We start from the raw sequence: 114,265 nt of genomic DNA, 5'->3' as shown, positions 1-114,265 counted from the left end.
AGGTAGGGTATTTTATGCACATATGAAAGAATTATAAATCACTGGTTAATGTTGAAAGGGTACCGGTGGCTAACCTTTTCTTGTCCTTGTTCGGAGTAAGTGTTCCAGTTGCTGTCATCACAGCTATATTGTAGCTTGTAACGTTCTACCCACTGGTTTTCGTCAGCTCTCCCTTGTGTGATGACACCTGCTACTCTGGTCGGTGAATTCAGGTCAACCTTGGTTGAACGAGAAATAAATATCAACCAGGCCTTTTTAGGACATAATTTGAAAACGAACGAACATTATTGGCCACACCAATATCAACAAAAACTGCCTGGACACTAAGTTATAACGGAAACAGAAGTATAGATATTGTTGAGCATATTTTGCTATATATGTAGCTACGTCAATATTTGAGATAAAGGATCTTATCTAGTGTTGCTGTCTGTTACTGAGTTAGGCATATGTTGGTTAACACATTACTGGTAGGATATTATATTCAGAGACACAACAAAACCTATTGTACGAAATATTTATGCAACAATGCAGCCAACACACCGAGGCCCATGTAGATTATGAATGTATTAATAGTACATGTATGTGTACATTTCACAGCTTCGACAACAAAAATGTTAATCACTCTTTTGACAGTCGCATTTTAAGCTATGGGGGTGAGCTCTTAGAGTAGAGTAGAGTTTGTTTGTTTTGCATAACCGGTAAACCGCCTTTATAGGCGTAACACACCAGTTTTGTACATGTAAGTACAAGCTGCGTATACGTAAGACCAGGCTGTAAGGTTTGGACCACTCACACTGGGAAGGACCCCTTTTTTTCAATAAGTGCGAAGGGTTCTTTAACGTGCGTGGGGTGTGGCTCACCCAAATACGGGACCTCCATTTAACGTCCTATCTGAGGGACGTCCCTAACCTAACCTACTAGGTACTCATGAGTACTAGGTACTATGATCATTTACACGTGAATGAATTGAGGAAAGTCGTGTTAGTGCCTAGAGTAGAGCATGTCCTCCCAATTACGGTGCTGTACATCTAGCTGTACGCGTTGTTTAGCTTGTAGCTACTGGATGTGCAAAAAGGTAGGTCAGATCAGTTGTTCATAGTTTGTCATAGTGTAACCAGCTACTACGTTGTGTCGGCTCTAATGATTCATATACCGACTAATTGAAAAAAAAAGTAGTAACCCGTTCTTTAGTATGTTTGGCTTATCTTACCTGGAGCCACTGGTCATTATTGTTCCCGCCAGCACACCAAGCTCCTGCCCATATGGGTTCCACGTTAGGGTCCCCGACTTGAGAGTTTAAAACCGCTTTCTCCGTAGAGCAGTGATCATGAGTGGAAGATGCGGTAATCTCAACGTCACCATTTCCCGCGACCGACGGCTCCACAGTAGTGCACGTCTCTACAACACAATCATAGATATCACACTCTTAGCAAATTAGTCCATTTAGTATCAAAAAGAAACGTAAATCAGATGACATGTTATGAAAGCGTCCAAATCAAAAAGAGAGTAAACTATGTTGTATGCTTAATCAGCCCGGTGTAGTACTTTTCCATTCTTTTATAATTAATATCAAAATATTACTCTGAAATTTTCTTAACGTCAGGACTAGTACCCACAATAGTAATGTCAATATCTAAACTCGTTCACGTTCAATTGATGAATTTTTATAACAAGTAGATTTCTTATGTTGAGTTCAGTGAATACCATTAAGCGACGCCAGCATGGCTAGATATCCAAAATAATACTTGCAACCATTTTAAAATTCAAGACAGTATCATTTGTTTGGGCAGACTTGGTTAAACAAGACAGAGAACTAAACTTAACTAAGTAGAAACCTTCACTTACTGCGAGTAGCGCCTGATATTTGGTCGATATCTATATTGTGCTACATTTTTTCTACCCTCATTAGTTTGATATACGGACCAAATCATGCTAAAAACCATACCACACACTGTTAACGGAGTATTATCATAGCTTAGTTAAAGTACATCGACTGATCCAGCTTAGTTAACCCTATCTAGACCGGGGGGGGGGGGCTAAAAGTGCCCGCGCCAACTTTGATGCCACATAGCGTCTGAATGGCTAGGGCTAGAACGACCAAACTTGGTGACTTTTCCTAAAATATTGTTGGCAACAATTTTTTATCATTGGAATAAGATAGTAATTTTTTGTGTTGCCATGGCAACGGGTTTCTGACAGGCATTTTTTGCTAAATTTAGTAATTTTTGTTTCAACAATAGAATTTTATGGGTTTTATGTCAAGTTACTCATGGTTTCTAATATTAATAACATCCCATATGAATTTATGTAAATTTTTACATTAAATATGCATAATTTATGCTAATTTGATGACGTCATTGGCCAAAATCCAAGATGGCGGACCATATAATTAGAACAGGTATATACCAGTTATTTTCCTTAAAATTTCATCAATACTTCCATTTCTTTTTCCAAAAAAGGTTTAAATGAAGGTATTTGGTATGTTTACAATGTATTTTAGGCTTTATCACCAAAAAAAACTATTTTTGAAAATTCAACATTGATGATCCAAGATGGCGGATATCTTAAATATGTATGACGTCATTTTATGACGTCACTGGTGTTGCTATGGGCAGCATAAGACTTAGTACACTCTAATATTCTGTCATAAACACTTTTGGTAAAGTTATGTTGTATACCATTTAGTTTTCAGGGAATAGCCTATCTTGGTTATTTTCATCCTGAATACTAGTAAAAACTGTCCGAGTCAGATAAAAAATGGCGGCCATTACACCTAAGAGGTCATCTACCTATGAACGAGTGTTTTTCTTGGTGAGAATTTCCCCTTTAGCCATCCCAACTGATGTAAAACGTCAAAGCGGTGAAAGCTTGTTTGTAACTGATGAAATTAGGACGTAATTGTCGGCAGCCGCGCGCTAGGTCGGACGTGCACAGTCCAGTGTTGTGAGTTGTACGTGTGAGTACGGCCTCCTTACGGTAAAGTTGTAATCGCACAGAGATCGTACGTTGTAAGCACGTACAACTCACTTACCACTTGCGCAACGTACAATGCACGCAACCGCTCACGGCCAGACGTAACGTGCAGACCACACTCTTACACCTTGCGCAACCGAGCGATTGACGTGCGAGTGACGTGCGTCGACGCCACTCCTTCCCTACGTTTTCAGAAAAAAACGTAGCAGACGTAGCCTCCCAAAAAAAGTACGGACAAAAAGCACGTACGGCGGGTTGTGACCGTAGCATAACGTACGTTCCTCATGCGAAAATGTTTATGGTATAGTATAGTAAAGTATAGTATATTATAGTATAGTATAGTATAGTATAGTCCCATCGTCTTTCTGTTGGCAGCCAATACAATGTTACCACTGTAACATTGCAAAAAAAGTTCAATGGTAAAATAAACAAAATTGTTCTAATATATTTGTTGTTAGATTCGATCCATGGTAATTCCACTAATATTGATCACAAAATGACCGAACAGCTCAAAACATGTACCTTTTGTTATAGTGGGGTAAATCCAGAGTATTTCTCATATATGAAAAGTATCCTTAAGTGAATTTGTAAATTTTCTTAATGAATTTAGACGTTGACGACAAAGAATGGAGGTTGAAAATATTCTGTAATATTCTCTCCATGTGCTCGCGAACCATAATCTGCAAATACGTATCCATTCAAATCAATTGACCAACAATGTGATTACTAGCTGCATGGTCGTTTGCCTCGCACACTTTGTCGAAAGACTGTAAAACTATTGAATAAACAATGTGATAACTAGGCAAAGTTTTAAGTGTTTATTGAAAAAAAAGGATCCCGTTTTGTAAGGAAGAAACTAAACTTGGTAAACGTAGGTGCGTCTTTGTACAATTAGCAATATGCCTCTTTGTGCAATGAATTAAAACTCTGATTTGCTTTGATTAAAAAAGCAATTGTGTTTGAAATACCTTCATTTTATATGTATTTTCGTATTGATCAACCTCATATTTTATATAATCATATCATGTGTTGTGAAACTGTTGGAAAAAAATAGTGTGATCGATAGCTAGGCAATACACTGGAAATGATGATGGATGTTCAACAAAACTTACTTGTTTCACATATGTATCTCATTGAATAGCTGCAAGTTGTGTCTGCCAACTTGTTTCTGCGTGAACTGTCGGAATGACTTGCAGACATAAGACGAGAACAGAGTTTTGAAGATTCATCAGGTTCCCCTGGAGCCCAGGCAGCAAATTCCCCGAGCGCCGTGCCTTGGCTGTCGACCCACGTCCCGCTCGGTCTACTGAGTCCGACCCAAAAATTACTATTTCTGTAAAATATAATCAGTGAGAAAATGAAATATTATACCTCTTACACCGTGTGCTGTTTTGATAGAATTTTTCATAGTGAATGTTGTTTCATAAGGTATTTTCAAGTCTAATAAAGTAGTAAGATGTGTCTCACAGCATATTGTACCGGTGCAATGGTGAAGTGGGTACAGTGCGTGCCATGCATTCGGTAGGTCGTGAGTTTGATCCCCGGCCGAGTCATACCAGCACTAGCACTCAGCATTTGGGAAAGAGTGTACCAGGGTCTAGCCCTCTGCTGTATTGATTGCACTGCTGTATTGCCCGGGGCTACTGAAACGGAGATTGGCACGGCCCTATGCGTCACCTAATGTGGGACTTATTATTATTAACTCAGCTTATGTGCCGTTTATCATGCAGCAATCGAGAGGAGCGCTAAATAGCCACAGGGCAAAAAGTCAGGGGTCTGTGTTCTGTGATCAAATTACGGAAACATAATGTGCAAAAACTTCGAGTAGGACAAGAATTGTTCGTGTACTATATAGTGTATTTGACTTTGGAAAACACAATACGTACGCGTCTAGACAGTTCTTGAAAAACACAAGATACTCCTGCTCGTTTGAGTCCCGCGGTACGGCGACCATTCCTCCCACCGCGGCACACCTTGTCTGGGCCGTGTCGTAGTTTACGCTCTCGTCGGATGGCGACACGTACGTTTTGTCATTGGGCAGACTGAGGGAACCAGTCGTTGGACAACTCTCAGGAAGATCCCAACCTACAGTAAGGAAAGGTATTGTTACTTTCACCAGACGCTTTGCACTAAACCAAATGAGTTGTATAATGAAATTATCATATAGCCAGTAGCCGACGACCAATCAGAAGGCTCCATTTCCCATGAGTTATCAGGCCATAACCTAAAAAGTGGGTGGTTATTCAGATAACCACCCAGTTGTTAGGCCGTACCATTATACGGGGCGGGGGTGGGGGTGGGCAGGACACTAACAGAAGTATAAAAACTTGTAGTACGTATTGTAATTAATTTGAATATTTTTTTTAAATACAGCACAATTAAATGCTTAATTAAATGAACAATTATTTTATTTACATTTATCTTTTGAGGATTAGGAAAAGTAATAAAATGCTTATCTGGTCATCTTCTCACACATAAACGATATCAAAGCAACAAAACAAAATGGTAACAATGATAAAGAAAGGTGAACATGTTTTTGTTGTGATGACGTTGGGTTTAATACATGGACAAATTTCACTACAAAATTCAGGTAAGATGGCCCTACCTGTTGTGGTTGATACAGCAGCCCCTGCTGTTGACGGTGCCGCTGTGCTTGTAGCAGCTGTCGTGGTGGTTGTAGCTGTCAGAAATAATTAGTACAGAGAAAACAAAACAGATAATGAATTAGTTATGTCTTTCACTTGTCTTTCACCAAATTTTGGCAAAAATAAGTAGCGCGGTCAAATATATTCTGACAAAGCACCTAAACGTTTTCCTTAACTTTTGGAAGACTCGAATGTTGTGATTATGAACGAAGGACTTCAATTGTGCACTTATGTACCCTTATGTTATTGTGGGCGTAAATCCAGAGTATTTCTTATACATGAAAGGTATCTTTAAGTAAATTTGTAAATTTCTTAATAAATTTAGACGTTGACGATGAAGATTGGAGGTTGAAAATATTCTGGAATATTCTCTCCATGTGCTCGCAGACCATAACCTTTATATAACATGCAAGTACGGATTCATGCAAATCAATTGACCAACAATGTGATTACTGGCTGCATTGTCGTTTGCCTCACACACTTTGTCGAAATACTGTAAAACTATTGAATAAACAATGTGATAACAAGGCAAAGTTTTAAGTGTTTCTCTGTTTATTGAAAAAAAAGTATCCCGTTTTGAAAGGAAGAAACTAAACTTGGTAAACTTAGGTGCGTCTTTGTACAATATTGCTTCTTTGTGCAATGAACTGAAACTTTGCTTTGCAAACTTTGTCGAAAGATTGATTAAAAAAGTATTTGTGTTTGAAATACCTTCAATTTATATGTATTTTTGTATTCAACCCCATATTTTATATAATCATATCATGTGTTGTTAAACTGTTGGAAAAGAAATAATGTGATCGATAGCAAGCTAGGCAATACGCTGGAAATAATGACGAATGTTCAACCAAACTTACTTGTTTCACATATGTATCTGTAAGAACTGCTACAACCTGCGTCCGACCACTTGTCTCGGCGTGTACTGTCGGACTGACTTCCATACACAAGATGAGAACATAGTTTTGAAGATTCATTGGGCTCATTGGGCGCCCAGGCAGTAAATTCCCCAAGCGCCGTGCCCTGACTGTCGACCCACGTCCCGCTCGGTCTACTGAATCCGAGGTAGAAATTAGCATTTCTGTAAAATACAATCAGTGAGAAAGTGAAATTTACCTCTTACACCGTGTGCTTTCTTACGATGTTTCATAGTGAATGAATTTTTATAAGGTATTTTCAAGTCTAACAAGAGTTCCAAGATCTCATACCTCCATGAAATATTGGCTTGACATGTAAATTTCTTCTATAATTATGCAAATGACCCCCACATTAACATAATAAATGCACAGAGATGTTGACTTTTGATAAACTTACACATGTACCAACTTAGTATGAAATTTCCATCTTTACCACGAAGGAGTCATAGAATTTTCAGATTAATTGCCAATTAGGTCTGTATTTGCATAATTGGTACCTGGTGATATTCCACCTGCCATAGATTATAAACATTACATGTATCAAAGCCCCATGATGTAAAACACAGAATTTCCTTATTAATTATGTAAATGAAGTCATCATTAACATAATTTGCATTCAATGTAGAGCCCTGTCTAAGCTACGTATAACCACATACCAAAAATCATAGAAATACATTGTTCCTTTGGGAATTTATCTTCGATGTTCTGAAAGGTTTCCCCAGAAACCTTCCTGCAGTTCCAGAACAATATGCTAGGTGGATCAAACCCACACTACTTATTACTGGCAGAAAAAACTATCAGTCACCAAAATGTCAAGACCATAGCATGTCCATGACAGAAGATACAAAAACCGGAAGTTTTGCTGCAGTACCAAGGTCGGCCACCAGGAGGCCCATTTTTGACCTTGACCGTTGTCCTCTTAAGACCTATCAACATACCAAATATCATCACATTCCATAAAGGCTTTCTGAAGTTATGCTGACTACAAAGTTGTGGAAACACACAGACAAACAGACAGACAGACGCACCAAAAACAATACCTACATTTGTCATGGAGGTAATAAAGGTGCAATAGCCGGTGCAATAGCCAAGCGCTTGCATTGAATTCGGTAGATCGTGAGTTTAAACGTTTGATCCCCTATGGAGTCATACCAAAGAATTTAAATATGGTATACCATGGAAGTAATTTTTTACCTCCATGGGTATACACAGCTTTAATCTACTTTGCACTCAGCATTTAAGAAAGTATATGGGATTGGAACACACCACTACCAGTTGTCTAGCACCCTGCTGTAGTGATTGTACTATTGTGTTGTCCGGGGCTACTGAAACGGAAATGGGCACCGCCCAATGCGTCATCTGATGATGGACTTAACTAACTAATCGTAACCCTATCTACACCGGGCTTTCAGTAAACAAAAATACCTAAATTTACCAAAAAAATGCCTGTCAGAAACCCGTTGCCATGGCAACACTAAATACCATTATCTTATTCTTGCCAACAATATTTTAACCCTAAACAGTACACCTGGGGTGCGGGTGGATCCCAGCACTATATATTCTGTAATATCTTTTTTTCTGAAATTTTAGGTAATTGTCACCCACAAAGTTGTCCCTCAATACAGTGCAGAAAATTTAAACTCGGTTTCTACCATTTATAAAAAAAACTATATCTGATTTTCTTTTGGGGTCCGCGCGGACCCCAGTCGGCTTTCGATCGTAATGGATACACTGGCGTTCTTATACAAAACATTATTTCCGTTTTTATATGTTTTTATGCACTTATCGTATGGCCACCAAATTTTCATAGAGTGGTGTAATAATAGAATTAAATTTTGACAACTTTGGTGTACTTATGACGTCATATGACGTCATAGCTAATAATACGATCCGACATATTGGATTTTGAGTGATGACGTCATCAAATTAGCATATTCTATGAGTATTAAATGATTTTCTTTAATTATGTAAGATGTCATGAATGTTAAAAAGGAAGTGGAATATGATATGAAACCCAGAATTTTTGTTTGTTTAAACCAAAATTTCTGATATTTAAAAAGAAAACTGCCTGTCAGAAACCCGTTGCCATGGCAACACAAAAAACATTAACTTACTAGTACTAAGCTAATATCATCTTTTTCTCAGATACATTTTAGGAAAGGTCACCAATTTTGATGCTTCTAGAGCAAGCCGTTTAAGCGCTAAGAAAGATCAAAGTTGGGCCTCAATAGCCCCTTCAGTCTGAATAGGGATTAAAAATTGGGTACGAGGGGTGATCCAAAAGTTCTCGGCCTCACCTAGAAAATAGAGGTCAAACGCGTATTCTTTGGTATAGCTGTATACTATGACGTCATACATGACAGCACTCAGAAATGCAAATGTTAATATTCATTAATAAGCACGTGACGCCCCGTGAAAATGGGTGAGGTGAGGGCAAAATCACAACATGGCCGCAACAGAAGCTCGTGCTGTGATCAAGTATATCGATAAAAAGGGATGTCTCCTAAGGAATCCATGAAGACATGGTCAAGACACTTGGTGATGACTCCACTTTTTATTAAACTATAAAGAACTGGGTTGCTAGCTCTAAGCGCGTCAAGGTGAGCACAAAAGATGAACATATGTCAGGATGCCACAAATCAGCACCATGGACAATCCAGTTGAGGCAATCCATCGCATGGTAGTAAAAGACAAGTCTTTCTGAACAGAAGCTTGTTAGTCAAGACCAAAGTCGCCGTGTATAGGGCGGTATGCCTCTCCATTCTACTCTACGCGAGTGAGACATGGACCCCATACAGGCACCACATCCGCACATTAGAACAGTTCCACATCCGTTGCCTACAGAAGATATTGGGACTCAAGTGGTGGCATAAAGTTCCTCACACAGAGATCCGACGTAGAGCCAACATCGAGCCCCTAGCGGCCATACTGCTGCAGAGGCAACTCAGATGGGTAGGGCATGTGATCCGCATGCCTGAAAACCGGCTACCAAGGCAGATGTTGTACGGTGAGCTTTCCGCGGGCAAACGCACCGTAGGTGGCCAGCACAAGAGGTTCAAGGACTGCTTGAAAAGTAACCTGAAGTCCTGTGGCATCGAGCCACAAAGTCTTGAACGACTAGCAGCTGACAGAAACAGTTGGAGACAGGTATGCTCGACAGCTACCGAATCGTACACAGACTGCTACAACCAGAGGGCGGAGACCAGCAGAGCAAGAAGACACATGCCGGCTCAGCAGCAGGGACAGCACATCTGCGAGATATGCGGCCGCGTCTTAGCAGCTAGAATCGGCCTAATCAGCCATCGAAGAACACATCGAGTGAGAGAGACAGAGAGTCAACAATGAGGGACGTCATCTTCGAAACCGAAGGACTGCCTTAAGCAGTAAAAGACAGATGTGAGACTGTCCAACATGTAGCAGAGTCTTTTGGCCTGTGTTGTGGCTCAGTTCACAATGTTTTGTCGACCATCCTGGGGATGAGCAAACTGTCTGCATGAGGGGTGCGTAGAATGTTTTCTGAACATCACATGTTAAACAGGTTGGACATTTCAAGGAACGAATTCTGTCCAATCCAGTCAATTTCCTCAAAACATTTGTCACCCAAGATGACACTTGGGTTTACCACTTTCAATCCGAATCAAAGCAGCGGAGGAAACAATGAATGCAGAACGGTTCTCAGTCCACCAAGAATTTCCGGCAAGTTTCATCAAGTTGACAAGCTTTCGGCCTCCCAGTTAGGGAGTAATCATGATTGACTAGCTGCAAGGAGGCAGAGCATCAAAGGGGAGTACTATGTAACAGGATTGCGACAGTTGAGTACTTCAGCAGTCGAGCAATCAAAGAGAAAACGAGAGAAAATCTCCGAGTTGACATGCTGAAAATGCACCTGTCCACACAGCACAGGGGTCAGTGGCAGCAGGAAACGAATTTCGCTTTAAAGTCTTACCCTACCCTTCCTATTCACCTGACTTAGCACCGTCGGACTTCTACCTTTTTCCTAAACTGAAGTTCCACTTACGTGGTCAACGTTTTGATAGTAATGATGACGTAATCAATGTGGTCGAGGCCAATTTAAGGGCTCAAGATCCAACCTTCTTCCACCAGGGGAAAGGAAAGCTGGAACCGCGCTGGACCAAGTGCATTGAAATTAGAGGGGACTATGTTAAAAAACAGAAAAAATTCTGCCATTACGTTTTCTGGGTGAGACCGAGAACTTTTGGATCACCCCTCGTATTTCTCCTTTTCTTTTCTTTTCTTCACCAAAAAAAAAAAGAAAAGTTGAAAATGCATGATTTTTGTATGTAATGTGGACATAGAGGTTCATACATCAATTTGCAAAACAATTCAGCTGGTAGCATGTTGATAATTTCTAAGATTAGCAAAAAACTGTTATGGGGTCCGCGCGGACCCCAGGTGTACAGGTTAATCAGTCCGATAAGGTGTACTGTTGAGGGTAAAGAAAAGTCACCAAGTTTGGTGGTTCTAGAGTGAGCCGTTCTGACGCTATCCTACATCAAAGTTTGCGCGGACACTTTTAGCCCCCCTCTCTGGTCTAGATAGGGTTTTAAGTGCCTTCTAACAGCATTCGAGAGGAATGCTAAACAGGTAGTCCTTTGGGAGTAACTACGCCACCACAGGACAAAAAGTTAGCGATCTGTGATCTGATTAAGACATCCGAATATTAATTATGGAAACATATTATGTGAAAAAAAGCGAGCAGGACAAGAATTGTTCGTGTGGTATGGTGTGTTTGACTCTGGAAAACATAATACTTACGGGTTCAGACAGTTCTTGAAAAACACAAGATACTCCTGCTCGTTTGAGTCCCGCGGTACGGCGACCATTCCTCCCACGGCGGAACACCTCGTCTGGGCCGTGGCGTAGTTTACGGTCTCGTCGGCTGGGAACACGTACGTTTTGTCATTGGGCAGACTGAGTTGACCATTCGTTGGACAACTCTCAGGAAGATCCCAGACTGCAATGGGCAAAGTCTTGTTATTATCACGGGACGCTTTGCACTAAACGAATTAAGTTATAATAAGATTGAATTATAATATAAAGGTATAATGGAAATAAAACTCTACATTAATCCTCAAACCACTGTATGGATCAAAACTGACCACATGCGAATATAAATATGTGCCATTTTGACATTTCTTGTCGAAAACGACATTCCTCCTATGAGTTTGTTTGTTCTCATACTTTCTTACTGATATTGGAACAGTGTTGATTGAATTATACTAAAAGTTTATGGGTTGTCATGTGGGGCCCAAACTGACCCCAGCATTTTAACTAGTGTTTCAACTCTTGTTTTCTGCTGTCATTTGAATGACCTCAACATGTTGACTCAGAAAACTAAAAAAATTGTGACCCTAGACCTAGTTGTCTCCTGAGGAGACTCAGGCCACGGTCACATTTTCAAGCCGGGGCCCGGCTGGGTTGTTTGCGTGAACGCAAAATAAACAATTTGTATTAAGAGTATACACAAATAGTGACAATGAGTAATTTTCTCCCTTTTTTTCGTTTTGCTGTCTTATATCACAATTTTCGTTCCATACGACTGCCCGGCCGGGCCCCGGGTTTGGAAATGTGGCCGCGCCTTAACAGCAACATGAAGAAGGATACAAATGCAAACTATAGTACCTGCTCGAACGGTCCCCGTGTGTAGTAGCAGAAGTACCAGCGCCAACGGAACAGTGTAGCGTTTGGACATGGCGCTTGGGACAATCCTCCTGGAATTAGCAGCAAAAAAAGAAAAAGTAATGTATTGCAAATTGGGATTCCCATTGGATTCTAATTCATATGATCAAATCACTGTGGCTTTAGACAAAACAAAAGACATTTCTACGCCAAAGTTACACATTCTATAACGTAACACACACCCAGGATGCCGAGGCTCCGCGGAGCTATCTCAAGAGCTTAGTACGCACTCAGTGCCGACTCCTGAATGCTGCAAAGGCAAACAGAGCTGGAAGCACTTAGTGCCTTTTATGTATGTCGTGCCCGTATGCTGTAGATGTAGATCGTCCGGTTGGCAAAGCTAATTGTCGGTGACCTAATAACGGCTAGCAGCTTCTACTGGTGTGAATTATATCTCACGCCTAACATGGATGACCTCATAAACGAAATATGACAAAAGCCTTTAACAAGCGCAAGCTAAAGAAGTCTTGCGCTTTTTAAAGGCAAGCGCAAGCCGCCACCAACATATAGGGGACAATACAATACTCATTTTCACCTGAGCGAAGTAAGGAAAGTCGTGTAAAGTGCCTTTCCCAGGGGCACAAGGTCGGTGGCATGTCAAGACTCGAACTCGGGACCTCATGGTTCCAAGTCGAGCACTCTGCCGCTACGCCACACGACCCAATTTTTTTTTGTATTTTCACCAATCGAATCCTGATTAGGGACAAGAATTCAAAGTCCTCCGACCTCTATGACATATTTAAATGTTGTGCAACGTCCTTAAGCAGTCCCGTTCTTTATCATACAAGGAGAACAAGAACAGCTGCCACTTGTCAAGGAGGTCATGTAACGAGAAACAGCGAACGCTGACAGACAAAGTGATTAATGTCCTTCTCTCCCACTGGAACAGACTGAACCCAACCATATCCATTACAACCTGACCTAAAGGATGTGCGGAAACACACACACACACACACACACACACACACACATACAGACACACACACACAGATATGCCAAAAACAATACATTTTATAAAGGTAATTAGTAACGCTCAGAATTTTATCTTTCTTTATGTACTAATACTACTGACTCATCGATGTGTTTTCCTTTGAGACCTACGGGTCCTTTTTTTGTCAAACTTTTCGCCTTTGTCCTCTAGTAATAATGTTTAATCCCCCACGAAGCAAATGTGTGATTATAATTACAGTGTTGTCTATCGTGATCATCAATCACTATTTACACAGGGCCGGACTCACCCTACCCTGGGTGCCAAACTAGTATCGGGCCGTTTGCCGTTTTCCTTCCGCAGCCAAGAGCCCTTCGCCCGCCAATCTAAATCACAGCTACGAGGGAGTTAAGCACAGGAGAATTTATAGACCCCCCCGTAGCGGTGATTTAGACAGGCGGCCGAAAGGCTCTCGGCTGCCCGAGGGAAAGGGTTAGCGGCTCGAAACGGGTTTGGCACCCAGGGTAGACTCACACCACAAGACGTGCTTCGAAGTTTATGATTTTACTGCTTTACATGCTTCTACTGCCGCTGAACCTGTAAAAGGAAGTTTTCTCCTCCTCAATTTGCAACATTAGTTGAAAAATGACTTTCTATGACTATGCAGTTTTGTTTCTTGTTCCCATGTGGTCTGCTGATAGCTCATTATTAATTACTACACCCGGAGCATTTCTCCACCATTCAGTAAAAGCAACGAGGCGTTAAGCAGAATATTTTGTAGTCTGATGATGTTGCGGGCACACTGTATACTACAGGGTATTTTTGCAAGATGATCATTAATAATCCACTTCATAGAATCCTCATCTATAGCAAGAATCAAAGATGAAAAACATTTTGTAACAGACTGTAAACTGTACAACAAAGAGAGAGCAGAGCTTTATAATCTGATACAATCTATGTTCCCCTGCTTCATACATCTAAGCTGTACAGATTTCTACTGAGCTTAGACAAATCGTCTATATTGAAACATACCTGTTCTTACCTTTTTACCCTTACTAAGAAACAAGAAGAAATCGTATTTACTTGACTGTAGCTAATTGACGATGTATATATGTAACGTTATCTGTATTCTTTTGTTGTGACCTGTACTTAACCCAGTGGGGCATGTGTGTACAATAAAGGTCTTCCTTGAAGGAATAAAGTGTGCTTTAAGCTTAAAGAACGGATCTTTTGCAGTACAGGGGGTACAATGCCTTAGGCCACACCGAATTAATTTTATTGATGAAATCCTCTGAAGACCCCCAAACTAGTGCGCGCGGGCGAATAAAAAAAAATCCGGGCAAAAATAAAAATGCTACTAAACCACAGGAATCCAAAGCTCATGTATTTTGAATTTGCGACAGTACATAGCGACGTATACGACAAGCCGGCACATGCTGGCTTTTTGCGGAATGTATGAATCGGCACTGTGCGTGTGTGCAGAGTTCTTGCCGTCGTGGAGCTGCGGTAGCCTGGGTGCCTTCCTCCAGAGTTACAACCGGCTCCGTATTGTCACTAACCTCCATGGACCTAGAGCCAGACCAGAGCCTTGGAGAACATGATCTTTTTTTTTTGTAATTTTGAGAACAGGCGAAAATCAATGCGCGCCCGGATGCCATCCATAAGATTAAGTCGGTGTTGCCTTATGCGAGTCACAAATCATTGTGTCACATCTTTAGCCCACATCTCTTTCATAATGACTGGCCGACGGCCATTTGCCGGTGTTTGGTAAACAAACCGGAGTTGTTATGACAACGCCACACATTCGATTGCCGCAAGGCTTCCTGGGTGACAACAATGCTGAGTCCTTACTGGAAAGGTGAAGGTGTTTTTTCGTTGTGCACGTATCACCCTTTAGCTTCACAACACTTTAAAGCAATGTTAGCTGACTGCACATACTATACATTAGGCCACACCAACTTTATTTTATGGATGACATCCGCGCGCGCATTGATTTTCGCCTGTCGGCCTAAAAAATATTACGTCCACCGAGGCTCTGGCCTGGCTCTAGGCCTGGGTAGTCCATGGTAGTTAGCGACAATACGGAGCCGAGCACCCGGGCTATCGAATTCGAAGCTCCACGACTCAAGAACTCAGTACATACGTACAGTGCCGATTCATAAACTCCGCAAAAAGCCAGCATGTGCCGGCTTGCCGTATATGTCGCTAAGTACTGCCGCGAATTCACAATACCAGCTTTGTATTCCTTTGATTTAATAGCATTTTTATTTTTGGCCGGAATTTTTTTTTTATTCGCCCGCGCGCACTAGTTTGGGGGTCTTCAGAGGATGTCATCCATAAAATTAAATTGGTGTGGCCTTAGTTCTTTTAAAATTAGGAGAAGTGAGAACAAGCTAAGAGAAGCTATAAATACACATATACTATGATTTAGCATAAAAACAATGGCCTAGTGCATTGCACCACATAAAGTTCCCATGAAAAAATGTTCAACATGTTAGTATAATCAGAGTAGGATGCCGAACTTTATTCCAACACAAGGGTAACCAAAAATCCTACTAAGGACCCCTACTTACATTACAGGTAAAATAAATTTGTAAAATAAAAAACATAGGCAAAATGTAACTCGTAAAATGGGGATATTGAATGTATATATTTATAATGATAATATTTTTTATCTACTCTTGTCATGATTTTCTCACTATCAATGTAGTCTAATAATATTACATTTTTTTCAAATTCTCATAAAGGTAATTGTATCAAAGGAGGCCCTTTGAATGGTTCCTTTTAACACCAAACTTCCATTTAATAAAATCACAATTGACGGCTCTAATGTCGTTCTTCCTAACATACCAAGGGTGGGGGAGAATTGTTCCCAAAAATATTCCACTTGATCTAACGTTTTGGAACAGGTATCCGTGTGAAGAATGTTCATTAGTACCCCCGGACGGTGTCTTCACTTTCCCATGGGGATACAGCGTTATCTTGTCTTGTTTTACAAGCACTGTACTAATAACAAAGACACATCGGTCTGTAGCGTTTGAAAACCCGTTTTCTCAAAGCCAATATTCTTGTCGTTTATCTGCATACTGCTTTGACACAACATATTCGAATGTATATTGACAATCATGGACCAAAAATTACCACAAATCTGACGGGAAATGGTTACTGGAAGGGCCCTGGGCTGATTTTTATGGTACCTCACAGAAAATAAAAGACTCGTCTTGAGGGGTTTTTTTCTACAGTTTTAAGAGCCCGATGTATTAAATAATGATTCAAATAAGCTAATGTGAAGCAATATGTGTCAATATCACAAAGATTGCCTTATTCAGAATATTTCCAGTTTTGCTGCCCTGAAATTGCATGGGATGCCTTTAAATACATCGTACAAGCAACTGTGACAAACAGCCATTTACTCAACTGCACACGATATGAGAAACATCTGATTAAGCTACGAAAGAAAGCAGACAACACAAAGTCTAGCGTGTAGGAAGGCAATCTAAAACCTAGTGAATACACTCTATAATTGGCTTAGGAAAATTGGAGGACGTGAGTGCAAGCTGTCGCAGAGGGTACAATGTGAGTTAATCAAAACATAGTAACTTAACAAAGGAAAGCAAGCTCGACCACAACGATAGCAGTCACCTTCTTACTCGCACTCAGCAGTCGCGTCTTAAGGATTCAAACGAACCGTTCTACTCCGTAAACCACAGTTCCGTGCTAACGAGACTATAAAAGTGTTGACATCATGCCTGCGCTATCCAACCTCCTTGGGAAAGGAAGCGATTGCTATCTAACCGTGAAAGACACCTGCATGCTTCAAGCTAAGGTTCAATCCTATGGGATACACCTCAATAAACCTGTAAATTAGGTCTACAAATTAGTAACAAAACACAGCGTGGCTGACAAGGTAGCTGCTTGGCAGCCGAACCCTAAAGTACCATGCCGTATCTGTTGAAGAAGGTTGTACCTTCAAGGAAACAATGTTTAATGATAAATCAAATGCTAGATCTACCACTGGATAAATTTCACGGAGATAACAACAATTTAGTGACGCTGAAAAAGAGTGACGAACGTCCGGAAGTAACCTTCGTAATTTATTCAATAGTAGAGTTTGATTTGTGTTTGAACATATTTTTTTTCTTTACCCTAGTTTGTAAATTTATTGCGCATTCTGTACTGTCCTGCATGTTTGTAATGGGGCAATGTCTTCGGAATAGTTTGGAAACGTGAGGGGTACTGGTTGTGTGGGGTAACTTCGGAGTGTTCGACTCAGCACCATGAGGCCCGAGTTCGAGTCCTAGCATGCCACCTATCTTGTGCCCTTGGGAAAGGCACGTAACACGACTTTCCTCATTTAACTCAAGTGAAAATGAGCATTGAAACGCGTCATCTGCGTTGTTGGTGGCATGCGATAAGTTGAAATAACTTGTGCCGTCACCATGTGTTGTCATGAATTGTTGATCTAAAAAAAAAAAGAACAGCTAGGAAACTGTTGTTGTATGTCTGGCGAGGAGAATACATTGAGATGCGCAGCATTCCTTACATTTACGTCCACAGGGTTAAAACGCAAGAAACATACACCGCACATGTTGGGGAGGGGGGGGTCTGAACATACTCAAATCAGTAGGAATCAAACCACCTACCGTTTACATTTCAGGGAGGCGGTGTCGAGAAGTTGACTGCCACTAGGACACGTCTTGAATGGAGGAGTTTAAATCCAGGAGGTTAGGAAGCCGACAGGAAGATTCGTCCTTCTGTAGCCGGTATTTCACAATGCGCGATCTGAACTGGAGCAGGATAAAACCGGTCTATCTAGGAGAGGTGTCTTCTCATGATGCATCACTGGTGTCATAATGTGGGGCACGTATTGTCTCACCCTGCAAACATGTAATTAGCACGTCCCTAGAACAGACCACACCCACTTAATTCTATGGATGACATCAGCACGCGCATTGATTTTCGCCTGTTCTAAAAAAAAAGATCACGTCCTCCGAGGCTCTGGCCTGGCTCTAGGCCTGGGTAGTAGTACGTTGTAACTTTGGAGGATGGCACCCAGGCTACTGAAGCTCCATGACTCAAGAACTCAGTACATACGTACAGTGCCGATTCATAAATTCCACAAAAAAGCTAGCATGTTCCAGCTTGTCGTATACGTCCCTATGCACTGCCGCAAATTCACAAGACCAGCTTTGTATTCCCGTGATTTAGTAGCATTATTATTTTTGGCCGGATTTTTTTATTCGCCCGCGCGCACTAGTTTGTTGGTCTTCAGAGGATGTCATCCATGAAATTAGGTCGGTGTGACCTAATGTGTATGAGTTGTCTTATGGATGTGTGATTTCCAAAGCCAAATAGCAATGTTCCAATAACAAAATATTGAAGCAAGACTCCATGGAACACAAGCCCACGTTACACCCTATAGACATCAGGTGAAGGTGAATCGTACCAACAAAATTAAAACAACTTCGAGCAGACTGACCCACAAGAGGTCAATGACCCTTGAGATAATTATAAGCTATATGATCCAGGACTGATACGATCAGATCTTTATAGCCGGCAGCTTGTGCTGGGGACGGCACTACACTGTATCTGGGGATATCATTGTATGTTTTGCTATGGGGGAGAACCAAATAACTACAATGGGATGGAAACCACAGTTTATTATTTTATTTTATTCACATGGATTTTTGAGCATTGGATAGGAAGCACTTGTTGTGCTTATGTAAATCCGCTGCTCATAAAACATAATACAAATGTAAACATAAAGATGACATAAAGTATAGCATTAACATAAAATGAAAGTGGCTGGCGCACCAATACCTAGCATAACATTATTGAGATTGGTCAAATCTTCCAGAGTGGTGGATATAGTTAAACACAATATCAAAGATACGGCAGTTGGTAGGGTAAGGGAGGCTGGGGCTACCTGTAAGAAGTAAAGTACATAATGTGGCGTCATTTACGTTGAGTGGGTCGGAAGGAAGTATGTTTTCAAGATGAAGGCAAGATATGGATAACAACATTTTGGTCCTTTCAGTATTATAACATTTGCAGTGTAATAAATAGTGTTCTGGTGTCTCGTTTGGATGCCCACATTTGCACTCGGGACTACTGATACAGTGATGCTGGAATAGGTGGTAGTTCAGCTGGCTGAAACCAAGCCTGAGTCTGGTAAGGTGAGTCACATGGTGTCCGTGGCCGTGAGAGTAGTGGGGATGTCTGGGCATGCTATCAAAGCAAGACTCTAATTCATTTTTGAATGCACGAATGGATGGGGATTCTTTGGCGGTCTGGGGTAACTTGTTCCAAGAGAAAACAGCAGAAGGCAAGAAAGATTTTTTGTACTTTTCAGTTCTGATGGTAAGAGGGAGATAATTCTGGTCAGTACGCAGGCCATAAGGGGTGGAATCACGGATAAGTGGGGGAACCAAGTCTTGTAGGTATTTGGGAACTAAGCCATTGGCCATTTTATAAAAGTGAACAAGTTTGAACTTTTCGCGTCTGTTGGCAAGTGTTTCCCAACCGACGTCACATAGAATGCGGTGGTGATTCGTCCCTCTCATTGCGCCTGTGCAAGCCCGGGCAGCGGACACCTGGACTGACTCAAGGAGGTCTGAATCCTTCATAAGAACACCACACCAGGCAACATTGGCGTACTCAAGTAAAGGACGTATCATGGCTTTGTACAAGATTTCAAGCGTTTTCCGTGGCACAAAATTTGATATTCTTGTCAACAAGTTAACTCGCTTCATTGCTTTCGTCACCAGAGTTGACACGTGGAGTGACCATGATAAATTTGGAGTGAGATGTAAGCCAAGGTGCTGGTGAGAGGGGGTTTCAGTCAGCTGAACACCTCTGAAGTACAGTGGTGGGTGAAGAACCTTTCTTCTTTTAGAGGAAAAAGTCATCAGTTCTGTTTTGCCGGGATTGAATGTTACAAGCCACTGGTCTGACCAGTCTGACACTACACTGAGATCATGATTCAGTCTGTTCGCTGAGACAACGGGATCCATGATTATCTCTAACAGTGCGGTGTCATCAGCAAAAAGACGGGAATCTGTTCGTAGGTTGTCAACAAGGTCATTTATAAAAACAAGAAAGAGCAATGGGCCGAGAAGTGACCCTTGTGGAACACCTGCATCAATTGATAACCACAGTTTATTCTTAAAACCCTTGTCATGCGGAGCACAATAATTGTTGTTCTGCACATACAGTTCCATCTAGTATATATAGCACCCTGTATAGGTACGATTTGGGGGTATTTCTCGTGCAACGCATCACACCGCAGCTAAACGCAACGAATGCGGAAGTAACTATGCCACCGCAGAGCAAAAAAGTTTCTTATTGTCTTATTGTATTATTTACCACATATTGTCGCTGTAGCTGTACTTTCTTCATTCATACATTCATTCATTCATTCATTCATTCATTCATTCATTCATTCATTCATTCATTCATTCATTCATTCATTCATATCATTCATTCATTCATTCATTCATTCATTCATTCATTCATTCATTCATTCATTCATTCATTCATTCATGGGGCAGTAACCCATTATCTTTTATTCATATTCTATATCTTTATTCTTTTTCTGTGATGTCTGCTTAAGCGATATCGCTCTTTGTCAATCTTAGAATCGAGGAACGTGCCCGGCGATCAACAAATACGGCCGAAGCTCGTCAACATTACGACATTACCAGACTTTGTCTATGCCATCGGTGTTGGGCGTTGTTTGTGCTCGTTTCTATGCCATTTGTCACAAATATGCGATTCATTATGTTGTGGATGTCTTTAATAGTAATAAAAAATCTACAGTTTATCAACTGTTCGGACACAATTTGGTGAATGAACTCGCCTAAGTGCCATCCTATTTGTATGCCACAGCTCCCATACTCGCGTCCTAAGGGCACGGTCACATTTCCAAGCCGGGGCCCGGCCGGGTTATTTGCGTGAAAGAAAAATAAACAATTTGAGTATAGACAAATAGTGCTCATGGTTAATTTTCTAAAACTTTTTTGTGTTTTGCTGTCTTGTATTGTTTTTGTTCCATACGACTGCCCGGCCAGGCCCCTGGGTTGGGAAATGTGACTGCGCCGTAATAAATATTTCTTAGGGAGCAAGTATGGGTGCCCCGGAATATAAATATGATGGCACCCAGGCTATGACTGAACCATTGTTCAGCCTGAAATGACATATAATCCGCTTACGTCGGGCGGTTCCCTGTATATCAGCAGTCATTGTGCTATCGGAGCGTCAGTGCTAATGGACAATCGGAACACACACGTTCACACATACTGATGCATATAGGTAACAAACACGGTTTTCTTTCATTACCTTCGCCAAGAATTGACGAAGGTTATATTTTCCTGGCAGTGTGTCTGTGTGTCAACAGCATAACTCGAGAAAGCTTAGATGGATTATCTTGATATTTGGTAGATGGGTAGGTTTTGATGAGACCTGGAAATGATTAGATTTTGGACCCCTAGCGGCTTGTTATGGTACTGTGGCTAAACTTCCGGTTTTTATATGTCATGATCCAGACATGCTGGGGTGACAAAATTTGGATGTACATGTAAGGTAGCTTTCATGCTGAGGAAGAAGTGACATGAGTTTGGTCCTCCTAGCGGCTTGCTCAGGAACTGCAGGGCTATCTGTTTGAAAATATTCAAAAGAGGATAACTCAAGAATTGGTGGACGGATCGTCGTGATTTTTGGTATGTAGGTAGCTCAAGTGACGCTTGACATAATTATGCGACAATTATGCAAATCTGGATCTAATTTGCATAATAGGGAAATTCTATAAATCAGGTGCATTACATTATAGGACTATTCAAGCTTGTGACATATGTAATTGAGAAAGAAACACAGGCAGATATTGATTATGTAAATTAACACCTAATTTGCATAATTAATGAGAAAATGTTATAATTCCATAATGCTAACTGCCTGGAATTTCATACTTGGGATATTTGAAAATTAAGTGAAGGTGAACACCATTTAACATAACTTATTCAAATAAGGACCTCATTTGCATAATTTATGAGGAAATGATAGAATGGCTTTCTTTGTTAAGATAAGGCTGTCTTTTGATGGAGAATATGATCAACTATATAATACAATATTATAATACAATATTATAATATAAATATAATACAAATGAGGATTTTATTTGCATAATCAGAAGGAATAATCTTTGTCAGTCATAAAGAGTAACATCATTTGGCGAAGGCATGAGATCTTGGGACTCTGGTTTATTGTAGGATGCACAAGAAAAACCGAAATGATCAGCTTTCAATAAGTATATAATTCACAAAACAGGTAAACATTTGACGCGAGGTGCAGCCTTGCACGAATCGGAACTATTATGGATTTCTTTACTTGATAGTTTGTAGGATGTTTAAGAAACACACCGGAAATAACCAGGTTTTAAATAGGATATATAATCAACAAAACAGGTGAATATTTGACGCTCTAATTTTAACAACGCATTATGGAAATCACACGGACGGCAGCCTTGCATGAATTAAAACAATTCTGGCTAGACTTCACACAAAAAAATAACAATGCCAGATAAAATACAATATACATTTCTGATAATAAAGATAATATAGGATTAAAGCATTTTGGTTATTGAGTAAAATATTATGGCAACATCATAATCACTATATACATATCAGGAAGTGGTCTCAGACTAGATTTGCTAGAACAGCTTTGTGCGTTATAACGAAACGTCTCTTTTGAATGTCCAACTGTTGTGTGGTGTTTTCAACTGTTATCGGTACAACAGCGCCCGAATATTTTTTTGACGATGAAGAAAATTGATACTTCATACATATATATATACACATGTAATATGACTGGTTTAAATATTACTATTTTCCTACTATTAGATTCAGTTGGGAATATTTTTGCTATTCTGCTGCCTGATTACCTAACTAAAACAGCACTACCTTTAACAGAGCCCCAAGTGTACAAGTCCCCCCTGTCTTCCTTCCTCAGTTCTGTGACTCTATCCCTGCTTTCTTTCCTCATCTTCGACGAGACTTTTCCCACAAACGTTCGGAGACGCTGTTCAGCCAGCTCTGCGATTTTCCTGTTCTCTGACTTGTCCTCGTGTCTCTCCCTGAGGCTGACTTCCTTGCGGGCCTCGTTGAAGATGGTGAGGAACATAAACACCATGCCGTTGTAGCAGATCAGGAGGTAGAAGAAGAAAACCGCCGGGCCCAGCAGCCAGTTGTGATCCTGGATCGCGTAGTAGTCGAACTCGCCCATCATGGTGGCCACCATGGTCTCCATGACGGTGACATATGTGCCGAAACCGTCCACGCTGGTGCCGAAGACCAGGTATGCGATCATGCAAAAAGCGGAGAACGTCGAGAAGAACACCAGGAAGAAGTGCCCGAGCGGCTCGGCAGCGGCCCCTGCCATCTTGGCCCCGCGCTCCACGTGCTTGTTGAAGCGGAGGAGGTGCAGCAGCTTCAGGCAGGCCACGCACACCAGCCACGCCAGCAGGTACGTGTCCGTCTGCAGCCAGCTACCGATCTGCTTGTACTTCAGGAAGCTGCAAGAGTTTAAAGGATGGTTAAAAATCTATTCACAAGTTCGTGCCCGAGGTAAAATGGACATGGTAATATCCAAATACTATTGATGATGAATGGAGTAATTCAAGTACTGGTGCTGGTTATATCTTTGATAGCATGTTTGTTTGAGTTTGGCTAGTGTGACAAACAAACAAACAAACAACATTGTTAAAACGTATATCGTATAACGAACTTAAAACAACAGACCAAAAAGACTGTATCCCCAAAGAGCCAAAACAATACATCAAAAATAATATTATTGCAAAACATGATACTGTGAGCCTTAGTGGATTTTGTTTTTACGTTTAGCTGAGCTTGAGCATGGTTGAAAACTGAGAATGTAGCAACGCCGGTGACCATAATCAACCCCAAGCACTCCCTAATAATGTACCAAAACAGTTTTAGAATTCATGATCATAAATTGATCAAATAGACAGTTGGTCAGTTAAAGGAGTTCCCTTTTGCCGCTCTACACTGCTTCAACAGATCAACTCCCCTGGCATATTTTTCTTCAATTCCTAACCGCTTCTTATGACTAAAGGAGGCAAGCAAAGTGTGAAAAAAGTACTAACCGTGTTTCTACAGTTCTGCCCTCATGAACTGAGTTGAACTCCGACAGGAGATAGAAGGTGTACAGCTGTACTCCTATAGATGCCAGGGACAGCAGGCACACAGTCAGCTCCACAACCTTCCAGAACCTCTTGAAGTACTCCTTTTGCAAGTTGAAGATGTTTTTAACTAGAAATCAATTAATACATGATTATGCAAACTTAATGGTCGATATTAGGACTCAGACTCAGATCATAATTCCCCTTAGATGACACTAAATATTTTCTTCTCTTGATATCAATAAAATCAGTCATCACTACGTACCTTAACATCGTTACGCATTATACAACTAATGCCTATGTATTGTGAGGTAGTAAAGGAACACAGCTGTGATCGGACTAATAGAAGCAACACTCTGGAGGATTTTTGATGTGCAGATTTAATGAATGTTTCTACGTGGCTTTCAAAGGTACAAAAAGAAAGATAGATTCGACAGTTCTATCGCAACTCACGCTCTCTGATGCAGAAGATGATGGTGACCAGGATGAAGGCGATCTGGAAGGCCATCATGACGTAACCCCAGTCCGTGACGTACTGGTACAGCCGTACTGTCGTCACCTGCACGCGTGGAAATAAGTGGAGACAATGTTGATATCCTTCCGCGTAAGGGTTACTGTCTTCGCTCGCAGCTGTAACTCATGGTCAGTTTAACAGATGTATTTAGTTTTCAGTATATCGTTAGTTATCGGGATCCAGATGATGTATTTTTTTTGTTCATTGCATGTTGATATCCTTCCGCGGAATGGTTACTGTCTTCGTGATTCTGTGTTCGCAGCTGTCGGTTTGACAAATGTCTTTAAATTTCGGTATATCGTTAGTTTTGGGGGTCCAGATGATGTAATTTGTTTGGTTCATTGCATCTGTATTTTCGGGTGTCAGAATAATTGGATACTCCCGTGAAGACCGCGATTTGATCGTCTAATGTGTAGACTGTTTTGAACGTGTATGCGCTAAGTTGTCAGGTAATACTATTATTCCGAATGGGGGTAGCATTTTTCATCAAAACAATTATGAATGGTTTACTGTGCACTTCGGCTAGGTGTTTCAGGTGCACTTAAATTTGCACTGAGAAACACCTCGCTTCAGTGTAGAGTGTACCAGTCATAACTGCCCTGATCAAGATGAAAGACGGTAATCAAAACGCCAGATCTTGTTAAACAAGTGGTCACAAATGATGAACTTTGTTATTTATTTAAAAAATGATTTGGTTCACTACCTGAGTTTGAGGAAAAGCCTTCCCAATAGTTGAGAATTCTGCCATCAACTCTACCGTGGAGAACAAGTTGGCGTTTGGGTTGTAGACGATCATCTCAATGATGACGGCCCGAGTGTTGTCGTCCATCCACCCGAGTTGTTCAAGTTCGTCTACGGTCGCCAAGTCGGCAGTCATGTTGTCCGACAGTTCCACGATGTACCCGCCGTCATAGTAGGAGGAAAATAGACCGTACAAGGGACTGGCCACTGCAATGGATATTTAAAAGAATTGAAAACGAACCAGGAAAGATTGTAGATGGACAATCAAGCTTTACAAACGTTTGTGAACATGTAACTATAATGAAGCAAGTTTAAAGTCTGTGGCGCCCCCGTCTTTGTTGAGGGATGGTTGCAATGCCCTGACATGATGTAGATGGCCTTTTTAATACAAAAAAGTCTGCTTCTGCGTCCAAGATTTTTATGAGACCGAATGTCCATGCGATTTTATATGCAAGTGTTTTGAATGTCCAGGAAATTCTATATGCATGTGTTTGTTCTTATTTGTGACGACAGGAGTGCCACAGACTTTCTGCAACTTATAATCTAGCAACATAGATTTACAGTCCAGCAACATAGATGAACCTTCAAGATAACATGTACCTATATTTTTTTGAAGTACATTTTCCTTGTATGTTATTTTTGTCAGTCATATATAACAGCTTAAATTTAACTGCATTATATTATATTATATTATATTACATTATATTATATTAAAGGGCTAATGACCCGCCCGAGGTGAATATGGTGTGATAAAGCCTTCCCAGTTGCTACAACCACCGAATAAAGCCACCAAGTGAGCGCAGCGATTTTGACTCTATTTGTGACATTACGGCGTCATAATGTAAGGAATGTAGAATGGAGCCTTCTGATTGGTCAACGTCACCCGGCTATATGATGATATATTATACATCTAAATCCCTGAAGCGTTGGTACTTGTCTTTCTTACCACTAAGGGACGCAAAGTGATATTTCCATGGTTGTAACCCTGCCGATGTCTCATTGTCGTTCTGGACCAATGCCCTCCACCCTACGTCATGGCTGACGTCATCAGCAGTCCAGAGGCTGTACGACTCGTCACAGTCATCCAGGATGTTCGCAAAGCTTCTTGGGACAGCACAGCTGGCATCTGCAAATATTGACAACATTTTTGTATAAAGATTTGTGGTGAATGTGTTCACGCTTGTCTGTATGATTGAATGAATGAATGAATGAATGATTGAATGCGCAATAATGTTGATTTATTGGCTAACATAATTCCTGTGTCACACGTAGCAGAATATGTACATCCCCCTAACATTGGCGAACTGCCCTCAACCATAGCTGGGAGTAGGTCGGGAGCAAAGTTGGCTGTGGTTGGTTAATGTTCGAAAAGGTTTACTACTGCGGCGCCAGCCAAATGTTTCAATTTTTTTAACAGTCGGGCGTGGACGAGAGGTTGGGGCAATTTTAGCTGATCTTTGGCTGATAATTGGAAATGTTTGGGCGTTTTCGGGGGTCATATTCGAATCAAATTTAACTCAAATTCAATTCGATGTGTATAGGCGTGGCCTTAATCTGATAATATTGCTCCCAAACTGGTGGAGGAAAGTTCTAAATGTGTGACAGGTGCTTAAGACTTTCAATATTTTATTTACTCGTATCTATTTAGGCCATGTTGATTGGATTATATGGATGACATCCTTTGGGAACCCCAAAACTGATGCGAGCGTGCAAATACAAGAAAAGTTTGGCCACCAAAAAGTTACTTTCACTATGAAATTTACGTGGTTTTGAATGTTGAACAAATGACGTTGTATAGTTTGGCGAATAATCTAGTCTTCACATTCATTTCCTTACATTTTCGTCTTTTTCGTTTGATTTTGGCATTCTACGACATTGGTATCGTTTTCCAATGTTTTTTTAATCTACTGTATATATTTGCTTATTTTGCAGCTGTTTTGTACGATTTACAGTTTGGTTGAAAACCTTTTTTTTGAACGGCTGAAACTTCATGCGCGTGCGGATGTCATCCATATAATCAAATCAACATGGCCTTATCTAAGAATCTACGATGTTGCGTACTTGTCTTGACGCGAAGTTGTCGGAGTCTGGCGTTCCCCACGACAAAAGACGTGCTGTCCTGCAGGAATCCTCGATGAGAAAACGGGTCATCGTTGTACCAATGCTGCGCATGCGTCTCTGGAATGACACTCTCCCTCAAAAACGTCCAAAAGGATTCGGTGTCAGTCACCTGGAGAAAATCAGCAAAGCTTGAATTAGATGTCAACCGGTGCAATAGCTCAATCCGATAAAGTGCTCGCTTTGTAACCAAGAGGTCGTGAGTTCAAACCCCAGTCATACTGCGTTCTCGGCGTAGCACTTAGCATCTACTACAAAAATATGAGGAGGTCGAACACACAACACTAGCGGGCTCGCCCCCCTTCTGTAGTGCTGGCACAACTGTATGGCCCAAGGGCTACAGAAATGGAGATGGCCACTGCCGCTGTGCTCTGCACAGAGTGGAACGGGACGTTTTCATTACATGATTACAGGAGATTTGCATGAATATGCAATCATTGACTTGGCAGGTTTACCGATGGGTAGATTTGACATCTTCTAACAGATAAACAAAGTCGACTTCTTCTAACAGATATACAAAATCGGTAATCTAAAAAAAACTAAAAATAATTGGCAACACAGTATAAAACTGACAAAACAGTATAAAATTGACAAGACAGTATCAAATTGACAATGCAGATTTGTCAGATAAAAAGTCGCAAAGTAACCAAGACATAAGCAATATAATGTTTGGAATACCTTATTTTAGTAGTTACCGATCATTCATTCGGAAAGATAATGCTTTGATTAAAATTCTTGAAAAAGTGTTATTCAGTGTCTGCAGGTAACTGCCATGCAATTGTTGTACAACAAACCATTATGTTGTCCAAAGTTACTAATACGTTAAATCACCTCTGAAAATGACTCGCCAAAAGTGTCCTGTAGATGCCGAGTCAGGTGAAACATGGAGGTGTCCCTGTTGCCATTGGCAACGACCAACAACAACAGGATGTAGACGAAGTAGAACCCGGCGTCGTACAGGGCAGTGCGCATGCCCACCTCCACGAACCGCCTCTCCCGGGCAGTCTGGAGCTGACCGGCGTCAGGAGGACCGACCTGGCCTGCTGCCTTGGACGACAACTTACCGGCAGCCTAGTACATAAAATCCGAATGTTATACATCAGATCTAGCATTTTCTGAATCTGTAGAACACCTAATAATGCATCTATTGCATATTTGTTTATTTAAGATCTAGTTGTTAAAAGAATGACTTCATAGCCTTCATAGCCCCGGAACAGAAACACTTGTAACATTTTAAAACCACAATTTGCGAGCTATTAAAAAAGAAAACCGCTATTTCTGTGCCCATCCAATCAAATGTTTACAACCTATCGTATTCAGATTCAGCGAATGTTATTGATAGTCGGAACCTGATGCAAGCACTGATTTATGTCAATGTAACAGATGACACTTATAATGACTATAATTTTCCAAATGTCGGTGGACGATCCCTACAAGCCTTAAGGCTTTTCACCCACCCCCCACTGATCTTGATATTATACTCGTTAAACATCTATACAAGTACATGACATATACATAGCTACTTTCCTCTTCCATCGCCCTTGAAATGATAAACTCCATGTTCATTAGCAATTTCACATCTAATTATAACCTCACACATCATAAACACATCATATGCCATTATAATATACTCATCAAATATCCAATAGTTAGTAAATACTGTAAGCCTTTTCATTGAGGCGGAAATTTTTGCGAAAGCACTTGTTACTCTTTATATGCAAAATAAATCAAACCAACAAACCACACAGACGTACCATGTGATAGAGCCCCAGATACTCCTCATCTTCCTGTACAGGTGTTGGAGGCGGCACATCCTCATCGGATTGATCAGGTTTCTAAGGATATAATTATTATGATTTTAAACAATAACGCTAAATCTTGTTAGCTCTTACTGTACTCGGTTTCTATTCTCAACTACATCCTGGAATTATGACAATTAAATCACAGATATAGAAAGTCGGTAATCTCCAAACAGATACATGTATGTCCGTGGCTACAAGTTAGTATCAAATAATTGGCAACACAGGAAAAAAAGGAGAAACAAATCCTGTTAGATTGGGGTTATTTTTAACTATATCCTGGAATTATGATAATGATTATCATGTGGATGATGAGAAAGAAGATGGTGCTACTTGTGATGATGATGACCTGATGGCAGCATTTCAGTGATCGTCATAGTGTCATGATCTATAAATTGATTAATATCAAATCATACATTTGGTGTTACCTTGATTATAAGTGCGAAGAAAAGCGCAAGCAAAAAGATCTTGAGCGGTTGGGTGATGAGCAGGTCGAAGATAAATGACGTGAGGAAGGTGAATATCCAAGCCTCGGCCTTCTCCCGGCCGTACTCGAACCCGTACAACATGGTGAAGAACGCCGACAGGGAACATGTGGAAAACAACAGAAACCAACCTGCAGATTTTGGAAAAAAAAAACGAAATGAGGTACTAAGATTCCTCAGTCACTGATACAAGATAGTACATGCTACCTGAAACGTCTGACCTATCATATAATCCACCCAGTTGCTTGATCTATTTCCTCTTAATTATATTTCAGTCCATACCATGGTATGGATGAAATATATTGTGTTCTCTGATGTTTCTTCTTCTTCTTCTTCTCCTCCTCCTGCCAAACAGTCAAAGGGATTCAACTCTGTCATCATTCAGCCAAATGACTTGAAATTTGGCATGGAGGTAGAGTGCACCAATACCCCCAGGCTTTTTTTTCATTTTTTTGATACATGCCTTTGAAAAATTTTTATGAAGGTTTTTTGGGGCATTTTTCGCCAAAAATGGATTTTTGGATCCTGAGCCCTGCTTTTACAACCAAATGATCTGAACTTCGGTATAAGGGTACCTTGAACATGTGTCTACAGAGTAGCAGTCACATATTTGGCATACACCACTTCCAAATGACTCATTTGGGGGACTTTAATGGTTATTTTCAGCAAAAAAAGGGCCAAAAGTGCTATACCCGTTCCATGTTCTATCTAAAGAATGGCCCATTCCATCTGCCATTGGCAATGGAACACGTGTTCCATTGCGGGTTACCTGAGGTCACATTGCACGTAAGTCGTGCGTAATGACCCACACATTCAATTTTATGTGCCTTAGACCTTCAAAATGTATCAAATCTCATCATTGTTAGTATTTGCATACCTCTAATAAGATTAGTAAAGCTTTCGAGATTCAATGTGCTTGTTCTTGCATCTTTGTTCTCAATTACATAGCTACTATATAATTCATTTATTTGAGAATCTTTGCCAGTTTTACACTGGAGTAAGTTTGGAATAGTCCACGTGGGAGGGAGATGGACTGAAATATGGTGTATTTGCTCCCAAGCAAATGTCGGCCTCTCTAGTTAATAATATGTTATGTTCCGTCTAGATGTTTTACATTCATCAACATAATATTGGCTTTCATAAAATTGTGATTGTGTTGATCGATGGTAAGGCCATGTTGATTTGATCATATGGATGACATCCTCTGGGAACCTCAAATGATTTTGGCATTCTACGACATTGGTGTCGTTTTTAAATAATTTTTTGCAACTTACGGTTGCACATTTTGCAACTGTTTTGTATGATTTACAGTATGGTTGAAAACTTTTTTTGAAACGGCCGATGCGCGTGCAGATGTCATCCATATAATCAAATCAACATGGCCTAAACTGTATTTAGATAGAGGCCTACTATGCAAAATCTTCATGAAGATATTTTTTGTTCTCTATATCTCTATATCTATGCCTTTACACGTACGTCAACATATTTGAATAGCTAATCAACATAAGCCATAAAATATGGATGTATGGCCAAAACAATGTCTTCACTTACCGAAGTAAACACACCACCAGGGAAGGAGGCATTTCTTCTTTTTCTTTGTTTGCTGAGCAGTTGGCATTTCAAACACCGAGGAACCTGCCGAAAGTGAAATTAGAAATTACATATTTGAAACGACCCTCTACTATTTTGTTAAATGTTGCTAAATGACAAATATATCATTTAGAACAAAAAATAAAGAATGATATGCGGTAGTTGTTATCAAAACTTTCTTATTGCTTATAATAAAACTTGAATCCTAAACGTAAAGAAAAATAGCCTCGGACACTGTTATCATCTTGTATCTTCTCACCATCAGTGTCGTCTCCTGTTCTACTTCCCTCGCGGGAACTTCCAACTCTCGCGAGACTATGACGTCCCTGACTGGAGCTGGCGTCAGTCACGTGATCGTCATACCCTGAGTCAGCGAACTCGCTCCATCTCCGAGCCCCGTGCGGCCGGGAGGTGGCTGGCCGGATCGGTGTGAAGTCTTTGACGAAGTTAGCTGCATCATGATGCTGACTCTGATAAACCTTGCCGTAATTATAAGCTGATACAGCAAAAAAAAACACAATAATTCACACTCTCTTACGCTTATTCGCTTCCAGCTATCAACAGGAAATCTCATTCAACAAATAAAACCCAAGTTAACATGTTAGTTCTACAAATATGAGTTGCCTCGATTTTTTCTGGCACTCATATTTTGAATTCTTCCAACAACGATTCCATGCGAAGTGACATTCAAAAACACTAAAATTGAATAAAACATGTATCCAACATTTACGTATTACTTTTTGCCAACAGAGAATGCCTGACATGCACCCATATTAGAAATGCAGATACCAAAATAGAAATGAAAGTGAGTCGGTAAGTGAGCGAGCGAGTGAGTGAGCGAGCGAGTGGCAGAGTGAGTGACTGGATGAGAGTGGCTTAAGTGAGTGAATTATTGAGTGAATTAGTGAGTGGGCGATTGACTGAGTGACTGAGCGAGTGGGTGAGTTAGTTAGTTACTGAATATTGAGTGATAGTGACGTAACTAATTGAGTAAATGAGTGAGTAAGTGAGTTTATTAAACATTTTCCTTCCGCGTCATATGAAAACCTTACCAGAAGCAGGAGTTGCGGGTCTAATTTTCTTCCCCCTGGGTCTGCAGTACCGGAAAATCTGCACGATAGCCAGGTTCACAGGAAACACGATCAGAGCGCTCTGTATGCCGATTATCACCTGTCAGGAAAAAGATGGACCAAAAGTGTACATGAGCAAAAGACCAGAGTAAAACGTTTTCGCGTGGTCACGTTCGTTATAGGTCGTCGTACAAATTTATTATCTTAGACTGTTAAGGTAGCCTGTGACAGAACGAAATGTCTTGATCATGAGTTAAAGACAGCTGAATTTTGTGCGACATATGTACGACTTATTTTCACACAATACTCATCTTGACCTGAGCGATGTGAGGAAAAGTCGTAAAGTGCCTTTCCCAATGGAGAAAAATCGACGACATGGCAGGGGTCGAACCCGGGACCTCTTGGTTCTGAGACAAACACTCTTGGTTCTGCCACACGACCCAATAAGAGCTGCTTGGAACGCGATATAGTAAGGCCACTACTGTCTTTCTGTATTTCACACCAAATAATCTCTCCAAATAAAACTCCTTTTTATGTTTACCGAAGGAAAACATATTGTTTTTACTCAATTTCTTCTTCTTCCGATCCAAACACTGACCTCTGACTTGGCCAATGACCTGATTTATTGACGTCTCTCGTAATGGTAACTGGTGTTGGGTTACATAATGATGTAATTTCATGGTCTGCTCTGCTCCTGTATACTAGTAGTACATGTATGTGAATATGTATGAGTAAGAATTAACAGAGCAGACCATGTCCAAAGGTAAACATTACGAATTTGCATTGCATTTGCATCTAGTTCATTCTAGTCATCGTGACTTACTTGTTCCCAGTTGATGGGGATCTGTATGGCGAACCCCAGGACGGAGATGGGAGACGGGCGCTGGAAGTTGCCTCCCCTCCCGAAGAACATGATGTTGACGACCATGGAGCAGAGCAGCAGAGACAGGCAGCAGGAGGCGCGCTGCACCCGGGTGAACGGGCTGCGGGAAAAGACAAGCAGAGGAACGAAGTTTTATTCGAATCTGTGACAATGTAACAGCCTCAAGTTTAATTCTGGACGTCCGGTGTAAGTCCGGACTAATTCCGTATCTCAGCAACCGTTCATCTAGATGGGTTAATATTGTGATATAAAAGTAAAAATAATGTAAGAAATATGTATACGTAGCAGAATTATTCACAGAATTCTGGCTCTAGTTCCCAGAATTCTGCAGAATTCTGACTGCAGTCCTTTTCCGAAAGGAGCCACGTGGCAAGCTTCACTGGGTCAATCTACTGACTCAGAGGAAGATCAGAGTGGTTTGTCGAAAGCTCTAGGTGAGAGATCTTTCTTTATGTTGGATTGCACTTTAAAGTTCTAACTTTAAACGTGTGACTACCAAGTTGAACGTTAACACAGATGAACCTTTATGATAATCTCCTACCTTGTTGCCGGCCTTCCCAGCACGGAGTACCACAGATGTCCGTCTCGGAAGTTTTTAGACATCTTGCTGGAGAACAAGGTGCCGAACCTGGTCAGTTCCTCGTCCGTTGCCGCCACGAGAATCCGGTCCACTCTACCGTCATCCTCCTCCACAGCCAACCACCTGGAACATTTTTTTTTTTATATTCCAAGTTTCAACATTTCATGACCATGGCGTGGCGACGAAACAAGTTACAAAATGTCATCAAAAATCATCATCATCATCATCACCTCTTGGTTCCGAGTCGAGCACTCTACGCCACACGACCCCACCATTAGCAAAGAGCTGTTCGTATGAGTGCGTTAGATGGAGGACGTATCCAACATTAAGAATCAGTTGAAAATTGCGAATAGAATCTGGAAGACATAACCGCACTTCTCTGGAGCAAAGACTTTGGCAATTTTGCAGTTTATTAATAAGTTCACAATGTAAAGTAGAACACGAGGTACATTTTTATTGTTGATTGTTCTTTGTATGATAGCGAAAGAAGCACTAACTTTTCGATTGTGTGTTAAGTAAATTTTCCCATTTGAACTATTTTGATAGTATAGTAATTTTCCTTACTTGTTGCAGAGGAAAGTTGTCATGGAATCATCCTGGGTGTCAGTAATGATGATCTTGTCCAGAAACCTGCAGAAAAGTCAAGACAGTGAAGAGACATATACATGCAGCACTCACAGTTACATTTGAGTGAATTCAAAGAATGTGACTACAGATTTCTTTCAGTCACTGACAAAAGGTAGTGGATGCTACCTGAAACGTCTGATCTTTTTTGTTAAATCTGTTCATTTGCTTGAATCACTGCTAGGTATCTCATTACCTGGATGTCTAAATCTTCAAGAACTGATTCAAGAATACTGCCCTCAAGAGGTATATTACAGCATAATACCTTAGCCCTATTCAAACGGGGGGAGGGTACTTTGAGCCAAATGTTATATCAGACATCGTCTAAATGTCTTGTGATAGAGCCACCAAATCTTAGTGACTTTCTTGAAAGATATTTGGCAATAACTTCGCATCTGTGTGATCATTTGACACGAATGTCTTTGAGGTATTTTTGCGAAATTTATTATTTTTGGGTTGAGGAGTAAAATTGTCAACTTTTTAAATATCAATGAAATGTAATTTTAGGTAATTTTAATTCATAATTTATGCTAATTTAATGTGATTTGTCAAAATCCAAGATGGTGGACCATACCATTACCTCAGCTGTGACAAGGCTATTTTTTCTAAAATTTCATCACTAGGGTTTTATTACAATAGGGTTTAACATTTGTTTTTTTTTAGAACCAGATGTTTGTGAAGCTCCTTACCAAGACGGATCGTGTCCCCGGTTGTCGTGCCAGACGTGCAGTGCCATGAGGACACCTAGCGGCCGGCGTGACGTCACCACGAACGTGTCGACCCCGCCTTCCATGAACGTGACCCGCGTGACGTCATCCAGCGTGTGTGGCCCGGATGTACCGTACTCCCCGTGAAGGATGATGGACACCTGTTAGCAAAAGGTCAAAGGTTGTAGAAAAAACAGATATTCCAGGAACGAACCGTAAAAATACCCGTAAGCTAAACAATGTATAGGGTTTGAACTATGAACCTATACGATACGAGTAGCGTTTGCATATATGCATATGGTTTAGCACGATAACTCAAAAAGCTATGAATGGATTGCCATGGAACTTTGTAGGTGTAAAGGACTTGGTGAGACCTCGAATCGATTAGATCTTGGACTTCCTAGCGGTTCGTTGAGGTACTACAGCAAAACGTCAAGTTTAGATATCTCGTGATCTGGACATGATAGGGTCACGACTTTGGACGATAGCTAGCTTTAGTCGAAATGATTAACATCATTGTCGAAGGTACGAAGTATTGGAACCCTAGTTTTCCTGATTGGATTTGTTACAATTGCACGTGAGATCGTGTGGTGTAACGGTAGAGTGTTCGGCTCAGGACCAAGAAGTCCCGGGTTTGGATCCTACCTTGTCCCCGATCTAGTGCCCTTGGGAAAGGCACTATACACTTCACACAGGTGAACATGGGTACCAACCTTTGGTTAGGGACGTCCCTCGGATAGGACGTTAAATGGAGCTCCCGGGTTTAGGGCGAGCCATGTGTGATGGTCCAAATACTACTATCTAAAGATTCACTACGGACCCCAGGAAGAGTATTGTAAAAATTAATGGAGATCTCACTAATGGAGATCCTAAATAAACAAACAAGCAGTTCCCTACCTTAGCAGACGTGCTGGCGTCCGCCCTCGCTCCTGTGAACACCAGGACTTGATACACATGGCTGCGACCGTCCGCACCTCCCAGCACTGTAGCACCGACCTGTGGACCACATGAATACCGTGAAAATACACAACTTCTTGTACGATCAATGCACTTTGTAGTGTCGCAAACTTCCAATAGTGTTTGCGGAGACACAGAAAGTTCTACCTTCCTTTAATGAAATTTCGTCACATTCGAACAGTAAGCAGTTCCTTACTGATCATACTAACACTGATCTAGCATTTGGCACTGGGCAGTATAGCATTTGGCTAAATATAAAAATAATTTAGAAAAATATGTATTATAAAAATATTGGTCGTTACTATAGCTATGGTGGTCGAGATCGTAATAAAAAAATGTATTATATTTGTTGCCATAGAAAAATTCCAGTGCAAAATAAGCCTAAAAACATGAAATTAGCCAAAAGAAAGAAAGGAAGAAAGAAAGAAAGAAAGAAAGGAAGAAAGAAAGGAAGAGAAAAAGAGAGAAATAAAGAAAAAGAAAAAGAGAGGAATAAAAACCTTTGTAGCGTCCTTCCTGTCTTCCCTCCGAGCCCAGATCACAAACAGCAGATAGATGCCGACCACTACAGCGATAGTGACGACCACACCCGGGTTAGAGCTGATGTCTTTAAACCCTTCCAGAGCCTTCAGGATGTTCAGGGAGTTCGGAGCCACGAAGAACTGGAAGTCTGAGCCGAACGCCGTCAGGTGGTTACACAGGCAGTGAGTGACTGTGTCTGTCGTCAGGGGGCCGACCTGAGAGAAGGATCATTGCTATTGTTAAACGTACAAAGCGTATTCATGTTAACCTTCGCAGAAGGAAAACATATTGCTTTTGCTCAGTTTCTTCTTCTTCCTCTTCTCCAAACAAATACTGTAATTCACTTTATGTTCATGGTAGCAAAATTTCACGGTCGGAGAAAAATGGACATGTTCACGGAACTATATGTTCACGGTGGTGACAGGTGCAGAAAAAAGAAAGTCCAGGAATTATTTGTTAACTGTAATGATAGGTTCACTGTACAGAAGCAACAGTGAAAACAGTGAACTTATCAGTACAGTGAACAAATCAGGAATTACAGTAAATAAAATGGTCAATGATCTTTACTCGACGTCTGTCACCATAGTAACAAGTACTGTATTTGGTTACATTTTGAAGCAGAACAGAGCTGGAGAAGCCCTCACAATATACATGAATGTATTCGGAACATTGTTGTTGGCATTCTACTGCTCTGTTTAGTCTTATTCTAAACAATGTTCCCAAGAATACTCACGTTGATACGTCTAGTTTAGTAGAACATATTTGACTCACCTCACACCCATCTGACTTCCACATCTGCTCCGTGGTATCGAAGAAGAGACATGTTGACCTGAAGACCCGGAAGGTGTAGTTCAAGACGAAGTCTTCGTCTCCATACACTGGTTCAGACCGGTTGTCCTGATTCACTCTGTGTGTTTCAAACTCTGTGCTGTTGTATGGGACATGTTCTACACCTGCGAAACAAATAGGCATCATGTCTACGTATAGGCTAAAATAAACTAAAATACAAACTATAATCGTTAGTGCAAATGAGCATTTTCCATAGATGAAAATATACTTTATTAAGCAAGAAGGTTGATATGTCATCTACCACTAATGTTGAAAATGTTTAAGTGGCTGTGCCAAACACGAGTAAAGCAAAAGTGGAAAAACGTGGATAAAGTAAAATACAGAGTCAATGGTGTCAAAAAGGTTTACTTTCTTTCAAATTGGTTGAACCGTAACGAAGGACTATGTTCTAAGAGGCATTAAGGAGGCCATATATACGTATATTTGGGCACTCCAGCTATCACTTAACAGACGGTGGTCTGGACGATATAAACTACCTGGCACTTTTGTCAAGACGTACCAGGTAGTTTAAAGTCTCGTGTGAATAAGGTCACGTGTTTGTAACCGAAACTCTTGCAAGATTACGTTTTGAAGTGATTTGTTATTCATTAACATGATGAAGGTGACAATGGTCGTTGAAAATTTGATACCTGTGTAATCTTTATGTTGGAATAAATTTCGACATTTTAGTAGGTAACGATTCGGAAGTCATTGAAAAATGTTCTTACCGACAAAGTATCGTTGTTGGTTCATCTCGCGTAACCACTCCGCAGAAATCAACCACTGGTAAGGATCAGACCTGATCTCTGTGTTATTGCCAAGAGGAATGGAGTACAGCTGATCCTCTTCCAGTGGAAGTGTCGTGGTCAGGTTGTAGACCTAGTGTCACGGAAATGAAAAGAAATCCATAGTGGGTGTCACTTGAAGACATACGAAACATGTCCAGATTATGCATGATGTACAAAATGACTGATAAACCTATGGACGTACCAACTACTAAGAACCTAATGTCAACTCAGAAAAGAACAAGGAATAGTTATTCCTTCAAGTACCAGAGGTATGAACCAAGGATTAAGGTGTTCAAAAACTCATTCGTTCCTCGAACTGACACGCAGTGTGGAACTCGCTGTCACCAAGTAAAGAAGGGGCATTGTCATTAGATGGCTTTAAAAATGTTTAGAGTTAGATTTTCAAGGGTTAGGTGCAACAAGCCGTTCTGTGTAATGTAGCCAGCTGCCGCTGCGCCGCGTGCCTGCGAAGCTGGTGCGTTGCACCGGATGGCGGTTATACCTATCCTCTACCAGGCTTCGGGAGGCGGCTGGAAAGTGTAGAGATCGGTCAAATATAGAGATATTATGCCGAGGGAATTGGCCATGGTCCGCTAGAGAGTACATTTTGCCGCACCCGAAGCCTTGTAGGGAGCAGCAAACTGTTCTCTCCAGGAGACCAACTCTTCTGGCATGCTATCTCTCTATTTGGCCGATTCCTACTCTTTCCAGCCGCTTTCCGAAGACTTGTATAGGCTAGGTTACACCAGTTCTTTTGATACAGATACAGACCTCCCGGGTGGGCGGGTGTTGACTGCGAAGGTACAGGCGGACATGGACGCCGGTCTGGTCGGGGTTTATTGATATGAGGACGGCGCTGTCACCGGCACTGTCCGTCAAGTTAAACTCGTGAACCTGGGGAGGAACAAAAAGTCTTGTGATGTTCTGTAGTCTACTTTCAACAGAAATCTGACACCATATTAAATACGACTTGTATTAGGTAAAATGGAGGAAATCGTTACCTGACTTCCATCGTATCCAGAACTTTGTCTATCTAATATATAGTATGTAGTTTTGTGGCTGGATGGGTTAGGATCAGGCAGGGTTAAGGATAATCTCCGCTTACCCAAGAACACAACTTCATTTCAGTTAGTTAGTTCTTTTGTCGATAATTCACTAATTTGAATTGTTAAATGCGTTGATAGAAGGACGCCTTTATACAAGAATCTTAAGCTTTCGGCTTCCTTTGCAATATTATATTTACTAGTTAATGTATTTTTTTTAAGTGAACAAAATTAATAATAAATAAAAGAACGGGAGAAGACGGGGGAAGAAAATAATCTCATCCAAACTCTGCTTGAAGAGTTTAAATGTCACAAGACCCTCATGAAAGGAAACATGGACGATAGACCGTACCGACATGGCGTCCTGTCCTGACGTCACGGTCGCCCCCCGCTGGGTTCGGACCTCCACGCTGCCGTCCTTCCGCCTGGTGACGACATCGATCGTCTTCTGCAGGTCATTGACCTCCAGAGCTCCTGCGTCACTCCGGAACTGCAGCGACGCGACCGTGGTCTTGATCTGGTCGGAGTTCCCGGCGTAGGAGTACGGGTTAAGCGTCGTCTGGTAGTTCTGGAGAAAAGAGGATGGACGTAGGGATGAAAATAAATGAGGGCCTGCATGGGGACTCCAGGCAACGCTCTACGCTAAATTATGAGAGCCGGCTACGTACTACGCTGAATTCAAGAGGCCTCCCCATTACGTTTTATGAAAAGATTCCAGATAGCTACAACGTATTGCCTAGAACTAAAACGGCGAATCACGAACTAGCTATGCAAAATGCGCAAATTACTAGTACGCTCTACGTTGAATTAGACCGGACCGTCTACGCTCTACGTAGACTTAAAACGGCCGATTACGCTCTACGGAAAAGGGCATGCGGGCCCCCATGAATGAGGGAGGGAGAGTTTGGAAGTCATTATAAATATCTAAGTGGTATTGGTGTTTTCTTGTCGGAGATGTACGCCACGTAATTAGTACGTTACAGTGAAACTGCACACAAATGAGGTACAATGTCTTTGATAACGTACGTGTATCTTCTGTATTACGTATCTTCTGAATGGCCTGTATTGTATTTAATGTACAACTTGAAGTAATTCGGTGTCTACAGCGTAAATGAATTGGAAATAAAAGAGAGTAGATCTACTACATATCAGTGACTTACTTCGAACCCGACGGTATCCGGACAGGGATTTCCGAACAACACCGATGCGTCCGGAATCCGGAACCATGTCCCACTGTCATCAGACGTCCGGACGATCTGTTCCCCCATGTCCGGACAGTTTTGTTTCTGCAGCGCCATTTGAAACGGACCCTGAACGATCACTGTCGGACTCTCGTTCGGCCGTTTCCGAGTCAGGACGAGCTCGTTCAGGACGTTAACAGTTTCAAATATGGCCGTCGTGGCGTTTTTGGTCTGACAAGAAATTCAGGAAAGTTTTACACAATTTACAAAGAGATCAAATTTTTCAGCGACAACTGTCAACTTCATCGGAATAAATAATGACCAATCACTCACAACGTGATCTCGCGGGAGTTCACGTTCAGCGTAAATAGTATGATTACTACCAACATAGATGAACTTTCATGATAATAGAAGAACAATTGCACATGGTACAATGTATGGCAAAACAAATGAACAAATAGAAAGTATAGAAGAAGACCTAATATAGAATAAGACCTAATAAATCCAGTTACTCAAATAATAAGTATTATATTAGTATTATATATACGAAGCCATACGAAGCACACCCTAGGCAAAAAGCCAATGTTTGGGCACATTCTTTAGATAATACATAAAGATTAGTAATAGTATAAGAACACTGCAGTTAGCACGATTCATCTCAGCCGTACCAAATTTGACACACATGTGTTCGAATGTATCCTTAGCAAATCTGGGTAAGGCGGCATTTTAAATTTTTTCCCAGGTACTTCTAGTTTTAGACAAAAGTTTACAGGGCAAAATGGGGCAATACCACTGGACTAACTTACACAGGCATGCAGTATTCTACAATTTATTTCCATTGGGAATTGTTGAAGTTAATCCAAACAAGCAAAGTATTGACAAAACGTCGTGACAAAAATCACGTGACCTACATACCTTTTCCAGCTGTCCTCCAGAATTGTCCTGACCTTTGACCTTCTCTGAGGTTGCCGCGGACCCTTGCAGAACATTAATAGCAGCTGCAACACAAGGAACATGGGGTATGTTTTCATGACAATATTAGCATAACATCGGACAATAACAGATATAGAGCATTTATGCAGGTCCCTGTGTATTTGTAACAGTATAAAGTATATGTCTTGAGTATGTTTTGTGTCAGCAGGACGATCCATGTATTTATAAAAAATATTCATAAAGACTCAGTTATTATCGTTGTGCGTCGACAAGTGTCTGCAGGACAATCCATATATTCATGAAATATTAATTAACCCTATCTAGACCGGGGGGGGGGGCTAAAAGTGCCCGCGCCAACTTTGATGTCACTTAGCGTCTGAACGGCTAGAATATTGTTGGCAACAATTCTGTATCATTGGAATATAATAATAATTTTTAGTGCTGCCATGGCAACGGGTTTCTGGCGGGTATTTTTTGCTAAATTTAGTAATTTTAGTTTCAACATAAGAATTTTACGGGTTTTATGTCATGTTACACATGGTTTCTAATATTAATAACATCCCATATAATTTCAGGTAAATTTTATAATTAGAAATACATAATTTATGCTAATTTGATGACGTCATTGGCCAAAATCCAAGATGGCGGACCACATCATTAGAACAGGTATATACAGGTTATTTTCCTCAAAATGTCATCAATACTTACATTTTTTTACATTTCATATGAACGTCTTTAGTCTGTTTACAATGTATTTTAGGCTTTATCCAGAAAAAAACTATTTTTGAAAATTCAAGATTGAGGGTCCAAAGTGCACCTGGAACACTTTTTTCGGCACCTGGAACACATTTTTTCGACACCTGGAAGACATTTTTCGACACCTAAAAGACATTTTTTCGGCACCTGGAAGACATTTTTTCAACACCTGGAAGACATTTTTTCGGCACCTGGAATACATATTTTCGACACCTGGAAGACATTTTTTCGGCACCTGGAAGACATTTTTTCGGCACCTGAAAGACATTTTTCGACACCTGGAAGACATTTTTTCGACACGTGAATACATTTTTTCGACACGTGGAATACATTTTTTCGGCACCTGTAAGACAGTATTCGGGCACCTGGAAGACATTTTTAGGACACCTGGAAGACATTTTTTCGGACACCTGGAAGACATTTTTCGGCACCTGAAAGACATTTTTCGTGCACGTGGAAGACATGTTTTCGACGCCTGGAAGACATTTTTTCGACACCTGGAAGACATTTTTTCGACACCTGGAAGACATTTTTTCGGACACCTGGAAGACATTTTTTCGGACACCTGGGAGACAGTTTTTCGGCACCTTGAAGACATTTTTTCGGCACCTGAAAGACATTTTTTCGACACCTGAAAGACATTTTTTTCGACATCTGGAAGACATTTTTTCGACATCTGGAAGGCATTTTTTCGACACCTGGAAGACATTTTTTCGGCACCTGAAAAACATTTTTTCGACACCTGGAAGACATTTTTTCGGCACCTGGAAAAAATTTTTCGACACCTGGAAGACATTTTTTCGACACCTGGAAGACATTTTTTCGGCATCTGGAAGACATTTTCTCGAGCACCTGGAAGACATTTTTCGGCACCTGGAAGACATTTTTGGCACCTGATACACATTTTTTCGACACCTGGAAGACATTTTTCGACATCTGAAACACATTTTTTCGACACCTGGAAGACACCTGTGGCCAGTTCACAACATTTTTTGGCTGGAATTTTCTAATTCGCTCACGCGCACTAGTTTGGGGGTCTTCAGAGGATGTCATCCATAAAATTAAGTCAATGTGACCTAAACCTGACAAAAAAACGGTTAAATTCACCTGTCATCATGAACTTGGCTGACTCTTCCATTTTAGTCGAGCCGAGTTCTTCCGTGGGAACAGACTGTAGAAATGACGCCATGCTCTTCAGCGCATCGGAGGCCGCCACCTGGAAACAATAGAATGACTTGTACGTGATGACCGTGAACTTTTGAGAACTGGTCACACTTACTTGCGACGCGGATATGACTGGAGTATTTACATTCAAACAGACCATAAACTTGCAATGCTTTGTATTGAGCTAGTACCTGTATGTATATTTACTCCGTGAATGAGGTCATGACCTCCGAAAAAGTATTGACATTGACGAAGTCTAAACAGTTGTGTGTTCGCAGCTGTAACTCGCGATTGTAACTGTGCTGCATGGACATAGTTCAGTACGTTGTCTGCTATTATGGTATAGTTGATATAGTTGTTTGTGTTTTTTTTTGCATTCGGTACCGTGGCGAAAATTTTAGGTCCCTTTTTCTGGTGGGATTTTGCAACAGGTATTCTGTAGATGTTATGGATGTGCGGTTTTCTCAAGCAGATGTTCCGATCATGGTAGTTGCGCCATGAAGAGAGTCATCAACGCAGACAAACGCATGAGCGGACAACCTGCGAGTAAGGTGATAAAATTCGTGTGAAGTGCTTTTCCCAAGGGCACCAGATCGATGCAGGTTTCGAACTCGTAACCTTTTGGTTCCGAGTCGAACGGTCTGTCGTTACGACACACACACAGACACAGAGAGAACAAAGCTAGTGTATCTGACAGTCACCTGTGAGTCTGTGGACACCTCCTCCCCGACACTGGTCGCCTGTCCCAGCGCGCCGGCCACCAGGTTCACTGACGTCACGCTCTTGGCCTGGACACTCGTCAGCGCCGACACAACCGCGTTACGGGCCTACGGAGGGATAGATCGGTCGTCAAACACCAAGCCCCTACGACCGAAGTTTCTGGCGATTTTTTTCTAAGGCCACACCAGGTTAATTTTATCGGTGACATCCTCCGTATACACCAAATCTAATGCGATAGGGCGAAAAAACAAGGCGGGCCAAAAAATGCAAGATTTCTATATAAATTCTTCAAATTTTGACATCATAAACCTTGTTGAACAAGACTTTTTTTTCATTCAGCAGCAACATCACATATAAGAAATGACATACAACAGTGCAGCAAAGTAAAATTTAAAGTAAAAGACCAGCAATAGGTAATTACATAAAATATTAGTCTTAATACAATAGAGCGACAATTTCTATTTCGAAATATAGTATTTATATGTATATATGTTGCCATACATATCTAGAGAGATAACACGCCGATGGAGTTTAGCAATCCAGTTTACAGTTTGCCGGAAAACTACTTCCAGCCGCGCCCTCAAGCCTGGTAGAGGTTATTCGAATACCATTTTGACCATAGTATAACCTGAAAAGTCTATAAAACTCACCTCAGTTGCTGCTGATTTCGCGTCCTCCGCGGTTCCGTTCGAAACGGAGTTCAAGACGGAAGTGACGCTGTTGGACAACTGCACCACAGACCGGAAGTCTCCCTGACGTACGAGTTTACCCAGGGTGCTGTTCGCTCCCACTACCAACTGTGTTGCCACGCTGGTGGACTCACTGGCGGGAAGGTTGAATACCTGACAGGGAGAGAGAACATTCAGACCAAAGCATCGCGAAGAAAACCTATTCTAAAAGATTGCAATGTCTAACATAAACCCTACTACGTATAGATACATTTTTGGTTAATTCCTATAACGCTGCATTATGTAAAGTTAGAACGAACAAAAAGTCAACTTTCTGGCCATTTCTTTACAGAGTTAGTAGAATTAAAATAAACCCTACTTCATTCCAAATAAGTGTTGTTAAGGGAGTATATATAGCGGCCAAAATACGAGTGTGTGTAAAATCTGGAAACACAGCTGTCAGTCAGGTCTGTTTACATTCTGGTACTTTGTGCTGTAAAATAAGTGAACCTCGTGTTGGCAGTTTTATTGCCAACAATAAACTTCAGCGATGTACAACAACAACACAGATATGTGGAAAACTTGAAGTTTACATGGCAATCACATGAAGATTTTATCAATCAAAATATTTCTTTTCGTCCAGACATTTCACGTAATGCCCCTTTAATATACATTAATTTTATCCACTTTCAATAGCTTTGACAGTGACATGAACATATTATGTAGTCTTCTGAACAATAAAAAACAAAATATTGTCATATTTTGACTGTCGGAGTGGCTGTAAAATTTACGTCTTTACCTTCACAACAGTTTGGACGGAAGATGTCGCTCCCAGAGCGTCTGACACGTCGGCGCGGATAATAACGTTATAGTCACGTGATTCTAAGCCAATAGGCAGCAGGACTCCTGACAACTCAGAATCCTGACCAGTATGGAGGATAGAGAAGACGTCACCCGTTGCCGTGGAGACGGAGGCCAGCCTCTCCGCGCCCGTACTGTACAGGAACGTGTAGGTCAAGGGCAGGTCAAGGTCGGAAAAGCCTGGCGGGAAAAACACAATAAAGATAGGGTTGGTATGAAAGTTCATTTGTGTTGGTACAAGTCATTACTCCGTATCTTTAGAAGGGGTCAAAATCCTCGATTCTTAACCACACTTCTTTGCAGGAGGGGTGAAGGAGGTGGTCTATATAAGAGCTCACAGACCTACCCTGAACAGAGACGGGGGGCGACACAAGTTGTCTGGTGACGTGTCTCTGACGTCACGTTCTAAGAGTAGACGGGTCCATTCCGCGAACAAGATTGAAATTTGAAGGAGTCAGACGAATTTACAATTCTGTACCACACGTATGTACGTATTAACCGCTCGTTAACTATCATTAAACATGATTGTGTCTCATTAGAATAAGACGAATTCAAGTCAGCAAGGTGGCCAATTATTTTAGTCACACATTGTCATCATACTCCAGCTAACCAATCAGCTATTCCCATCTTGGCCCCCCATCAGCCTTTTTTGATGATTTCTTGTCATATCACCATCTGTACTTAACACAATTTTATGAACAGCTTTTATACACAGCATTTGTTTGCCATAGTCATTACATTAGTACTGCGTATCAAGTTGATAATGCTTTACTGTAGAGCATTGCACACCTACCTGTGCAGGATATGGTAAACTCTGTCACCATCACAGTTCCGTTTTCCGGAGAGACGCTGCAGCTTCCAGCGGCCGGAGGTTCGTTTGGCTGGAAGGTGTACTCCGCGAAACCTTCCCTTCCTGGACCCAGGGACACTGCCACTCTCAGGGTGTACTCTCCTATTGCCTGGGAGTAAAATCGTGAACAGCAAATCACCTACTACTCGGTTATGAGAATATGTGGACAGAAGAAATATTATACTTTTTCCAGGCTATGATAAAACTATTTTTTCACACACTCACTAGAAAGATAAGATTCTCTGTGAAGTATGACGGATGTGACCAAGCACTAACACGCAAGCTCTTCTTTGTGAAACTGCTAAAGGCGTTGCCAGGATGCTAGACCCATAGCATGCAAGGCCCAGAGTTAGTAAGCCAAGCCTTACTGAGAGGCGCTGTGGTTTAATTTCCTTTGGGGCATGTTGACTCCGGAGCCGAGGAACTGTCCTGTGTATGCCCCGGAAATCAGACTGCCACCTAGGTTACTAAAGGCGACACCTTTCGTCTGTTGCATAATAGAAAACATTTTGTCCACCGACCTTGAAGACGCCCGCCTGCACGACGACATCCGGCAGGTGCCTCCCCGTGGTGGTGTCGGTGTCCCAGAGGAGGTCGGCCCGTCCGAAGTCTGGCGGGGCTGCCCGGAGGGTCCAGTTGTACCGGACCGGCTCGTCCTGTCGGCAGCTGGGACAGGAGTACGCCGAGCTGAGCACCAGCCGCTCCGACGGGTTCAGCTTTCTCTCACAGTTACTTAGACATCTGGTAACAGGACATGAAATGTTAATTTTTAGTTGTTTAACAAAGACTTTTATGTAAGATTTATGTCTTTTATCCTGAATATCTATCTTGATTCCTGACTGTGACGGCTACGCAATCTAGAGGTTACTTCTAGACTAGTCACATCAGGGCTTTGTCCAGCTCGAAAGTTTGTACCGTCAACCCCAGGTCAACCCAATTCTCAAAAAATATTACTGTCAACGTGAAAAAAAACTCCGTCAATAATTACTTGATGAATATCTGCCTTTCTCGATCAGAACAAAAAAATCAATAATTCTCACAAGGAGACAACCCATTTTTTTCATTGTTTGCTCATCCTTTTCCAGTTGCATTGCAAGTGATAAAATTTTGTTTTCATCCTTGCTTTAACCCCCACAAATAGAAATATGGAAGAAACAGGGGACCTCACTAAGCATAAATACAGCCTCTCTAAATACTGTCGATTTAAAGGCATTCAATGCAGTTTCAGGGCGGCAAAATTGTATTTTCAGTCAGTTTTCTGGTGATTCCTTTACTGTACTATAGCTAAATTGAATCAATCCTATCCCATAGCATACTGATACCTATAAAAATGTGATGTCACTAACGGACAACGGTTGCTTGTCTTGTATCAAAGGCTAGTTCTAGCAATTCATGGGTGGTACCCCTAAAAAAAGACATACCTCACGTATATTATTTTTGGGCTATTTGAAAAGTATGAAATTCAGATGAGTTAAGAAATGGCAGTATATGCCAACATAAGATAGTCTTTATCCAGAATATTTTCTGTGTTGTTGCCCTAAAATTACATTGCATGTCTTACAAAACAATGGTGAATCCGATCAAAACCGCCAACTCACGTGATCTGCACGGTGGGAGATCCCGCGGGGAAGATCTGCAGGATCTGGCTGTACAGACCGGGATCTCGATCCGGGTACTCCACCTGCACGGTCAACGTCACTTCCGGTTCCTCGGGCGGTATCAGTGCGGAGGAAATGACGTAAGACTGTTGTGTTGTGCTGTTTCCAAATACTTCATTGCATGAGGTACCTTTGGGAGAAACAAGTCAAGTCAATCTTTATTGCACAACAATTGTAACGGGTACAATGCATGGCAAGCTCTTCAGTACTACATATCTAGCTAACATCTACTCTTACGTCTACAGTAATACCTACAAGTTCTATGTATCGTAAATAACATTATACTTTTTCAGAAAGGTAATATAGTACTTGTATATATATATATGGAACATGGCTTTCATGATAATGTATATGTCTTGAGTTCTATATGACATGGTGATCAGATAAATCCTGTGATATGTGATATGAGAAAGTTTAAGAACCTCTGCAAATATTTGTGATGGAAGAAAAGCAACTATCAGAAACAACCAGTTACACCGGGGTGTGAATGATTGTTACCTGTAAAAGTTATTCTTATTGAAAGTATAACTTCATTTTAGCTTTGATTTAAACAGATGTCTAACGCAAGTGATGCAACCAATGTAATTCTAGGATGACGAAATCGAAATAAATTCGCTAACTAAAGTTAACAACCATCTTGACGTAAAAGCTTATTATATTTACCTCTTATCACCAAAGATCTCTAAAATATTTTCCTACCTGACTCAGTTATGCACGACCAGTTGTACGTCAGTAACGTCGAATTCGTGACGACGGCGTCAGGGTCGTACGACGTCGACGCATCCACGACGACGTCAGACCCCATGTCCACCGACCTCGCCGACCCTCCCACGATGTGCGCCACCAAAGGAGACGCCCTGACCGTCAGCCACTGCGCCACCTTTCGCGCCACGCTCAGTCCGCTTTCCGTCTCCATGACGACGACCTCTAACCCCACGATGACGTTGCCGTACGGTAGGGTGTTCTTCGGTAAGGTAAGTTCAGACGCTGATGTTGAAACGCTGGGAGGGATGGCGATAGGGGTGAGAGAGTCGGCATCCATGGAGTACACCGCCCAACTAAGGCTTAGGGTAAACTCCTCTTCACAGTCAACTTTGATATCACTCCGCACAGTCAAGGGCTTTCGTCGCTGGACACTTGGAGCCGACCACGGGGAAGCCCCGCCCCCTTGTAACGTGACGTCAGGATAGCAGGAGGCACACGCGAAGGAGCCGTTGGTGTTGACGCACAGCTCGTCTCGGCTGCAGTTGTGGACGCCGGTCGTACATTCGTCAACATCTGAAGTTCGGAACAAAATACGAGACTGTTGCACATGGTCACTTACTCAAAGACAAACATTATTTGAGCCATACTTTGTCTTACACATTTAGACATCCAGCCATACATCTATAAATCCTGGGGTTAACATACTTTGACCATGTTACATAAATGAAGTGGTTAGATAACTTAAAGCAACACTGTCGATGCGAAAGACTACTTCTTTAAAATAGTATGGACACATATTGAGGTTCCTTCGAGGAGCAGTAAAAGGAACAATAAAGGGGAGAGGACAAAATAAACAAATAGGCTGATAACATCCAAGAGTCTACAGGAAAGAACTTTGTGGAAACCCTTGCCCTAACACACAACCGAGAGCGAAAGAGACACTCCGCCATGCAATAGGGGCTGTACGAGCAACCTGCATGAAGGAGCTCTGCAGAGCTGTGGGCGCTGTACCTCCATGGAGGTTATTCATACAGCCCCTTCTCCCACCATGCAGTGCGCCACCCACGACCCTGACTTGGGCTAAGGGGCCAAGGTACAGGGTACACCCATGGAATGCTTCGGTCCCAATTGGGAAAAGGGGCCCTGCCGGGTAGTTCCCGGACTGTTTTTGGCACTTTCGGGCGTGACCTGTACGCGGACCCGCCAGACATCCTGCGACTACTGGGCTCGTTTTCGGCCCGGCCGGGACCCGAGAAGAATTTAGTTCTGACTTAATTTCTACCCGAGCCCCGCTGACAAAATGACGTCGTGACCTAACCGTGAGAACACCGGGAGGTACCCCTCCGGTTGCCGGTCTACCGGTTCAAATTTGTTACGTCACAGACCAGCCGGGGACCGGCCAGGGCTACATCCCCGACGGGCACCGGCGTAATTGGGACCAAAGCATAAGACAGGTACTGAATGATTAGTATAACTGTCTGCAATGCTCCAGAAAGAAAACGTAACCCCAAATGTTAAAGCTGCAATGAAAAGCTCATGTTATCACCAGAATCTGTCGCTGGTGTTGCGATAGTAGATTTTCGTGTTGTTGTTGTTGTTGCTGCTACTCTTGTTGTTGTTGTTCTTGTTGTTGTTGGCGGGGGTGTTGTAAAGTTCAATCTTGTAGAAGTAAAACCAGTGGAGGTGGTTGATGCTAACATTGAAACGCTATCCCTTGTTGTATTGAAAGTCGCCGTTGGCGTTCTCGCTAAAGTTGACATGTTCCATGTTGTCGCATTTAGAGTACCGGGCATTGTTACTGGCAATGCCGTGCTGTTGAGGCGACTTGACGTGGCTGAATTTGCTAGAAAAGACGTATCCTATGAGTAGCTTACAGGACTAGTGACATAACTGTACCAATAATCAAATACAATCGATCATCGGTTGCCGCCGGAAAGTTATAAGATTTACAAGGACAATATTTACCATTGGTGCCAGAATCTAGCAGGGCCGGCAAGCGGCCAGTTCGTGCGGCAGACCAAGGCAGTTGTGCCCGCTGTCCTGGTTTAGCGCTCCGATGAGTTGTAGGCCAAGACGTTTATAGCCAGACCCAGCCTAGCCTACAACGGTCCGGAGTTCTAATTGTGGTCGGCGGGCACAACTGCCTTGGGCTGCCGAAAAAAAAACTGGCTGCCGGCCACGCTAGAGTCTGGCACCCGGTGTTAGATCCTTTGGAAGGGGTGGAAAACCTACCAGATGTCGCCAGCCTCATCGCTGTGCTGTTTAGCTGACTGTTTAGCTGTGATGTGGACGCGGGGGCTCTGCGTGTGGTTGGTGCCCCTACCGTTGTTGAGGCTGGGATGAAGGAAACAAAACTTTGAGGTATGGGCAGACGTTTCACAATTACATTGTTAGTTGGTATACAGTGAACCAGGAACAATTGCTCTAATGAAGATGACAGACAGTCATCGAAACGTCGGCTCTTGTTAAACAATTGGTTGTGAATAGAGAACTTTGCTATTCGGTAAAATGCACTGTTAAGAATGTACCCGGAAGCTACTGAATGCATTGACGAAAGGTATTAGATTCGTCATGTAGTCTTACAAGCACCTGTGTATGTCGATGTGTGGTTGTCCGGTGCTGGTGAACTGAAGATGAGTGGCACGGTCGTGTTAGGCGGTACAGCTCCGAGAATCGCACTCGTAACTTCAACAGCAGGAGAGTCTACCATAAAAAATATACATTTTACAACGGTCACAAGAAATAACACCAGTAAAGGAAATTGGTAATGTTTCAGTATTTGCATGATTGTAAAATATTTTGACTAGCTCTCTCGTCTTTCAGGCTAAACCGCTATCCTTCGGGGTACGGGTCATAGAAATTTGTCAAAATAAAGGAATAATTTACCAGGAAGATTAGGCTACGATAAGGTTACATTATTGTGGCCAATAATTCTCCCGATTTGGCTTTATTCTTAACTATTTTTGAAGCAACATTGCTAACCTGGTAGAGACTATGAAAAGGCCACTTATAATGCAGGGCACCGTTCAAAGAACGCGTTATGGCTATCCATACATGGATTTCAAAGAAACTAAACACAACACAAAGAAACACATCATGCTCACTTACCCTCATATACTTCTACCTCGCACAGCGACAATTTCCGGTTGCGGCCGGGTAGCAGCACCCCGACGTACCGGCCGGACAGCCCCGCACACTCCACCGTCACCGTGCCGCTACTCGCGGTCTGGTCGCCCCCGCAGGTCGGATTATACCTGACCGTCGTGGAGTTCCCCACGTGAAGCCGGAAGGGACTGAGTCGCTCCGAACAGCAGTCCTGTCGTTTTTTTTTTAAATCATTTATTAAAAACATAAAAGAAAATACAAGACTTCGATGGCGACACACTCAATTTAATAATGACACTTATATAATGCTTAGGTCACATTTCCAAACCGGAGCCCAGTCGGGCTGTTTGAATCAACAAACAAATAACAATACGTGTCAAGAATATACAGAAATAGTGCCGATGATTGTTATTAAAAAACATTTCTGTGTTTTGTTGTCTTTTATCGTACATTTCGTTCCCAAAAGCTGCCCGGCCGATCGAGCCCCGTGTGGGAATTGTGACTTCAGCATAAGCACCGCTGGCCATCGAACATAAAATAATTAACATGATATTATATACACAAAGATAATACAGAAATGTACACAAACAAACAATACAAAACAGACATATATTGGGGACAAATTAGATATAACTAAATGCGCTGTCTGACCCTCCATTCTCGTGACATTTCAAGAAGGACTCAAGTGTAATATGGAGGGTACGAAACGGTTATTTTTGGTAATGTTTCATTGCAAATTCATGCCCGAGGGCTAATTGGAGGAACAGAATAAACATTTCGTATTAAAAAACAATTAGTACACATAGAACTACTGATAACTACTAAGAAACTGCTGGTGAAAAACTATTGGGTTTGACTTCGTTTTGGAGACAGAGGAAGACAAAGGATCACACTTTTTCTGTAATTTGTGGGTTTTCGGATGTTAATAGGATCCTAGGAGAGTAGTTTTCATTTGTATATGTGTGAAACCTTTAGTAATGATAATAATAATAATAACCTTTATTGTACATTCATGCCCTGTCGGGCTAAGTACAGGTGAACAGATGAAATGGGTAATATATATGTTTGTAGTACATACAGCTCTAAAACTACACTAATACAGAGGTAATGAATTGTTCGGTAAGAAACATAATTTACCTGTCGGTTGAAGATGACGACTTTGTCGATACTGTGGGCATGCCCCAGATCCACGTACCACCAGGCGTTGCTGTTTTCGCGGGTGAGAGTACAAGAAGCACCCTCCTGGTAGTGCGAGTCTCTGTTCCCATCCACGGCTCTCCCCGGCACGCCTACGCTCTGTGTACTAGATTGCCACGTAGGACGTCCTCGTGCAATGTTCACAGCTGTAGGAATAAAGTTTCAAGTTTTATTAATAAAATCAGCCTTGCAGCCGGTTCACAAGTCAACCAAGCTGAATAACACTGATTTTTACAATTTTGTACATAGTAAATACAAATACACATTAACATTACAATTATTATACATATACAGACACACAAACAAACATGTTACAAAGCCACACATGGGCACTGAAAGTCCAGAGCGTCTTGAAAGTCATTACTGCAAAGACTCGTTGTACAGGCATAATGCCTTGTGTAAGAAAGAGTTTTTCAGTCTTTTTGTACGGGCTGCTGGTACTGTAAGTGCAGTTCCATTTCTAAGGTCCTCCCAGTGGCCGTTGTCCTGGCCGGTGGAACCAGGCCATGGAGAGGGTAACCCTCGTCCAGCATGTTCTTAAGTAGCTTAAACATAACAAACACTAGTAATACTCCCCTAGAACAACGAATATATCGGTACTGTGATCTAGGAAGAATCGAAGTTGAGAAACATTTTGTAACAGAATGTAAACTATACCACAAAGAGACAGTAGATCTTTATAATCTGATACAATCTGTTCCCCTTCTTTATACATATAAGCTGTGCAGATAAATTTATATTTCTAATGAGCTTAGACAAACCTTCTATATTGAGACATATCTGTTCTTACCTTTTTACCATTACTAAGAAACGAGAGGAAACCCGAATATACTTGATTGTAGCTACTTGACGATGTATATATGTAACGTTATCTATATTCTATCATTTTTGTGACCTGTACTTAACCTACTGGGTATGTGTGTACAATAAAGGTCTTCATTCATTCATTCATTCATTCAATATTTGCAAAGCAAATGCGTAATATTTACCTTCGCATTTGGTCTGCTCTGTTAATTTTTACTCAAACGCATTCAAATATATGGTGACAGGAGTCTAAATCCCTCCTGCTATAAAATTGCAACATGATGTAACCTAGCACTAGTTACCATGGTGACAGACGTCTGTTTCAGGTCATTGACCTCATTTGTTTGGAACGGAAGAAGAAGAAGAAGATAGAAGAGACAGGAACTGAGCAAATGTCTTCCTTCAAATGTTTTCCTTCGGTAAACATCATATATAATAACCCCCATTTTGGCTGGCAACATGTGATTAAACAGCGGCGAGAATTGGCAACAATGTCATAATCGGCAAACATTGCTAGGAAGAAAGACGGCCATAATAGTAAATGTGACCAGATACTTAGTAATCAAATTGTACCTCTTATGGACCTTGTATGGCGCCTATCCCTATGGCAGATTCGGATGGCGCCTATCCCTATGGCAGATCCGCTTGATGATAGAATGCTGTTGCCTTCCATAAAATAGATGGGCTCATGACGCTTCCTTTAGTAGTAACTAACTACTGTTTATCTTCTGCTCATTTCTATCTAAAGATAGAACAAATACGAGTAAGCTTACCTGGCTGAGACGTGTAAGTCGACAGCTGGGGGCTGAATGCCGGCGGCTGGGGCGTGGATGCCGGCGGCGGCTGGAGAGTTGATGTCGGCAGCTGGGTAGGTAACGCTGTAAGGCAGAGAATCAGTTCAGTTCACAATAAAGTAAGGTCCATCCATTCATTCATTCATAACATTGCAAAATGTGAGGTAGGTTACAGAATCACCTCGCATAATGATTGTAAATTTCTGAATGTTTCCTTCGGTAGCATATCATCCATCAGACCATTTACATGATCTATGTTAAGTATTAAACTGTATGGGGTTCCTGCTTTTTCACCAGGGTCAATTAAGGAAAAGAAGAAAATGTGAAGAAATGAAAATGAAGAGTCCATTTTTGTTCGCCATACCATACCTTGTGTGTTTAGTCATTTGTTCAACCTATATGACCACGTACATTTCATAATGAAGGAAACTTTTTTTATTCGCACGCTCGCCTTAGTTTTGGGGTTCCCAAAGGATGTCATCCATATAATCAAATCAACACGGCCTAGGATATTTTCTTTCTCTATTTGAACACTGTACTGGTTATATTTATGTTAGAAATCGGTAAAATAAATGAACTAACCGTCCGTGAACCACTGTGCGGCGAAGCCAGGTTCCACATAGCTGTAGTCTGAGTGGAAGATGACCGTTAAGGTGTTGGTGGTGGAGTTCAGCTGCGGAGGGATATCAGACCCGCACCACGTGCCCAGGTCAACTGCAGACTCACCCCGACCGTCTAGCACCTTCAGGGAAATAAAGGGGCATCTGTTTAGCCAGAAGAAACCAGTGCCAATTAAATTCTCCAACCTGCAGATTACAAAATAACATGACAAGCACCATCGACCTGTACTTTTTCAATTGTACCCTTGTCCTGCGGGGCCCATATATAAATGGGTTGCACCTACAGTATTATCTATACAGCACCCTGTATTTGTACGATTTGAGGGTGTTTCTTGTGCAACGCATCACACCGCAGCGAAACGCAACAAATGCGGAAGTAACTACCCCACCTGATTAAGACATCAAATTATTTTAAAATACATGTACTGTGTAAAAAAAATGCCAGCAGGACAAGGGCTAATGTTGATTTGTGTGCTTATTGTTGATTTTGTGATGTAAGTATACCTTTTTAAATGACTTCACTGTACCTCACACTGTACACTGTACTTCAATGTACGGGTTTGAGCCGTACATACGGGTTCAAACATCTATGGGTTAGAGCCTTGGAAGACTAACCCAGCAGGGCTAAAAAGTTTCGAAATAATGAAATGAATCAACTGCTACCTTGAGGTAGTCGTAGCTGCAGTCTGAATCAGCCTCCAGGGAAAAGTTGAGAAAAGACAGGTAGACCCGCTGCCGCGGGTCGAGAGTGATGATCCAGACACAGTCCAGGTCATTGTCGTAGTTCTCAGGATGTCCGGGGGACTTCATCATCCCATTCGGTGTGTTTTTAACACCGCCACATTCTGCCTCTGAAACCAGAAATCATTCATGTCAATTTCGCGGGTTCTAGAACACACCCATGCCGTGCTTCAATGTTGTAGTTTTGAGGATGTCCGGGGGACTTCATTTTCCAATTCCGTGTGTTTTTAATTCCGCCACAACCTGACTCTGAAAACAGAAATTATTCATGAACTTCGGGTTCTAGAACACACCCGTGCTTCGTTGTCGTAGTCCTCAGGATGTCCGGGGGACTTCATCATCCCATTCGGTGTGATTTCAACTACACCACAACCTGACTCTGAAACCAGAAGTTATTCGTGAACTTCTTAGGCTCCGAAAAGAGCGTTACCACTTTTATCTATTAGTAACAAAAAGTAGTTTTCTATCCCAGTGTGAATGGATCAAACATTACAATCATGTCTACTGTTTTTTTATTACGCATTGAAACTGTTCATCGACTATGCGAAACAAACGAATGAGGTTTTCAAAGATTATCTAAATTTAAAATCGCGATCCTCCAACAATTTTGGGCCTTCACACTACGTGACTAGTCTCTACGTACATGTATACCAGACTGACTACGAGGTTTGATAGGGATGAAAATTTTCCAGGGGAGTTCGGCTTCCAAAGGGGTTGACCAGGCCCCAAAAGAGGACCTGCAGGGGGGGGGGCTAGATCAATTTCGCATCCACATAGCCTAGCGGCGACCAATGGGTGACCAGCATTCGGGGGGTCCCGACAACGCTCTACGCTGAATTCGGAAACCTCTTGATTACGCTTTACGGTAAATTCCAAGTGGCTACAGCGCATTACGTAGAATTAAAACGGCGATTACGCTCTACGCAAAAATATTAGAGCGGTCTGTCTAGCACGCTCTATGTAGAATTAGAACGGCCTATTACGCTCTACGGAAAAGGGCTTGCGGGCCCCCCTTAAAGCTTCGGGTAGATGCTAACCTTCCCGTGGACATGACACTCTTGGTCCCCTTTTTTGCCAAATTTTGTGATCCGTATACCCCTTGGAAAGGCCTGGTGGAGGCTAACACATTACTATAATTGTGGGAATGAAATACGTACCTTTTTCACAGTGCAGACCTTCATATCCTGCAGTACAGACGCACAGGTACCCGGTGACGAGATCCGTGCAGGCTGCTCCATTCTGGCACGGGTTCGACTCACATTCGTCAACGTCGTCTGGAGGTGAAAAAAAACATTAGATTCTCAGAACCATCCTGGAGAAACAATATGGCATCCTTGTGGAAAGGACATCTACATTTGTATCATCTTTCCCTATGGATATAATTGAGTAAAGAGACTCTTTTATACAACCATTTCTTTCATTCAGGCGACGTTTCGGTAACCACTCATATGTGTCTAGATAATTATGTAAATATTGTACGTTTGGGAATGCATCTATATATAGCAGAGACACCTGTGCTGCAGTACAATGTGAACCAGTCACACTCGAACCTTCCGGCCGGTCCTCAAATGTTTTAAACATTAAAAAAAAGAGATTCTTTATTGACACAACAAAAAAGTACAGGGACTTTTATATGGTCTTCTACAACTTAACTAAAGATCTAACAAGACTAAATATCTTACGTACAGAGTATATGTATGATAAATAATCGGCTGGGACGACTTGTAGCCGAATTCGCCGAACGCCGACCTACTCTTAACCATGGTTGGGGCTCGGGAGGCTAAATTTATGAGTGTGTGACAAGGGCTTAGCGCTAGAGCTTATAGTAATGGCTAAATCTCGTAGGGGGCAACTGAGCACCGCCTGGCCAATTTGATAGTGTCTTTCCCCGAGAGGAATCTGCTTTGAATGTAAGGTCATGTTGATTTTATTATATCGATAACATCCAAGTGCATGTATTTTCGGCCATTTCCAAAAAAAAGTTTTCAGCCATACTGTAAATCGTACAAAAAGTTGCAAAAAGAGCGAATATAAACCGTAAGTTGCAAAACAAGAATATCAGAAATCGATAGCAATGTCGTAGAATGTCGTAAATCAAACGAAAAAGACGAAAATATAAAGAAATGAATTTGAAGAGTGGATTACTCGCCATACCATACTCTGTGTCATTTGTTCAACATTCATGACCACGTAGATTTCTTAATGAAAGCAACGTTTTTGCCAAACCTTTGCTTGCATTAGTTTTGGGGTTCCCAGAAGATGTCATCAATATAATCAAATCAACATGGCCTAATGCATGGTGTACTTACTTCCTATGGACCACTTGGCCAGGAATCCGGGGTACACATACGAATAGTCCGTCTGCAGGACGACGGTCAGGGTGTTGTTAGTGGACGTGATGAGTCCGGGGCGGTCCGTCCCGCACCAGGTCCCCACTTCAACCGAAGAGTTGCCCCGTCCGTCTTGTACCTACAAGGCAAACATAGCAGGTTGAATATGTGTGAACCGAGACGGGGGGTGACACAGGTTATCTGACACGTACTAGTACGACCATCTGCTGCCATCACGTGTTTCCGACGTCACATCGCGGAAGCTGCAGTAGAAGGGTCCATTCCGTGAACAAGGCTGACGGAGTCCCAATTTGATTAGTGTTGGCAAGAACGTTTAACCCTTTTGTCATGTGTTAACCGTGGTAACTTTTTAAATAAAGTATCCTCATCATGGCACTGGTCTTACTTTGTGTATCCTATCTTTTCTTCTTTTAGACATATTGTAGGATAATTGGCTAAGAAAATTTTAGTGGACGTTTTGCATCTGATTGATTTACATGTCTGTACAACATTCAGATTACTTTACCCGTGTACTACCTGAAATAATGGGGGGGGGGTGTTAAGACGTACACCAATAGAAGTAAGACTTAATTTTTTTTTCATATACATTTTGTTACTTTGTGAATCATGATGTCTTTGTTTAAAGGCATCCACTGTAGTTTTACGGCTTGAAAACCCGATTGTCCAAAGCCAACACCCAAGTCTTCTATCTACCTTTCAAGTACCTTAAACTTTTTACCTACAAAACAGAAATAAACAAATACAGACAAGATGGCGATCGAGATACATCGAGCTTACATCAGTGTCATCATCAAACAAGGAAAACATTACAGGCATTCAATGCGATTTCAGGACAGCGAAACGGAAAATATTCTAAATAAGGCAATCTTTATGAAATTGACACATATTGCTTCACATTAGCACATTTGAGTCAGTATTTCATACTTAGGGCATTAATGCAGATAAGTTATCTGATTACGACTACAGGAAAGTATTAAAATATTCTAGAAAAAGGAAAAGGACAAGATAGATTCCACACATTGTTAGTAGTGAGTGGCTCAGAAAATACCTAGCCTCCTGTGCAGGTCCCGCGGCGGTGAAGAAGAGTTTTTAACGCATTATTTTAATATAGCCGGCCATCCTACATAGCCGCCGAGAGAAGGTTCCATTCCGTAGGCAGAATGGAACCTTCTCTCGGCGGCTATGTAGGATGGCCGGCAATATTAAGATAAAACTATTCCCCACCGCCGCGGGGCCTGCACAGGAGGCTAGAAAATACCAGAGTCTGAAAGTCGTTCGATAAGATTGAAAATTGCGTTAGTAGTGAGTGGCTCAGAAAATACCAGAGAGTATGACAGTCGTTTGATAAGATTGAAAACTGATATCTGTTTGTTTTGGACCCAAAACGTATTATGTTCACATTAATATATATAGACGCATATACTACCTTGACGGAGTCGTATCTACAGGTAGAATGAGGTTCCACTGAAAAGATGAAGAATGAGAGGAAGATCCGTTCTTCAGGGTCCACAGTGATGATCCAGACACAGTTCAGGTCATTTTCATAGTCCTGAGGATGTCCCGGGGTCTTCAGGGTTCCGTTTGGGGCATTTAGGAAGCCGCCGCAACCTGTGCGGGAGAGAACAGTGCATGTGCACATTGATATGGCGTCATTCCCAGCTGTGCCTTGTCGCCATATTGAATTTTCGCGCGGCGCGCAATGATTGCTGGGAAATTCTCGATCTCCCACGCATATTCTCGCGAGAATATCGCGGCGGGATCAAAGTAAACGAACGTTGCTGGATGAATCTAAAGCTGTCAGACATGTCATCACGTTATTATTGTCAGTTGGATGCTGATAATTATGTATATTGTTTCATGAAATAAAGTTGAAATTGTTTTTTGTGGAATGTGTGGAAAGAATCTCATAACTAGAAAGGTAACATTTGCATTATGTTTACCTTCACATGGCCCAGCGTAACAAACTACTACTTTGTCTGTAATATTCTTACTCGAACACATTCATATAAACCATATACACCAGTTTTGCATGGTACTTGCAACATCATGTAACCCAACACCAGTCCCCATGGTGATAGACGTCTGGTTCAGGTTATAGACCTTCTTTGTTTGGAGCGGAAGAAGAAGAAACTGAGTAGAAACAATTTGTTTTCCTACGGTAGACATGATTACTTGTAGACAACTTTGTCAGTCACCTAATGCAGTTGACTGGAAAGTCTTTAAAACTCCGACCGTTATAGAAACATAGTTTCAAAAAAACCATGAAGTCATTACCGTTTTCGCAATGCACGCCGTTATTTCCAGGTGCACAGACGCACGTGTACCCGTTGACTTGATCCTTACAGGGTGCTCCATTCTGACAGGGGTTAGACTCACACTCGTCAATGTCTGAGGGTAGAACAGATGTGGATTATCAGAACCATCGGCGTGAGAGAAAATTCTAGTATCTCTACATTGAATATGGTAGAGTCGGCTATTCAACCGGTAGAGATTCCGTTTGAGGATTTGAATTTTGAAATAATAGCTTGAAAGACAGTATACGTATTTTAATACTGTCTTTTAAAATGAACTTTCCAACTTTGATTCGTAATCAACGGATTGACTTGAAATGTAGGATTTGTAAATGGGTAGCCAAGTAACTTATTAACACCATCCTGATCGGGGTCTCAAATCTACTCTACCAGTAGATTCGCCAATGCCTTCAGATCGGAGTCTCTACCCTGCACACACACACACACACACACATACACGTACACACACACATACACACACACACACACAGACACACACTCACACACACACACACAACACGCCACACACACACACACAAACACACACACACAATTGTGCACAAACACACAGACACATGTACATACCATTCATGTTATAGCAAAGAGGAGACTCACTTTAAAAATTATTCTCAACGGGAGCTGCAACTAATAAGACAACAAAATGTAACACCACACACTTGGTCTGACAAGATAACAAATAATAGAATATAAATAAAGAAAAATAGAGATTGACTGTAACGTCCTGACCGAATTCGCAGTTCAGTCCTCCGTAGCCTGGTGCGCAGGTGCAGTTGTACCCTCCGTCACCATCCCTGCAGGTGGCCCCGTGTTGACAGGGATCTGCTTCACACGTTATGTCTGCGAAAGATAAAAATATCCATATATTACTCCCTGTAAAGCATTCAATAATTTGGCCTGAAGCTATTCTTCAAGACAAAAACAAACTACTCTTCTCTTAACATCCGAAAACCCACACATTACAGAAAAAGCGGGATCTTTTATCTTCCTCTGACTCCAAAAAAGACGTCACACCCAGTGGTTGTTAGGAGTTACGGTTACTGTAGCTTTAATTTATTGTGTCTAGTTCAGTATTACTTGATTGTGCATGAGCTTGCAATGAAACAATTGCTATCGGACACTATGGTTAGGAGTAGGTTGGGAGGAAGGTCGGCTGGTATCGGCCATGTCAGCCACTGTTTTCTACGGCAGCCGAATGTTTCCAAAATCTTTCAAATACTCGAGTGTGGACAGGCGGTTTGGCCGTGGTTAGCTTGTGGTTGGCTGATGTTTGGGAGTAAGTGAGCGTGTGGTTGGCATTCACAATTTACTCAAATTTAACTCGAATTCCATTCGATTTGCATCGTATCGTACTCGTAGGCGTTGCCTGAATCTCTACCTTGGTCGGCTGATGTTCGGGGGAAGGTTCTGAATGTGTCACAGGGCAGATACCTCCGTTATGTCTGGTCTTTGAAGTTCATGGTTAAATACACTAAAAAGGGCCTCGTGAAGGTACTTTCCAACATTTTAGCTTCAAAAATTCTTGTGTACCAGAACGTCACAAGGGTCTTCCTCCCAAATAGACAAAGAAAACAGTTGACCAGCTCAAACTGCGAGAACAGCAAATATCTGCGTTCAACTATACGGCTGTGAACCTGGTTGCCCTGTAGGCGCATTTGTGTGTGTATTAAATAATTGGATTTGAGTTCCTGTTTTTCTTTTGTTCAATATTACAATAACAGTACATCTATCTATTTCATATCTATGGATCTATCAATTTCACCTGATGCGATTCCGTAGAGGTCCAGCTCTTTAAGCCACGGCTGCCAGCCCGAGTGGGTACGATTGACGACGAATCGCCAGTACTGGGCTGTCCCCTGGAACCCGCCGAACTCCTGGCGCTGGCCTGTTCCGTTCTGTACGTCTTCAACGAACACGACGTCTCTCCAGTAAAAGGGACTCCCAGTCAGCGACTTCTGCAGCTTGAAAGCGTGGATGTCGTGTGAGGTGTCCCCGAAGTTGTTGACTGCGAGCCGGTACAGAGCATACGGCTCTGTGAGATTGAGTACGATGTACCAGTTGTTGTACAGGTAGTTTGTGGGTTCGGTTTGTGGGTTCCAGTAGGTTCCAGTGTTCCCGTCCAGGGCGTTAGCGGCATCGTATGTCACCCCGTTGAACACGTGCGGAGTACCGGCGGAGTCCACCACCCACGACGGTTCCCGCGTCAGCCACGTAGCTGGAGAACACAGTGTAAAATTAGAAAGGTAACATTTGCAAAGCAAATGCACAATGTTTACCTTGAAGTTCGCATATGGTCTACTCTGTTAGTTCTTACTCAAATAAATTCATATTATATGGTCAGACAGGAGTCTAAATCCCTCCTGCTATAAAATTGCAACATGATGTAACCCAATTTTCGGCAGATAAAGAACGATTTTTGTACGTTTTTGTGTTTCTTTATCTTTCACATCATACAGTTACATCTCACATCAAATTCTATGATAACTATGATATCAAGGGTCATACAAATCCATTGTTGGTCGCTGTACGGTCGCGAAGTGACCTTTGCCTAGTGAAACTGGCAGTCAGAATCAACGGTCGCTCAACGGCCTAGATTTAGAATGTCTCACCTGCAAGTTTGTAGACGTGATTTGACCACGACCCGCCCTCGCCGTCCTCGCCACAATCCGAGGACGCCCCGTACTTGTTGTAGGTGTCGAGGGTAGCCGAGCCGAAACACTGCCCGCCGTTCTGCACTGCGAACAGGGCGAGCCCACGGGACAGCGCCACCTTGTAGCACTTCTTTATGGCGTTGGCGCGCGCCTGATAGCCACTGCCGTCTAGCCGTGGGTCCGTGCCCTCCAGGATCGGGATGGCGTGGTCAGACGTGTCCCTCCAACAACCCAGACTGGTGTACTCACGGCTTCCGCTTTCTGTATGGAAAAAGTGGATGTGGATGTACCAATGTGTCACATTTTCAAACCGGGGTCCGGCCGGGCTGTTTCAAATCAAGAAAGATCAACAATTTATGTCAAGAATATATTACGCAAATAGTTCCCATCATTCATCAAGAACTCAGAAGGTACAGAGTCAGAGTCAGTTACAACATAAATTATAACTGAACATAATATACTTTTCGTTCCATACGTTTGTCCGACCGGGCCCCGTTTGGAAATGGAACTTCAACATCATAAGGTAAAAGCAAAAGTAGTCTCATAGTCTTTTTGAGGCCATAGGGGCATTGGGTTGGTGTGAAATGAGTACCGGGCTTCGGCTAGTGAGGTAAAAAGTTGTTAAAGGAGAGGGTTTGGCTCCGCCTTTCAATACCGTGCCCTTCAACAACCTTTTACCGAACTAGCCGAAGCCCGGTACCCATTTCACACCAAAGTAGAGTGGGAAAAGCAATGAAAAGGACACAACGTCTAGCCAGAGATACCAGGAATCGAACCCGCAACCTCTCTATCCCATGTCCGCTAGTCTAGTCAATGGGCCTTCGATGCCGCCAGCATAAAATACACCAACCTGACAGGATCCGATCATAGATGTTGCCGATCGCTGCATAGGATTTCTGCTGTGCAGAGCAGAGCCTGTTTTTCAAGGAGCAGGATCTCCAGGTGTTGTATTGGAACGACAGACATGTGGAGTCTGCACAGCAGGCTTCTGCGCAGGCCTGGAGAGTAACGCCATGGAGTGTGCTTGTGTCTGACCCGGTACAGTCCTTTAGCGGGTGATGGATAAATGTCGATAAGCCACACGTTTCTGAAACACGTGCACACAGAGATCTTCATGAAATATCATCTGTGTTGGTAGTAATCATATTAAAACGTTAAACTTTATTTCAACACACAGTTTACAGAGAGATCAAATTTTCAGCGACCACTGTCGCCTTCATCAGGATAATTAATGACCAAACACTTCACAACGTGATCTCGCGAGAGTTACGGTTTACAAACACGAGACCTTATTCACACGAGACTTTACTGATACCTGACGTAAGCAATTGATCAAAAGTGCCAGGGAGTTTATATCGTCCACCATCTCTATTAAGTGAAGGCTGGAGTGCTCTGATACACATGGCTTCCTTGATGCCTCTTTAAAAGTAGGCATGATGAAGGCGACAGTGGTCGCTGAAAATTTGATCTCTCTGTAAATTGTGTGTTGGAATAAAGTTCAACGTTTTACCACATAGAGATCTTTATTGATATAAACAAAATACAGCATCCCTCAAAAGGTCTTCTACTAATCTCTTAGCAAATCATACGGTGGCAAGGCAGTATCCATTGGCCAGAGGAGTGACCTTTGACCGAAGATCTGCTGGCAAACAAAACATTCAAATGCTTTTTGGTTTTGGAGAAATTGTATCAAACGCCTTTAAAGCTTCGAGTCATTGAATTGAAATAACCCTCACCTGTTTCAGCTGCAGTTGAACTGACATAACCCTCACCTGTTTCAGCTGCAGTTGAACTGACATAACCCTCACCTGTTTCAGGTACAGTTGAACTGACATAACCCTCACCTGTTTCAGCTACAGTTGAACTGACATAACCCTCACCTGTTTCAGCTACAGTTGAACTGACATAACCCTCACCTGTTTCAGCTACAGTTGAACTGACATAACCCTCACCTGTTTCAGCTACAGTTGAACTGACATAACCCTCACCTGTTTCAGCTGCAGTTGAACTGACATAACCCTCACCTGTTTCAGCTGCAGTTGAACTGACATAACCCTCACCTGTTTCAGCTACAGTTGAACTGACATAACCCTCACCTGTTTCAGCTGCAGTTGAACTGACATGAACAAGCATCAGCAGCTGGAAGATCATCATGCCTGCCCACATCGTTGTTTTTCTGTGAATACCGACAACATACGTTTAATTTCCTGACGGAGACATTTATCGTTTTGTAGGTCAGCCATCGCCAGCTTAGTCTGTCTGCACTGAACCAAACAATGGCGTGCATCATGAATAAATATAAATTTAAATCCTTAGTTTCTAAAAACAAGATTTATTACTGCTGGTTAAGTAAAGTTAATCATCATCATCATGTCATGTCTGGCTATTTGCACGGACTGAGTTGACCCTCTCCCTCCAGACAATTCTATCCGCCATTAAAGAGAAATATACCATGAAATGTGACAAATTCCGTTGAGCAAACGGAATGAAGGTTGAACAGCTTTGTAAGTTTATCATTATAGAGAATTGTAACAGATACAGTGCATGTGGCAAGTCCTTGAGCAATACTATGTAAAAAGGATAATATCTAGGTCATTAGAATGCTAAGGGCTAAAACTTAACACCACGCTATTTGAGTGATACATTGTTTACAACTTAAATGTACTTTTATTACGTAAAATATGTACATATGCTTCAGTAGGACTGGTAACACGTCGGAGATGAAATGCGTCTACGTCTTTGACTTTACAACACATAGCAACACCTAGCTGAATATGGAACCGAACACTGCTGAACTCCTCCCAACAATGATTCAGAGTAGGTCGGAGGCAAGGCCGGCTGTGGTTGGATGGTGCTTGACGAGTTTGAAAATTATTCGGCTGCACCGGCCAAAAGTTTCAAAATGTTTCAAACATTCGGGAGTGGAGGGAGGTTGGTACATGGTCGGGGACTGGTTTGCTGGTAGTTGGGAGTAGGTCAGCAGTACGTGATCGGTGCGTCTTCGTCGGTAAAAGTTGACTCAAATACAACTCAAATTTGATTTAATTCGTATCAAAAGTTAGGCGTGACTGCTTCCAAACTTCGTCCTCGGTGGCCTTTTTTCATTAGTTGGTGGTCAGCAAAGGTTCAGAAAGGTGTGGAAGGCGTATAGTAAATTGTATGTAATCCTTCTTCATACCAATGAAAAGTGATGGTAAATTGTTGGTAAAACGTTAACAGCCTGCTGTCCAGTCTATCGTGGTTATGGCGGGTTCTCTTCGGGGCTACAGGAGATCTTCCCCGCCCGACTCAGCTAGGTTCCCCGGTAGGTTCAAGTTGCACTACTGAAGTTCGATTATGTTGTGGTGGGTCTGACTCCTGGCCTACAAACAACTACATATAGCAAAGCTCCCACCGGGCGGTCAGTTGAGCTGGGCGTGGGGAAACTATTAGAGCCCCGAAGAACCACGATAGACTAGAGACCAGGCTAGGGGTCAAGGGTAATAAACGGAATAAGGGGCTGGGAATATCACGAAAAACTTAAAAGCATCCAATGCCATTTCTGGGCAGCAAAACTGGAAATATTCTGAATAAGGCAATCTTTGTTATATTTACGCATACTGCTTCACATTAGCTCATTTGGGTCAGCATTTTATACTTTGCGCATTTAAAACTGCAGAACCAAGCCCGAAAATGAGTCCTATTTTCTGGGCGGTAACATAAAAATCAGCCCAGGGCCTTTTCAATAACCACTTTTCGTCAGAGTTTTCGGAATTTTTGCTCCATGAGGGTCAATATATATTGGGACAGTGTGGTTTCATCTCACTATTTAGATAAATAACTAGAACATTGTACATGTCTTTAAAAAATTGGTTTCCAAGCACTAAAAACTGCACTTGATGCCTTTAATTGTACCTACATTATGAACGTGGGTGTGTAGCTTGCAAACTTAGTGATCATTTGGGACGTTCTGAATAGGCCAAGTCCACTCGTTTCTCTTGAACAGATAAAGAACTCTTTGAAAATCAATGCTTACAACTATGAATGCAAACTTACGTTCGGATATATCTGGCCTAGTAAAACCAGTCATATACCTGCACCTGTACCTAGTGTCTTACTAGAAAAACGTTTAGCTACATCATATTTGATATTTGAATCTTCAATGTATGATTATTTGTAAAGAGACCTAGGCCTGTGCTACTGCATCTATGTATCTCTTGATCTGACACGACCTGTCCACACCTGGATCGTGGATAAATTATAGGGTACCTGACAGCCATGCCGGCGGCTAGATGTAAACAAACCTCGTCGCCATGGCGACAGAAACAACACTAGATAGAATGTCCCGGACACCTGCCGTGCACTCATGTGCAAAACTCTGTGATATTAGCCTTATTGTGAAGTCAAATTATGAGCAATTCTTTGAATCTTTCATTTCTAGTTTTGTTATTAGTACAATAAACCGTTCGGTATATTGTATGATAGCTTTCTTAGTTCCTCTTTCTGGAGAAATCCAAAGTGTCATCACGCTTGACGTAACAATTAACCTAAGAAAGGAACGTGTTGGATTAAGAGACACAAAAGGTCACTTATGTACCGCCTGACTAATCCTTGATATGTATCACATCGTGCGTCATTCGGCGTCCATATAAAGGGAAAGTTGGGCCACACTGGCTTAATTTCATGGATGGCATCCTCTGAAGATCCCCAAACTAGTGCGAGCGGGCTAATAAAAAAAATCCAGGAAAACATTGCTGATAAACCACAGTAATACAAAGCTGGTATTGCGAATTAACGGTAGTACATGTACTAACTACATAGCGACTTTTACGACAACCCGGCACATGCTGGCCTTTTGTGGCATTTATAAGTAGGCACTGTACTAGTTTCTTGAGTTTCATAGAGCTTCGGCAGCCTGGGTGCATCCTCCATAGTTACAGTCTGGTCTCAGGTTTGACATCTTTGAAGAGGTGATAGTCACCTGTTATGTCAATCCTTCCACTAATGTGGTAAATCTTCATAAATAAATAAAATCAAGTCAATGTGGCCTTACTATATATGATCATTAATATGAGTAATGAACGTAACAAATACTTATCATGAAATATGGCACAAACGAATTCATGGACACTGGCTTCAAAACACCTTTCCGGTACATTTTGTTACAATCGAAATGGCCATGGTGTGTCTTACGGCAAGGTTAAAGGCATCGATATCCAATGCAATTTCTCTACAGCAAAACAAAAAACAGAAAATCTCTCTGTCTCGACATTTACTGCCAATTCTTTTAGCCCCAAACCAGGCTTCGCGATGAGTCCCTTTATTTTTGGTACCACCAATAAATAGCTAGAACCAGCCAGTGTTTTCCGTCAGCGACTTTGCATTTTTGCCACACAGATATCAGTATGCTATGGGATAAGGTTGATTTAACTTACTACATTAAAATAGATAACCAGAAAAAAATCCATTTCTACTGACCTAAGTTAATGTGTACCTTTAACATTAGGTGTTTCTATCTGGTGATAGTGGGTCCAGGACTCCAGTTAGAACGACACATTTTCTGAGGACCATTATGTCGTCTTTTAATGAATCATTGTACATTTTTTACCCTCTGGGCTAAATACATGTCACATGTTGACAAACGTGTATATACAAATTTCTAGTATACTCTAGTACATTCCACTTCCTCTCATATCCTAGTGATAGTCTACATATACGTAGGAGTCTGTATGATTAGTTGGTTTGTCGAAAGCTATAAGGAATATAAATTTGTCTGTACTATTCAAATATTTGAAGTGGGGGAATTTACTTGACAAATAACTGAAAAGACTCATACTAAGGGCAATCAATGGTAAAATGACTAAAATGAACTCCGTCTTCTACTTTACCCTTAACTACAAAATTGGCAGATTCTTGATGCCAAATAACACGACGGGAGTCAATTAACACTGGTGACCTTTCAATAATACATCAATCAGCACCCATGTCAAAAGCTGTACTAAGAAGTCCCGTCTTTTAGTGCACGACAACATGATTGGTATGCATTTTACAAAATATTTGCCGATTACTTTTCACTTCTGTAGACTTTAAGCTTTTGTTTATTTTTTGGGGGGATAGAATGAATCTGGTCTGTTGTATTTGTATCAATTTTACTGACGAGGAGTCGAAATAAACAATACACAGTCTTATACACCTGCATACCATACCATAAACATTCTGTGTAGACATACATTTATACCTTTGTGTCATAAACACGGGTTGTCGCAAGATTTTTTTATATTCCAACATGTAATCACCAGGCGTGGTGACGGCACACTCAAGTTTGTCCAACTTATATTAATACCGCCACCAACACAGGGGACAATACAATACTTATTTTCACCTGAGCGAAGTGAAGAAAGTCGTGTAAAAGTACGTTTCCCAAGGGCACAAGATCGGTGGCATGTCAGTACTCGAACCTGGGACCTCTTGGTTCCGAGTCGAGCACTCTGCCGTTACCCCACGCGACCCCGCACGATTTTGATTCAGTAGATGATTTTCTACCACTGCAGACAATGATTTTGGACAGCCCTCTCTAATCAGTTTGAGGCCTCGGCTTATTTTTACTTTTTAGAGCATTTTAACAGGTTTTCTTTTTTATATTTGTCTCTTTTTACGGGTAGCGGTCAATTGGTAACTGCCTGGCAATGGAAACTGCCTGGCCAATTTGATACTGCTCTTGCAGCCACCAAAACATCTGCTTGGAGATTACTAGTTCCAAGACAGCCTTTTCCGAAACGAGACTGAATTTTGTAAGACACATCCATGGATCTATTTCAAGAATCTCCCCAATTTGAGACGTAACGGTTACTTTAACATGACGACGAATGATCGAGTCAATACTGTGATATTGGCAACAACAACAATTCTACAATAGCAATTCTACAATAAATGCAGACACAAAACCAAGAAGGTTGAATCTCCTTACACAACCGAGAACAGACAGACCATGCCGACAAGATTGCGATCACGCCCCGATTCACGTGCTACAAACAGTTTTTATCTATATGCACGTAGTACGAACAGAATTCAACATAGAAAAAAAGTGGCTACATTCGTCGTCGTACGTTTTTTGAAGCCAGCCGAAGAATGATCAAGCATGCTGTGACAGAACCAACCTCCCGCACAGTCGTTTCTGTAGCAGGATAGCTGAATTTTGTTGGACTCGTGCCCTCGATCCGTTTTGCGATCGCACGACGACCGTACGACCATCACACAACGTACGTGAACATAGCCTCCTTCGAAGACTTGTCAGGCGGCGGCGTTGATTTTTTTCGGGGAGCGATGCGAGTTACTAGTATGCCGCGGAGGGACGGTTTTGCTGCCGATGGAGTTTTGCTGGGGAGAGACGGTTTCGGAAAAAAAAAAGTCCCTCTGTGGTCGCGTCGCTCCCCGAATAAAATTACGCCACCTCACAAGTCTGCGAAGGAGGCTACCTGAACGGGCCTAGATCCTTCGTCACAGTCACGATAATGGCCAGAACACATGCTATGTACTACCGTAACAAAATTAGTCTCCTTCGCAGACTTCTGAGGTGGCGGCGTTATTTTTTTTTCGGTGAACGACGCAAGTTATGCCGCGGAGAGACGGTTTCCTCAGTTCGCCTCTCTCCCCGGCTAAGTCCCTCGGCGGCATAACTCGCGTCGCTCCCCGAAAAAAATAACGCCGCCGCCTCAGAAGTCTGCGAAGCAGGCTATAACAAAAGGACGTACGATACATGTTCCAGAGAAGCCATATCGCTGCAATGCAGAATGTTTTGAACGTCACTTGATACAAACAACATGACAAAATCCTACCTGTCTCTCTGATCCACGTTCCGAGTGATTCCCATGTGTCCACAGACGTTCCAACATCGACCAGTGATCACATCCAGTGTTGAAACATATCCGTTGGCTCCTTCAAAACAACTTCGCGTACAAACGAATCAACACAGTCAAGAGTTGGACGGAATCATATAAAAAAGCCACCATCCAGTGGCGGTGAAGAAAACAAACCAGCCCCGTTCTGCCCAGGGGGTCCTGACGACTACCGGAGTAGTAATTACCGAGTTGGAAGAGCTCGGACCGGTTTTCTAGTAACTGATAGTTGTCTGGCATTGTTTTCGTCATTTCCGTAAGTTGGTAAATGTGATAAACAAGGTTCTTAGGACAAAAGAGCTCAGAGACTACTACAAAATTTTGCAAAGGCTGGATATTTTGTCTTCCATATATATTTCCAAGAAGTATTAGGGCTCAAAATTCCACCTGCATATATATGCAGGTTAGTGCATGTACTCGTAACACTGGAGCTGTGCAAGTAACTCTTATGTCTTAGGTCATTTTTCATGTTACCTTGTAGGTATGCTGAAAAGGGATTTCTAGCCATGAATTTGAAACTTTTACGTTTCAAATTCAATTTTGAAAGTCCTCTTTAAAAAGAGAACATTCAAAATGATTGTCTAATCTCAAAGTAAGTACAATTCTATATCTAAACCTAGCTCCAATACACCTATTTCTGCTTTATAATTATTCTTTTCACTTTTTGAAATAGTTCATAGATCAATCGGACCAATCAACCAACAACCTGCCGAATTAACGTCTATATAGTTCAATGCTAAAAGATCTAGACGCTCAACAATGGCTTATACTTGAACTATATTTCGTTGCTTTTTGGCCATCTTGGATCACAGCAATACAGTTTTAAAATTGCAATTAATTAAAACAAACAAGAAACGTTAGAATTACACTGTAAATGTAACAAAAAGTGACTAATGTCTTCACATGGGTGACCACAGGAACAGGCTGGACTTGAAACTAAATTACGAGAGAATAGGCTTTGGTTTAGACTGTGTGTACCGAGCCGAAAACAAACGTGTAAGTCATGCTTTCTTGCGAACGTTCCTCCTGGCAATAGAAAATTTTATTGCTCGACAACTTTACCGGGTACAGTGTATGGTAAGTGAACAATTGTTATCATCTTACATGTCTAACAGACAAATCTACAATAACAAGGATGACACTCAAATTATACTAATGCTCTAATAGCTCGTAAATAATATGTTCGATTTTTTTCTGTGTGCTGTATTAAAAATACATAACATCGTCTCGCTAGCAGAGAACTATATACAAATTGGCCTGATTGGTATGATGATATATGATATATGATCATAACACATATGATCATCGTATCCAAGCCTGTAAACAGCTAAGGCCACACCGTCTTAATTTTATGGATGACATCCTCTGAAGACCCTCAAACTAGTGCACGCGGGCGGATGAAAAAAAATTCCAGCCAAAGATGAAAATGCTACTTTTACACCACGGAGCTTTTATCACTCCTTGGGAAAACAAAGCTGGTATTGTGAATTTGCCACGTACACGACAAGCCGGCACATGCTGGTTTTTGCGGAATTTATGAATCGGCACTGTACGTATGTACTGAGTTCTTGAGTCGTGGAGCCTGGGTGCCCGGCTCCGTATTGTCGCTAACTACCCAGGTCTAGAGCCAGGCCTAGAGCCAGGCCAGAGCCTCGGTGGACGTGATTTTTTTTTTTTTTTTTTTTTTTAGAACAGGCAAAAATCAAAGCGCGCGCGGATGTCATCCATAAATTAATTCGGTGTGGCCTAACAAATCCAGGTGATATCTAAGCACATACAGCAGGTGGAATCTTTTCAACCTGTCGCTTCGCTACTCTTTCATTTTCCTGGCTAATTACCTGAAAATAATCGCGCTTTCTCCTCTGTAAACAAAGAATGGCTCGGTGAGAAAGATAATCACAAGATAACGTCACAAAGTGTGTCATCATTCTATCTTGTGAGTCTAGTTAATTAAATGGGAGCTGATCAGCACGCTCTAGTTCTTTTATATACGCACAGTCCGCAGTTTGGCTCAAGTCCCTGTCACACATATATAAAAAAATCCCCTACAACCAAAGGTTTTTTCCATTCCGTCCTAAGGCCATGGTGATTTGATTATGTGGATGACATCCTCTGGGAACCCCAAAACTGATGCGAGCGTGCGAATAAAAAAAGTTTGGCCAAAAAGAAAAAGTTGTTTTCATTATGAAATCTACGTGGTTACGAAGGTTGAACAAATGACACAGAATATGATATGGCAATAGTCTACGCTTCAAATTTATTTCTTTACATTTTCGTCTTTTTCGATTGATTTTGGCATTCTGGCATTCCTCCTTATAATCAAATCAATATGGCCAAATGATATTGAAGACGAACATTCTATTATGGATTGTCCACTATATGATGATAAATGTACAAAGCTGTTCAACATTCTTTCTGCTTGCTTAACGGAATTTGTTACATTCCATGCCATAGATAAATTCTATTTCATTCTAGAACCCTTACGGTGTACAAATAGGTAAATGTATGAAAGCATGCTAAGATCTAAGAGCAAGTAGTATAAGTTGATTCATCTATTAATTTTGTTGTACCCACGTATCTGTCTATATGTCTACATGTAGTTAACTTGAAAGTCGTACAAAGCGATGCAAACAGGCGTTCAAAGCCTCACATCTACTTGGAGATGACGTCAGTGGAGGTCAGTGCACTCCCTTGCCACCCGTAAGGCCACAGTAAGTAAATTTCATGGATGACATCGTTCGCAGACTCCAAATCTAATGCGATAGGGCAAAAAAAACAAGGCGGGCCAAAAAAAGATTCCTACAATTTCAAATTTTGACATCATGAACCTTATTAAACAAGAAATGATACCAGTCCTATTTTGTGTTAAGCTTATTGCCAACTATTACAACATTCATTTCTTTATAATAAACAACTTTTAAAAATAAAAGTTTTTAATCATTGCATAAATGGTTTTGATTCAATGGGAACATCACATATACACAGCCACCATCACATATATAAGGATTGAAATACATCACTGCATCAAAGTAACAGACAAAACAATAAGTCAGAGCTTTGTCTTGTCTCCTCTCTTCATAGTTATCTGCCACCCACGTTCCGGCATGACAACAGACATCAGTGCACATTTTCGGCATGTTGACCATTTTCAGAAGGCAACAAAATTTCTTTTTTTTTTCCAAAATCAGGCGAAAATTAATGCGTGCGCTGATGTCATCCATAAAAATTACTTGTTGTAGCCTAACAGCTAATAACACAGTACATTTGTACAAAGGCATACCGAACTATCTAGGACCAAAGGGTATGCCAACAACAATATCACACGGTAGTACATAAAAGAGGGGCTTTTTGACCCCAAAGTGGACTTAATAATGTTGTTTACCCCTGAGGTTAATCAAATTCGACTTTATCAGTATTTGACTGACACGTGCGATCTGTTGCCATGGTAACGGACGTATGAGTGGAGTTATATATAGACTATGAACTGTTGTGGTATGTGTGACCTGACCACATTACGCGGCCAGAAAAAAATAACAGAACAGAGCTCTTTGCAGGCCACTTCCTTAATTAGTTGCTACACTGTAAAAGTTTAGATGGTGGAACGGCCGTCTCTTAGTCAATCGGCTGTTTGACAATATGCTCTGCTAGCTTAGTACAGTATACGCCAATGATGTCGTCACTGTGTTATATTTGGTCTTCTGTAATTGTGCTCGATTTTTGAGGCAGTTTTGTTCGACATTTCTTTTTAGAAAAAGGAGCTGTTTCTATCGAAACTTGATAAATCTACGGCGCAAACAACAGACTGAGATGCTAGTCTGAAAGTAAATATCGTTCCGGACCTTGGTCTTACTTTGTTACTGACGCGTACGCTTGGCCATGGGGTCGCCGCTTATCAGAGATTGGAGGCGACGTGTGCTTGGATGGTTGAGCTGAGATCGGTGGTACATGTAGCAGTGTTCTGATTTGGGACAGTGTGTACTTGGATAATTCAGAGATCGGTGGTACTTGAAGCAGTGTTCAGATTGCAGGAAACAGCCAAAGATCGGTGGTACATGTAGCAGTGTTCAGATTGGAGGAAATAGCAATTCAAAGATCGGGTGGTACTTGACGCAGTGTTCAGATTGGAGACGACGTGTACTTGGATAGCTCACAGATCGGTGGTACATACTCGTAGCAGTGTTTAGATTGGAGTCAACGTGTGCTTAGATAATTGAGAGATCGGCGGTACATTTAGCAGTGTTCAGTTTGGAGACAGCAAGTACATGGATAATTCAGAGATCGGTACCGGTGGTACTTGAAGCAGTTTTCCGATTGGAGACCGTGTACTTGGATAAATCAGAGATCGGTGGTATACGTACATGTAGCAGTGTTCAGATTGGAGACAACGTGTGCTTGATTCAGAGATCGGTGGTACATGTACTAGTCTTCAGATAGGAGGAAACAGCCAAAAATTGGTGGTACTTGACGCAGTGTTTAGATTGGAGACAACGTGTAGAGATCGGTGGTACATGTATCAGTGTTCAGATTGGGGACAACGTGTACTTGGATTATTCAGAAATCGGTGGTACATGTACTAGTCTTCAGATAGGAGGAAACAGCCAAAAATCGGTGGTACTTGAAGCAGTGTTTAGATTGGAGACAACGTATAGAGATCGGTGGTACATGTACCAGTCTTCAGTATTATGGCGTCTGCTGCTATGTTGGACAGACTTTGGCAGGCCGTGGAGCGGGGTGACGGTGAGCGGGTACGGGACCTGTGCGCCAGGGGACGGCTGGACGTGAACGGGGTCCATTCTCCCGGCGACCGGGACGGACTGGGGTGTGAGGACACGCTACTGTGCAGGGCCGCCGAACTCGGGCATATCAACATAGGTTTGTTGTTTTCTTCAACCCCTAATGCTGAAGTCACATTTCCAAACTGGGGCCCTACCGGGCTGTTTCGATTAACGAAAAATCAATAATGTTTACCAGTTATATATTACGCAAATATGTTCATTAAGATTTAGTCAATGTTTTGTGCTTTGCTACCTCATACTTTTCGTTCCACAAGCCAGCCAGACCAGGCTCCGCTTTGGAACTGTGACCTTAGTGTCTAGATTTTATTTAAGAGGAACGAAAAGGCGATATGTTCTTAACAGTTGACATGCCTTTAGCCTACCAGGCGAAGATATATAGAAAGACATACATGTACATACTAGTTACACTTTCTAGATCCAACCATTTATGATGGTGAAATTTCTCCTCTAGCGTAAGGAATGATTTCATTTCTAGTATAAATCATACTGCTACAACGACGTAGCATGGGCTAGTACTTGGGGGGGGGGGTACATACATATGCGGTAAATAGAAATTTGAGGACGTCGAACTTTCGCCGATTCCAATCGTGCAAACACTGATTTCAATCACACAATTACAAGGATTGGTGCGTTTGTTCCGTTATCTGCATTTAGCCGTCAGTCATCAGGGCTGGAAATACTGGGTGCATGTGCACCTTTAATAGTTCACCAAAATTTGGAGCTGTGCACCCAATTTTTTCTGTGCATCCAAATATTTTCGTAGGTTTACGTATGTAGAGATGTTCAATGTATATAAAGCAAATTCTTAAGTTAATAATGACCAACAAATTGTCAGAAAAATAGTTTAGAAACGAAACGTAGTTAGTTTTTGCAGACATTCTACTTATTTAACATCTTATCTTATATGATGCACCCCTCAAAAAAATTCTGTGCACCCAATTTTTTTGCTTGGACGCACCAGTGCACCCATTCCCAAAAATGAATTTCCAGCCCTGGTCATGAATTTTCATTGTGGTTTCGTTTGATTTTTACTTCCGGGACGGAAGTCTTGTTATGGGTGCCCCAGTGCAGGTTTTTGTGTATCTGTCCAAGTGGCAACGTACGGTTTTGTGGAGGGTGGTAGGTGATTTGGGCAGTTGATGTACAGGGAGGTTAAGTGTTAAGGTGGCCCAGCACACACAGGGCTGGTAAGTGCGCGGTGTATGGAGGAATTCAGGATGTGGTGTGATACCCGATTTAATTACATCATACTATACGCTCACGAAAACACAAAACACTTCCAGGTGGTCTGGGAACGTCAAGGTTACGAAAACCCCAAATCCATGTACTTGACTGAAATATTGTCTGAAATCTTCGCGTTTTCTTGTTTTCTTTTCTATCTGCAGTGAAAACGTTGGTTTCAGCCGGTGCGAAGGTAGATCAACCAAGTGTGGTGGGCACCCCGCTATCCAGGGCCATCTCTAGAGGACAACTCGCGACGGCCAAGTTTCTCTTACAGGGCCTGCGAGCCGATCCAAACGCCCGGGACAGGTGTGGACACTCCCCGCTCTACAGCGCCGTTGCCCTGCGGTGGTCGGCTCCGTACGTCCGCCTGCTGGTGGACCACGGGGCCGACGTGAACGGTAGATGCCCGTCGGGGTCGTCGCCTCTCCACTGGGCTATCGTGGGGAAAGACCGAGACACGGTGGAGATACTGATCAAGCACGGCGCGGATGTGGAAAGTGTTGGATACAGCGGGTTTAGCGTGCTGCACTGGGCGGTTAGAGCGAGAAACACAGCCGCAGTGGTCATGCTCTTGGAAGCCGGAGCGTCGCCTAACTGTCAAGACATGTTCGGAGAAACGCCACTCCATTGGTCAGCGAGACAGAACAAAACGGACATCCTGCTCCTATTGGTCGAAAGTGGGGCAAATATGCAAATAAGGAACAAGTTTGAAGAGCGGCCGTACAACGTGGCGTTGCCAGGCAATATGGAACTGATCAAAGTACTGATGGTGAAAATGGCGCGAGGTCAGATAGGGGGATCCCCGCGTTGCCTGGATACGGTTGCCAGGTTACCGAAGTTACGGCTCCCGAGGCTCAATACAAGTTTTAATAGCAAGAATTTTTGGGTTCCCCCGACGAGCCAGCACAGATATAAAACACCAACTTTATTTAAGACAGGACGAGAGAAGAGCCGAGAGGGTACCAGCCCTTCTGTATTTGACAGGACCCTCATGTTTTGATAGCCATGCCTTCATCAGGGGTGCCAAAGTATACATTGCAATTTTACGGTATACAGTGCAATTTACTAGTATACAGTGCAATTTTACGGAATACAGTGCAATCGTATTAGAATACAGTGCAATTTTACTAGTGACGTTGAATCACGTGACTTGGACCCGGCGTTCCCTGCTTTCCCTACTTTCTCGGTTTCAAGATGGCGGACGCCGCTAACTCACATACTTCTGTCTTTTTTGAGCGAATTCGAAATGATCCCTGTGTAGTAACATGCCCTGTGTGTAGTATGTAGTAATTTGACTAAAAGTCTATCTATGAGAAAGGTCCAAATTCGCTCGAAAAACACAGAAAGATGTGAGTACGCTCCGTCAGCGGCGTCCCTGGAAAGCCGGGCCCAGGTTACGTCATTTACTAAAATTGCACTGTATTCCCTAAAATTGCACTGTATACTAATACGATTGCACTGTATTCCGTAAAATTGCACTGTATACTAGTAAAATTGCACTGTACAAAATGTATACCGTAAAATTGCACTGTACATTCTGGCACTCCTGTTCATAATTTTCTTGAAACTAGGATCGCTAACTTTGGACGGTTTTGATTCACTTTGAATGTTTGACTATTTAAGTGGACATGGCTACGTCAATAAGTATTGTTCGTTTATTCATTTCAATATCAATAGCAATGTGTGATAAACGGGTCATCTTTATTCTGCCTGAACACGCGTACTCAAACAGTGATCTTACTTTAAGCAAGAAATACATGTACTTGAAAACCGGGCCGGGGACCAAGATGGGAATAGCTGGTTAAGTGGCGTAAGTGTGATGACGATGTGGGACTGAAATAATTGGTCACCTTGGCGACTTGAATTTGACTAACTCGGGACTAAGTAATGCTAATAAAAGTGGGCTTAGATACACAATTGTCGTGTTTTTGGTTTTTCTTTTAATGCCCACGATCATGATAATGATGATTCTGGTATACTCATTAACACGAAGTGAGGACAGTCAAAGGGCACAAGGTTGGTGACATGGCAGGATTCGAACCCGGGACCTCTTGGATCCTAGCCGAATGCTCTGCCGTTACTCCACACGACTATATCACAAGCTTTTTTTCTTACGGAGCATTTGTAACAGTTTATAAGCGGTTACGTGCGTCACTTCTTGCTTCATTCGGCCAGGCTCAGTTTCCACCCTGACATCTGCTTGGTTTTCATTCATATGGTAATGTATCCATGTTACCAAACCGTGGAAAATGCACATGTCTTAATTGATCGCCCAATCGTTTGACAATTTTTGATCGCTTAAAAGTTATTTTATCCCTGACGTCATCTTGAGTGACGTATCGGTACTTGCCACCCCTCCCGTACGAAATGGACTATTCCCATGACGTGTCCCGTCCCGTGATCATTCGTAGTTCTAACATTCATTAACTCCAATATCAATAAAGTTTGACAAACGGCTCTTCATCATATTAAATTTAACTAATCCATCTGAATAGGTGTGAGGTATACTCGTATTGTAACCTTTCCTTATTTTTCTTATTTTTACGATGGTTGATCGCTCCATGGATTAATCAACTTTTGATCGTCGAAAAGCTGTTCGAGCTCGATCTCTGATACTGTCTTGCCATATTATTACCAGGCTTTTGAGTGACGTATCGATACTTCGGCTTTGCCACCCCTCCGGTACGAAATGGACGGTTCCAATGACGTGTCCGTCTCATGACCATTCGTGGTTCATGACGTCACAGGTGCCAAACGGTACAAATAGAGGCGCACGCTGACTAGTAGTACTTGTGAGTGTTACTGACTACCAAAACCTTGCCATTAATTGTCCACGAACACTATAATAGTAGAAGTAAAAGCAACCTTAAGAGTTCGAAGAAGTATTCCAAGATGTTTCACGACCGTAAGCTGGCCAACCAAGCGGCGAAGGCGCACAGGGTAAGTTGTGTGTTTTTGTATTTCCGGGTTTGCGACACGTAGTAGTAGTGTAGATGTCTACTTCATGTGGCGTAGATTTGATGTCTAACTTTACGAAACTGACCTGTACTGCAATGTTGAAGTCCATACGAATACATTAGTAAGTGTTTGATCACTGACTGAATAGGGAAAACGGGTAATTTACTACCACTCAACAGGTGTCCACCTGTAACAGGTGGATGATATTACTGATCCATGCTTGCGGGAACTCATTTCGTTTAGACCGTCAGTTTACCTTGAAAATTTACATGCCCGTAGCCAGGGAGGGGGGTCCTTTGAAATCGTCTCAAAAACGCATGAAATGCAATTTCAGAAGGTTCAATGTTCAAAATTTTCCGAGGGAGCATCCCTCAATACCCCCTAGGAGGAAGCTCGAACCTTCGGCGCTTGATAATCCATCGGATAGCAGGAAGAACACCCCCCCCCCCATCCCCAAACAAAATCCTGGCCACGGACATGATTTACATAACACGATTATCAAGGATCACCAAAGGACAGTCAAACGTTTGTAGACATGTTAACGATGCGACGTTTCCCCGTTAATGAAGCCCCTGCCACACACACATGTAGCCGAGTATGGCCTCCCAAACACGCCCCCTGGAAATAGGTCGGGAAATGTGTCAGAGCAAGGTTGGCTGGTGTTCGGCCAGGTCGGCTACTGTCCGGCTGTGCCAGCAATTTTAACCTAAATTCGGGCGTGGACGGGAGGTTTGGTCATGGTTGGCTTGTTTTCGGGAGTACTGAGAGGTCGGCAGTAGTCCGGGACGTGGCTGTCAGTCAAATTTGACTACAAATTTAACTCAAATTCGATTTGATTCGTATCGAAAGGCAGGTGTGGCCTAAATCTGGTCAGGCTGCTCCCGAACTTCAGCCAACCAAGATTGATAGTCTGAAAAGGTTCTAACTATGTGACAGGGTTTAATGTCCACTGTTTGCAAGCTGATTGGGGTCAGTTATTTGTGTCAAAGGTCAGATTATTTACCTGTGAAACAACATCCCGTTTACCTGCTAAGCTTTAGTAGGTGGTGTTGCCGGATGTATAGACATACTGCTGCATGGCTAAAGTAAGGCCATGTTGATTTGATTTTATGGATGACATCCGCGCGCGCATGAATTTTAAACCATGCTGTAAATTGTACAAAACAGTTGCAAAATGAGCAAATATATACCGTAGGTTGAAAAAAAAATGGAAAACGATACCAATGTCGTAATGCAAATAAAATCAAACGAAAAAGAAGAAAATGTAAAGAAATGGATTTGAAGACTAGATTATTCGCCAAACCATACTCTGTGTCATTTGTTCAACCTTCAAAACCACGTACATGTAGATTTGATAATGAAAGCAACTTTTTTTTGGCCAACCTTTTTTTATCATCGCATCGCATCAGTTTAGGGGTTTCCAGAGGACGTCATCCATATAATCAAATCAACATGGCCTATACAGAAAAACCAGAGTTGTAGCCGTTTCGCCCTGGGAACACTCACGGCCTGGCTGTGAACTTTATTTGAACCGTTTCCTTGTAGCAAGAGGTCCGTGCGGAGAGGAAGGAAGCTCAGCTGCACGCCAAGGCTGCTCACGCCGCCGCTAGGGGGAACGTGGTCAGGGCGGTTAAACTGGAGGTGAGCAGGAACTGTTTTACATATAAATACTATCAAAACTTCCTGCTCGCTTCTTAAAGATTTTGGCTCAAATGTTGAGCAAAGGCCTAGCCTGGGTATCACCCTATTCCTGAGAACCTAATGTGTATAATGTCTGTGTTGGAACGATACACAAAATGCACATATACGGCAAACACTAGTACTATCATAATTTCTTTACTGAAATCCAACTTAACGCAAGGGAAAACTCGTCATTTTTACCGTAAGATCGGTCTTTATTATAATTTTGCAAGTAATTTCCCTGCATTACATGGGGTAACTTAAAGGTAAAAACCGTATGCAATTCTTGTTAGAAGTCTAGATATAGACACTATCTTCTTGACTCTACCAGGCATAAGAAGCTACAAACTGCACTTTTTTAAGGACCAACTCCCCTGGCATGTTATCTATCTATTTTGCCAATTGCTACTCTTGTCAGTCGCTTACCGAAGCCTGATAGAGCCAAACTGTTATTTATGATATGGGAGCGAGCAGAAAATTGCGCGTAAAAATGGTAGTTTTGGTAACTGTGTATAATTTATTTTAAGATAAACGTGAGAATAGGGCAGGGAGGTGTTTAAATGTCTTTTTTATTATCTTATCGTAAAAATGTTTCCTTCTGCATGTGGTTCTGCATTTTTATTCCGCTTCCTTGTACACATGCATGGCAATGAATTGATTTATAATATAAAAACTTCCTAGTTGTCTTAAAGATTTTGGTTAGAATGTTTAAGCCTAGAATTAATGGAAAACTTACGTTTACTTGTTTTCAACAGACTCAGGCTGCAAACGTGCACAACCGGGCTGCAGGGGCGCATGCGCGGGAACAGGCGGCCCTGGCAGCCATGCATCACAATCATCATCATCATCACCCACATCCTCACCACGGCCCGGCGGTAGTGCACGTGCACGTATGTTTGTTTGTTTGCTTGCTTGCTTGTTTGTTTGTTTGTTTGTTTGTTTAGGATCTGCATCAGTGTGAATTTCACACCACTCTTCCTGGAGTCCGTAGTGAATAATAAGATAGATATTTGGACCATCGCACACCGGGGCATGCCCCTACTTTTTTTTCAAAAGGTGTGGTGGGTTCTTTAACGTGCGTGGGGTGTGTCCCTCCCCAAACACGGGACCTCCATTCAACGTCCTATCCTAGGGACGTCCCTAACCAAAGCTAGGTACTCATTTGCACCTGAGTGAAGTGAGGAAAGTCGTGTTAAGTGCCTTTCCCGAGGGCACATGATCGGTGACAAGGTAGGATTCGATCCCGGGACCTCTTGGTTCAAGGCCGAACACGCTACCGCGGCCGCTACGCCACACGACCCCACGTGGGTGTCTTTCAACTTGTCCGTACAAACCTGAACACAGCTCTCACACAGAAAAAATAAACTGATATACCCATTAGATATATATCAATCGGTTTTCGCCTATTTATTTCATAGCAAGGCGGCTGGGCTGCCCCTTCAACATGTAAGAGTTGATTTCCAAGGGGGCCAGTAGTACATACTCGTACAAGGCATATTACTTATAATATTCTTGTCAGGAGACAACGGTGGACTAATTAATAACTACTACATTATCCATCTGGTCAGCAATATTGTCCATTGTATGATGATAAACACACAAAGCTGTTCAACTTTTTTTTTGCTTGCTCAACGGAATTTGTTACATTTCAAACTATCGTTAAATTCAATTTCATTTTAGAAGGTAATAACTCTTAGTGTGTACAAATACTAGTAGGTAAATATATCAAGGAATATTTAGACCTTAGATCAAGTAGTATAAGTTGATTCATCTATTGTTTTGTACGTAGGTCAATTTTGTCGTACCCACGTTTCTGTATGTCTGTTTATGTGTCATAGGTCATGCCGGGGTCATCCTCCTTCGCAGGGCTAAAATCCTCCGGTTCCCTTCCGGTTTTAGCCCTGCTATTTACCGCTGACAGTTTGACTTCTGGTGACGTCACCGCCAAACTGCTGTCAGCCAATCAGAGAATTTGCGCACCGAGCTTTGCGCAAAAACCGCAAAGGTCGCTGGGAACCTATTAGCCAATCAGGTTACATGTTGGGACAGGCCAAGATGGCGGCTATTACAGATACTAGAAGTTTCGTGCGAGCCGTGCAAGATTTATTTGGAGTCGAGCGGCTTCGTGAGCATCAGCAGTCGATGCTACGGGCGCTGCTTGATGGCAGAGACGTTTTTCTGAGTGTGCGGACAGGAGGAGGGAAGAGCCTGTGCTATATGACTATCCTATATGGGCTTCCCAGCAGCGGCCAAAGCCCTGGCCAAAGCCGAGACAGAGTTAGGGCAAGCCCCCCGACATCTGATTGGTTTGTGCCAAATAAGGCAAGCTCATGAATTATTTATAAGTGACGTCACCAGAAGTCAAACTGTCAGCGGTAAATAGCAGGGCTAAAACCGGAAGGGAACCGGAGGATTTTAGCCCTGCGAAGGAGGATGGCCGGGGTTCACGTCGATGTTTTATTTTACTACAGCACACACACGTGACCACCACACCCCCACTCAATTACCCGACAGGCACTGCGGCCCCACCTCCTGGTAAGTTTCAACTGATCTAAATCTTCATTAGGGAAAATAGTCTTGTAAAACGTGCAAGTTAAAACTTTTGATCCAAATTTTTTGATACAAAGAAGTTCTTTCGCCTAGAGCTTTCGACCAGTCACGTTGGTCGTCCTCAGTAGACTAACCCAGTGAAGCTTGTCGACATGTGGTTTTCTTTGAAGAGTTGTAGCTTGAAACATGGCTTGCGAACATTATCACGAATGCAATCTTGGCTTGTTGTTAAGCCGTTGACTATAGGCTCAATAAACATTTATCGTGTCTTTTTTTCCTCTATAGCTGTATGTTGTAACATGATTCACCTTTTAACTTTCATCCATATATAACCTTCAAATGAAACACAGCGGTGAATTAATGGCACATTCTGACTTGTCTCGATATGATTCAAACATTAACATTCTCACGCTTGCATGGAATATGGTCAATATGGCTACCGATATTAATAATCAAATTTGCTTTGAATAAAACAACTGAGTTAAATAGTTGCAACATACTATCGGATGATAAATAAAGCATCAATTTTTCCCTCACATCCAATTCTACAGGACCAGCTCCCTATCCGGGCACCCAGCCCGTTCCACCGCCACCGTACCCGGGAACTCAGGCGCCGGCGTACCCCGCTGCCCAGCCGGCTTACCCCGGGACCCAGCCCGCTTACCCCGGGACCCAGCCCGCTTACCCTCCCGGGACCCAGCCCGCCTATCCACCTGCCTACTCGGCACAGCCAACCTACCCTGGATACCCGCAACACTAAACGGACTGTACAGTTGTGTTTACCTTTCAAAAACATACAGTATCCGATGCAATATCTGCTTATAAACATGAAATAATACTGGTCATGGAAATCTAATAATACTACGTTGTCATGTACGTATATTTATGACACACCTAGCTTGTAATTGCATGCTTGGTCTAACTGTGCCCGCTTTAAAGCTGATAAAATAACCTACAAGTTCTCAAAACATGCCTGAGCATCAACAAGTTTTAACATATCATTTTTTACCGTACAAACCAAGATTAAGGAGATTTTGGAGGCTGTGTAAGTGGCTTCTGCTGAGCCTAGTCTTTATCATATATACATGTATGTGAAAATTATGCGATATGTCTTTATGTTGCTAGTTAATAGTAGCCTCTACCAGGCTTCAGGAAGCGGCTAGAATGAATAGAATCTGGCCAAATAGACAGGTAACATGACAGGGGAGTTTGTCCGCTAAAGAGCAAACTGTCTCCCGTAGAACTCTTTAGCTAACCGACTCCACTCTGTACTTGTATTAGCCTCCTGTGCAGGCTTCGGGCGGGTGGGAGTTTTGATACTGTGTTTTGTAGAGTTTTTAACGCGTTCCATCCGCCCACGGGTATCAAAACTCCAATCCGCCCGGAGCCTGCACAGGAGGCTAACTTGTATAGGCTAAGCTTCTAGTGCTGAACAAGTAAAGCATCGCTAATCTCCAAGCAGATGTTGAGGGGAAAGATCGTCACGTTTTCTGACGGCCTGCTGACTTCTCTGAGAGGCCAGGCAGTCAGGGACGCCAGGCCATCGGTAAGCGTTACTATCTTTCCCCTCAACATCTGCTTTGAGATTAGCGATTCTTTACTTGTTCAGTACTACATGTATAAGCCTAGCCATGTATCTGCTTGGAGATCAGAGTTTCGGGTCCAAAAATACTCTTTATCTACATGAGAGGTAACAGCCTTGACTGTACAGTTTCACGATTGTGCCAATAAATCACCGAACTTCTCTTCGACCTTCAAGTCTCAGTGTTGATTCTTAGGCAATGGGAATGTGCAAGAAATTAGATACTAGTAGCTGAAAAGTAAGGCATTGGTACTCACTAGGGTGCAATTACGCTTAGGACCGCTAGGTGCGCATTTAATCAGGATTTGGTGGTTTTAAAGTTGGCCAAACGAAAACAGCATAGAATGGCAAAAGGAATTAGGGTAAAACATTTGCCACATGCCAAATTTTAACCCTAACTTGTCATTTTTTGCACACACACACACGCACGCACGCACACACACACACACACACACTATTGTGTCATCCTAAAACTACCCTTTGAAAGTGTCATGGCTAGTTTCTTTTATCCAGCGTCTCAAAACAAAACTTTATTGAAGGGGGGGTTTGGCTAAAAACAGATAGATATTGGCATTTTTCTATTGTAAACTACAAATAAACGTTTATCTTATTTCAAGGATTTGGATGTCTTTGCACCACACACACACACACAGACACACATTCAAAACACACAATAATTGAAATCTGAACCCAAAAGTTTCATCACTGGGGCATATACAAGGTATAGCCTCTCCTTTATTATAACTCAGGAACATCAAATTGTCATCTTTCCAAACATGCAAAGATCATGGTTATCAGTCTTCATATCAACACAACATTTCACATGGCATGGAGCCTTGTCTGACACACGGTTCTGTTGAGCATTATTTTCTTCAGGCCACCTCAGCTTTTAAAAAAAATCAACGCAACATAATTCTTCTTACTTCCATGGCACTGACTCTTAGTAAGCCAATGATCATGCTTGTGCTTCGATTTCTAAACTGACAGTAGCCTTCACTCGAAAAATCATGTACTCATAGAGCCAGTGCTATCTGAATTAGGCAGTGCCTTTAGTTGGGTGAAGTAGCAATGATTGTATAGACAACTGTCTACCATGTTCTATAACTGGAGAAGAGTCATGAAGGCAGCAGCACAGAGCATGCCCAGGCTGGCATGGACAACAGCACTGCCAGAAGCTGTAGAACAGAAAAAAAAAGGTAATCAGAGATGGCAGACTTCACACACTTACCCATCTACAATTAGCAATCTTTCCTGTCCCACAAACAAAGATAGCAGCAGTATGACATGATTTATGGCATTACTGTATGCATTATGTACATTAAGAATTGATATGAATTATGTAAATTTGGAATTGAAGAAACAAACAGACATGCAAACACACAATTCAATCTTGGGGTTACAGGTGCAAAGTTCATGTACTTTTGCAAAACTGGTGTCAATGCTTCTGCACTTTGCATCAAAACTGCTAGGGGTCTCTCAGGTGAGTTGTAACTTCCAACACAAAAATATTACCTGACCCAAGGCCTGACCTTACTACTAGTATTCCTGCCCTCTAAACAAATTTGTAGTAGAGCATTTCACCTTTTCTGATAATAGTAGTATGTATAAGCAGTATGTTTCCCATGTTTCAAAATCAACTTTAGATCATGTATGCCAATACAGGTCTCAATATACCCACCCTGAACTTAGAAATTGCAGAAAAAGAATTTAAAAAACAGTTATGAATTTGAATTTCATTACGAAAACAGGAATGGGTCATTTCAAGCCCTGCAATGGTGGGGGGGGGGCAGTCAAGGACTGTATTGAATTGCCAGTGCTGAATTATTATTAGCATTTTCATCTTTATCCTACATGACAGTGTCATAATATTTTTCTCTGTTTTCAGAAATTAGAAAGTTGTTAAACTAGCCATCCCACCCCCACCCTCCCAAGATTGGAGTGGGATTGTTACTTACTTGTTGTTGCATCGGTGGCAGAGGAATCAGTAGCAGTGGTGAGGGTATCAGTTGTTTGTCCGCTAAGAAAAAAAAAAAAACAACAAAAGACTATCAGGTCATGTCAGTTTCAACAACTCGTTATAAAAAATCAGGTTACTGTTAGGTACAGGACAGAAATACCCGCACAGCTCCAATTTTCCTGCACTTAGGTGCATATACACCTAGTACTTCGAGCCATTTTTTGAAAGATTTTGCAACTGATCTCATCTTGATTTGATTACGCATATACAATTTTTATTGGCCAATGCCTGAAGGATTATCAAGCTTAAGGAAGCGCTATTTTTGCAACCACCGAAATATTTCACTAACGGTCCGTAGGTTTTCAAGTGAACGGCAAATATTGTTCGGCCACACCGACTTAATTTTATGGATGACATCCGAGCGCGCATTGATTTTCACCTGTTCTCAAAAAAAAAAAAAGATCACGTCCTCTCCTCAGAGGCTCTAGGCCTGGGTAGTCCATAATTTTGTACGTAGTTAGCGACAATACGGAACCGGTGATAAACCTGGAGGACGGCACCCAGGCTACCGAAGCTCCACGGCGGCAAGAACTCAGTATATACGAGCGTACAGTGCCGATTCATAAATTACACAAATAGCCGGCGTGTGCCGGCTTGTCGTATACGTCGCTATTAGTAACGTTAAGTACTGCTGCAAGTTCACAATACCAGCTTTGTATTCCTGTTGTTTTGTAGCATTTTTATCATTGGGGGTCTTCAGAGGATGTCATCCATAGAATTAAGGTGGTGTGGCCTTAGTGGCAAGAATGAAAAAAAAATTTCTGACTTACCAGCACTGCGAGGCGACTGCAACAACGATGAGAACGATCAACAGAATGCGGAGGCTCTTCATGTCGAAATTCTGGACTCTATGTTATGAAAAAATGGATGGAAAAAGGCAGTATAACGTTAACAGAAATTCCACTGGTGCACCCACCCTTGTTTGACATTTTCCCGCCAAAACCGAGCCTGCCCACAGACGACGAGTTGCAACATTGTGAGTGTCCCAAGAAAACAGGCCGTTAAATAGGAAGATTTTAAACTGTGTTTCTCTTACTCAAACAAAAATAATGTTCCTCAGTATTTCTCAATCAACGTCACTACAAAAATATTCACTTTCAGTCATCGGGTCAGTTTTAATGTTGATACGTGCCTCAAAATCTTATTTAATTACTAACGTTACCCTGCACATAAGATTACAAGGGACACATGTTCTGAGTTACTTTGAAATTACATATTCTGTACTAGAACTACGACAAGCATGAAATTTAGTTTAAAAGAAGACATGTTTCTGCCATGTCAAGCATTGCCATCTCGGAAAAATGCAATCATTTTTAAATTTTGGAGACAAAAAATAGCTGTAGGCTGTAACGCTACGTAAAACTAAGAGAAAAGATACGTTCACAATCAACTCCTACATGTAAATGACGGTTATGTTAGCCTGTAAGAAAAATTCTAGAGCATTGTTCTACATGTAAATCTTGTAAAATAAGACTTACTTGATTCAGGGATGTAGAAAAGTCGTCAAAGTAGCAGCGGTTGCAAAACACGTCTGTTGTCGTTGGATGTCTGCTCTGCAGTGGTAACGCACATGCTCCGTGAGACGCGAGCTTCTACTACTAATTATGCAGTTACCGTGGAGACGGTGAAGTCCACCAAATGTGATCGTTACAAGTTTGTAGATAGCCTCCTGTGCAGGCCTCTGGGCGGTTGGGAGTTTTTATACTCTGCGTTTAGTAGAATTTTAACGCGTTCTTTTGCCGGCCATCCTACAACCAGCCTCCCAGAGATGGTTTGTACCCGACACGGATACGTGGGTTGTAAGATCGCCGACAAAAGAACGCGTTAAAAATTCTACGAAACGCAGAATATAAAAACTCCCACCCGCCCAGAGGCCTGCACAGGAGGCTATCCATAAACTTGTAACTGCTTAAGCTTGATATTGGTGGATATATTTTCAGGGTAATGTAGTCGCTGGCCTGGGAAATATTTCTAAGGGGGGAGTATGGGAGCCCCGGCATACAAATAGGATGGTACCCAGGCTAACTATATTTGTTTTGACTTTTGGCTCACAAAAAAGGGAATATTTTCTTGCAAAAAAATCTAAATTAACTAGAGTACGAAAATATCTTGTTAATCAGTTTATTAGTTTGGTATCGGTTTCTTCGTACTTGACAACCGTGTTATATGGTGAAAAGATTTCTCAGAAGGAATTGTAATGTTGTTTGTATGTGACTGAGGCAATGTGATGACGTCACGACGCGTACCAACTTTAACTGCAGTACCAAAGCAATACGACAGGAGGCTGAATAACACCGTTGAGGAAAACCTTCCACAGCAGTCGGCGCTAGCAGACTACACCCCTATAAGTGAACGACCTAGAGCACGCACTTTGGATGAATGGTGCATGTGCACCCAGAAGGCATTCTACCACATCAAGATCCCTTTGAGAAGCCGAACCATGTGTCACGCGCGTTTAACAAGGTTAAGCAGACCTGATGAGGTTAAGGACGCACTGCACGTATAGTCGTAACAGCCTGGTGCTCAGTCTATCGCGGTTTGGGCGGGCTCCATTCGGGCCTGTAGACATTTCCCCGCCGCATAGTTCAACTGTAGGCTCCCCGGGTACCCTTGGTAGTTTTACGAAGAAAAACATGTTTTGTGCTAAACATAGTGTCATTCAGCTCAAGTGGATACTAGTAATTAATGGCCGAAGGTCGGTTGTGCAACACCACATGACGACACAGACGACAAGAAAAGTATAGGTCCAATTTACACTAGGCTGGCGGTGTCGCAGACTTCCCGCTGAGCTGTCTTACGTCTTCTCTGAAGTTGACGTACGACAGGTTATAAAACGTCGTAGGATATCTCAGTCCTGTTTCTACCACACAGAAAAAATGCACAAACACACACACACACACACACACACACACACACACACACACACACACACACACACACACACACACACACAAACACACACATATAAGCATAATAGAGCTATGCTTCCACGGGCTTAATTGTAATTTGCGATACAATTCAATGCGAAGACAGTCTGTCTGATCACTGACAAACCATTAACCAAAATGTCAGATCACATCTGTTGATGACCTTCCGACATTTTCATGGGTGCGGGAACTTCTGAGCTATTCTGTAAGATACTCGCCATACCTTTGTTGCTAGGCAACCCCACTGACGTCGGTTGGAGGCGTGTATTTAATCATGCCTTTCCTCCAATCAGCTTCGGTTTTAGCCTGATAATTGAAACGTCTAGATCTTCAAAGGTTGAATACGTCTAGCTGAAGCTCGAGCCGGAGCCCCGCACTTCTGGAGCGGTGAGAAGTGGTGACACCACTGCGGAGGTTTTCTTCGCGCCCGCTACACAACGCCGAGTTTTGGGATCAACTACGAAAAGAAGAAAATCGCATGGTAAGATCACGATCCCGTTGACTTGTAGACTGCATGAGGATATAATATTTCTATTTCTATCCGCAACATTTGTACTACCTGCCAGAAAACACATTCTGCGGGAAATCTGAGGCATAAAATTGGCAAAGATCTTTTAATTTTGTACTGTGAATGTGAACACATATACCTACAGTGACACATATACCAGCAAGGTAGGTACATCCACATAGACATAGGCACCAAGGATACGACACGGGTCTAATTAACATTTGTGACAGATCGACTAGCCTAGCTAGCCGCAAAGCTACGTTGACCGGTATCATAAGTGAAATCTCTATTATACCTATAGCTAAGTAAAACGGCAGTTAGGAAAGGGAACAGCACAGCATATGTTACGAATGGCTGTTTTGTATGCTACGTCGAGGTTTTGTCTGTCAGTGTTCTTGTGTCCACTGAATTCGCTCCCTCGCACAAGTGAGCAATCTTCATTGCAAATGTCTGGGCGGGATGTCGCAAGAATTATCACGTCTGCCATGCCTGCCAATCATGTTAACACTTTATCCAATAAGAGAGCGAGATGTGTTCACGTGACTACAGCTGGGCGTGGCTATGGGAAGGCCCGACCGGTTTCTCTGCTCTGTGTGTGACAAAAGAACCCCATGCTGAAAGATCTTATGATGGATGTTGGATCGAGCAAAGGCCATGTACAAACTATGCAGATCAGCAATTAAGCTGACAAAGTTGTCATTAATCAACTGTATAATTGCATCACTTCACGGAGGCGAAGTTAGTGAAGTGCACTTAGTTGTGTCGACACAATGACTTTGCAAAATATTGTGTCATCCTAATGTATAACACAGCTACCATTTGAATGTCTCATGACTAGATTGTTCTAACTTACACAAGTACGTTTTTTATTCAACGACTGAAAACACAACTTGACTGAAAGTTTTGCTAAAGACAGATAGATATTGGTATTTTTCTATGGAAACCTAAATTTTTGTCTTGTTAAAGGATTTGGATGTCTTGCAGCAAGTTGCAGGGCACCACACACACACACAAACACACACACACACACACACACACCTCAGTTTGTCATTTAGTTAAGTTTTGGTTGTCTCACAGGCTAGAGTCGCTCGATTGACATACAGCAAAACGTATTCTTTCTACAGAAGATGGGCAGCTTTTACCTTCCCACAGTCCTATGCGCCATCGCGTTGCTGATTGTGGGAACGAACGGTCAAAGTGAGTCTTCTCTGTTGTACTTTTTCTTGGATTTGTTTGGCATATGCATTGACCATGGAAGACAGTAGGTTGGGCTACAGTTAGATATAGCTTCACTGCCTTGGCCACTACAATAGGTGTTGTCAGTGTTTTTGGATCTAATTGCTTTGTATATACATGTAACAATGTCCAATATAACGTTACCCTCAAAATTTATACTGGTAACATTGAGACATGTGCTGTTTAGTTTGAAGTCCGACATTTTAATACGTATACATGTAGTGGCAATTCCAAATTGCCAGAGCCTTCTTTCAAAGAGTTGAAATTTACTGTGTAAATGATTCACATCTCAATCATTCAATATTAACCACAGTGCTGACTTAGCTCCTCTGTAACACCCCTGCTAATTGCTTAGGTATTACTGTTATTGATAGGATGTTGGAATAATTTTATTCACCTTGGTGTATCTATGGTTGTATAACGCCTTACGATGGTAGTTTTGTGGTTCCTGCCTGTAGGTTGTAACACGGGTAGTACGTACTACAACGGCCACTGCTACTGGTTCTCCCCGTACGGACTGAACTACGCCAGCGCCAGGACCACCTGCCAGTATTCGGGCGGCCGACTGGCCGTCATCCCGGACTCCGCGACCAACACGTGGATTCAGCAACAACTCACGGCAGCATCTGCACCGTAAGGATTTAAACATTCACGTGGTCCTTACAACTCATTCATTCTACCAACAGTTCCTCTTCTCTAGGTCTCAGTATGGATTTGCGCTATCTTGACACTTTCCGATCCAGTATCCTCCAGTAAGTCAGTTCCGTCAGTTCGTAAGTATCCTCTTACGAACTGACGGTGATCTCTCACTATCACACTCACTCTTACCCACTTACCTTTCACGCCATTGCTCTCCAACGATTCAATCCTAGCCTCTATTTGTTAGCTCCATCTCTTATGACCTACAAAAATTGAGGTATTGCTTCTCTCTCTCTCTCTCTCTCTCTCTCTCTCTCTCTCTCTCGAGCGCACGCTCTCTCTCTCTCTCTGCAGAGAAGAATGAAGAAAAGGACGCAGTCACAATCATACAGGATTTAGATATTTCACCGAGGTCTGAGAACTCCGGATTATTGTTAGTCACTCACATTCACTCATTTAAGGTTTCACTCACCTATGCCATCATTTTGTTCATTTAACTATGTTTATCTTCACAGAAGGAAAACATATTGTTTTTGATCTGTTTCTTCTTCCTCTTCTTTTTCCTCTCCAAACAAATAAGATAAGGTCAATAGCCTGAACCGGACGTCTGTCACCATGGTGTCCCCCAGTGTTGGATTTAACATCATGTTGCAAGTTTACAGGGATTTAGGATTTAGACTCTTGTATGTATGTATGTATGTATGTATGTATGTATGTATGTATGTATGTATGTATGTATATGTGAACGTGTTTGAGTAAAAATTAACAGAGCAGACCATACTTGAAGGTAAACATTATGCATTTGCTTTGCAAATGTCACCTTTCTAGTTCCCGTCTTCATCTCATCCATCCTCCCTCTCCTTTTAACTCACGTGCACAGGCTTTCCAACTCATTCCCCTTTCCATACTACAGGAGCCATTGGATCGGACTTGATGACCTGGGGAACGACACCACCTTTGTGTGGGCGGTACGGAGCTGACAGCCGGCAGTTTTGAAGACTGGAAGGATCCCTCCGGGAATGCCCAGAGCAGGGACTGCGTCATCCTGGATGCCGGCAGCCAGTACCAGTGGGCCGTCACGGAGTGTGCCAGAAGGCCGCAACGGTTCATCTGCCAATCCGACCTGCGTAAGTATCTGTTCGTTTGACTGGCTGAATAATATTATCAAAAATAACATACGATAATAAATTCAAATACTTCTACAAAACTGGAGTTATTCGAAAATTCGTTGGCAACAGGATCCAGCCGTGCATTTACACCTAGATAGAATCTCAACGTTATGATAAGTTCATCAACGGCTCTGGTACGAGTAACAGTATATCTGGTAACATTATACAATTCATTCATCATGCAACTTCTCATTTGCCTACAACTTCCTTGCCTCTTTGCTTGCGCACTCAAATACTGAATACTGTTTATTCACTTTGATTTGCAGCCAGTATTGGCTGAATTACATATGTACAAGTGTTACATTAAAAACTTGAAAGAAATAATGAAAAAGAACGACATTGACGATTAAAACTAAACAAGTTTCAGATTTTTAAAACAGAGGAGAACTATTTACAGATCCTGATTACTGAGGCTTATTGCCTGAAAGAGGAAGGATTTTCTCATAGCTTATATCCCAGGCCCGTTCTATATCCTTTAATAGCCGTCTCTTTGCTGCAGTCACGAGTTTCGAGTACCAGACCCTGGAGGCGAAGTTGGAAGAACTGAAAGAAGCGATGCCCGAAAGTTTCCGGGAGCTGGGACTAGACGACCTGCAGAGAGACATCTCGGAGCTGCAGACCGTGGATTTAGGCAGGCGGCCCGACAAGCTGGGGAAGTTCAGCGAGAACTGGGAGGTGACCGGGCCGCAGACCGTGCTGGCGTACGACTCCGGGGACTGCGATGCGACCTTCGCCTTCTCCGATCCTGAGATCAGTGGTCTCTCCGGGAGCCCTGCCGGTAAGTCCTTCAATAGCTGTATCCAGACTTACACGTTAACGCGTTGAGTAAGGGCCTCCCGTGTTTTCCTGCACATGCGGCAATCAGAGCGGTCCAATCATTCTCCCTCATCCTTCCAGTTCAGATTAACGGTTTGCAGTTGCTTGTCTGTAGTTCATTTTGAGGCGACCTAGACCTCTGTGTCTTTTCTCCTGTGGGCCCCAGACTTGCTTTGCTTGTCCAGCTGACAGAAGTCTAATGTAGCATGGCCTAGCCAGCTCAAATAGCGCTGCTTGCAGATTCTTGTAGATTGACTGTTGATTGGCTTTGGGTCTTACATCTGCGTTGGATATGAAGTTATCATGCACCAGATCGTTTCACCAGATTGGCAATAGTTTTAAGGGGTTGGTAATGTATTCAACAAAGCTTTATTTCCTCGCACAAAGATAATTATCGTTTCTTTTGTGAATTCAGCAGCACAACGTCACCCTGATGAAGGCAGAGGACAAGCTTCCAAATCGCAGTAAAAAGATATACTTCGTGAATCTGACATCTTTTTTTTCTATTTCGACCTTTATTTAGCCTTGAAAGAATACACTTCGGCCATAGCCGCTTTTCAAGTGCTCAAGGTGGGAGAGGCCAGGGGTCCTGATAACACAATAGCTTCAAAATTAACGTATTGCAATTTCATTACAACTTACACTAGTCACAGCATCGTTTCTATGGTCCAGTCCTGATCAATTCCAAAGTGGATTATTGCAGCATGTTCTTCATGTGATGTTCACAGAGTCGCTTCGTAGCCTGAATGAGAAGGTGGCTAGGATCGGCGAGGCAGTTCCCGCGACGGCTCGAGAGGCCCTGCCGAACGTCCGGGAGCACCTGGCAGACCTGATCAACAACACGGACTGGGAGGAAGTCCGAGCCACCCTCCCGGAGCCGCACGAGCCCGACCGGAACATCACCGCTCCACGGGGAGAGGTGGCCAGCGACGCGGATATCCTCCAGGTCAACAACGTGGAAGAAATCTCGCACCTGCGGGTCAAACGGCAAAGTCACAACTGGCAAAATGAGTACAAGGTGATGGTGCTGAACCACTACTGGTCCTGGGTGTATTTCCCCTGGGGTTGGTGGTGGTGGCACCCTCGCGTCATCATCATCATACACTGCTGTCCAATCAGGATCTACATCATCATCCGCTGGCCCTGGATCTGGTGGCCCTGGCACAAATGTAAGTTTGCAGTCTTTCAAAAGATAATTATTTTAACTATCATAATTAAACTGTGTGTGTGTGTGTGTGTGTATGTGTGTGTGTGTGTGTGTGTGCGTGTGTGTGTGTGCGTGTGTGTGTGTGTGTGCGCCTGTCCGTGTGTGTGTGTGTTTGTGTGTGCGTGTGTTGTGTGTGTGTGCGAGTGTGCGCGCGCGCGCGCGCGTGTGTGTGTGCGTGTGTTTGTGGGTGCGTGTGTGCGTGCGTGCGTTAACCAGAGACCACAGCTTAAGCATTGTCGGTTAGAAATGGGAGATACAATCGTTTCTTTAGCTATTTGCATTGTGCATGTTACGGAATAAGATTATTGACTGACAGCCTAGGTTCCAAAATGCACCATAAGTTCACGTCGTTTCTTGTGCCTTGTTTTTTTTTCCTTTGTTGGGTTGGGCAATAGTTTCGCTGATTTTCTGACTTACTGTATTTCAGACTGTGAATACGGCTGGACACGCTGGTTCGACCGCGACAATCCCTCTGGAACAGGCGACTGGGAGACGCTGACCGACCTCCGCAACGAAAACCCGGGACAGATCTGCGACAATCCGTCCGGCATCGAGGCCCGGGTGGTGGGGACGGGCACTCCCGCGGCGCTCACCTTAGACACCTTCACCCACTTCAACGTCTTCTCGGGGTTCGTCTGCCAGCCCACAACCTGCCAGGACTACGAGGTACGTTTCTGGTGTCCGCAGCAGAGTTTTCCCGTCCCCTGCGACTGCCCCGGCTGGACCGCCTGGTTCGACGTCGACGACCCGACCGTCACCGGGGACTGGGAGTACCTGTCTATTGTCGACACCCTCAACCCGGGGCAGGCCTGCGCCAAGGCTTCCGGCATCCAAGTCAAGACTACCATCGGCGACGTGCCTGCAGGGCTGACCGGCGAGGTTTTCCACCGCTTCGGACCGAACCCGGGCTTCGTCTGCCGCAAGAATCCCGAAGGGGGCCCGGAAAATACCCCTGCGCCCTACCAATGCCGCGACTACGAAGTGCGCTTCAAGTGTCCCTGATTTGATGACGCCTTTGCGAGTGTCATAGAAGCGCATTGTTTACACGGCTGACAACACACACACATACCACATGCATCCACACACACACACACACACACATATCACATGCATCCACACACACACAGAGAGAGAGAGAGAGAGAGAGAGAGAGAGACATGCACACACACACATGCACACACTGTTGTGAAGAGGTTCTTCTGGATTGTAAAGAACTGGTCGCAGACTGGACTTTTGTGGAGCTTGATGGTTTATTGTGTTGCCTCCAGGACTCCTAGCACCAGAGTGAGGTTCCTGGGTTGGACTATTCTACTTCTAAGATAGGGGGTTGTGTAACAGGACTAGTCTACTTATATGATAGGGGGGGTTCTTGTATGGTAATGCACATATGGTTCACAGTGGGTTCACAACATACCTCCCCTCACACAGGAGGATTGACGAGGTCAATCTGAATAATAATAATAAACAGTTGAACCCACTGGTTAATTACTTACTTAAGTTACAGATGACATAGGTATTGTTGTACATGTATTATATTAAAGTTACAGAAAATGATACGGCGTGGAACAAAGTAGCTGTTTGAACCTCAGAAGACAAACTCTGGTTGACAAAGAGACCCAGTCGAATGCCTGGAACACTGAGGAACAGTTTGCTACTTTGTGTACCAGATAATGGTTGGGAATCAGGTTAACTTGTATCATACAAAATGCAAATTTGAAACAACAAGGTAGCTATTTGAACTTCAGAAGGCAAACTCTGGTTAACGACGAGACCCAGTCGAATGCCTGGCACACTGAGGAACAAATTATTTACTACAATGTCTACCAAATAAGTAATGGGAAGTACAGTACAATATAGAAAATGGTATAACAATGGAGGTAGAAAAACATGGATCAAGGTGTAGCTATGATTTATACATCAGAAAACAAACCCTGGCCAACGTAAAGTGAACCAGCTGAATGTTTGGCACACTGAAGCACTAAATTGTTGCCACACTGACCAAGAGACAGGAAACTGTGAATATTTTACTTTGGCCTGTTGTTTTTGAACAGGGCTAATGGCTACCACATGTGGTGGGGCAATCAGGGGCTGGTCTGAACACATCTTGCTCAGGCCACATGGCATGCATGGGAAAGGAAACTTTGCAAAAACAAAGTTCTAGAATAAACACTTACAGGAATGTTAAAATGTAAATCTAGCTAGCTGTAAAGAGTCCAAGAATATAAATGTGAGAATGTTTCTGCTAGAGGCTACAGTTCAACTGGAAGCTTGCTTGCATAAGTACAGTCTTAGTGTGTGGTCTTGCTGGGCCTGACACCAACAATGAAGGATTCCAGAGCGTTCCTAAGACTCTGTCCCACCCGAGGCCTGGAAGCTTGCTTGACCGCCCGTTTCTGGCAGTGGACCCTGAAGACTGGACACGTGCCTGCATTCACTCGCCTCCCGATTCCACCCGACGAGTTCGGCAGCTTACTTTACAAATCGTTCTGTCAGTAGAGTTTGGAGATGGGGCTGACCTCTGTCTCATGAATTTCTACCCGACGACTTGAAGCTTGCGTGACCGCCCGTTGCTGGCAGTGGACGTTGGAGACCGGATACAGTGCCGTATTCGCTAGCCTGGTTCCACCCGACGAGATCGGCAGCTCACTAGACCACCCGTGCTGTCAGTGGGGTTTGGAGACTGGAGACAGTTCTTCCCTTCCTTCACGTGGTATCGGATGTTTCGAACCCATAGAAGACTGTATCTTGAATGTAGGGTGTATTTCTGCTGGAGGCTGGTACGATGTTGAGGTTTCTGGGTCCAGGATAAAGTGACAGAATGGCCATGGTCTTACTCACCCTCCCACAGCAGCTTGGCACATGGTGGAGCTGGAAGTCGTCAGCTCTGCGGTGAGTTTGGCCGGATGGGTACAGTTCTGTGCATCGATATCGTACTGACCGTCAGTACAATCCTGTCCGTGACGCCATTTGTTGTGAAGAGGTTCTTCTGGATTGTAAAGAACTGGTCGCAGACTGGACTTTTGTGGAGCTTGATGTTTTATTGTGTTGCCTCCAGGACTCCTAGCACCAGAGTGAGGTTCCTGGGTTGGACTATTCTACTTCTAAGATAGGGGGTTGTGTAACAGGACTAGTCTACTTATATGATAGGGGGGTTCTTGTATGGTAATGCACATATGGTTCACAGTGGGTTCACAACACACGCACACACACACACACACACACAAACTAGTACATCTACACACACACAGGCACACACACAGACACAAACACACACACACACACACACACACACACACACACATACACACACATACATTCACAAACAGACACACACACACACAAACATACATACACACACGCGCGGACATTTCCACACAAAATAAAACACAGACATGTACACATGCAATGTACAAGGCTAAGAGTTCATACCTTAGTAATATAATTGACAGCCAGCACAAGCAACAATACCAATATTTTAACCACTATCGCAATATTATAGACATAATCACAATAGACCGACCGCAATATGCAGTATGATGACCATAATAACACTGCATCCTTTGTCCAGACTTGTGGAAGGATTAAAACTAAAGCTACCACCGGTACCTGTGCTTTTCTTATAAAGAATACCGGAGAAATACCTGAGCAGATGTACTTAGTTTCTAAACGCTCTTTTTCTTTAGCCCTACTGCAAACCTTTTACTGATATTATATTTTTGTTTGTCATATGCATATTTTGCTAACTAACGATTTCCAGAGAGCCATGGTTATGTAGAAGACGTCAGATATTGTTGGAGGAAAGAAGCAAATTTTTTTCATCGATCCCTTCCTCTAATGCTGAAGGAAGGTGGCAACAGTGATGGTTCCACTGGAAAGATGATAGAAAGGTACTACTAGTACTTAGTTGTAATATTCAATACTTGTACCGTATCTTTAGCTGGTAGTATCATTATCCGGTGTTATTCACAACTATTGGGATGGATAGTGGTGCTGCTGTTTCACGACAAACGTCAGCTCTTTTATTGACGAGAAATAAAGCATAGGTATTTGTCCTGTATGAAGTCCTAGTATTAATATTATTATAACCGTGATTACTTTATCAGCAGTTGCCTTTGCTTAATTTCTGTACCTGTTTAATAGTCTCTGTAGTAACACACCAGCTTGTTGATCTATGTAAGTTTCGTGTACAAGTAAAATGTAGCTAGGGAATTCTGGAGTTTCGCTGGGAAATAAAGAATAAAAGGAGACTTCTGCCAAGTTTGTGAAGTTCACGTGTTTGTTTCTTAGTTTGTTTATTTATTTGATTGTTTGTGTGTGTGTGTGTTTGTTTGTGTGTGTGTGCGCGCGTGTGTCTGTGTGTGTGTGCCTGTGTTTGTCTCTCTCTCTCTCTCTCTCTCTGTGTGCATGCGTGAGCTTGCATGCGTTTACGTATGTGTGTGTATGCGTGTGTTTCTGCAGGTGTGTATGTGTGTGCGTGCGTGTGCGTGTGTGATCATTCCAGGCCGAATGCAGTCGAGTAGAATAGATAAAAACTGTCACAATGTTGCCGATATAAAGAAGTTAAAAATGTACTAAACAGCAACTATAACGTTTTTTCTCGCGCGGAGACCAAAGTCCGTCCCGTTTGTTTGCGAATGGTGACGTCACCAGAACGATCAACACGCCGTGACGTCATGGGGAACTCGTGACGACCGGACCTCGGGTACCCAAGGTCACCTGTTCACCTGTACAGCCACTTGTGCCACAAACACACGGGGACAGCACCTGTTGTCTACAGCTGACACCTGGAAGAAACAACCATGTGGGGCCACGGTCATGGACACGGGCACGGGCATGCCGCGGCAAGGGAGGCACACCGGGCACATAGGGTGAGCGCTGAACCGATCTTTCTACATTCTGCCTCCGCTTCCACTTCCGAAATTTCACAATTCACTTCTGTCCAATTGTTTTCCATAGCTAAAAGACAGTTGCTCTCAATTGTTACTAAAATGAGGCTTTAGGGTTTGAAATTTAGTAGGGTAGCGGAGTTCAACCCACCCATGCAGTCGCTAGTTTGGTTGAGCAAAAAGACGAAATACTGAGGCCAGGCCTTACTGTTGTTGATCATGTAGAACACAGCAAGGTATTAGATGTTTAAACAAAATAACTCAAGCAGCCAATTGAAATGTGGGTAGACGAGCAGCACAAAAATGATATAAATTTTGGTGTGATGACTGGGTATATCTAACGATACTACTATACAGTGTACGGTGTGAATGAACGTATTGAGTTATGTTGACTTTCCATGCATTGAACAATGGAACGCACAGTCAGCTGCAGGGACAAGGCAAAGGTCACTCTACTAGCCAGTATGCAGAATACAATAACACGGCCAAAGGGCAAGACAACGCTCAGTCTACTAAAATATGATAACTGGTTAAATAATTATATACTACACTTGGTACTAGTAGTTCACTACAAAGACTAGAAGTACATGTTACGTTGGTCCACGGTATCAGCATTAAAAACAGTCGACTGGTGTCATATGTGTATTATACTCAATGTTTACACAATACTACTTTGTATCCGGTAGGGAAGTCCTGCCTGCAATGGTTTCAGGTTTTTTAAATTTATAATTAAGGAACATGTAGTCTTCTATAAATCGTATCCGACGACGATGTACATTAAGTACAATATACGTATGGTATGACAAATAATCTTGAACTAAAAAACTTGATCGTAGTGTATAACACGGACAGATTCGTAAACAATTACTCAATAGTGCAGCACACATTGACGAGTGCACAGTCTAAAGTGCATTCTACTTTAAAAGGGGAGTGGTCGGAATTTACAAAAAAAACTAGCCAGGTGCGCCAGAGTCAATACACCTACTTGGGCACTACAATGAGTGTTTAGAACTTAGAACGCATGACTGTAACTTTGAGCAGGTCGGGTAGCAGCAGGCGGAAGCAGGTACATGTAGCTGTAGGCACTAGCGATTCTGTCCAAAATTGCAATTTTCACAGAAAGACGCTACCCATTGCGTGCTGAAGTCTGCTTACTACTACTACTACTACTACTACTACTACTACTACTACTACTACTACTACTACTACTAACGTTACTTCTACTACTACCACTTCTACTACTACTGCTACCAAGACCATATCACTACTACTTCTACTACTATTTCTACTACTACTATAATATTATTACTACTAACAATACTATACTACTACAGCTACTACTACTACTACTACCATCTTGACGGGGCCTTGACTTCAGGGGTTAAGTTGGGTAACAGCTATGTCACCATGCTGATGTCTTTTCCATTTTTTTTTCACAGGAAGAGATGCGGGCAGAACGACAGGAACACAGAATGCACAACAAGGCTGCGCATGCGGCCGCGCACGGCAACTTCATCAAGGCGGCCATGTTTGAGGTGAGTATATACCTTCAATAAAGAGATGAGCAAGACAAAAAAGTAATTTCACTAGGGTAAAATTTCTGGTCGATCCTGGACAGACCCCGCAGGTTGGGACATGGGATATTGACTAGCCCCACGTCTTGTGTTGGAGTTCAGTCCCATGTAGCATTATGGTACTTATGTACAAAAATACGGTAGAAGAAAAGTTGGCACTCTTTCAGTTTCCTTTTCAGTCAAAGGATACCGACTATTTTCTTTTGTACTGGATTGAGTCTCCGAACTATAGCTGGTAAACCATGCTTGGCGTAACACTCGTAGTGCTAAATAAACTCCACTCAAATTCCAAGTTGATAAGCATAAGACTATAATTAGCCTACCATCGCATGCTGCACGAGACTGCCTGACAGTAGTAGTAGTAGTAATAGTATCAGTAGTAGTATAAGTATTAGTATCAGTAGTAGTATAAGTATTAGTAGTAGTATTAGCCCTAAACAGTACACCTGGGGTCCGCGCGGACCCCAGCACTATATATTCTGTAATATCTTTTTGTTCTAAAGATTTTTTCTGAAATTTTAGGTAATTGTCACCCACAAAGTTGTCTCTCAATACAGTGCAGAAAACTCCGTTTCTACCATTTATAAAAAAAATTATATCTGATTTTCTTTTGGGGTCCGCGCGGACCCCAGCCGGCTTTCGATCATAATGGATACACTGGCGTTCTTATACATTATCTTATTTCCGTTTTTATATGTTTTTATGCACTCATCGTATGTCTACCAAGTTTTCAGAGAATGGTGTAGTAATAGAATTGAATTTTAATAACTTTGGTGTAATTATGACGTCAAATGACGTCAGAGCTAATAATATAGTCCGCCATATTGGATTTTGACCAATGACGTCATCAAATTAGCATATTCTATGCGTATTAAATGATTTAACTTATATTTAATTATGTAAGATGTTATTAATGTTGGAAAAGAAGTGTAATTTAATATAAAACTCAGAAAATTTTTATGTTTAAACCAAAATTACTTCTATTTTCAAAAAAACTGCCTGTTAGAAACCCGTTGCCATGGCAACACAAAAAAACATCAACTTACTAGTATTAAATTAATATGAACTTTTTTCCAGAGACATTTTAGGAAAGGTCGTTAAATTTGATACTTCTAGCGCAAGCCGTTTAGCCGCTATCTGAGATCAAAGTTGGGCCTCAAAAGCCCCTTCAGTCTGAAATGGGTTTAAAAATCGTGTATTTCTTCTTGTCTTCTTTTCTTCACCCAAAAATAGAAAAAGTTCTAATTGTATGATTTTTGTATGTAATGTGGACACAGAGGTTCCCACATCAGTTTGCAAAACGATTGAGCTGGTAGCATGTTGANAGTAGTAGTAGTAGTAGTAGTAGTAGTAGTAGTAGTAGTAGTAGTAGTAGTAGTCGTAGTAGTGGTAGTGGTAGTAGTAGTAACCGTAGTAGTAGTAGTAGTAGTAGTGGTAGTAGTAGTAGCCGAAGTAGCCGAAGTAATAGTAGTAGTAGTGGTAGTAGTGGTAGTAGTAGTAGTAGTACAACACGTGTTTCAAAAAGCATGTTCTGTCCCTCTCCATTGCAGGTCGCCGCTGCCGGAGCGCACAACCGCGCGGAAAACGCCCACCACCGCGAGGTCCATGCTGCTCATGCGGCGATGCACCACGGCCATCACCACCACCACGGGCCCGCCGTCTGTCCTCCCCCGGCCTGCCCTCCTCCCCCTCCTGCTGTTCACGTCCACGTCAGTTTGTTTGTTTGCTTTGTTTCCACAGCTCAGTTAAAGGGGAATTATGCAACATTTTTGCACCAAATATTGAAATATTTTGTTGTAAAAAATATTCGTGTGGTATCGATTGTAATCATATTTACCGAAGGAAAACATACTGTTTTTTGCTCTGTTTCTTCTTCTTCCGTTCCAAACGCTGACCTGGTCAACTTGACCTAAACCAGACCGTCTGTCACCATGGTAACTGGTTTAGGGTTACATAATGTCGCAATTTTATATCAGGAGGGATTTATACTCCTGTCACCATATATGTGAATGTGCTTGAGTAAGAATTAACAGAGCAGACCATATACGAAGGAAAACATTAAACATACCTGTCTAGTTTACTTCCACTTTTTATGATATTTGTCATCTCACATTTCTGAAATCTATGATGACATACCTTATAGATATACGTAACAAAAGTTGAAATCGAAGCCATGTAAAGAGTGAGCTTTCTTTTCCCCAGCACACCTACGTGAACCCGACGCCTCCCGTGAGTTACCCAACCGGTACTGCAGCGCCCCCACCGGCATACCCAGCAACTGCACCAGGTCAGTGTTCTACTACTAGTACTAGAATTAGCTTATTGATAAATTATCAAATCACCTGGAAATTTTATCGATACCGCCTCTCCTGTCGATCGAATTTTCTCCGAATTTTCTTATCCGACCTATGCTAACGATTACAACCGCATATATTAGTATGGAAGGTACAAAACAGCATTTATGTGGCATAACAAAATCATTAAAAGCACATGCATGTCTTCTTTTCTTCCAAGGGTATCCACCGACTACCGGAGCCGCCTACCCTCCAGCCCAGCCTGCGGGATACCCCCCTGCACAACCGACAGGATACCCGCCAGCGTACCCCCCTGCACCGGCCTACCCAAACCCCTCCTACCCTAACCCCTCCTACCCTGGGTACCCGCCTAACTAGTGAACCGTACCACGTGCCAAGCAGATGTATGAAGGAGAAAGCTTATCATGTTGAACTCAATCCCCGGGAATCTGTTGCTAAGTGCGTGATTTAGTCAGGCTAGTAGAACAGTAGCTCGTGTGATCTACTAGCTAGTAACTAGCCTGGGTGAAATCCGATTTGTAACCGGGTAGCTAGTGCAAAGGAGCCCCGTTACAAAATTGAATGGCACCCAGCGCAGGTTATATATGATCTAATATATCAATTCACTTACCCAGCGCCAGTTTAAGGTGTCCTCCCTGGCTAATCTGGCATTTTAGCTTTCCATCGTTTTCTCGCAAAGAAATTTAGAAAGAACTGTAGTTGTACTGAATATTGATACCTGGGTACAAAAGGGTTATGAATATGAGTTTATGGACCATATGGATGACGTCATCACATTTTATTGCCCCAAATGTAATTATCTTTAAAGCTATAATATAGCACTTTGGTACAAGTAACTGAAATAAAAGTATGATTTTCATGTGCATAATGGTCAAAGCTACAAACGTACGTTTGCACAAATTGATATCTACTAATTATCTGTAGTTATTAAAGAATAACCTAATTGCCTAATTAAAATCTAGTTATTCTCTAATAACTACGGGTAATTAGTAGATATCAATTTGTGCAAACGTACGTTTGTAGCTTTGACCATTATGCACATGAAAATCATACTTTTATTTCAGTTACTTGTACCAAAGTGCTATATTATAGCTTTAAAGATAATTACATTTGGGGCAATAAAATGTGATGACGTCATCCATATGGTCCATAAACTCATATTCATAACCCTTTTGTACCCAGGTATCAATATTCAGTACAACTACAGTTCTTTCTAAATTTCTTTGCGAGAAAACGATGGAAAGCTAAAATGCCAAATTAGCCAGGGAGGACACCTTAATATACATACATACTTTTGTTCAGACTGATTGTCAGTCACTGATGGAAGATGCTATCCGAAACATCTGAATCCTTAGAATTTAGGAGAGTGAAGTGATTTCTCTCCCAACGTTAACATCGAACTTCGAAGAGCTAAACTTGGAAAAAAGTGAAAAATTAAGAAATAAATGAATCAATAAATAAACATGTAAAAATGTTAGCAGGAAGTTAGCAATAGAAAATTAGATATAATTCAGTTAGAAGCTCCGGAGAAGTAAATAAAAGTAACGGCCGGCCGTTTTAAAATGTGTTTCTTATTTTGTTATTAGGGGGCGTTGATGAAATTGCATGCATGAGGTAGTCATTGAATGGAGACAGGCTAGCGAATTTATAACTAGCTAATCTTATATTTCAAGAGAGTAGCTTGCCGTACGTTGTATTCGCTTCAATTGTTGTGCAATAAAATTTTAATTCACGGGGATTATATACGAGTAACTTCGTGTTTTTGTATAATTATTCACCTGTTTGATGATAGATATATGTACGCTATATGTTAGATATTAATGAGAAAAAAAGTGGAACGCTTCACGATTTTGCGTGTCATCCTTGCGCAGGGGGCCATGCTAATCTTCTCTGTATCGTTCCAATTTTAGTATATGTGTTGCCGAAGCGAACACGACCATCTCAACGTCATATACTCAATTTAGAACCTCAAAAGACAAAATATATTACGTTTGTGGTGAAAAGGTTGCACCACTTCAGCAATAGACTTAAATTTTAAGCTCATGCACGAGTTGAGTTATAACATTGCTCTAATAGAGCTCTTGTTATGTTTTAGGCCAGGAAATACCTTTTTTGGAAACATCAGTGTCTTTTAAGCCTGCAAATAACGAAATCATTGGAAGTAACGCTACAATGGCAACCCAACACACCACGAGTAGCGTAGGACTGACGTCCGTCGAGTAGCGCCACCTTGCGTATTTGAGCTGTACAGCACCTAGCCAAGAAAGACCACCAGACCCATCGTAATAGATAGAATGAGAAGCGAGAACAAGCCACAGAAAATACAATATAGATTATTTGCAGGAGTTGTTGCTCCGGAGAATATGTTCATATCAATATATAAGTTACAGGTTTGAGAATCGAGATTTGATACTGCTTTTAACACTTAAAAGTATTTGCCGGTTGCCCATTGTATGGGAGAAGTCGTTAACCAATAGAGAAAGAATGCTATCAAAAGTTGAATCTATCCGGAGACTGCTAAGGATTCTAACAAATAACCATTACTTGCTACTAGTATCTGCACGGGACACGGGACAGATGAAACAAAGTTCTGACCAATAACAGCTCTCCAAACAATCGCGAAGGAATGCGGGCCGACGGACCAATCAGCGCGCGGGTTACAATCCGGACACCTGTGCCCCGGGGTGGGGCGCCATTTTCGCACGGAGGGCAGCAGCCGACAGCAGCCATGGAGAAACAAATCGCGCGACAATTCCGCCAAAAGGTAGGAAAATTCCCGTTTTTACGTCCCGCTATCGAGGCCTGCCGTGCGGGAGAGGTTTACGCAGTTATCAGTGCTACCAGTTTGCGCTCTCTCGTCCGTAATTCTACGGTAAACGGGGTTTGTTTATGTATGCAGATGACGTCCGTTTGGAGATCTAGAAGAGGGGGGGGGGCATAATGGCATTGTCCCGTTACCGGATTGAATTATCCAGGTTTGAAGGTCGGAACTGGGGGATTCGCTCGATTTGCGACCCGTCTGTCTGGTTCTGTCGCTAGCTGCAGGTCACCCGTACGGTGTGCGTGCAGGGTTAGAGGTTTTATCGCTCCGTAAGTGCCACACACTTCATATTACTCGTAAGCGTAACCCGATTATTACACAATACCAATTATGTTCAGAAAATCTTACTAGTGTTAAAACCCATCCATATCTTGGAGTCCAACTATCACAGGATATGAAATGGGACACACATATAAATTATGTCACTGGTAGAGCTAATAGGATACTGGCAGTCATCCGCCGTAACCTTTCGCACTGTCCTCTTCGTGTCAAATCTACATGCTACAGAACACTTGTACGCCCACACCTGGAGTACTGTGCGACTGTATGGGATCCCCACACCATCGGTGGTTCCCAGGCGTTGGAGCGAGTCCAACGAAGGGCGGCGCGAATGACTGTTAGTGATTATGACTATACCAGCAGTGTTTCTGACATGCTAAAGCGCCTCCAGTGGCCGTTACTTGTTGACAGAAGGAGAACCGCTCGCTTGATATCTTTATATAAAATTGCTCATGGACATATTAATATTCAAATGGAACAATACCTCAAACCTGCCCATAGGCGTACCAGAGGAAGTCATGAATATAAGTATCAAGCAATACCTGCCAAAACAGACTGTTTTAGATTTTCTTTTTTTCCAAGAACGATAAATGAGTGGAACAAGTTACCGGGCCAGCTTGTAAAAGCCCAGACAGTGGAGGCCTTCAAGGCCGGGCTTCTGGCCGCGTAGCCATAGTCCGTCGCACCCCCCCCCTCTCAGTGATACCCCAGTAGGGGTGGTTAGAGAGTATCGAAGAAGAAGAAGAAGAAGTATGGTTTATTTTTGCGTTGCGGGACGTTTTGTAAATAACGGTACCTCCTGGCTATTTGTATCATGTTAATTGGCTGAATTCATCCGAGTCAGTCTTGCGTGCAGTAAGTCAGGAAATAGAACTTTTGTACTAATAATTGGCACAGAAACGGTTATATGTGAAGATACAGATTTTTGTATAATTGGAAGGTTGATTTAGCTGATTTTTCACCTGCTCAGGTCTTAATACAGCTGCACAGGTGGTTTTGCACCTTGACAGGTGATGCCTCACCTGGGAATATGAAATCATAAAGTTTTAGTGCAAAGCAATAAAGTGCAGAAACATGTAGAGCTATAGATTTTTTTAAATGTGTTGGTAGGTCGATTTAGGTGATTTTTCCCCTGCTCAGGTGTTTTTTTACAGCTGCGCAGGTGGTTTTGCACCTTGACAGGTGCTGCCTCACCTGGGAATATGAAATCTTAAGGTTTTATTGCAAAGCAATAAAGGGTTTGACTTCTATGCTTGCAGAATGTCAATATGTAAATTCTTTTATCTAAGTTCTAACCATGTATCTTGTAATTATCGTAAATTAACCTCTTGGTATCTATCTCTCTACTTAAGTATGTAAACAAATTTATGTAATGCCCAAGCCCTGATAACGTTCAATACAGGTGTTCCGGCCCGTGTGATAATTAACGTTATCACACAGGGTTCCTAAATGATTATCACACACGCAGGCTTTCAAAAGTTCTAAAGAATAATTCTAGCGGTGCACGTACCGCTTTCAAGCATTTGAATACAGGATTTGGATGTCTGAAGTTAGGCCTAGAAAAAAAATTGTTGTGTTTCCTGAAAAAGTTAGGGTCAGTAGGTAGGTATTTTTTTTTCGAAATTCTTTATTTATTTACTGAACTGAACTGAACTGAACTGAACTGAACTTATTTATTTACATGTATATTCGACTTTGGCAATCTCTGGAGTGATCCATGATCCAACTAATGTACAATACAGTTTAATAAAAGTGAAATTTGCATGAGGACACTTATATTTTCAATGTCAATGTTGGAAAACCGATTGTACAGGTGTCAGATCATGGAGATAGAAAAGTTAAAATTCGATCAGCTCGAAAATTTATGTCCCTTGCAGGGATCCGCCCAAAGCATTAAAAAAAAGGCTAGGGTCGGCAGTTTTTTCTAGGGTCGGTCTGGAAACAGGAAACACAACATTTTTTTTCTAAGGCCTTATAAGTTATGTTGTTCAGACAATATTTCTGGACACTAGAAAAAAGGATTTCAAGACCTGAATGTTATAAACTGTTACCACAGGTGACTCTTAGTAGTCTTACTAATACCGGTGTCCGAGCTAGGTGCAAAGTCTATGCACACATATCACCTCACAGTTGACCTGTCAGTCTTATCATTTATGTAGGGGGGAGGGGTTAGCAAGAAATTGGGAGGGGGCAGGTACAAAACATTTTGTGCATATTTGTCAGGTAGGAAGACTTGTGCAGAGCTTTAATGTTTTAAAAGTCACCAAGCTATCTTGTCATAAAAAAACAATGTCAATTCTGTTTGACGTATGCCTTCTGAAAGAGGACTCTGTTGACAAGTGCAAATAATACATGTAGACTGTCTGGTCTCATCAGAGGTATGAATACTATGAACAAAGTGGTGTAATAGGTCCTGACCCTTGGACAGGGTTAGCTCTTGGTTCAACATAGCTTAGGTTTTCTGGAAGTTCTTTTATAATTCCCTTCAAGCTGTCTGTAATCCATGGTACAGCACAACATTTTGCTTTTGAAGGATTGGATTTTCAAGGCTCGAAAGACTGGTTCAGGTTCTAGTACCCGTAACATTGAAAATAACCTGCACTGTCTAGACCAATTTTACCTGCACCCTGGACAAATTTACCTACACCAAGTTTGAGCCTTGGAGAAATGAAGCATGATGTGACAGTTTGAAAATACACACTTGACCATAAAAGTCTCATGACCTCACCAGTGGGATCATCAGCTGATTCCACCCTTCGATGGAAATTTCAGCCCTTAAATCAGAATTTCCTCAGGATGGCGGGCCAGCAGCGCTCAGCACCACCTCCCACTGGTGAGCACTTTAAAAACAACTAAAAACTAACTGCCAGTTCTCTGAATGATAAAGATCACAGGATTGAAGGTGACAAGGTGTACACAAAGCCTGTGACCTCAACACAAGGCCGATGGCATACACTCGGTATCCTTAACTACTAAGGTGTGAAAGAACGCAGGTCTTAGCGGGATTTCAATTATTCAGAGCCCGCAAAAGTTTCATTGACAGTCGAGGCTCTGTAGTAAGATTCCTTGGACTGCATCGGAGGAATTTCTATACAATTATAGGTCAGCCTGGTGTTAGCATTGTCACTGTGCCTAGTACTGAAAGAATGCCTGGGTCATGTGAAGTTTTGTTGTGAAAGAATGTTGCTCAATTTTTGTTTGTTTACGTTTAAGTGAAGCCATTGTCAGCTGAGTATAGTTCTTGTCACGTAATATTGGAGTTTTTTTTGGAGGCTAGGAAAAATTGGGTCATTGTTTCTAAGGGATAATTTTTTTGGAATGTAGAAATAACAAGAATTAATTTTGGGTTCCTTTTGCTAATGGGGAAGTTTACAAGTTACAAATTAAATTAAGTTGTGAAAAACACCTAGTGAATAATCTTTTTGTTTATTATTATTATTGTTTCATTTCAGGTTTCTATGATGTCCCACATTATATTTGTCAATAGAAACAAAATTGTATAGTTCTGTTTCAATCTTTTTTACTTTAGGTATGATGCAATGCTATGAATACAAAATTATCCAAACTCTATTGTTCTAATATCTAACAGTCCTTTAAACAGAAAAAGATGTACTAGTAGCTGGTAGAGAGCTGGCCAAGAGACCTTGTTTGTGTGTCTGCAAGTGTAACGTGAAACTTACCTAAAATGGCCTATTTTCGTAACAAATGCAAAACAAGTACACTACTAGTAGTTAATTTGTTCTGACATTTCTATACACTAAACAGTTACGACAATGGACATACATTACATAACTGTAGTTTACATCTAGCCTCGTTAATCAGTTAAAATCTACATAAACCTCTTTACAAACAGCCTTTTCTATTGGACACAATTAACCTGGATGCCATGAGACTTCATGGTGCGGAACCACCGCGCTTACATTCTTGGTCCTCACGTCCGTCTTTTCAAACCCACTGAAGCAACAAGCGGTCGGCGTTAGGATTACGACCAAAGCGTAGGCCACGCCCTGCCAGCAAATGGAGTAGTTTTGCTTTGGTGTTTACCAATAGTTCAACAGGGCCGCGGTAGAACAGTCTGGCCTGCAGTTGGCTGTGGGCCTTTCATGTTTTGCATGAAGAAAATTTTTTGTGCAATGTCTATAATGTGCTCAAGTAAAGCTAAAGGTTTAACTTTTGTTGCAACAATTGGGTGTTGAGTAAAATCCTTTTCAACTGTTAATGGCTGCGGTAGAACAGTCATCATTTGAGCATTCTTCATGTTTTGCATGAAGAAAATTTATTGTTCACTGTCTATTAATAGTTATAATCTGCTCAACTTAAGTTTTTGTTACAACAATAATGGGTGTTGAACGAAATCCTCTTATACCAGATAGTATAGTTCAACAGGGTTGCGGAAGAACATTCTGTCCTGTGGGACTTTCATGTTTTGCATGAAGAAAATTCGTTGTTGAATTTCTTCTGCTCAACTAAAGATTTCATGCTTGTTTTGTAGTTTAAAGCTTTGAAGTGTATCAATGTGTGTTGAATGAAATATTTTTATACCTCCAGACAGTTCAACATTTTTGCGGCAGAACATTCTGTGACCTGCAGTCGGCTTTGGGCCTTTCATGTTTTGCATGAAGAAAATTTCGTTGTTGAATCTCTTCTGCTCAACTAAAGATTTTATGCCTGTTTTGTTGCAAATGAGCTTTGATGCATCAATTGGGTGTTGAATGAAATCCTCTTTTACCTGTACTATAGTTTTCCTTATCCTTATAGTTTTCCTTATCCCTATAGTTTTATTATTATTACATTACAACACTGGTCGGATGGCTTTTCATGTTTTGCTTGAAAAAAATTCACAAGTCAATCTCTTTTTTCTTATCTTAATTGTATCATGCCCGCTTTGCATCTTTAGACTTAAGCTGTACACATGTATATGGGTTGCCACTAGTGAAAGTGCTACTTACAATTTACAGTAAAAACTGTCCAAAAAGACCACTTGAAAGAGAACGCTGATAAAATCTGATCTGTGTGGACAGGTGGTCACCATAGACAGGATCTAAATGTGTCAATGAATATGTGGAAAATTATCTAAGCTCACATTGGTCAGGTGGTCCTAATTATGTAGAGGTGGTGACTTGACTGTAGTGCTACACAGTATATCCTGAAACTTTGAATGCTCTGGAAAAAATCTGTAAAATTTAATTTACTAAAAAGGGAACCTCACATGTTTTTAATCACAGTCACAGTTAAAATAGAGTTCCCTTATCTTGATAAATTAATTGGGTCATAGAAACAGTAAACAGAACAGGCAGCCGGCAATTGGCCATGATGACTTAACAAACAGAGTTAAACAGCAACCAAGAGAGTAGCCATCTATGGTGGAGGTCAGGGGTTAGATCCTAGCTGTAGCCAGGATACTGTCAAGTGTTGGTGTTAAGGACCAAGAAATCTGTCCAGGCTCTTGAAAAGGGTGCTGTTTTGAATGCTTGTGAGCAGCTCTTGACATGTACACTAAAGAACACGGAAGAAATGAGTGTGTGTGTGTGTGTGGGGG

At 42.1% G+C, this 114,265-nt stretch overlaps 8 protein-coding genes and 1 long non-coding RNA gene across 9 annotated transcripts in view; 5 read left to right on the top strand and 4 right to left on the bottom strand.

Moving 5' to 3' along the window:
- LOC109470093 overlaps window positions 1–17,812 on the bottom strand; it is a 36,378-nt gene extending 18,566 nt beyond the window's left edge. The window contains exons 1-6 of the mRNA XM_019768873.1: window positions 17,804–17,812; window positions 12,179–12,264; window positions 4,860–5,058; window positions 4,086–4,306; window positions 1,211–1,398; window positions 75–218 (exon numbers count right to left, since the gene is read on the bottom strand). Of these exons, the coding sequence (XP_019624432.1) occupies window positions 75–218; window positions 1,211–1,398; window positions 4,086–4,306; window positions 4,860–5,058; window positions 12,179–12,245 (819 nt within the window). The 5' untranslated portion in view covers window positions 12,246–12,264; window positions 17,804–17,812. The remainder of the gene's footprint in view (window positions 1–74; window positions 219–1,210; window positions 1,399–4,085; window positions 4,307–4,859; window positions 5,059–12,178; window positions 12,265–17,803) is intronic.
- A 4,832-nt stretch (window positions 17,813–22,644) lies between these two features.
- LOC109470279 (polycystic kidney disease protein 1-like 2) lies at window positions 22,645–30,134 on the bottom strand. The gene is made up of 9 exons (XM_019769179.1): window positions 29,952–30,134; window positions 29,479–29,559; window positions 28,556–28,795; window positions 27,668–27,836; window positions 26,553–26,732; window positions 25,569–25,813; window positions 24,805–24,910; window positions 24,316–24,481; window positions 22,645–23,724 (listed from the first exon to the last, which is right to left on the bottom strand). Exons 1-9 carry the CDS (start codon window positions 30,090–30,092, stop codon window positions 23,091–23,093), a joined length of 1,962 nt encoding a protein of 653 aa, XP_019624738.1. The 5' UTR covers window positions 30,093–30,134; the 3' UTR covers window positions 22,645–23,090.
- Window positions 30,135–31,551: 1,417 nt separating this feature from the next.
- Window positions 31,552–71,631, bottom strand: LOC109470092 (polycystic kidney disease and receptor for egg jelly-related protein-like). Its single transcript, XM_019768872.1, has 40 exons — window positions 71,483–71,631; window positions 65,765–65,844; window positions 64,519–64,755; window positions 63,627–63,929; window positions 62,780–63,232; window positions 61,747–61,857; window positions 60,983–61,096; window positions 60,135–60,316; window positions 58,667–58,826; window positions 57,515–57,631; window positions 56,280–56,467; window positions 55,579–55,738; window positions 54,976–55,080; window positions 53,339–53,544; window positions 52,205–52,412; window positions 51,686–51,799; window positions 51,329–51,430; window positions 49,091–49,669; window positions 48,332–48,521; window positions 47,255–47,474; window positions 46,677–46,842; window positions 45,822–46,063; window positions 45,005–45,196; window positions 44,336–44,461; window positions 43,578–43,686; window positions 41,697–41,779; window positions 40,761–41,012; window positions 39,953–40,168; window positions 39,329–39,451; window positions 38,498–38,648; window positions 37,713–37,894; window positions 36,920–37,156; window positions 36,360–36,458; window positions 35,445–35,623; window positions 34,696–34,761; window positions 34,093–34,254; window positions 33,492–33,651; window positions 32,651–32,768; window positions 31,858–32,094; window positions 31,552–31,643 (listed from the first exon to the last, which is right to left on the bottom strand). The coding sequence occupies exons 1-40, from the start codon at window positions 71,515–71,517 to the stop codon at window positions 31,552–31,554; spliced, it is 7,056 nt and encodes a 2,351-aa protein (XP_019624431.1). The 5' UTR covers window positions 71,518–71,631.
- A 4,593-nt stretch (window positions 71,632–76,224) lies between these two features.
- LOC109470091 (ankyrin repeat and protein kinase domain-containing protein 1-like) lies at window positions 76,225–78,562 on the top strand. Its single transcript, XM_019768870.1, has 2 exons — window positions 76,225–76,414; window positions 77,724–78,562. The coding sequence occupies exons 1-2, from the start codon at window positions 76,225–76,227 to the stop codon at window positions 78,560–78,562; spliced, it is 1,029 nt and encodes a 342-aa protein (XP_019624429.1).
- Window positions 78,563–80,295: 1,733 nt separating this feature from the next.
- LOC109470299 (splicing factor 3A subunit 2-like) lies at window positions 80,296–86,501 on the top strand. Its single transcript, XM_019769215.1, has 5 exons — window positions 80,296–80,502; window positions 82,066–82,161; window positions 82,956–83,090; window positions 84,672–84,735; window positions 85,302–86,501. Exons 1-5 carry the CDS (start codon window positions 80,455–80,457, stop codon window positions 85,508–85,510), a joined length of 552 nt encoding a protein of 183 aa, XP_019624774.1. The 5' UTR covers window positions 80,296–80,454; the 3' UTR covers window positions 85,511–86,501.
- Window positions 86,502–87,039: 538 nt separating this feature from the next.
- Window positions 87,040–89,925, bottom strand: LOC109470311. The gene is made up of 4 exons (XR_002140243.1): window positions 89,828–89,925; window positions 89,120–89,197; window positions 88,288–88,349; window positions 87,040–87,507 (listed from the first exon to the last, which is right to left on the bottom strand). It is a non-coding gene; the product is annotated as an uncharacterized LOC109470311 (long non-coding RNA).
- A 6,721-nt stretch (window positions 89,926–96,646) lies between these two features.
- On the top strand, window positions 96,647–97,901 carry LOC109470297. The gene is made up of 2 exons (XM_019769213.1): window positions 96,647–96,813; window positions 97,279–97,901. The coding sequence occupies exons 1-2, from the start codon at window positions 96,666–96,668 to the stop codon at window positions 97,851–97,853; spliced, it is 723 nt and encodes a 240-aa protein (XP_019624772.1). The 5' UTR covers window positions 96,647–96,665; the 3' UTR covers window positions 97,854–97,901.
- A 3,616-nt stretch (window positions 97,902–101,517) lies between these two features.
- On the top strand, window positions 101,518–106,218 carry LOC109470166 (formin-like protein 18). The gene is made up of 5 exons (XM_019768948.1): window positions 101,518–101,719; window positions 103,177–103,272; window positions 104,862–105,020; window positions 105,514–105,598; window positions 105,826–106,218. Exons 1-5 carry the CDS (start codon window positions 101,651–101,653, stop codon window positions 105,981–105,983), a joined length of 567 nt encoding a protein of 188 aa, XP_019624507.1. The 5' UTR covers window positions 101,518–101,650; the 3' UTR covers window positions 105,984–106,218.
- A 2,079-nt stretch (window positions 106,219–108,297) lies between these two features.
- LOC109470342 (harmonin-like) overlaps window positions 108,298–114,265 on the top strand; it is a 45,510-nt gene continuing 39,542 nt past the window's right edge. The window contains exon 1 of the mRNA XM_019769263.1: window positions 108,298–108,390. Within this exon, the coding sequence (XP_019624822.1) occupies window positions 108,355–108,390 (36 nt within the window). The 5' untranslated portion in view covers window positions 108,298–108,354. The remainder of the gene's footprint in view (window positions 108,391–114,265) is intronic.

This window comes from Branchiostoma belcheri, unplaced genomic scaffold, assembly GCF_001625305.1.
Source record: "Branchiostoma belcheri isolate BF01 breed outbred unplaced genomic scaffold, Haploidv18h27 scaffold22, whole genome shotgun sequence".
Lineage (NCBI taxonomy): Eukaryota > Metazoa > Chordata > Leptocardii > Amphioxiformes > Branchiostomatidae > Branchiostoma > Branchiostoma belcheri.
Note: the sequence above shows the minus strand (reverse complement) of the source record. Positions and strands in the feature narration are given on the sequence as shown.

Bases quoted from the DNA above. Each gene is read 5' to 3' on its own strand.
- LOC109470297 (XM_019769213.1), top strand. From the start codon at position 96,666: ATGGTGCTGAACCACTACTGGTCCTGGGTGTATTTCCCCTGGGGTTGG. The intron at 96,814-97,278 runs GTAAGTTTGCAG...ACTGTATTTCAG, and splicing joins CTGGTGGCCCTGGCACAAAT to ACTGTGAATACGGCTGGACA.
- LOC109470092 (XM_019768872.1), bottom strand. From the start codon at position 71,517: ATGGGAATCACTCGGAACGTGGATCAGAGAGACAG. The intron at 52,413-53,338 runs GTAAATTATGTT...AAAAAACGACAG, and splicing joins TCGTCATCTTCAACCGACAG to GACTGCTGTTCGGAGCGACT. The intron at 31,644-31,857 runs GTGAGAAGATAC...CACTTTCGGCAG, and splicing joins AACAGGAGACGACACTGATG to GTTCCTCGGTGTTTGAAATG.
- LOC109470299 (XM_019769215.1), top strand. From the start codon at position 80,455: ATGTTTCACGACCGTAAGCTGGCCAACCAAGCGGCGAAGGCGCACAGG. The intron at 80,503-82,065 runs GTAAGTTGTGTG...GTTTCCTTGTAG, and splicing joins AAGCGGCGAAGGCGCACAGG to CAAGAGGTCCGTGCGGAGAG. The intron at 82,162-82,955 runs GTGAGCAGGAAC...TGTTTTCAACAG, and splicing joins TCAGGGCGGTTAAACTGGAG to ACTCAGGCTGCAAACGTGCA.
- LOC109470166 (XM_019768948.1), top strand. From the start codon at position 101,651: ATGTGGGGCCACGGTCATGGACACGGGCACGGGCATGCCGCGGCAAGG. The intron at 105,021-105,513 runs GTCAGTTTGTTT...TCTTTTCCCCAG, and splicing joins CTCCTGCTGTTCACGTCCAC to CACACCTACGTGAACCCGAC. The intron at 105,599-105,825 runs GTCAGTGTTCTA...TTTTCTTCCAAG, and splicing joins ATACCCAGCAACTGCACCAG to GGTATCCACCGACTACCGGA.
- LOC109470091 (XM_019768870.1), top strand. From the start codon at position 76,225: ATGGCGTCTGCTGCTATGTTGGACAGACTTTGGCAGGCCGTGGAGCGG. The intron at 76,415-77,723 runs GTTTGTTGTTTT...TTCTATCTGCAG, and splicing joins ACTCGGGCATATCAACATAG to TGAAAACGTTGGTTTCAGCC.
- LOC109470279 (XM_019769179.1), bottom strand. From the start codon at position 30,092: ATGTTGTACGGGTTCGAGTACGGCCGGGAGAAGGCCGAGGCTTGGATA. The intron at 29,560-29,951 runs GTAACACCAAAT...TTATATCCTTAG, and splicing joins TCTTCGCACTTATAATCAAG to AAACCTGATCAATCCGATGA. The intron at 28,796-29,478 runs GTACGTCTGTGT...TTTATGTACTAG, and splicing joins ATCTGGGGCTCTATCACATG to GCTGCCGGTAAGTTGTCGTC.